A 144,179-nucleotide genomic window follows, 5' to 3' on the forward strand; every position below is an offset into this window, starting at 1 on the left:
GAAATCTAGCCTAAGTGCAAATGACAGCCACATGGTCCAATAGAAATACAGTTTGAATGCAAAGGACAGCCCTACAGGCCATTAAACTCTCCAGTAGCACCATTACATGCTAGGTGCTAACCCTGCCACCTCTGAGAATCCTGAATAATTGATCATATCCCAGTGTATTTTAGTTCTAACTTCCCCATATGAGAGAAAGCATGTGACATTTGTCTCTCTGAGTTTGGCTAGCATCGCTTACCATGATTTTTTCTTGGTCCATCCATATCCTTGTAAATGGCATATTGTTCTTTCTAATGGTTGTATAAAATACTATCATACATAGCTACCAATTTTTAGATCCACTTATCTATGATAGGGCATCTGGGCTATTTCATATGTCACTTACTCTTAATTAGGAGGAAATGAGGGGTTTAGAGAAAATCTGTAATTATATAACACTTGTTTTCTAGACATAAATGCCTCCTGTTGTATAATGAGCTAATATTAGAAGTGTTCCCAGCTGATTGTTGGTGGTTCACACCTATACTCCTAGATACTCAGGAGGCTGAGATCTGAGAATGGCAGTTCTCAGTTCTAGGCTGACTAGTGATCTTGTACAGCGCCTAGGAGAAGGACACAGACTCCTGGATGGGAGAGGAGGACGCTACTCAGAGTAGCCAGGGGCTCAGAGCTTCTCACACTGAATTCTTAGTGGCTGGTTTGCACCTGGAGGCACAATCCTTTGTGCCTGGCTGTGCAGATAGCCAAATAAGATGCATACAGATGAGAGCAGAGTTGAGGAAAGTTCTTGAAAGTGGATAACAAGTCTGCCTGCCAATTTTTGCATCCTACCTCCAGAAGGAAGGGTTGTCTAGAGTCTACTATATAGGCAGAGCTCCCAGTCCCTATAGTGGCATGCCTATGTCTCTCTTCCCAACTTGTCTGCTTAGTAGATGGGAAAGCATCCACCAGAGTTCCGAGCTGTGGCTACCAGCTTCTCTGTTTGGCCCAAGGGTCAGAAAAGCAAGCAACCGATGGGATTTTTGCCTCCCTACAAAAGTACAGCATAAGCCACATGCCAGTAGCTCACACCTATAATCCTAGCTACTCAGGAGACCGAGATCTGAGGACTGAGGTGTGAAGCCAGCCCAGGTAAGAAAGTTCGTGAGACTCTTATCTCCAGCTAACCACCAATAAAAGAGGAGCGAATGGCAAAGCTACGCGTGTGGTTCAGCTTACTTACATGGGTGAAGGGGTGAGCCTGAGTGGGTTACTGTGTGCTCATAGCCAGTGACTCTCCCTGTTGAACACTGGGGAAGGCGCACTGCAGGTGCTGTGCTGTCTTTTGCTTTTGTTTTGTTTGCTTTGTGCCAGTACTGAGGTATGGATTCAAGGTCTAGGTGCTGTCCTTAGTTTCTTTATGCAAAGCTGGCACTTTACTACTGGAGTCACACCTCCACTTCTAGCCTTTTGGTGGTTGATTGAAGAGTCTTATGAACTTTACTGCCCAAGCTGGCTTTGACATGCGATCTTCAGATTTTAGCCTTTTGAATAGCTAGGATTACAGGCTTGAGCCACTAATTCCCCAGACCCTCTGTGCTATTTCTACTACACCCCTGCCAAGAGGATCTTTCAGGTCTCATAACAATCTGGGAGTTAGGACACCCACAGACCCCTGGCAGCCACTGCCAGTAGAAACATCTGCAGCAGAGAGGGAGTGCTAAGCCATTAGACTATAATTCTGGTTTATCAAACATCTTCTACTATCTGTTCCAATATGACACTAGGGGCATCCAGGCATTATGGAGGAAGTCACAAACACCAGAGACTGAGCAGGACTGAGGAGTGAGGGACTGGTGAGACACTGGCACCTGCCTTGATTGGGGAGGGTATGTTCTCTGAAAGGTTCTTTCTAGGTACAGAAAGTAGTGGATCTAGGGACTGAGGTTGCTGCATGAGTTAACAAGCATGAAGGAGGGGCTTTGCCCTGGAGTGATTGACTCCTCTCCCACAGAAAGGGGGTGGGGCTTGGGTAGTGGCCTTGACTTCTGCTCTTCTAGCTCTCAGGGATTCTGGGTTTGTGGTTGATACAGGTATTGTATTAGTTGGCTTCACCTAACTGTAATAAAATATCTGACATAATCAACTTACAAAGAGGAAAGGTTTAGCTTGGTGTTGTGGCCTATGTCTGCAATTCCAACCCTCAGGAGGCAGAGGTAGGAAGATCACGAATTCCAGGCCAATCTAGAGCACATGGAAATTTCCAGGCCAACGTGGTTCATAGCACCAACTTGGGGACTCAGCCCTTAAGACTTGTTCCTTTGAGGGATATGAATTCAGGCTGTAGCAGGCATCTGTTATACTCCACCTGTATGATAACTGAATCACATTGATTGAACACATGCCATGTACCCCAAGGTGTATGAAGCCCTTCCCACAACTCTGTCATTCTCACAATAACCTTCCCTCAGTGACATGCCCGAATCACATAATAAGTCAAGCTTCCCCTTGTTTATGGTCCTACCTGATTCTTAGACTGAGATAGGCTTCCAAAAAGTACCCGTGAGTTATTTATCAAAACAGCTGCACAAATGCTGCAAGGATCCAGGAGCAGTACTCCTTCAAAGCTGTTGTATCTTCCTGTCACAAGAAGTTACCTCTAAGGAAATGGACAGCTGTTCCCATGTGTGCATTCTGCTTATAAGGAAATCAACAAGCACTTACCACTTCCTGTCTGGACTGAGATGCTTTGGGAAGTCTTCCGTGGTATGGGTGAATGCTGCCCTCTAGTGGATAAGAGGCAGGAACAGAACCCTCAGTATTTTCCCACCTGAAGAATAAATCGCCTTGTCTCCATGGCAAGCACACCAACCACCACCTTCAGTTATCGTCTCACAGCATCTACATTATACCAGGGCTGTATCCCCTAAGGGGGCTTTTATACCCCATTCATTATCATGTACCCTTCCCAAAGCCATTTATCCCCATGGCTAGTGATCTTCAACTTGCTTCTACATCCTGCATTCCTTATTCTCTCTTAGGTCACCATCTCTTTAGAAATCAAACATATTGGGCTGAGAGTTTGGCCTAGTGGTAGAGTTCTTGCCTAGCATGCAAAAAGATCCAGATTCAATTCCTTGGTACCACATAAATAGAAAAAGGCAGAAGTGGTGCTGTGGCTCAAGTGGTAGAGCTCTAGCCTTGAGAAAGCCCAAGGACAGTGCTCACGCCCCGAGTTCAAGCCCCAGGACCGGCAAAAAATAGAAATCAAACAATTTTCAGAAGAAATTTACTGGATTACAGGCTTTTTGATGTCAGTGGCCAAGAGGGAAACTCAGGCCCCCGGGAAGATATATGGGGAAAATCTTCCCTGGTGGCTACCTTTTTTTAAATTAATTAATTTATTTATTTATAAGATGATACTTTTTCTCCATTGTAGGTGGTATCAGAGCCATGCAAAACATCTCTGGATGTGGAGGGAAATGAGACCCCGGTGTGCGAAAGCTCACACATGATTATGTAAGGTTCAGCTTCTCTTCCTGGCTCAACTTTCTATGCATGAGATGGTCTCAACCAGATATTACCTGGATGCAGGGCTAATTCTTACAAGAAGCTCTTCTTTTGTAATAAAGCCAATCATTTCAAAGTCTGGTGCCCTGTGGGAGAGGCTGAGATGGCAGAGCACTGTACTAACAAATATGAATCCCCGAGCTCAAACTCCACGATTATTAAGAACAACAATAAAGAACTTCAGTGCAAATCTTGCAGCCCAACATTGGCAGAATTCAAACAACATTCTGTCTAAATTCATGTCTGTATGGATTCCTCCCAAAAGCAGAAACAACCCTTCTCATAGATTCTGCAAAATTTGCAGATACCACAGCAAACTTTAAACACCACCAAAAGGAACCTGTTTGGTGTGTCAGAAGATTAATTAAGTGGTAGAGCCATTTCCTAGCATCCATGAGCCTTGAGTTCCATTGCAGCAATCCAAGCACAAAAGTAACACAAACAAAGCCAAAGGGTGTAAAACAAAATGAACATAAACACAAGAGGAAAAAAAAGAAGAAAGGAAAAAAAGGAAGGAAATAAGGGAGGGAGAAAGAAAAGGAAGCAGAAGGAGGGGAGGGGAAGAAAGAAAGAGAGGAAACATGAAGGAAGGAAAAAAGGAGGGAATGAGGAAGGAAGGAAGGAAGGAAGGAAGGAAGGAAGGAAGGAAGGAAGGAAGGAAGGAGAAGGAAATGTATCCCAGCCCAAGTCCTATTTCTTCTATAACTTAATTTTCCTTTACCTTCTAGTTTTCTCAGGTTCAAGGTCAAACCTCCTACACATGTTTCCTATTTCTGCAAAACAAATTACCCTCACACTTTGCAGCTTAAAATAACAATGGACATTTGCTATTTTACATTATTCTACTGGCTAGGTGGTTTTGAAGTCTCTCTGGAGGTGACAGCCAAGATACTGGCTGCGGGTATTTGAAGGCTTGGCTGGGGCTGGAAGATCTCACAAGGAGACTTGGTCATGTAATGGCAAACTGGTGGGGTGGTCGGCCTCTCACCTTGTACATCCTTACATAGGGCTAATTGGATGTGATCATGACATGATGGTGACTTCCCTGGGTGTGAGGTACACGCTTCTTTTATTGGGGGAGGGGGAGCAGGTGTTGAGCCACACCCCAAATCCACGGAGCTTTTAATGATTTCATTTCACACAGCCAGTAGAATAAAGGACTCACATAAGAGTTGGCAGCTTCTTTTGAACCACTTCTGAAGACTTTGGAAATTTGCTTGGGTATCTACTGCTTGGGGTCAAAATCACATACATCCTTCACCTACATACTAATGAAAAATGAATTGTCCCTGTCCCCATATGGAACACGCTGTGGTAGATACGTTGTCTTTTCCTCTTTAACATATTATAGGCATTCAAATGCACAGCTAACTCTACCAATGATGGTGCAGTTCCAGGATAAAACAGAGAGAGAGAGAGAGACAGAGAGACAGAGACAGAGAGAGAGACAGAGAGAGAGAGAGACAGAGAGAGAGAGAGACAGAGAGAGAGAGACAGAGAGAGAGAGACAGAGAGAGAGAGAGAGGCTGAAGAAGCCAATGGGAAGGTTAATTAGCATATTTTATTGACACACTTCTATGTCTCTGAAATAGTGATGCATTACTAATTGAAAGCAAGTCATAATTTCAGTGAATGTTATGGTTTGGCTATGACGCATAGACATTCATGGGTTGCCATTCCTAGCTGGTGGTACCAGTTGATTGGATTACAAGCCTTTTAACATCCTCAATGGACTGACCCATCCAGGAGGGTCCAGCTGCAGGAAATATTAAGAAGAAATGGGCCATCAAAGGGGCCATGACCTTGGAGAATACATGCTGTCCTCAGCCTCTTCCTCCTCAACTCTCTCTGCTCCCTGGCTGCCATGAGGTGAGCTGCTTTCCTCCACCATGCTTTTCTCACCATGGTGCTTCTGCCTACTCATTTTTCAGAACAGGGGAACCAGACCATGGATTGAAACCTCTGAAGCTGTGAGAAAAAATAAATTGTTCTTGTCTTACACTGTTTCTCTCATTTGTGTGTGGGGGGGGTTGTTTTTTTTTTGTCACAATAACAAAAAGTGAGGAACAAAGGCAGCATTCTTTTTCTTTATTCGGGACAAAACAAATAAAATAATGGTGTATCTTCTAGATGTGATGAAATATGGAAATATGTGCTGCAAGCAATAACTCAGTCTCTCTGACCCCATCTTGTCGCCCATGTAATGGTGTATTAAATGAGTTAGTTATTTGATCCAGAACAAAAACCAATGCTATTTGTGTTCTTGCTTTCTCCTCGTATTCAAGAGGAACATTTATTTTTATTATTACTTTTACTGGGGATGTGAACTCAAGGTCTTATGCCTGCTAGGCTGGTATGATTCTACTGAGCCATGTTCTCAGCCCTGATTTTCAAGAATTATTTTCAGAATAGGATTTTGCTTCCAGCATCAGCATTTGCCTGAGTTGGTATCTGCCTATTTCAGGCTTCCTGTCCTTGCTGGGTTCACAGGCATATACCACCATTTCCAGTTTCTCTCTGTGGAGATAGAGTCTTGTGGCCTTTTCTACCTTGGCTCACCCAGAAGCTTAATGTTCTGGATCTTAGCCTTCCATATCGCTTATATGGAGCTCCACTGAACCCAGCTATGGGGGTTTCTCAGTAACTTTTCTTCCCCAGCAAGCCTCAGAACACAATCCTCCTATTCTCAGCTTCCCAAGTAGCTAGGATTACAGGTATGCATCACAAGGGACAGCTTTTGAGCATTTTATTTTAAATACTCAAGAGACATGTTAGGCAAAGGCATACATATTGAGGCTTATTTCAACAAAAGCTGACCCAAAGCTCTTCAGCTCAAGGCTACCACCCTTGAGCCACAGCCTCCACTTCCCGTTTTCTAGTGACTAATTGGAGATAAGAATCTCATGGCTTTGTAGTGCCTCAGCTGCCTTTGAACAGCTATTCTCAGGTCTCAGCCTCCTAAGTACCTAGGATTACAGGCACGAGCCATCATACCTAGCCAGACCCAGCTATCTTAACCTCCAAAATATACCTGAAGGGTTGGGCTAAGCAAAATATCCAGAGGTAAATGCAGCAGGAAGTATGAGACAGAGGAAAGGGGTCAAGAAAAGAAATATGGAATCTCTGGAAACTTCTTGAACTCAAATCAAAGGTGGGCTCTGCAAATCAAATGAAGCCAGAGGCCCAATGGACTCCTGAGAGCCAGTTCAGGTGCCTATAGAGCTGGTTATGTAAAAACCTGTGAGGGAGGGGGTGGCTGGTGGCATTCTCAGTCCATGCCCAGTAAGCTGACTGCCTGGGGAGAGGTTCACATGGAAGGTACAGAAATCCTAACCTGGATAAGACCTGAATGTCACTGACCCTTTGTGTATGCAAAGAAAGCCTGAATCAGCCTGACTGAAAGAAAAGTGGTCTACATGGCCCACTGTTGATTAATGCCTTGGGCTGCCTGCCAGGCTCATAAACACCCTGTGCCCTGCCCTAGTGGAAGAAAAATATGTGGAGGAATTCAATATTGTCTGTCCCACATAGCCAGGGTGAAGGAAGGGAAGTATAGCGATTAGGTTGGGGAACTAGACCACCCTGGTAACAAACTTATGGCAGAACGCCCACCCTGGCGGAGACCCAGTTCTCAGTCATGCACAGTTGTCTTACTTCTGGACCCTTCTGGCAGGGCAGTGGATCCTATGAGATTCCAGGTTTGCCAAAAAAATAGTCATATAATCTCATAGTTGGAAGGAACTGGTCCAATCACCTTCCCGACTCAGCAGTGGCCAAAGCCAAGGCTAGTGAATAGCAGAGCCAAGCTCGGGACCAACCCCCAGGCCCTTGCTTTTATATTTCACCTTACAGCTTGCTTCGGCCCAAGAACTTCTATTTTTTCAGATGTATTTTAATACATGGATTCAATTAACCACCAATTGGGATCTTTAGTCCTTCCTTTAAAACCCACATCTTAATGTGCTCTGAAATATTATACAACTTACAGGCTCATAGCACCATTGAACCCCACACAAGGAGAGTCAAGTCAGAAATGAGGAAAACAGCCCACAAAAGGTAATGGGGTGACATTGGTCAAGATGCATTATACTCAAAATATGACTTAGGAAATTGTAACCTCTTTGTTATAACTACTTAGTAATAAAAACAGTTTTTAAAAGGTAATGGAGAGGGAAGAAGGCTACAGAGAAAAAAAATGGGAGGGGATCATTTTCCCAAACTCAGAAACAGAACTCAGAAGCTCATCAGTCTATTAGCAATAACACACTGGAAGCATGAGGGGCCAGGGTCTCTATAGAATTCTAGAATAACCATGTTGCAAACAAATGTGGGTCTCCAAATGAAGACCAGGCCTCAGATTTTAAAACCTTCAGGCTGAGCAACAAGAATCATCTCCATAAAGTAAAAGCCTAGCTTCATTCACTAGATATCCCCAAGACATGAGAGCTTTTCTTACACAGTATGTGAAGGGAGGGGGGAATTGCGCTGATATTAGAGTCTAAAGACCTGGGTGCTGTCCTTTAACTTCTTGTTTTTGCTCAAGGCTGGCTTTCTACCATGTGAGCCACAGTTCTTCCAGTCTTCAAGTGGTTAATTGGGGATAAAGGTCTCTTGTCCAGGCTGGTTTTGAATTACAATCCCCAGCTTCCTGCTTTCCTAGGTTTCTATGAGCCATAGCACCCAGCTTCACATTTGGTTTTTATATTCAAGCAGAAGAGGCAGATGCAGACAGGAAAGCCAAAGGGTGACAGGTACAAAACCACATGGTTTGTGACAGAACCAAACTTCATAGCAGTCCTTTCAATTCCCAGAAAATTCAGTGGATAACCAGTGTTGATGCTTCCTGGTCACTTGTACCTGAGCCCCTGCCCTCCCTAACAGCCCATGCCCCACCACCAAGGAAAGACTGCACAAAGAGGCTGCCAGATATGGTCTTTATTTGGTACATGGGCTACAAAATAAGCAGCTCAAGCAGCCTGACACAGTGGGGGTAGCTATGGAGTGTAAAGAAATAAGAGTCCTGCAGAACCCCCTCTGTGCCTCACTGGCTTTGACATGCTTCTCTGCTCTACCATTACTGCGTGGCTCATCCTCACTCTTCACCTTCGTCACCAGCCAGCCTCCTGTGCTCTGCCTCCAGGTGATGACCATTACATTGAACTTCTTGGAACCTTTTCCCAGGTAAGGTCTGCCATAGGTATGAAAAATACCCAAAGAAATGATGAGCAGATATAAAGTCTCTAAGATTGCAGGGCCTTATTCTCACCATATTTTATTGTTTAGAACAAGCAAAATTGAACCCAGGACCTTATAGGTGTTAGGTATGCCTCCTGAACGTTTGTGGGGTCTTGTTTTTGTTTTGTTTTGTTTTATGAAACAAGGGCTCCTTACTTTTGCCTGGGCTGGCCTTAAACTCTAGATCTTCTTGCCACTGGATTCTAATTGTGCCTGATATGTGTGTGTGTGTGTGTGTGTGTGTGTGCTCCCCTACTTTAGACTGATGGGCTGTGTGTGAGGGCTGGAATTGCAGCCGACTCAGGTATAGGACTTGATTTTTGTTTGTTGTTGGCTGTGGGGCTTAAGCTCTGGGTCTGGGTGCTGTCCCTGTGCTTTTTAACTCAGTGCTAGCACTCGACCACTTTGAGCCACAGCTCCACTTCTGGGTAAACATAACATTTTTTCTACAACATTTTTCTAAGTGCTAATTAAAGAGAAGAGTCTCATGAACTGTCCTTCCTGGGCTGGCTTTGAACCTCCATCCTCAGATCTCAGCCTCTTAAGTAGCTAGGATTACAGATGTGAACCACCAACGCCTCACAGGATTTGATTTTTATTTAATCTGGAGGTTACTCCTTTCTTACTGGCTCCGGCACATGGTTTTCAGTCAAATTTCTCCTCTCCTTTAAGTTGCCTTGGTCACCATCCTGTTCTGGGATGGTAAACATGGCTATCGAGGCGGGGCTCGGGGTGTGGGTACAGAAACGATGACCAACCTGTTGCACCATTGGTGAGGTCGCAGTCCACAGAGGGGCCGGCCTCTACAGAGACAAGTGTAACTTTTCACCCCTGCCAGGTTTTGGGACAAATGGATGGATGACCCCAGTTTGCTCCTGGGTTCAGTCTCGGTCAGTGAACCGAGCCATGGAATGCCACCTCTGCTGTAAGGATGAAATCAGCTATGACCAGGGCACCCCCAAAGTCAAGGGCCAAGAATGTGCAGGAGCCCCAGAAATCTCCCTGCACTGCTTCCTGAACCTAAGAACAGCGTCAAGGGACAGGTTGTGAGACCAAATAGACCTTTTTCTAAAAGGCTTCAACTTTTATAGTCCTAACCACTTCATCCTTTTTTTTTTTATTTTCAACACAACATGCAGGCTGGAGACCATTCTTCCTTTAATGGAATTTTATCATCTCCCTTCTTTGCCTGGTGGGTGTCCGGATGGGCCAACCCACTCGCCTGCAACAGGACCTCCCAGCATGCTGATTCTTAAAATCTTGTCTGAATATCAACTGTCCTTCCCCTAGCCGGATATAGACGATGCAGTCAAAAACAAAGCAAAAGAGAAAATGCCAAAGTCCCTTGAGCTGGCAACAGCTTCAGCTTAAAGCAACACACTCTGACCTGCGCAGCTGGATCTAGCAGAACAATGCGCTCACACACCAATGTGATGTTTTTGAGAACTTCGGGAATTGTCTTCTCAGCTCCACATATTTATAGAATGAGGATTCTATTCCACTGGTCTCTTTGTAACAGATGTTAATATGATGAGTAGTAGATTATTTAGTCCAAAACAAAGCAACAAAATCCCATGCAAGCAGATATTGTCTTTGTATGTGTGTGTCAGGGTGGGGGGTGTTATCCACGGATGGAAGGGGAGGTGATACTCATGTCTATGGGTTGTTTCTGGTTAGCTGGGAAGCAGTGTGTATGTATAGTAACAGCTCCTTGCATAATCATCAGGCTTTTTCCACAAAGGAGAGGCCCGAGCAAGACATTCTGCTGCTGAAAAAGTGGCCAGGATACAGACTCAGTTATTAGTTTCCATATTTGGACTTGGATGAACAATAGTGCTTCACCACCTGTCAAATGGATCAGAGAAAGTTCTACTTCGAATTCCCAGTGAAGAAAAACTTAAGATTCACAGTTCTGGTAAGACAAGCTATCTCAGGGTAGATCTCTGTTAGGATCTTTTGAAAGAGAAATCCAAGTAATTAGGACAAGCTGAAAAAAAAAAATTCTGAAGATCCACTTGAGGTCTGGCTGCATCTTTCCTAGGTTTGTAAAGGATAAGGTTGAAAATGACAACCCAAGGAGTTCATTTTCTATCCCTTGGAGATTTGGCAGTTGAAGCCATATTACCAACTTTTTCCCTTTCCTTGTGCAAATCTAGAAACACAAATATATTTCACATGGAGTTCAAATGGTCAAAATTAGAACTTTTATTTTTACAAGCTCCAAATTATTAAATACCATCAGGAAATCATATGCATGGGAAAACAATGGCAGACACAAAATATAAAATGTTTCTTCAGCCACAGCTGTGTGCATATAAGAAGAAATTGAAAACCTCTGGGAAAGCTATTTTGATTAGAGACTCTTGTTTGCTTCAGAATATGAAAGTATGAAAATCCCATTTTTTAAGTTACTGATTTGAAAGTCAACCTTTGCCCTCCAAATGATTTACATACAGGCTTAAATCCAGAAAACTGAAGGTTAAAGTATAAATATTAATAACTTCAATTAAATTCAGCTCAGTTCCAGAAAGATAAAATACAACATTTGAGAATAAAACAAAACAGAAGGGAATCAGATTTTGGGTTATGTGAAATATACATAAGATCCAATATTTGTTTTTCCCTTGAGGATCTTTCTCTGCAGGGAGAAGCTAGAATTGAATTTGTTTGGCTAAAAGAAATCTCTAGGTGGTATCAAACTATGAAGAAGGCAGGTATATGCACACATGTACACTGATATGTGCACATATGTATGCGTGCATAGTACTTCTTTTACTTGCTTCCTAAAGGGGAAAGGACAATCCATAAACTCCTCCAATGACTCAGACTGCATATAGCTCTATCAGAGAACTGAATGACCACTCAGCAGTAACAGAGTAATGCACATTTGTCCCACTCAGTTGCTCCTCAGAAAAAAGTTGGGTCATCTTGCTGCTGTGAAAACCACAGCCTTACTACAATCTTTCAGGAGAACCAAGTTCTGGAAAGATATGGCTTTGAGGGCAACTGTGAAGCCAGACTGCAGGTTGGCGCCTGGGAGAAGAGCTGTCAGGATGGCCTTTATTCTAGTTTGTCTGCCACAATCCAAATCCATCGGGTTCTTTTGAAATAGATAATATCAGGCATGATGAAAGCCTAGTCAGTCAATTTAGGGCCAAAGGACAGACCAGCCAACTGTTCACATTTTAGGAATTTGAAATGTCTAAAAATAGAAAGATGACAAAAAAGAAAGAGAAGAGAAAAAATAATAAAAAAAGGAAAAGGGCTAGAAGGGAAGAGGAGAAAGAAGGAAGGAATAGAATGGAAGAAAGAAGACAAAGAAGAAAAGGGGAAGGGAGGGAAGGAAGAAAGGAAGAGGAGGGGAGGAAGAAAGCAACTGTATGGACAATGTAAGCTAGTAAGAACTCCTCATTTGGAAATAAGGGACTAATGCATATAAAATGCATAAATACTGTGCAGGTTAATGCAACATTAAACAGTAGAATAGATAGGTCTCAGAGTACTTTTGTTATGGCACATATATACATATAAATATATATAATGCCATGTATATAATGTCCCCCAAGCACTTTTAAAAAATATGCAAGATTATTTCAGGATCATTCTAGATAAAAATACATATTTCTTTAAAGGAGCAGGTTCTCAGGGCAGATCCAAGCAGACATACAAAAGTGAAGTTATGCTTTTTGGTAGGTCTAGTTGTTACGGCAGCAGAACTTGTCATAGGCTGTTAGGTGACTGACAGGGCACTCTCCCATAAAGCCTTATAGGAGTTGATGAACCCTGTAAAAACTCTAAGGTGAGAGAAGAGAGGAAGAGAAGAGGCCTGCAGGAGTGCATGCTTCTAAGTGGAACGGGACTCTCTCAGGGCTGCTCTTACTCAAAGGGATAGACTCTTAAATACAATAACACTTCCTTAAAAATCTGCCACCGAGCAACTCTTTACATCATAGAAAAATAGCAATTCTGTAAAAAGAAATATAGTTACTTTGTTAAAATGGTCTATTTTTAAACCAGCAATTCCTTTTCATATAAAGAATTTCTAAACATCCATACAGAAAATAAAAATAGATAATACTGAGTGCAAAGCAGACCATGGCAAGTTTGCAAACGGTCAGTGTTTTCACTGCCAGAAAATCAACACTCTGCAGCGTAGCACGCCACAAGTGTTATCTTTTAGGAACTTGAAAGGTATTGCTTTTATTCTGATGGCAAGTTACTTCCTGGTAAAGTTACTCCCAGCAGGCCAAATTGACCGAAATGGATCACATGTTGCCATCCAGGTTTCCCTAAACAGAGAGCCCATGCAGCAACCAAAGGCCTAGGACCAAACTCCCTAATGTGAGCATGGACCCGAGGCCACAGAGGAGCCTGGACCACATTCCCAGTCCTTTCAACACTACTCACTCCATTGTCCATATTTCAATTCTCACACGGAACCAACCGAATACCAAAGTATTTGCCAGCTTGGTCAAATCCATCAGCAAGGATATTTTCTGTGAAAACTCTTCTAAATATAGATATTAGATCTTCATGCTATGAAACAGATGGTTTTTATCTCCACAAACCACTCTGTACGGATGAATTTCCTCATCCTTTATGGATGGTAAAGAAGGAGGCAGATCAGCAGCTTCCACCTTCTGCTGGGTACCACAGGACATTGACAACACTGGAGTCGTCCCAGCCTCCACCAATATGGCGTCACACCCGCTCTACCCTGCTAGGGTCATATGACTCTGCAAAATGAACAAATAAGAGAAGAAGACAGTGAGTGACATGTTCAACTGGCTTGCTTTTCTCTTTAATTCTTAAGACTACCAGATTTGCTTGGAGAGCAAAACAGACACATATAAGAAATTCAGTCAAAGACTTTTCAGCAAGCGTATTGTTGCTAAGTAAAATATTACGGTTAAAAGGCAGTTCACAGGACAATGTGTGGTTTTTATCTCAACACAGATGGGCAAATATGAGGAGCTTAATGTTTGGATTTACTTCTCTGTTTTCATTGTGAAATATAATTCACCATAAAATTGATGTTCCTTATCCAGCAAGGATGTCCTTGGCTGATATCAGGCAGGAGTTCTTTTTTTTTTTTCCTTGTAAACTACAACTCTAACCAAAGCTGACATTCAAATATATGTTTCTGATATCAAGGCTTAGGGATCAAGAAGTCATTCCAGTGTGCAGGGAAAGCAATAAGATGCTTCCAATCTCCAGATGCCACTAGCAAGCATGCTGGATGCTCATTTGTCTTCCAGAATTTTCTAGAAGGACACACCACAGGTGTGTCTGAATCAAGACCATCATCAGATCCACTTTATAGCCTGCCATAGAAATTCCAAATTGAGCCTTAATACATACATTTCCAAAACAGGAAAAATCAACAATTCTGAATCCAAAATATTAAATTCTTTTGAGTGTGTGTGTGTGTGTGTGTGTGTGTGTGTGTGTGTGTGTGTGTGTGTGTGTGCTGGTCCTAGGACTTGGATTCAGGGTCTGGACACTAACCCTGAGCTTTATTGTTCAACACTAGCCTTTTCGTGGTCAGTTGGTGATAAGAGATTCATGGACTTTCCTGCCTGCTCAGACCTCAGCCTCATGAGTAGCTAGGATTATAAATGTGAGCAACCAGTGCCTCAGTTTTCAATTCTTAAAGATAAGATGTTTAGGAAACCTGGAAGGGATAGATTCATTGATACATACTGGAGATTCCCTAAGAAAGTTAAAAATGGAAGTACCGGCTGGGAGTTGGCCTAGTGGTAGAATGCTTGCCTAGCATGCAAGAAACCCTGGGTTGGATTCCCCAGAACCACATATACAAAAAAAAGCTGGAAATGGTGCTGTGACTCAAGTGGCAGAGCACTAGCCTTGAGCAAAAAGTGTCCAAGGACAGTGCCCAGGCCCTGAGTTCAAGACCCAGGGCTGGCAAAAAAAAAAAAAGTACCACATGATCCCACAGTTCCACTACTGGGTGTGTCTCCAAAGGAAATGAGGCAGTGTGTGGAAGAGCTGCCTCACTCCCCCATATACTGCAGCACAGACAGCAAGCAAAGACATGGAAATGACCTCTGTGACCACCAACTGATGAGTGAACAAGGAAACTATTTATATGGAAACATACATGGATGAATATTATCCAGCTTTAAGAAAGGAATGGAACCCTGTCACTCACAGTGACATGGCTGATCTTAAGGACATAGTAACTGCCATTAAGCCTGACACAGAGAGAATGGTGTTATCAGGAAATGAGGCAGGGAGAGAAAGGGAGGTATTGGGAGAGCATAACCCCCTCAACTGAAACACAAACAAGTCCTGAAGAGCAACGCATGACCACAGGTAATAATGTCTCACTTAACACGTGCCATCTGCCAGAGGGTAGACCTAGATTGTTCACATGAAAATAAGCATGATAATTAGCCTGGTGGCACTCGAATGTGCCCATATGAAAAAGCATAAAGCACACCTGTGGAAGATACTTTTTATCCTTAGTCATATCTCAATAAAGCTTGGAAAAAAGGTGACTCATTTATCTGATTAATCATCTGATGATCATCACGTTGAGTGAGATAAGCCAAGCTCAAAAGTCCAAGAGTTACATGTTTTTTTTACTCACAAGCAGAATCTAGACCTAAAATAGTAATGACAATAGCAATAATGGGACAAGAATGTAAGAGGGGAACTGCAGAAGAATCAGTGGGGGGGGGTAAAGAGTGGGTACTGAGGTAAACAAAAGCATTAGCATACACACAAACATATACATACTCACAGACAAGAACAAGGGAAAAGAACTCAGGGTGAGAGAAGATGATCTCTTTAATAAACTGCATATCCAAATGCAGAAAAATGATATTAGACCTACTTCTCACCATACAACAATATTTAAAAATCAAAGACTTAAGTGTAAGCCTCAAACCAGGAAAGGACCAGCAGAAAATGGGGTAAAATCCACTGTCTTGATTGATAATCTTGTATATAACCTCAAAAATTCACAGCCAAAAAAAGCAAAAAATTGACATGTGAGATCATACCAGACTAAAAAGGTAAAGGAAAGAACAAAGCAAGGAGAATCTTGTAGAAGAGCCAGACCCAGAGACTACTTAGGAGGTAGGAAGATCACTATTTAAAGCAGCCAGGGATAAAGTCTTTGACTCAATGAAACACACTGGTGTGTGTGTGTGTGTGTTCATGGTTCATGCCTGTCATCCCAGCTACATAAGAAGTACAAGTAGGAAGAGGATCACAGTTCAAGTCAAATGGTAGAGCATTTGCCTTGCAAGTGAAAGACTCTGGGTTCAAAGCCCAGTGCGAGAGGAGGGGAGTGAGAATATGAATCGTATAGAAAGGGAGAAAATAGTTGCAAACTGTATACCTGACAGGAGACTAATTTCCAAAATATATTGAGAATCTCTGTTCGATATGCAATCAGAATAGGCATTTCTTAGAAGATACACACAGATGGCTTATGAAAAAAGACAAAAGATATCAAGTATGGGTAAGGAAAGAGAGTCACATTGTGTTGATGGGAATGTAAATTAATACAACCACAGAAAAGAGGGCAGGAGTGAAGAACTCTTTGTGGCTTAGTAATCTCACTCCCAATATATATGCAAAAGAGATAAAGCTGACACGTTAGCAAGATCTGCATTTCATGTTCACTAAAACACTAGCCAGGACAGGAAGTGAAGCTATGAATGGAAAAGAGGATAAAAAAACAAAAAAGGAAATACTATTCAGCCACAAAAAGACAGGGCATTCTGTTTTTGTAACAACATGGAGGAGCCTGGAGAACGTTTAATTAAGTGAAAAAAAAAAAAAGATAAGACTGAGTGATTTCACCCACGGGTCGAATCAAAGACTGTTGATATCAAAGGAGCAGAGAGCAAAGCAGTGGCTGCCACGGGCTGGGGTTCTGAGTGGCGGGAAATGACAGGTGGAAAGGGAATGTTGAACAGAGGATGCCTACAGTTGGTGACAACACACTGCCCTCTTGGAAAGTGAAGGGGTGATATTCAGCATTTTCACCATTAATGTGACTGAATGAAGTGACACATCTGTTAATTAGCTGACACATTTGTTAATTAGCTAGATTCACTGATTCCAGGCCTGCATACATCAAAACATCATGTTGTACATGAGAAATAAATAGCTTTATCTGGTCCAGCCTTAGCAAGGTGTAGATATCCAATAACCAGCCTTGTAAAGTTCCATTATCTCCAGTCTGTACAACTTCCAATATTTATTTCAACTCCTCTTCTAGTCATTTGTAGGCTGTATAACTGATTCATGTCTGGTTTCTTAGCATCATGCCCAAGAATTTCTCTGGACCTATTTTTCGTGTTTGTCTTTGGTTTTGGTGCCGGTCCTGAGGCTTGGACTGGGGGGGGGGGGGCGGGGAGCAGGGCACTGTCCCTGATCTTTTCTGTTTTTCTCTTTCTAAAGGCGAGCACTCTACCAAATGAACCACAGCTCCACTTCTGGTTAATTGGAGATAAGATCCACAGACCTTCCTAATCAGGCTGGCTTTGAACCATGATCCTCGGACTTCAGCCTCAGAGTACCTAGGATTACAGGTGTGAACCATCAGTACCTGGCTCTGGGCCTGTTTTTGTCAGAGCTGAGAAGGTGAAACTCACTTGAGGTATAAACAGTGTCCCCATCAATGAGAAACTTTCCTGTAGCTCAGGGGATCACAGCAAGCTCCAAAAAACACTTAAATCAACCAAAAGAGCTCCTGCAGCCACCATCAAGGTCTTTAGGAAAGTCTGTAAAGCACTGTGGTTTAAATATGCTTTGTCTCCCACTAAAATGCACAAAGGGGCTTGGTCCCCAATCTAAGGCACTAAGGTAGGGGAGGGGGGTATTTAACTGGTGCTTAGATCTCGGGAAAGATCAAGAAGTTTCTGAGAGTGGCTTTGTCAGGAGAGTGTCTAGTTATGTGACAGCCTCTTATTCTTCCACAGATGCTTATATGAACCCACTTGCTTGGCTTCCTGCTTTTATCCACCATGTTACCAAGAGGCACAAGCTCCTCTCCAAATGCAGCTCCCCAACAGGGACCTCTCAGCCTTCAAAATAAACCTCTTTTCTTTATGAACTACCTAGCCTCCAATATTCTGAGGAAATGGGTTAAGACACTGGGTGGATTTTTCAGAAATGAAGTGTTCAAAATGGGCTAACTGCTCATTTAGTCTACTGTTTGTTTTTTAAAGTTTTCTAACTAATGCAATAGTTGAAAAACAAAACAGCAGGGTCTGGTGAACCAGGAGTTCTGAAAGGCGGCCATATAAGACCTGGTGCAAAGGGCAGGAAGGTGATCAAATCCATCTTCGTGTCCTCTCTTAGGGGTTACTCAAGGCCGCGAGGCTCACGTGGGTGAGTAGTTAGCATTGTAGGGGAGGAAGTCTGAGTGTATGAATGGTGTCTCAACTAGTTTCGTTGGCCAGAAGCCACACAATGCCCACAGCTTTGGTTCAAGCCTGTAATCCTAGCTATTCAAGAGATGACTGAGGTTCAATGCCAGGATGGGCAGGAAAGTCCATGAGACTCTTATTTCCAATTATTAAAAAGCTGGAAGTGGAGCTGTGGCTCACTTGGGTTTCAAGTGAAAAAAACAAAGGGACAATACCCAGGCCCTGAGTTCAAGCCCAGGGCTAGCACCAAACAAACGGAAGTCACTTGTCACTTCTGAAAACTTGGTGATGTAGATAATTTTATACGTGTTAACATCCACAATTATTGTATGAAGCTATAAACATTTAATAATATATGATAAAAGTATATGATTTGTGAAGAAAACCTCTGGATAATTCTTCAAAACTGAAGACTTTGTTTTTGTTTCATGTTTCCTTTGTTTTGAGAATAGGTCTATGTAATTCTCAAAGCCTTACAACCTTTTTTTTTTTTTTTTTAGCCAATCCTAGGGCTTGAACTCAGGACCTGGATACTGTCCTTCAGCTTTCTCAAGGCTAGCACTCTACCACTTAAGCCACAGCACTCCTTGCAGCTTTTTCTATGTATGTGGTACCAAGGAATCAAATCCAGGGCTTCGTACACGCTAGGCAAGCACCCTACCACCAGGCCAAACTCCCAGCCCAGGCTTCCAATTTTTGATTACCCTACCTCAACCTTTTGAGTGCTGGGATTACAGGCCTGTGCTACCACACCTGATGAAAACAAATAACCTACCAATGGAACTATTCACATGGTCAACTTGGTCTTTTTGGAATAAGTAGATTTATATTATCCACTAACCTCTCTCTCTCTCTCTCTGCCCCCACCTCTCTCATCTATCTATCTAATGTTAGGATTCAGACCTAATAGCAAACACCTGCCCTACCTGCTTACCTGGGCACCAAAAGTCTGGGTCCACATTCTTCCCGCTTCTTCGTGATGATGGATGCCCATTTTCTTCTGTGGGGGTGAAACCCTTGGGGTCAGAGGGTGGGTACCCCACTCTCCAGGCTGGGTCCTCACTGCTCAGTGACACCAGGTCTCCTGGCTCCCAGGCCTGGCCCCCCGAGGGCTTGGGGTCCTCAGCCTCTTCTGTGGAGTCTGCATTCTGGAAGCTCAGACACCGCATTCTCGACACCGAGCTCACCTCCTTCATTCTCATCAAGCGGTCGGGGTCCACCCTTGTCGGAGGGGACGCCAGCTTCTCTTGTAAGCTCTCGATCACTTTGGAAGGGCTCCGAAGTCTCTTTTCCGAGCCTGTCACATTTGGAGTCCTTTCTATGAAGTGGAACAATGTGGACCTGAATGGTGGCCTGGCCTCCAGATCCTTCTCTTCAAAAGACTTAGACGCCAAGGAGCTGGGCTGAGGCTCGGGGCTGGTGGCTTGACCGGAAGGGGCCTGGTCCACACCCGGGTGTTCCCGTGCCTGGGGAGCCCTTTCCCCTACAAAGAGGGGGCTTTCGGTCCAGCCGCACTTCCTCCTGCCATAGAAGGCATCTGTGGTCACCACGGGGCCCCCTAGTGTGGGGTCCCCGGATGCTGCTGGCATGGGCACTGATTTCCCTGGGGGCAAGTCAGGGCTGCAGGTGCCAGCCTCAGGCTCAAGTGGCTGGCTCTGCCCCGCCGCCCTGGTACCTGTCAGGAGGGACTCCACAGCCACTTCTATGCCTAGGATCCTCTCTGCCCTCGCCTGCAGGGACTCGCTGGGATGGATTTCCACTGTGCCCTCCTCCCCCAAAGCCTCTTCTAGCTCAGCAGCGCTTTGCACTTGCTCGGTGGGGGATCCAAGGGACCTCAGATCTGGGGCTGAGAGGCCTCGAGTCTTGTGAGCGAGTGACAAGAGTGACAGTGGGCCGTCTGTGTCCCTCTCTCTATCACGCTCCCCCTTTGGTGGGAGCCTTCTGCTCAGTGGCCCAATGCCTAAGTCTCTGGTGAGTTGCAGACATTCTACAGACTCCTTCGGTTCCGCCCAGTAAGTTGAGTCTGCTGGTTTTGTGTCACTCGGTCTTGAAGCCATCGATCTTTTCACAGGTCCTGGGCTGACTGCAAGTTTGGACAAGCCATTCACAGCCACCTGCTTCTGCTGCTCCACCACGGAGCCTGCATCTGCCCACTGGGTGGGGTCACTTCTGCCACCTTCTGCCTGGGTGGGGCTGGAGAAGCAAGGCCAGTTACCACGGGGTTGCGACTCTGCACTCCAGCTCTCAGACATACTTCTCACGCTTCCCGCTTGAGACTCTGAGTCCTCTGGCTCCCACACCCTTGACTGTTGCTCACTCCTCATTTCCTGGTGGCTTTTGTGGAAGCTCTGGGCTCCTGGTCTGCTGTCAGCCCAGTCTCCCCACTGCAGATCTGCCTCGCTGCGCTCACTGTTACTGTCACCACTGTCATTTTTTTCCTCCTCTTGGAGCTCCTTGTTGAAACTTTCTAACTGACTTATTAGATCCCAAGGCCGGCGGCTCACTGGCTTCAGGAGAAACTGTCCGAACAGCTGCTTGCTATTGCACTGGGCAGCTGTGGGCTCTCCTTTCACCACCTCTGGCTTAGCTGTGGGCTTGGCTTCAGGTTCATCCAACCAGGGCTGAGCGGGACCTGCTCTGGGCACAGATGTCTGATTTCTGGATGAGGAAGTCCTGGAAAAAGCACTGTTGCTAGATAGACTGAGGGACAGCTGACCTCTGAGGTCAGGGGCATTTGGCTTCTGCCTTTGGTCACTGGAGGCTAATGCTGTGTGTGAGGGAGCTTCAGATGTGGGGGGATCTAAGGGCAGTATAGAAGTGGGGCTCCTTGGCTCTCCAGGCTCTGTAGTGGAGAGGCGTGCAGAGCCTTTGGCTTCTTCAGGGAAACTGGTTTGGGTTTGTTGATCCCTGTACTGGTGACCTGGCCATAAGCCAGAATACTTGAGCTCTTTTTGTTTTGCCAGGTACATGAATTTGAGGTCATTTGTTTGCTTGTCTTCTAGTTCCTCCAGGTCCTGTTTGAGGAGAACCAGCCTCCCAGCCATGCTTCCTGTGAGAGCCTGCAGCTCCAGGTCGGTGGAAGACATGCTCAGCAGACTTTGTTCTTGCAGAGCTGGGCTCTTATCAAGGCCTGGCTTTCCCTCAGCGTGTGATTTTAAGTCATTGTTGTTCGTATCTATATCTGGCAGATGGGACTCTGATTTAACTGGGATGGAAACCAAACAAAATATGGTCTCATTTGTTTTCTTCTTTGAACTTTTCTTGGTCTGAATCCCAGGCTCAAACTTTCGGAGCTTGGTTTGGCTTTTGCAGGTGTCCTCGCCCTGGGAGTTTGAGGGGGAAGCCTGGTTCTCAGGGCATGCCACTGCCCACGGTCCATTCCCCATACTGTGGTCTCTTGGGTCAGGAAAGCCTCCATTTTCTCCATCCCTGGGGAACAGGCCCCACAGCCACTGGGGTTTGGGGTGGGCAGAGGCCGGGCCCTGCTCAGTTTCTGATGGGGGCGTCAGACCCTGCGAATGCAGAAGGACGCCATTGTGTTGTGTTTTCCCATGAGCTGGCTCTTGAGCAGCCAAAGGGCCGGAGTCAGATTGTCTGTCACGGAGCTGCTGCTTGGGTTCTTCACAGAAGCCAGGGGGTGGAGCTAGTTTAATGTGTCGTATCCTTGGATCATCGAAGGGGATGTACTGAACACAACCATCATAGGTAGACATGGGGTGAGCATGTGAGAAGAGCCCTTGGGGCAGCCCGGGGCTTCCACCATATGTGTTCCCAGCACCAGTAGAGCCAGGAGGAAGTGAACAGCTTGTTCCATCCTTCTGGGCTCCATACTGTGTCTGCGGACTGTGGCTGTCACTTACATGTATGGGCTCTGTGTCTTCTAGGTAGGGGTTTGGGATGTGCTGTGGGGGTGACTTATAAGAGGGGGGAGGCACGTAAACTGGAGGCTCCAAGCCAGTGTCTGACACCCCAAGGTCGTGCCTGGGGTCATTACTTTTGGTCAGATAGCTGTATGGGTCACTTTCCTGAAAGCCGCTATTTTCTCCTACCCTGGATGAGCTGTAAGATGGAGGTTTCACAGGTCTTCCGAACTTTGGCCGGGGAAAAGGGGCTTGGGTAGCACCTTTCTCAGGGTTCCTCGTGGAGTCCAAGCGTGGTACACAATTTGAAGGGCGTGGTGGCCCTCTAGGAACACCTGGTATATGGCCGTCCTTTATGGAAATGGGAATTTCTGTGCAAGCTAGGCTTTCTGGGGAAAGAACTCGAGGCAGTGACCGGGATTTCCTTTTGTTCTGAGACATCAGCCCGTGCTCCTCTTGAATGAACGGGTACAGATCTTGAAAGAGTTTCTCTCCGTCGCCATCAGACATGTGCCTCCCCAATTTCCTTGACTCATTCCAGCTTTCTGAGCTTGCATTAGGCCACTTGGCAGGGCCCAAAGTCCTCAGCTCTTCTTCCCAAACTGCTTTCTTTGTCACTTGCTCTGTCCTTCCTCCGACTTCCCACGGACCCTCTCTCATGTGGCCTGGAAGGCCATGAACTCGAGCCATTCCTCTGACCTCCTGGGCTTCCCGGTCCCTCGAGCCTGGCAAGTTACTGATCTCCTGGCCTCTTCGTCTGTAGGCGTGGTCGCTGCCAACCTGAGGCTTTGAGGACCATGCTAAGGCAGGTCGGCTGTACAACCTGCACAACAAGCAGAGGGGCACAGACAGGAGACACAGATGTTAGATAGGGAAGAGCTATGTCCTTCTTGGCTTCCATGACTGACAGTCAGTCACAGAATGGAAAGCTGGGCGTGGTGGCTCATCCTCACTTTCAGATTCAGCATGACTGGAATGGGGCACTACAGTCTGCACCTCTCAGGAATTTCTAGGTAGTGACGGTGTTGCTAGTCCTGGGTCTTTCTTGGGCTGTCAACTCTGTCTGCACCTTTGAGTTTGGAGGGAGTTTAAAATTCCCAGAGCCAAGCAATACCCTACATGTATCTTGTTAGAATTGGGAGCATCAGAAAGCCTGCTGGTTCCCTCAGTGCTCTTCTAGTATAGGAAGACACAGCTCTGGAAGAGGTTTCGCATTGCTCTGATGTGGAGCCCTTAAGAGGCTGTGAAACACAGTTATGCTGAACACAATGAGGTTTTCTGTCCTTGACAGACTATTACACAACAGTAGTGCCCTAAGATGATCGTGGAACTGGAAAAGTCTTGTCCCTTAGTGCAACATTTTGCTTGTAGCAATGCTAGTATAAATATAACATATTGTCCTGTCAGGCAAATAAAAATATAGCCCGGGCAATGATGTATACATAATTGATGTATACAATGATGATGTAATTGATTTGGATACTTGCTATACTTTCATTAAGAGTATACTTCTTACAGGAGTTAACTGCAAAGAAGCAGTCCCATGTACTTTGCATGTCTTTCGTCGTTGTTATTGTAAAGGTGATATACAGAGGGGTTACAGATACGTTAGTCAGGTAATGAGTACATTTCTTTTTTAACAGTGTTACCTCTTCCCTTGTTTTCTCCCAGTTTTTTCTCCATCACAATGGATACAGTGCATTTTCAACACAGTGTCTAGTGAATATCACTGCTGCATTTATTTACCATTTGTTCACTCTCTCTGTGCTCCTACTTACCCTTCCTAAAGTCAGCTAAAATTACCTAAAAGACAACAGAAATACAATACGGTAACAAAGGAGACAAAGACAATGAAACAAAAACAAACACAAAAAAGCAGAATAAAACAAAAAATTCTTGGTGTTCTTTTCAATAAACCTCTTGTTTCCAATTCTTGGAGTTCTACTTGATAAGCATCATTTTATACGATCACATGCACATTAACTATTGAGACTTTGGGATCCTCTCCTAAGACTATCTACCTTGGGTCTCACTGTGTGAATGTCTAGAATCCTGCATAATTTATCAGGTCCAAGTATATTTTTTTGTCTCTTATCACCCAGTGTGTTTACTTGTAGATTTATAGGCACATGACACTTACAACAAATGAGGGAAGCCTTGCCTGTTACCTGATTGTGTCAAGAGATCTTGTGTAGTGGGCCTGTGCTACCTAGACTTACACAACAAGACCAAATGACATATCTCTCAGAATATCACCTTGCTGGGACGTGACATGTGGCTGCAAGCACATTACCAGGTCTTTCTTGGTGCAAGTTAAAATTTGGCAGGTCTAGGTCTGGTGCTGGCATCTGTATTTTTAAGAAGCACTCCAGGACACTCGTACCCTCAGGTCATCTGGGTATAAGGTGAGGATGGGGGTAGGGAGAGAACTACCTGTCTGCACATTAGAATTTCCTTTGAAGCCCTTACACAAATGCCTACCCCAAATATTTAAATTTAGTTAGTTTAGGAAAGGGCCCACCATGAATACATTTTAAAATTTCTGACACCACTCAAGTATATATCCAGGATTTAGAATGCAAGAGAAGAAAGTACCTGGGTAACAATGTTAAGCTGGGCAAGAATGTTAAGATGCTACCTATACATAACCAGATACTTGGCCTATAATGAGAAAATCGTCCATTCAAGGGATTCAATGTTCTGATTAACAAAGGGCTAGGCAGAATCTTTAACTCTAAACTCGAGGAAAGGACTATACATGCACACATATTCCTCCATCCATCCATATATGTATAAATGTACATATGTATGTATATAATAGGAGGATATGTATATATATATATAGATGGATGAATATATACATATATGTGTATGTGCACATATATATCACACACGAGCACATGCCTCATTGTTGCAAATGAATGTTGGAAGAGTAATGTGCCAAAATTAAAAAATGCAGCTGGGCACAGTGGCTCACACCTGTAATCCTAGCTACTCAGGAGGCTGAGATATGAGGATCATGGTACAAAGCCAGCCTGGGCACAAAAGGACCTGAAACTCTTATCTCCAACTAACCTCTAGAAAACTGGCTCAAGGGTAGGGCAGTAGCCTTGAGCTGAAGAACTCAGGGACAGCATCCAGACCCAGAGTTCAAGCCCCATGACCCACCAAAAAAAAAAAAAAAAACCACCCAAAAGGATGTTTTACTTCTAAAATAATGAAAAATTCAAATGTTTAATTTTCATAGATGAGTCATTTCCGTCATATACACACGACTTATTTAACACTGTCCAAATATAAAACATTCACAAAGATTCACATCATGATTTTTACTTTGTTGGTTTTGATTATTTGAAATGGGGTGCTCCTCTGTAGCCCAGGCTACTCAAGATTCTCCTGCCTCAGCTTCCCAATTACTAAGATAATAGGGGTGTAACACCATGCCCAGATGTTCTAAATATTTTGAAAAACACAAATACTACATGCAAATCCCAGATTTGGAATGAATCCTTACAACAGAAATGAGTACATGCCAAGACTTAATGTCAAGCTGACCTTAAATGAGCCATCAAAAGTCACCTGGTATGCAGGCATAGCTGGTCTTGCTGAATTGTTTCATTCCTATTATAATTCCTTTTTCTTTTTTCTGTATTAGATAAGTGAAAACAGCTTCTCATAATCTTAATCTGCATGTCTTTAATTACTGGTTAATTTTCTATGTGGCTAAGTGTTATGATAAACTGATGTGGGGGGGGGTTCGCTTATTTCTCTATCACATTGATCCAGATGTAGTGGTGAACACCAGTAATCTTAGCACTAGGAAGGCTGAGGCAGGAGGATCACTGAGTTCGAAACCAGCCTGGGCTACACAGGAAGTCCAGGGTCAGTCCTGCTACATAGCGAGACCTTGATTTTTTTTTTTTTAAAGTCCACTTTTGCTCTGTGGTACAGCAGAGAAAGACTGTGAAGGGTTCCATGCAACAATGGCATGGGATAGACTGGACTCTACAGGCAGAATGAGGCCTGGTACCTCTACTTTATTACTATCCCTATTTTGGAATCACTTCTTTAATTTAAAAGGCAGCCAAGGACAGCTTCCAAATAACTTAAGATACCTGTGATGGGTAGGGACTATTTTACTTCATGCTGACGTAAAACATGTGTCACCAAGCAGCCATAAAGTTGTGGGTGGGCTGTCAACACAGAGCCATCAAAAATTGTCTTCAACGCCTTGGGTTTTGAATGCTCGGCAGCACACTACTTAAACTAGAGATCTACAAACAACTCGTCATTTTGGAAATTATCCTGCTGGCTTCCTTGCCCACCCAGCTGAGGGGAGCCAGCCCTGCAGCTCTGCACGTATCAGACCTTTGGCTGTCCACCCACATGAAGAAACCTGTAGGAGGTATTCCGCGTCAGAATCTACTGGTTGTGTAGGTTTATCAGACTTCAAAGAAAGCCTAAGGCAAGACTTTAAAGCTGCAGGTTAATGGGACATGCCAATTGTGATAGACTCAACTGGAAGAGAGGAAGATAAACCACAAGGAAGCATGTGGTTGATTTCTTGCATCAGAAACAATCTATTTCCTTCCTCTATTATAAGCTAATGGTGAGGAAGTTTTCTATGGTAGAAAGCTTCAGGCAATGCCACGCTTCCTCTGTAGTCATCCAGACCCTCTGGAGGGCCTGGGGTCAGGGAGGAAGTTCGCTGTGGCTCTCATTCATTCCCTCCAGTGATGTTCCCACGTTGTGCTTAGAGCACTGGATGAATTTCTAAGTACTGTTTCTGCATATGCATGCAGACCCCAAAGAAGGTCTCCAAAATAGTACACTTAGGGAGAGAATATAAACTCACTGTGACTTCCTACAGATGTGATGGGGCTAACAAAAATGTTAGCACCGGGCAGGGAATGTGCGTTTAGTGGTAGAGTGCTTGCCTAGCATTCATAAGGCCCTGGATTCAAATCTTCAGTAATACATAAATACAATCAATAAAAGGGGAGGGGAAAGTATTAGCACCTCTAGTTCATCAAAATGAACCAAAATGGCTAAGCATTTTGAGTTAAAAAATTGTTTCCCTTGTTTCCTTATTTGTGTAAAACACCAAAATCCCAGAATAGCAGATCATCTGGGAAAGCTTAAATACTCAATTTCAAAATATAGTCCATGTGACCTAGAAAGTTATATAAAGCACTTATTTAACAAATAAGTGGGCCCAGTCTTGGATGTACTTTGAGCTAGGCTAAAAGAGGCATGAATGGGCCCACAATGAAAAGAGTTCTGGTCACACATGAATATTCCAGTAGTTTCCATACCTGGCATACAGAGGCTTACCCCTACCTCTAGAAGACATGCTACCTCACGTGGCTTCACAGCCAAGAATATACTTCCTACTACCTGTGAAAAAATGGTGTGAGATCCATTTTTTCCTTTAAAAAAAAAAAGCCCCTTATTTATATGTGGAGAGTACTCAGAATGAGAATCATATTAGCTTGCTGAACACACTGATGTGGGGTAAGGAAAAACCAAGACAATAAGCAAAAAGAAAGGTGAGAGTACACAATAACTGATCTTTGAGATCTGTGGGACCAGCAGGATCTCTATAGAGAACTCTCCAGAAAGGAGGAGAGAGGTGAGGCAGAAGTCAGACTTGCTAACTACTCTATGACTTCTCAGTGGGAAGAATGAGGAGGCCAACAAAATAACCGATAAACAAAAATCTCTCCATACAGTCTTCGATATATGAACATGTAAAAATGATATGTCAAGAAAATTAGCAAACCCACTCACTGAATACATGAATAAGAGGTAATTAAAAGTGAGGAGAAAGTTCTGACAGTTCCACTGACTTGTCTTCAACCAAACAGAAAACACTATCCTGCTTTTATTTTTGCTTTAGTGCCACTATTACAGTGTTAGGGATTGAATAGAGGGCTGCACACATGCTAGATAAGCTTCCTACCACTGGGTGACATCTCCTGCGCTGCCCTTCTTTTAAAAGGTAAAATTCTCACTGGGTGCCACTTGTAATCTTAGCTACTCAGGAGGCTGAGATCTGAGAATCACAGCCAACCCAGGCAGGAAAAATACACGAAACTATTACCTCCAAAGAGCCACTAGAAGACTGGAAGTGGAGCTGTGGCTCAAGTGATAGAGCTTTAGTCTTGAGCGGAAAAGCTCAAGGACAGCGCCCAGTCCCAAAGTTCAAGCCTCACGACCGACAAAATGAAAATGTAAAAGTCTCTGGGCTAGGAATTAGCTCAAGGAAAAAGCATTTGTGTAGCAAATCCTAGGCCAATTCCGGCCCTCAACTCTGAGAAAAAAGAAAAAGTAAAGGTTTCATACTTAAAATTGAAATATTTGAGATAGCTTTTAACAAGTGTATCAATGTAAGCCAGTCTCCTCCATAGAGTCTAGAACCCTTATGAGATGCACTAAGTTGTGACATTCTGTGAGAGAGCTGTGTCCAGCAGCCTAGAGTCCAGGATAGAGGCAACATGAGAAACTGGGGCTTGTTGCTGCCAGATTGATTGGGGGTGTCTGTGGGAAATGAAGCAGAGACAATGCATTTGCTCCTTCGTCTTCTAGGTACCTGAATCTGGATGTGGTCCTCCTGCAGGTAGCCGAAAAGTATGGTGAGTGTCCTTCACTGTGTAGGACAAGGTCAGGATGGAGAGGTACCATTCAGATCATGCATTAACTTGGGCAACGCTTCCCTCCAGGCCCTAAGTCTATCACCCAAGCAGATACCTTCCTGCTGCTGGAGACCACTGTTGTGCTCTGATGTTACACTCTTCAGGATGGGATGGCTGGAGCACTGTGCTTCCAGTCTGTTCTTCCAAAGCCATCCTAAGATGAGTCAGTCACTGATAAGCAGCGGGATAAGATGAGCAGAAAGGGTGTAGTGCCACTTGAAGTCCCACAAACTAGCTGCTTTCTTCTCTCAATAGCCACAGCGGAAGGAGCTGTAGGCATCTCTTTACAGTGACTCAAATTCACCAGCAGCATTAGCCTCTGTGATGGGGTCAGCCAGAAGCCTCCAAACACCTAGCATTTTGGAGGGCTACTCCATGTACCACGCTGTGCAAAATAACCCTCTGACATGGGGTAGCAAACAGGCTCATTTTAGAAAGGGGAAATAGGAGGCCAGAAGAAGATTAAGACTGAAGTGTCAAGGTTAGCATGAATTAAAGATCAGCCAGACAATGGAAAATATTACTATGCAGCCAGCACACTTGGAATAAGAATTGCAGGTTGCATTGGCAAAGTTGTAACTAAGAAAAAAAAAAAATCCCCTGAATGCCTGGTCAGGCTTTCACAGTGTCACATTACATGACTACAGATGATAGACAGTGCTGGTTAGTTGAATACCTGGTAGTACATTTTGGGATATCATTTTTTGTTGTTGTTGTTAAGATCAGTACTCAAACTTAATAAAGGATCTATAAGAGAAGGCAAAATATACTTTTGGCCTTCTAAATGATGCTAAGTTTAGACATGTGGATGAGGAATCAGGAAATCAAAAGTTGTCATGCTGCCAGTGTACACAAGGGTAAGTGGTGAGATTCATCTTGGAAAAACCTCTGCAAACACTACCTGGACCAGAATCCCTGAAGTCACAATTCCTTAACTTGGACTTCCTGAGTGTGGGTTCCATGAGATCAGCTCAGACAGGAAAGGAGGCATTTGGAAACAGTCTCTCCTACTGGACCCACTTGCTCTACCACACCTGCCATGATGTTTAAAACTGAGGGCCAGAAGTAGACTTGCATTGGTCTTGTGGGTGCTGAGTTTCCTGAATCATCTAATTTAGGCCAGGGCTGCCACAGATTTTTTATTTTGCAGGGTCTAATAAAGACCTTTTCAATCTCACTCTTGAGGCCCTATCTCAGGGAGTGAGGTCTGTACTTTGTACATGCTTTCTATACTCCATTATGTAGAATACTGGTGTTCACATGGAAGACTCAGCCATTTTAGATATTGTCGAGATAATTCTAACAGGGAAGGGGCAACCCTGATCCCCAAATCTAAAATGTTCCAAAGTTTGAAATGTTTCTGGGTTGCTAGATTAAAGATATTCAACCAGTAAAGCCTGCCAATATCCCCAAATCTGAAATACTGACCGTATCAAGAATTTTGTAAAAGGGATAGTCAACTTTTTCAATGTATATAATAAAACAGGGCTAGAAGAAACATTTCATTGAAGAAAATACTTCCTTCCCTCCTTTTCTTTTCTGCAGAGCTAGAGAAGGAACCCAGAACCCAGGGCTTCGAGCATGTTAGGCAAGCAGTCGAAGTCTCATATCCTCTGCCAGCTCTGTCCTGAAAGAGGCACTAGGGAAGCTAAGCCTCATGCCCATGGACAAAAACAAATACTCCTAGAGAGAGGTGGCAAGAAGGGTAAATTCACATGGAAGGAGGGTTCATCTGTATTACAATGGGTATGGATAGAGAAGAAAAATAATACAGTGATCTAGTGGGTAGATCTTGGTGGATGACTGGCAATCACAGCAGGTCACTGTCTGTGCACTGGGTTGCTCTCAGTGAAGACTACCAGAAACCTTGTGGTTCACGTCACTTCTGAGCCTTCCTGTGAATGCACTGCTTCACAGATTCCTCACCACCTTTCCCCCACGTCCGGTATGGGAATAAGTACACTCATTTTACTGACCAAAGCTGCAAGGACGCATTGGTGAGCTTGAATTTAAAAGCAAAAGGAGTTCGTGCCATGGTTCTTATCCACATAATGATATCATCAGAAAAAGCCATCTCACACACCATCACAATGGGCCCACAGGGGGTTCTGCCAAAATTGGTCCCCACCTGAGCCACCCGGTAAGGCTAAAAGCAGAGCAGGTTCTGCTCTCTGTGGCATCTGAGTGCCTGATAATTGGATCTGCATTTGACTGGGAGTTAGTCACGCACGCACGCACGCACGCACGCACGCACTCATTCACATCTATTATTGATTGCTAGTATACATCCATTTACAGTAACTCTTCTGTGGACAAGTAATGCCTATGCTCTTTTGCTTGCACAATAGGAAAGAAGGGGCAAGTGAGCACACAGACAGGACAAGGGAGCTGAGTGGTTGTCTGGATGTGATGTTATTTTAGATTAGCATTGTGTTTCACAATCGCAGGAAGCGATGCTCTGACCCACTGTCTTAACAAAACGCCGCCCCTCCCAGGCAGGGCTCCCCTCTAAGGAACAGGCTACACCCATTTCCACAAGGATGCTGCAGAAAAAAAACAATATTTAGTTTATGAAAACAAAACAGGAAGAGCGAGCTCCCATCTGTTTGTTCTCATGCAAATCTAGTAGTCTTGGTAAATCAGATTATTAAGATTTTTCTACTTTTTCCCTAATATAGCTATCAGATTTTTTCCCAGTGAGAGGATCTTTACCAGTGTAGTCCATTCAGTACCACAGCACACATTAAAAACCCAACCCACCCTAGTTTCATGCTTCCTTCTCTCCTTTCTGCTCCACACCAGGTCCAATTAGTCACTTATTTAGTCAATGAATGTTCATAGGTCTCTGTGCCTCGGATCCTCTGTTCTTTAGCCATCAGGCTCTGAACATGGAAGCTTACATGAGAGCTTGAGGGAAGTGTCTAACAGCCCTATGGCGCCACAGCTGGCATATGGCAGTTCATCCACACCATCTCCAGTCTAGGCTCTAGTGTTGGAGCTGATGAGTCACAGCTGGATCGGGGGAGGGCTGTTCCAGATGAACAGGACAGCCACCGCTGTGGCACCTGCACGATATGATACTCGAGTGTCATCTAGTGGCTCTGAATTCTCACTGAATAGCTCTCACAGCAATAGCCCCATGACTTCCATTCTTCCTGGCTGCTGTCTCTCTGGTGAGTATTTCCCAGTCTCTAGCCTTTCCACCAACAAAGCTCTTAGAGGTGACATTGTGGTGGCCAAAACATGCTGAGTGAAAGGTCTCCTCTCACCTCTGCAGGGTTTGCTATATATCTCTATGTTTCTGGAAGCCTGTGCTCCCAAAAGTCAACCTGCTTCTTTTGGGGAAAAGTTGATGAGACAAAAAAAAAATGTCATATGGAAAGCATATGCCACAAAGAACAGGGAACCAGGTGCTTCAGAGAGGTTATGCTGCTGCTGAACAAGGAGATAGGGGAAACAGGAGACCTGACCTTCATGCTCAGGAGCATATGAGATCAGGAATCCACACTTCCCCCATGAAAGTCCAAGAGGACAATATCTGGCGCTTAGCTAAAAGACAAATCGTGTATGTTGGTTTATAATTCTGAAAAGAGAAAGAGATGCGTGGAAACAGATGTTAAACTTGAAGCATTCCTTTTTTTGGAAAACCATTATAAGCAGTGTGTGATTTGAGAGAAGGTTAAAAAGCCCTGCAAACAGACTGTTTACCATATCCAGTAGCACCATTGGGGAATGGATGTTTATTCATCTGATAAAAACCTCCCAAGATGAGGCCTGGAGCCACCACATCAGAGACTCGCCCAGTCTGCTAAGTCTTTAATTAGCCACCAAGGCTGCTGCTGGTGAGGGATAATTATAAGATACCTTCATGGTTAACTAACAAACCTTTTTTTTTTTGTAACCAGAATTCCTGGGACGAAATGAAGAGAAGCCTGCTATGGTATGATTTCAGAACCAAATCCCAGCTATGTCAAGTTATTTTACAGCTTCCTCCAATTATACTGTTTCTCAGGAAATACATTAAGGAAATGTGAGTACTTGATAACAGCCTTTACATATCTGAATGGGAGCTAAGTATTACTCAGTTATGATGCTGCTACAACAACACACAGCTTTCCTGCAGTCACTTTCCCTTATCCTCCACATGGGTGTAAGTGTGTATATGTGGGCATGCGTGCTGGTAAGCAAGCTTTGCACAGGGCTTGTGGGTCTTTTCTATACCATGCAAGTAATTTTTTATGCAAAACTCAGTGATACCTTTATGGTTACAGGGTTTTAACAGGGGTGGATTGAAATGCAGAGCAACCCCTCACAAGGAAATAGGTGGTTTGGGAGTTTTCCTCGTTGTGCTTTAAAATAGGAGAAAATGCCATGCCTTTAGGATTGCTTTAGGTCTGTGATGAGAGAAAACAACAGGTCTTGGGGTGCCTGGTCAGCACCCTGTGTCCTGGAAACTATCATCATCCAAAGCTGATGTGGGCAAAGCTCCAGTCTCCATGTTTTTCCCAGCCCCTCCCTCCCTTTCCTGTGACTATCCTTAGCAAAGCTACAGTACCCAGCAACTCCAATCCATTCATTCTTTACCTGCAAACTAAGCAGAGCACCATAGGTTAGTAGTCAACTATTAACTCTAACACAAATCCTTATAACAAGCTGTCTTTTCATACGGGGTGGGTCTCAGTTTCTGCTACACAGAGAATCCACAAAGGAAGAAGGTCTTTCCACTCAGAGCTGTTCAATCTATCAGAAGTTCTATGGAATCTATGGCTGTGTCCTTCTTCTTACTTGGCCTCATGTGTTGGCATACAAAGGACAAGTCATTTACTGGCCACCCCATCCACCCATCCAGGAAAGCCCCACAGTAGAGGACTCAGCCTCACCAGTCAACTTCTGTGTTCTGAAATACTCAGCAGGTGCTGAGGATTGATCGAGAGAATTTCTCTCAGGAATGAGTGTTTATGAAGTCCAGGGTTCTGTAACAGATATTAACGAGGTCAGTGATGAATTAAGGCATGCATTGACAGAAGTACTAGAAGAGATTTCCATGGGGGGAGGGGGAACCTGAAGAAGAGGAGTTCCCTGAAGAAGGAGTGGGGACCATGTGGTGATTCTGTGTGGCTTTCCTCAGCTGAGGAAACACTGGTTGCTGGGGCTTGAGGTAGGGGCCTGGGAGGCATTCTGGATTTCCCCCGGGGAAGATGTCACACAATGGAGGGTCAGAGCCCACACGCTGCACTCGCCAGCTATAAGTAGGGTCCCACACATTCATATAGACCTGTGAGAGACAAGTTTTCTCTACTTATTGGTTCAAATAGACTGTGTAAAAAGGGCATTAACTCTTGGTCCTGTCTCCATCACAGAAGCATAAGGGCTAGTGAGCAACCTGGCCCATTCCTCACGTCTCTCTTCCCATCTTGGATGCTCAGTATCATTTGACGTGCTAACAGGAAAGCTGTGAACGCAGCATCTTCAGCAAATGAGGAAACAGATGAGATGTACAGCAGGTGAAATTCAAGTCAAGCCCCGGGGCATGGCAATACCACTGTGTGTTGGATGTTGGATATTTCTACTGACGGTGTCCAGAGAGAAGGAAAACTTTAAACTCTACAAGCTACCGATTGTAAGTATAGCAGCAAATATTCCTTCTAGATCTCCTCAGATAGGAGAGGACATGGCCTTGCCTGTCAAAGAAGAATGGGAATAAGGAAGTGACATGAGAGTCAAGCACCGGGTGGCTGGAAGACAAACTCACAGAACTGAGACCCTTTCTTCATCTAGGGAGACTGTGTCCTGGCCTGGCCCTAAACAAGGCAGAAGCCACTAGCAGCTAGCAGCCCAGAGCCTAGCTCTATACCAAGGCCTACACCAAGCATGAGTCCTCACTCTAGCTCTGACCTCAAACCACCTGAAAGCTGGCATTAGAAAAGACCTCATAACTTGTCCAAGTCCTCTGATGGCTTGGAGATGGACAGCCCATCCTGCCCTTCATGAGCCCCAAAGCTGGAGACCAGCCCAGCGAGGGGTCACTGTGTGCGATGGAACAGGCAGCAAGACCACAGCTGCTGCACTTGTCAAGGGACCAAGGCTGGGAACTGGCAGAACACGTTCAATCAGATCCAAAGTTCACAGGAGTCACGGTGTGGTTGGCCTGTCTTTCTTATTTATTTTATTTATTTATTTACATTGTTTATCGTTCTTAACTATTGGCATCTATTTACTCCCTCTCAAATCACTTTTTCCTTAGATCTCTCTTCCCTGCATAAAAGACAGAGTTTCAGGCAGGAATAGCAGAGATTTCCTTCAACTGAACCTGTTTAGAAAAGAATTTCACAGCACCCATCCCCTGCTGGGCATTCCACTGTCTTTTTTTTTTTAATTATTTTTTTTTGCCAGTCCTGGGCTTGAGCTCAGGGCCTCAGCACTGTCCTTGGACTTTCTCAAGGCTAGAGCTCTACCACTTGAGCCTCAGCACCACTTCTGGCTTTTTTTCTACATATGTGGTACCGAGGAATCGAACCCAGGTCTTCATGCATGCTAAGCAAGCACTTTAACCACTAGGCCAAATTCCCGGCCCATCCACTGTCTTTTTCTGTCCTAAAGAGATACTCCCCTAGTACCCACCTCAGGGCCAGTGTGTACATAGGTCAAAAACTAGAGGAAGTAAAAGAACATTCAAGAGAAAATATTAGCTTCCTCACAGCTGCCCCTTTCAGCATTCTGAAACTCAGGAAATACTGAGCTGTATGGATAAGAACGACAAAGTAGCCAAGCTCTGGCAGTTCACACCTGTAATCCTAGCTACTCTGAAGGCTGAGATCTGAGGATTGTGGTTCAACTCCAGCCTGGCCAGGAAAGCCCATGAGACTCTGATCTCCAATTAACCACCAGAAAACCAAAAGTGGTGTTGTGACCCCAAGTGGAGAGAGCTAGCCTTGAGCAAAAGAGCTCAATGATTGTACCCAGGCCCTGAGTTCAAGCCCATGATCGACTAAAAAACACAAAGAAAGCTACTCTTACTGTATGGGTGGACATACAGGAGTGTGATCTCTATGGGAAGCGAGCGAACATGAGGGGAGAGCAGAGAAGAGCAGTGCTCTGTGCAGTGCTCAGAGTACTATCATGTCTGCGTACACCTGTTTACCAAAGCCTCGGCCAACCCAATGCTATTGGCTTCAGGAGGACTCCAGATACCACAAAGGATGGAGGTGTTCCAGTCTCTGGCCCCTGACTCCCTCTCCAGATCTACTCATATATAAGGAATTGAGAGCACCTACTTATGTATAACTCAATGTCAAGTCAGAAATGACAGGTCACCATGGAAGCTTACCGGGCCTCAGAAGTCCGAGGAGCAGAGGTGCTGTGATGCTCCCTGTGGCCTCCGGGGGGCGTGCTGCGGCGGCTCTCAGAGTCACTCACTGGTCTCTTCCCCTGGCAGCTCTGACTGGGGGCAAAAGCTGCAGGATCATCTCCATACCCATTCAGCAGGTCATGTTCTGCTCGAGTCCTCAATCTGGCTTGCCTGCGCCCCTTGGGATTATCCTCACGTGGTCCTGGAAGGTCACGTGATGGTTTGTATCCATGAGAAATCAGGAGATCTTCCACACTGTACATGATGGGCTGGTGTCAGCAGAGCTCACTAGATGGAACCATCATGGTGGCAGAAACCATTGCTAAGGAGACAAAAATAGAGACATCCATTTGTGCCTTTATCCACAGCACAAGGCTCATGGAAAGCTGAGCCACGTAGCTGGCTTCATCTGAAACCGCTCTCCCGGTACCTGAGAGGCAGGAGTTATCTCTGGTTTCTGCCCTGCGGCTTCTTCCCACTCATTGCAACCCAGCAGACCCAAAGGGCAAAGACAAAATAAACACAGACGTGTGTATTGCAATTACAACTTCATGTTTCTAAAAAGAGCAATTCCCAGCGTATAGCTTTATCTTATTTCACATTCCTGCTTCCATCTGTACAGGCCCTGTGCTCTTGAGGGCCACAGCAAGTTCTTTAATCAATGCAGAGCCTCAGAACACCTCAGCGGAAGCAGAGGAGCAACTGCAAGTGCTGCACCCAGGACAGCTAGCTAGCAGTTAGGCTTTGAATGGAAAAGCAAGCAATGCTCAATCAAACAGACACAGCCCACAATGGGAACCAAGAGTTTGCTTTTCCGTACAAAATGTTTTCATTATTTAGTCGTGTTCATATTATTGAGGTTTGCTTTCACTGATACAAGAGCTTGAATGTAGGGCCTGGGCACGATCCTTTAGCTTTTTCACTCAAGGCTAATGGTCTACCACTTGAGCCACTCCTCCACTTTCAGATTTTTGGTGGTTGATTGAAGATAAGAGTCCCATGGACTTCCTTCCCTGGCTGGCTTTGAATTGTAACCCTTAGATCTTAGCCTCTTGAGCAGCTAGGAATATGGATAAAAGGCACCGCTGTTTGTTTTGTTTGTTAGTCGAGACAAACAAAGTCTGGAACTTGATTTCTCTTGTCTCTGCTTCTCTAGTGCTGGGATTCTGGTGTCTGGATTCTGCATGAAATTGTTAAGATTTTTTTTTTCCCCCAGGTGATTTTGGAGGAAATCTTTCACATCTTTCAGTCTGGGGTGTCCACACCCAAATCCTGCCTTGACTTTCATAGCTTGGCCAGGCACAAACTCTCTAAAAGCAAGAGACCAAGAAAGAAGAAAGAACAGGGGCAGAAGCCCTGGCATTACATGACAGGAGGGCTGCCAGTTTCTTTCTTCTAGGTATGTGAAAGGCAGGCAAATGTCCTGGCTGACTCCAGCCCCATTTTGTTGGTAGACAGACACAGAGTCTCTGTGGCCATGGTAAACAATGACCATGTAATTCCTGCCAGGGGAAACTGCCTCTGCTTAGTGCATTCATTCTGTGTCACCCAAAGGAAGTGCCCCTATATGGGCACTGTCCTGTCTGTGTCCTGCACTGGAGCCCAGGGGCAGCACAGCCCTGGAATCAGCTTGAGGAAGATGGCTTTTTGCAGGTTTGTGATCTCCTATTATATCACTCCATTGCATGGAAGGGTAACAAACTCTAACAGCTATTGTACTCACAGCAACTACTACACTTTCATGACATGAACACTGTAAGACTTGCATTCCTGTGACTCTCATTCCTTGAGAGAGGGGTGAGAAATTCACCTCATGAAATCACTGGCTCATGACAAACATATATGCTTCTAGTTGTCTGCCATTCAGCCATCTACCTGTACTGGTAATTTTACATGGCCTAACAATGATGCTGTTAGAATCAGCTAAATGGGCCTTGGCAGATAAAAGATTCCCACTCTTGCCCTACACAGAAAAGGTAGGACCAGAGAACTTGGGGAAATCACTGAGCTGGGACTACAGAGGAAATGTGTAACAAATGCAGGTTATGAGGTCAGAAGCTTTTCTGAGTTCAATATCACATTCTCAGCATCTAGCACACAGAATTTTCCTGGATATACACATGGGAGAAAGAGGTTTGAGACAGGTTTTGAAGGATGATTAGGAATTCCTTAGATAAAATACATGTATCCACGGATGAGGGGCATTTAATACCTAAATCGACTATAAGTACAAAGACCTGCGGGTAAAGAAATAGCTTAGCAATAGAAACCCAGCGGCCTACACTAAGGTCTCCATTGTTCTGTGCCCCACCCAGATCTGGTTATTCTTGGGGAATTTGTCAGAGTGGTAGAGAAATCCTCTTACATAGGTAGGTCACAGGGCATCGGTCTACTGGGCTTAGGAAGGAATATGTCTACAAACATGGTCAGCAAAACCTTAAATGGTATGACCAATCATGTCAAGCCATAAACAGCACTCAGGAAAGCCATAACCTTAGCCTTACAAGTCTAAGGTTTAGAAGTTTGACTTCTATTTATTAATGTTTTTGTCAGTGAGAGGGCTTCAATTACTGTCCCTGAGCTCTTTTGCTTAAGGCTAACATTTGATCACTTTGAACCACAGCTCTTCTTCTGGTTTTCACTTATTTAATCAGAGATAAGAGCCTCACAGACTTTCCTGCCCAGGCTAGCTTTGAACTATGATCCTCAGATCTCAGCCTCCTGAGTAGCTAGGATTACAGGCATGAGCCACCAGCACCTTGTTGTGGTCTGACTTTTGCTAACTCCTCAGAGGCTGGCAGCCCATAAGGAACAGGGATACAGACTGCACAGGCTTTCTAGACAGATTTGAGCTGACTCAGGAGTCCCATAACAAACCCAACAGTCTCCACCCAAATTCATGGAAACCTTCTGTTCTTAAGATCTCACTCTGCCTTTTCCAGCCTATCTCACAGCGTGGGCTTCTGCCCCTTTCTGCATACACACTAAGCATGAACCTCTCCCCGTGGCCATTTCTGAACAGTCAGTGCTATTTCTAATCTCTGCCATACCAGCATGCTTCTTCAGCATCCTTATCTATTTAAAATGGAATGTGCTGTCCTAAGAGGTAGCAGGCTCCTCACCACACACACTCATTCACCCTGGCCACCAGGAAGGAAAAATGAGGGGCTGACGAGGGGGCTCTGGCATCCAACAGGTTTAAAAGATCCTTTCCAATCCGGAGATAACAGCTTTCTAGGGCTATAGCATCTTAACTATTTCAACTAGCCACTAATTCAAAGGGTTTGTGTTCAGGACATCACAGGGCCAATTGGGACATAAACCCTATCACTGTCATTATCATAACTACTGGTTGCAATGTGGAAAGGCAGGGAATGGCAAGGATTAAGTGTGATCTCTGGAGTGAATCAATAGCCACCCCAGCAACTCAGTTTCTAATCTGCAAAATGGTAATGTTACTGTCTTTCTACCTCCTTGGACTATTCGGAGTATAGAGGTATAAATGAGCTTTCAAGAATATGCTATAATAGTTCTGGTTTCTCTCTGAAGAGTTACTTGGAAAGATTTTGCAGTTGATATTCGTTTTCCATTTAGTTCGAACAATTTCTTGTTTCTTTTTCTATTGTTTGGTATATCGCTATCAATTTTCAAAGCCATACTCACTTTCTATCACCCATATGCCTTGTCCTTTCATGAGTGAATACTCCAACCTCCATTTAAGTCACTAAGAATGGGAAACAATGTGCTTTTTTTTTTTTTTATTCCAACCCTGGGGCTTGAACTCAAGCCTACGCACTGTCTTTGAGTTTCTTTCACTTCAGGCTAGCACTCTATAACTTGAGCCAACAGGGCCACTGCTGGCATTTTGGATAGTTTTATTGTAGATAAAGACTCTCAGGAACTTCCTTGGCTTTGAACTACGATCCTCATATCTCAACTTCCTGAGAAGCTAGGATTATAGGCATGAGCCGCTGGTATCCAGCTAAACAGTGCTTTAAGTAGTGTAAAACATTATAATACATTTCTATCATTTTCATATGGCAGCACGAAGATGATGAGTAAGACACACTCTGTGCCCTTGAGGGTCTTACCATCTAGCTGTAAGACAGATGGAGATGAAGCAATTAAGACTCAGCATACACGAGTTAGCGATGAGAGCTTGCCACCTCTCTACAGTGTCAGGGCACTGTGACAGGGGCAGTCTCTGGATCAGGAAAGTCCCTAAAAACTACCTCAGCCAAATTAATCATCTACTTCAAGGCTGTACAAAAAGAATGTTTTCCCAGTCCATTCATTCCAAAAGTGTTTTCCTTCACTATTGGGTTTCCATCAATTAAATACTCAAAGTACATCTAGTCAGAGTGGTTCAAAATAAGAGATGTTACTGGTAATTTGAGGTCAAGACTTGTACCATTTGGCCAAGGTCAAGGTAGCTAATTCACAAGATTTTTTCTGTCCTCATTATTATCCACTACACGTGTGTACACACAGCAATCAAAGCTTTATAGCAAAACTATCCACTCTCATATATTGACGGGCACCTATTCTACTTATGTATTCATTTATTTGGCCTGTTCTGGGCCTCAGGGCCTTACACTTGTGTAGCTTGCTTGCTAGCTTATGACTGGTGTCTCACCACTTGAACCATGCTCCAACCTGGCTTTTTTGCTGGCTATTTTGGAGAATTCTCATGAATTTTGCTGACTGAGCTGGCATCAAGCCATCCAGTTCTTCTAGATCTTGGTTTTCTGAATACCTAGGAATGCAGGCATGCCACCACTGATGCCTGGTTCTAATTCCTCATCAACCTATGTGAAATTCCTTAGTCAAACAAGTTTGTCTTTTCTTTTCATTTCTTTTCTTTGTTGATCATGGAGCTTGAAATCAGGGCCTGGGCAATGTCCCCGAGCTCTTTCATTCAAGGCTAATGCTCAACCACTAAGTCACAGTGGCACTTCCAGTTTTCTAGTGGTTAATGGGAGATAAGAGTTTCATGAATATTCCTGTCTAGGCTGGCTTTGAACTGCAATCCTCAGATCTGAGTCTCCTGAACAGCCGGGATGACAGGTATGAAGCACTAGCACCTGGCTTATCAGACTCTTCTACAACAGAGACAGCTGTCCTAGCCTACCCAAACTCCTTGCAGAGGGAAGTACCCTCTTTCTGTTTCTTATGCTTTCTCCATCTTCCTGCTTTTCACTGAGCCAATACATTGCTAGAATTATTCCACCACTTTAAAGATACCATTTCTAAAGCGATTTAAAAACACTATCACCACAATGAAAAGGGACAGCCTAATGAAGGGACGAGTGTCCCTGCTGACCTGTTTCTCTAAGGACCGTGTGGTATCCAGTTGTGACTCCTCCAGCTGTGGAAAGTATAGCTGCGTGGGCTCTGACATCACAAACATGCCCACTCCACCTGCCTCTCTCCTCCCACCCATTTCCACCTGTCTCTACTCTTGCTAGGAGGTTGTTCTCCATGTTCCCAACTTCCCAGCCTTGGCTTTCTCCTATGTGAAACAGGTAGATCTGTCACAGATGTGGCTTCACCTTAAGATGGTCATTTCTATTAGACTTTGTGGCACTGCTCCATCTTAGAGCAATCAGGACTGGATCAGTAACGTAGCTCAAAGAATTTCCCACCCACTGCCCAGCTACTAGCTCTTCCCTACTTTGGTTTTGTACAGCTTGCGTTAAGCCTTCTGATTAAAACAAACTTTGTAGAGGCTCCATCTATACAAAGAAGAAAAGCTACATTTATGCAGTTCTCTTTCTGTAGATGAATGAGCTTATGCTAAGTATATGACATTCATAACCAGTTAAGCTAAATACAAACTTTGAATTGATTGTTTGGTCTTCTATAATTAAAATAAAAATAAAAAGCTTTAAAACTATGGGGCATGCTGGCTCATGCCTGTAATCCTAGCTATTCAGGAGGCTGAGATCTGAGGAAGTAGTTCAAAGCCAGCCCGGCACTAAAGAATGTGAGACTCTTATCTACAATTAATCACTAGAAAATGGGAAGTGGGGCTGTGGCTCAAGAGGTAGGGCAGTAGCCTTGAGCTAAAGAGCTCAGAGATAGCACCCAGGCCCAGAGTTCAAGTCCTGTGACACACACACACACACACACACACACACACACACACACACACACACAAAAGAAAGCAATTTTTTTTGTGCCAGTCCTGGGGCTTAAACTCCGGGCCTGAGCACTGTCCTTGGGCTTTCTCAAGGCTAGAGCTCTACCACTTGAGCCACAGCACCACTTCCAGCTTTTTCTATATATGTAGTACTGAGGAATTGAACCTGGGTCTTCATGCATGCTTGGCAAGCACTCTACCACTAGGCCAAACTCCCGGCCCCAAAACTTGTATTTTAATTGAGGAAACAGTGACACACACACACACACACACAGACACACACAGACACACACACACACACACACACACACACACACACACACACACACACACAGCATATCTAGCTGTATGGGAAGACCAGGTTTTCTCTCTATTAGACTAGTTTTAAATTATGTTTTCATGAGATAGGACCAAAAAAGAAATACTATCATTCAGCCTCTAATTGAAGGGGTCAATCAAAACAGGTAAAGTAAAGAAATAGCAAAGCTGGAATGCCAAGTTTGTCTGGGCGAGGCTTTGTGATGAATTCACAATGCCGCTAGCTTTATATCCTATTATCTTTCTCTCCCTTTGGGAATGCTTGTGACAGGTTGTAAAGTGCTCAAAATACTTTTTAGTAGATGAGGACGTTCACAAAGAGTATCCTTCAATTCTTAGTTAATTTATTCTCCACGCCCCTTGCACAATGACCCCTATAAACTCTCTTTCTACAAACCACAAGAAAAAAACAGCCTTAACCCAGGATCACAGGACACACAGAACAATATATCAGCCACCCATGCATATCTGCCTTTTGCCAGACACTTTACTAGCTGCTTAGAATACTGTATTTCATTGTGTGCTTCCAGCACATTTCCTGAGATAGATATGAACAGCTTCTCTACAAAAAAGAAACACACGAGGCTGCACGTTCAAAGTTACAGGGCCTCTACGTAGCAGACTCAAGACTTGAACTCAAGTTTGTCTAGGTTTGAAGTTCATGCTACTACTCTAGATTCATCCAGTTAGATTTTCTTCCTTACCATCAAAAAGTCTCCTAATTTGTCAAATAATACATAAATACAAATAAAAAAAAGACAGGGTGGCATTAAACTTAAAATGTACGTATTAAGCAGGAAAAAAATGTCATTCTTTGGAATCAGGATGGCTCCTAAAGATGATTCTTTCCTTATATACACAGCACACGTGTGTGTATGCACACTTATACAAGGTCATGCCCCATGTAATGGTAATGTCTCCATGGCCAGGCTAGCCTGACTTCTAAATGCTTGGTAAAGTGATCCATTCAGAAATACACCATTTCATTACTTTGTGGCCTTCACAGGCTACACACATTGCCCAACCCTGTGATAAATACTCTACAAAACAAAGAAATGTTTCTTATAGAAATAGTCACTCTATAAGATGAATTAGTAGAGTTTGGGCTACATTTGGGTAGATAGTGGGAACTACAAGTGAATGTAGAGAAGGAATCCTTTAGGGTGGTGGCAAAATGAAAGGACTAAGGTGCTCAGAGGGGTCAAAGTGGGAAAAATATAAATAGGAAAGATAAAGATGAGAGGGTATGAGTAGTTAGAATACTGAAGGAATACTCAAGGTGAGAATGGGGGAAGGGGAAGTGATAAAAGTATTTAATCCTGGGGTAGAGTGCTTGCCTAACATGCAGGAAGCCTTGGTGTTCTTGGTACCGTATACCCAGAAAAAGGCAGAAATGGCTCTGTGGCTCAAGTGATAAAGCGCTAGCCTTCAAAAATCCCAAGGACAGTGCTCAGACCCCGAGTTCAAGTTCCAGGACTGGAAAAAAATGGATCAGGAAAATATATACAATGGAATTCAGAAAAAAAAGGTAACTCATAAGGAAACAAATACTTGGAAACATGTATATTAAGTGAAGTAAGCCAGACCCAAAGAAACATAGATTGCATGGTTTCCCTCATTTGTAGTAACTAGAATGTGCCTATGAATCTACAAGTAAACACACTGGATGGTAAAAAAAAAAAAATTACACTAGGACATGATAAGTTATATAGGTCTCTAAGTATTCACATAGAGAGAAACCAAAGGAGGATATTCTTAGGAGATGATCATACTCAATAGCTATGTTCACATGATCATATTAAATAATATTTATTGAAATGAACTCCAAAAAATTGTTTGTTTTTTACTGTTGCTGCTTTTGTTTTCTTTGTCTTGTTTATTGGTTTATCTGAATTTGGGAGGGTAGGAGAGGGCACAAAAAGGGTGGACAAAGGATGCAGTGATTCTGGAAATGAACTATCCAATTTGTGGGTAGGGAAAGGAGGGAAAAACTGGGAGAGAGGGAGGGAAAAAGTGTCATTGCTCAAAAAGAAATATACATATTACCTGGCTTATATAACTGTAACCCCTCTGTACATTACCTTCACAATAACAATAAAATATGGTTTTTTTTGTTTTGTTTTTTTGTTTTTGCCAGTCCTGGGCTTGAGCTCAGGGCCTGAGCACTGCCCTTGGACTTCCTCAAGGCTAGAGCTCTACCACTTGAGCCTCGGCACCACTTCCAGCTTTTTTTTCCTATGTATGTGGTACCAAGGAATCGAACCCGGGTCTTCGTGCTTGCTAGGCAAGCACTTTAACCACTAGGCCAAACTCCCAGCCCTAAAATATGTTTTTAAAAGTAATTTTCAAGAGAAACACTATAGATTTCTGCTTTGGTGTATGTAGCTAGGATAACAGTCATTTCATTTACAGAAACTAGGAATAGTTATAGGCTTGAGACAATGACAGGCAATCTAATTTTTATTTAACCCACTCATTCCTATAAAACTTTCTTTCCCATAAATCAAGGCAAGTGGGTCTTTTAAAATCAAAGATTATTTGTCCCTTCCAAAAAACTGAATGAAACCACAAAAAGCAATGTATTGTGTAGCAGATTTCAGCCTTCTTTTAATTATCTGCTACAAGGTTTAAATTCAAATGAGAGGAATTACAAAATCAAGAAATGGTTAACAATGTAATGGCATTTGCAAGTGTAGCTGAGTTGTCTCCTCTTCATTATCAGATTATCTAGTTCTCTGTGCTGCTCAGTGTGTGTGTGTGTGTGTGTGTGTGTGTGTGTGTGTGTGTGTGTGTGTGTGTGTGTGTGTGTGTTGAGTTAGATACAGCCAGGGACACTACATGGGAGAAAAGGTAAGAAACCTGGCAGTTCCTTAGAACCCTAATGACTGAAATTTGCCCCACGGGAGACCTACTCCCCAGCCTGTTCTCTGTTATTTCTTCCACCCCCAGGCTGGGGGTTGAGGGCTGAATACAGCTTGTGGCCATGACAGAGAACAAAGCTAACTAGGTCATGTGGACAGAACCTCTGACCTTGGCCTCATTAGCACCCGTGCAGAGGCCAATCAAGAGAGCAAAGGTAAATGGCCACACACTGGAAGAGGAGGCCTAAAAAGGAGATAACCTGCAAGTCCCCATCCAGAGAGCAGGTGTCATACACTTACTTGTTCTAACCAAAAGTCACCAAGACACTTGTTCTGTATTGGACATGCCAGACAACTGGGAAATCAGAGGCAGCCACTACTACCCTCCTGGTAGAGGTTGAAGTCTAGGTGGTGCTACTTCCATCATGGATATTCTCATTACTAGGATCACCAATGGCCAAGAGCAAATAAATGCCACTTAAAAGACAGTACTTTCTCCTCCCTTTCCACTTATAAAAATTGCAATATTTACAGCCAGGCACTGGTGGCTCCTGCCTGGAATCCTAGCTACTCAGGAGGCTGATTTCTAAGGATTACAATTCAAAGCCAGCTGGGGTAACAAAGTCCATGAGACTCCAATTAACCACCAGAAAACTGGAAGTGGCACTGTGGCTCCAAATGACACAGTATTAACCTTGAGCTAAAAAGCTCAGGGACAGTGCCCAGGCCCTTAGTTCAAGCTCCTTGACTAACAAAAAACAAAAACAATATTTTATTCTCATTGTGAAAAGAATAAGACATCAGTAAACCCATTACATGAACCAGAATATTTCTTTCCTTGTTAACTTTCCTTAGAACATGAGTGAGAAAGAGATAATTAAAAATATGGGGAAAAAATAAACACACAAAAAAACCACCTCATCTTCATCAGGAATCACAGGAGTGCAAGTTAAATGGGAATGACATTACTCACATACCAGGTACTCAGTGGAAATATTTGCAAAGCTCTGCCTGGTGGTAAGGGCCAGGAGGGTTCCCTGGGCAATGCTCTCTTCCTGGCTGCATATGTGGCGGGGGGTGAGGAGGGGTGGGGGAGTGGGGGGGGGGTTGTCCTGAGAGGATGCACTTTTCCTTCCCTAAAAGCGATCAGGTAGTAGGTAGTAAATATCTTTACATATATGAGCCCTCACTTCTTAGGATTCATCCTGATGAGATATACAATGGTTTGTTTATAATAAAACTTAGCTAAACAGCCATATAATATTGTACACATATGCATAGAATTCTATTTTCATGTACAAGTTTATTTTGGCACAGGAAATGTTCGTGCTAAATTTACATGTTTAATAATAAAAACAGAATATACCCTTCTAAATTAGTGGGACACCAATTCTTTTTATAGCCATATGCACAGTAAGGGAAAAAAAATAAGAAGAAACCCAAATATCAATAATACTAAACTTTGAGTTGTTTGTGTGTATTTGCGTGGGGTGTGCGTGTGTGTGTGTGTGTGTGTGTGTGTGTGTGTGTGTGTGGTGAGCATTTTTGCTTTTCCTTTTTAGCCACAGCTCCACTTCCAGCTTTTTATAAATTGGAGATAAAAGTCTCATGGACTTTTCCTGACTAAGCTAGATTTGAACCTTCATCTTCAGATCTCAGTCTGCTGAGTAGCTAAGACATGGGCAAAAGCACTTGAGCCACAGTTCCTGCTCTTAGATTCAGTTTAGTTTTGTTTTTAACATTTTCTTTATTTATACTTTATTTTTGTAATTATCTGCCATGAAATGGGTTAAGTCAAGTTGTATGAACATGCTATTTTGCAAGTGAAAAGTAGTCAAATATCTAAAAGCTATACACATTCATAAATATATACATATTCATATATACCTATATATAAATTTATATGTACCATACAGTGATATAGTATATGCATACACATATGGATATGCGAGTGGCCATTCATGAGCACGCGCACACACACACATGCTTCTTTCTCTCTCCAGATACACACATACACACACACACACACACACACACACACACACACATAGAACATGATTCTAACTATGGGACTATTTTAGACGGATGAGAGAAAGGAAAGAGGAAGAAAGAAAGAAGACTACAAAAGGACTCTCCATGAAAGCTGCTGATCAGCGTAGGTTGAGGGGCTAGGAAAGAGAAAATAATAGAAAGGGTTATTCTAATCAAAATGCAATACGCATATATCTTAAATATCCCCTTGGTACCATTCATATACCAGGGAGGCAGAGAGAATGACTCAAAAGTAAAATAGTCTGTGTGTTGGAGTGGATACTGGTGGGTGGGGTGAAGGCTAAAGAAGAGCTTGAATGAGGATGAATGTCATCCAACTCATTTGTTTGCTTGAATAAAAATAGAACAATGAAACCTGAAATTGTTTTATGGAGAATGGGATAAGGAAATATTGTTCACATGTGTGGAAATGTCATAATGCAACTCCCCTGGCACAATTAATGCATGCTCATTTTTTTAAAATTAAATGGTCAAATAGGGACAATTTCATAGGCTTAGCAGACTTAATAACATACATGTATATTCCTCATATAAGCTTAGATATATATATATCATTAATATACATTATGATTAATATTAACTTGATTTCATCTTTAGTTATCAGTCACCATCAGTGAAAACCTGATCCATATGTTCACTGTAAGTTAGATTCAAATCACAATATTAGTAGCCTTCGTTGTTATAGAATAATTATTTCACAAATAACATAGCTCACCATACTCTCCCACCAACAGCAGATACTAAAAGTTTATTCTGACAGTAAATAGATATTTTTCTTTTTAGTTCATATTCTAGCCCCAAAGAAAATAGACAATATAGAGCATGTGAGTCTCTTTGCTGTGAGAACCCAACCTGTTTCCAATGAGCTCAAAGTCACACACTCTGCCCCAAATCTAACACACAATTATAACTTGCATTCTAGGTCTCCGGAGCTAATGGTATTCCTCTAAAAGTCCAAGTTCCCTTCTATTCACTGACATTCCATAGTTAAGATGTAATTGGTCCCTCAAATTGTTGGCAGTTCAGTGTAAATATTTCTTCAACTGACAACTTTTAGCTCTAACATTATGATTAATATGTAACAAAGTACTTTCTTTAAACAAGAGGTAAATAGCCAAAACATTAAACAAACCAGAATGGAGTGCGTGTTGCTGATACATGGTATGCAAATGCTTTCTACAGTTTTGCTTTTCCCTTTCAATGGTAGAATTGTGTATTTTATTGTGAACAATAGGATTGCCATTTCCTTTTCTAGTCTTAATTATTAAAGAAATAACCCCATGGTTCCATTCTAAGTTCCGGGAACAAGAAGTTCTCACAAATCCTTGTTACCATACCACACAGTGTGTTGGCCAGCTTTGCCAAGCACTCAAGTTGTTAAACTTGAAGATGATATAAAAAGGGTATTTAATCTATGAAGTAATCACATTAGCAGGGCAAGCATCATTGAGTTAGCTCTCCATAAGGTGACAAAAAAAAAAAAAAAGATGGAAAACTTGAGTCTGAGATCAAAAGAATCTTGGAATGTTAGTTGTGTTGATTTGGGTGTGTTAAGGCAGTGATTAAAAGCGACTAAAAGGAAAAAGTGCCCATTGGACACTTTAATTAAAGTTTTTAATAAGCATTATCTTTTATAACTCCTCCCAGTTTTATTTTTTTCCCCACAACTAGTGTGATATTTCTGGCTTCCTGTCTTTTCTTTCACCTCTAACAACTGTGTCACAAAATTAGTATTTTGGCTACTTCTTTCCATTTTTTTAAGAAACCCCAAGTTCCTCACTAACATTTATGAAAGACTGCAAGTCATTAAGAAAGGACCAAAATTGGGAAAGATTTAAAAATTCTCTGGATTTGGGGACGATTTGCAGAAAAATAGCTGTCAATCTTATAATAGGTTAGAGTTTTTATTTTCTTAGCCTCCCTATATGTCAAGTACACTATGTTAAGATTCCTAAAGTATTTCAGTAAACTTTTAACATACTAATTTGGCTTTTGTATTTATAAATATTTTTGTATAAAAGACGCAGGGTTTTATTAACATATTAAGCTTCAAATGATTTCTCATCATTTTTTCCATTTTTATTTTCTAATTACAAAAGTCATACATAGGTATTTCAAAAAGTAAGCAGTGCAAAATTCAGAACTTGCTCTCATTTCACTTTCCTTCTCCTCTTTGACACAGGGGCACTCATTCCCAACAGTAGGAACATAAAGACCAAACCACCTTATTAGGTAAGGTTCAGAGGTAACTAATGAGCAGGAAATACTAGTGGTCTGATAAGAAACTTTTGCTCATCTAACCAGGCTGCTTCAGATCATATCATCTAGAAAGTTATTGGAAAATGCAGTTGGAAAATTCAAGATAGCCGAGTGTTCAGAGATGGTGGGGAGGTGGGGTGTGGAGGGAGATTTCTGTGGTTCCTCTGAAGCACCTTTTAGTGTATGAAGGATATAGGAAGGCAGCGGGCTTCCCTGGCTGCAGGTTTTGTGGGTCCCTCCGTGTTCCAGCAGCTCACCAACAAAGCACAATGGAAGGTAGGAGGAGGAAAATAAGCCTTCCCTCCCAAAAGGTGAAAATAACTGCTGAGAACCAAAAGACAGCAGCAGCACGCTAAGTCCACTGGATGGCTTGCAGAGATAAAGTTCTTACTTACCAAAATACAAAACCCACAACAGAACAATTGTTTCAGCCCTACACTCCATGTTCCAAACTCTCTCTAGATTAATGACCAGGGAGTCTAGCCAAGCTCATTAAATGGGAAAACTGGCCTCCTACTATATAGTTTATTGTTCTTCCAAACTAAAGGGGACAAGAAGGACTTGGAGAAGACACAAACTTCTGGGCTTTCTGTAGTGATAGTTAGAAAAGATTTATCTATGCATTTCAAAAATGTCCAATTCAAGGATCATGTCATACTCATCTCCTTATAAGTGAAAAAATGCCCCTTATCTATTTTACTGTGTATCTCAGATCACCAAATTACATTCTTATAACTACTGAGCAATATAGTACAGACTTCTGGAATCTGAGATCTCTCAGAGAGTTAGTTGAGCCTGTCAATCTCTTAGAGTAAGCAGCCATTCCAACTCCTTGTGTTAAGCTACAAGGGAGTAGAAAGACAAACTACACCCCCCCACCCCCCCACCCCCGGGCCCCCAAACAGGGCTTCCTCCATCCACCCAGTCCCTTAAATCTCTTGGGCCTGCCAAAGGCCTGACCTTCCAGTCGCTGCAGTAGAGGGTGACATTTTGTGGGAGAAAGGCCCAACAGATAGACTAAAGGCCTCTGTTCAACAAATATTTGACCACTGTGGATGGAGTGAAAGTTTGCTACACACGTTGTTGGTTCAGAGTAACTAAGAGAGACCTTCAGATGGTGACAAATAATTAGACTTAATAACAAGGTAAATAATTAAGTTTAATCCAACAGGACATTAGGGAAAATCAAAGAGACTTAGCACACTCTTAATTTCACATTAAAACCAACCCAACTCCCACAAAACAGAATCACCATAATTTCCAAGGATCTTTATGCATTCCTGCTTTTAAAATCTGAAAGAGCCTGACACAAGGTATTGTTTTCCTAAGGTTTTTTTTTATCTGTCTGGCCTCCCAGGCTCATTCAGTTTACCAAAAAATAAATAAATAAAATAAAATAAAAAATTTAAGTTGTTCTTAGTTTTTCTGGTTAGAGAATTTATCTTTCTGATTGCTAGAATCCCAGCTTGCACTTTCCAAGGACGGCTCTATCTTCTAACCCTCACCCCTCATCCCTGAGAGGTCTATTCTTTATTAAGTCTGAAAAACATGCCAAACAAGGAAGACCCAGAACTGTGTGGGAACAAGCATCCTTTACATTATCATCACCCGAAAAAAAAAAAAATGCACCCGGGAGTTGTGAGACCCACAGCGGCCCAGCCCTTCTCTGGAAGTCAAGGCCAGGCGCCCAGGCATCCAGACTGGGGAGATCCAGACTGGGGAGAGCCCGTGCGGAAGAAGTGGGGGGGCATTCCCCCAAGACGAGCGAGGACCGGGGCTCAGGCCAGGGTGTGCTGGAGTAAAGTTCCACTTTTTTTTTCTTTCCCCACTAGTGAAATCACAGCTTCCTTTTCAAATCCCCGCACGCAGGGCTGCTGTGGCCAGTGACAAGGGGTGGGAGGTGGCTGTGGGCATGGAGGAAAGCCCTGGCATGGGGGGGTGGACCGTTGGAGACCTGGGTGGGGGGTGTGGAGACCTCGCGCGTGGAGGTGTGGGCGCCCGGATCCGGGGCCGGCAGCCTCCCCATCCCCACCCCCCCACCCCCGCCCCTCAGAAGGAGCCGATTAACGGGATTTGCAGCCAGCCCTCCCGGAGGCGGGGCTCTCGGCTCTCCCCGGGCGCCTCGGGAGCAGCCTGGGGCCGGGCAGCCCCGGGCACCGGCGAGGAGGCACCGGCGGGGAGGCGGCGGGCGCAAAATCCCCAGTCTCCACCCGCGGGCGGGAGGTGGGCGCGTGCAGTCCCCGAGGGGACCCAGCCGAGCCGGGGGGCCACCGGCCTGCCACCTCCCCACCGTCCCGCCCGCAGGGTCCGCGGCTGCTGGGCGGGGGGGGCCGCGACCCCTGAGCCCCCCCTCCGGGACCCGGACCGGGGGCTGTCAGTCCCAGGGGGGGCGAAGGTGTGCGAAGTTGAGGGGCCCAGGATGGGGATCGGCCGGGCCCGGGCGGCGGTGGGCGACGTGGACAGGGCGGCGGGGGGACCCCACCCTCCGTCCCGACCCTCCCCGCGCCCCGAGGCGCCGCCAGCCCGGCCTCGGACCCGCCTAGGGCAGCCCGGCGCCGGGGACCCCGCACCTTAAGGGCGGGGACCCTCCCGACCCGGCCGGCGCCCCCCAACCCCGGAGCTGCGGGCTTGGGGCGCCGCCGCGCGGCCCGGCTCCGGGGCTCGGGCACCTCGCGGCGGGGCGGGGGGGGGGGAGGGAGCGGGGGTACGGGCGGGGCTGCGACCCGAGGCGCGGCACCCCCCGAGCGAGCGCGGCGGGGAAAGGGACCCCGTCCCGGCGGGAGAAGTTGGGGGTCCAGAACCTGATCCTGCGGGCCAGGCCCGCGAGGCGCTGGGGCGGGGGGGCCGAGCCAGATGGCCGGGGGGGTCAGGAGCGCGACAGACGTTAGGACTTACCGAGTGCTCCCCTCATGCTGTCCCGCGCCGCCGCCTCCGCCGCCGCCGCCGCCGCTCGGGCCGGCCGGGGACCAGCGCCACCAGCCCCGCCAGCAGCCGCCCTAGCGGAGCATGCCCGGAGAGCCGCGGATCGCCCTGCCCACTACCCGCGCTCGCCCCGCCCACACCCGCGCTCGCCCCGCCCACCGCCCCGCTCGCCCCGCCCACACCCGGGATCGCCCCACCTACTGGCTTGCTAGCCCCGCCCTCTCCCGGGATCTCCCCGCCCATCGACTTGATGGCCCCGCCCACTTCCCCAGCTGCCTCCAGACTTTGGGACCTGGCAAAGAGAAGACAGGGCCAGGACAAGAGCCTGGTTGGTGGTGCACAAGCCTCCTCCGAGGCCTGACTGAGAATCTACAAGAATCACAGGTGGACTGACCACCCTTGGTCTTTTCTTGTCACTTGTGTTTGGGCTAGGTCAACCAGGAAAAGTCCACATGGAGAGAAACCCTGAGAACACACACAAATACACACGGGCACTCATGCACAAGTGCTACTGAGATGCACACAAGCAGATCCATATTCAGCCACATACAGGATCACATAAATATAGCCACAAAACACACTGACGTAAACACAGATACATGGAAACAGTGCACGTACACGCAAAAGCACCAGTGATGGCAAGCAAAGCAGGTACCAGTGACCCCAGGGACCTCCACCCCACGCTTCTCTCTTAGCTGCAAAGGGACAAAAGGACTGATATGCTGCCCGGATCCGCACTGGAGCAACGTTCTCAGACCTTGGAAGGCAGAGAGACGACATAGGAGGATAAACTTTACTGACAAGTTAGAGAAAGGCAGGAAGTGGTGTCCAAGTCAAGTCAACCTAGTCAACAGTGAAAAACATTGCCCCCAGTGTCATTGCAAAATCAAGTTTTCAGAAGGCCATTAATCAAAGTTTTAGTAGCCAGTAGCTACTTAAATAAATCACTACTACTTAAATCATTCTTGCTAATAACTAAAAACTTGCACTATGTCCTCACATCTGAGCCTGATAGGCTCCTCATAGAGATCATATAATTTATTGAGCCCAAAAGTAAAGATCCTATATAATCTAATAAAAACTGGGTGGGGCAAAAAATCCAAACCAGTAATGCTAGAAAGGAAAGAACAGAATAATTAAGTGCTCTATTACTTTATCAACAGGACAACTGAGGAAACAAAGGCGAGATGGGAACAGACAAGTTAGTGGGTTCCAATCCTGGTGGCCTTTGCGATTTTGTGAAGATATTACTTCTGCTAACCTCAGTTTCTGCTACCAAAAGTGTAGTTTTTGCTGAAACCATCAGGAAGACTGTGGACAACATCTTGAAGAACAGGTGGGTTGTGACACAAACATCATGTTGTGACTAGAAAACCAAGATGGCATTCGTTTTCAGTATTTTCCTAAAGGCAAATGAAACACAGGAGACATTTGGAGGAGGCAGTTATTAATAGTTGTGGTAGGAATTCTTATCAAAAAAGATATTTTCCAAGCATGGATTGCTTCAATGACATATACAATCTGTTTCCCCTCAATTCACCAACTCAACAAAATGACATTGTGTTGTTGTGGGCATCTATATGCATCCCTTCTAAAAACAGAATCACTTATCTACATATGTATCATGTATGTACTTGTATAGTCACATACATGAGTATGTATATATAAAATGCATAGGCTGTGTATATATACTTACATATGTCACACACAGAGCCAAATGTTACCATGAGATGAGACTATTCATCAGGTACAGATTTTCCCTATGCAGGGAAGGGGAATGTCCAGCCCTTAGGCTGTATAAGGCTTGAGAAACAATTTGGTATGTGATGGGACAGACACATATACTTCTCTTGCTTGCCCGCAGCCATCTGCCTATATGGAGAAGTTTGTTTAGCCCCAGAAGGATGTTATAAACATACAAATAGCCCTTGGAAGAAAAAAAGGTCCCACTTCTCTTAAGACAATGTCATATTGTTAAGTTTCTGGGTCAATGCCACAAAAGTTTTATAATGTAGCTGAAATGTTGTGGAATTGCAGTAGAAGATGACCTTGATACAGTGCTAAGAAAGAAGCTAAACAAAAGGAAGCTGAATAAGAAATGGTGAGCTGAACACTGATGGCTCATGCCTATAATCCTAGCTTACTCAGAAGAGTGAGATGTGAGGATCAAAGTTTGAAGTCAGCTGTGGATAGCTTGGTTTAGCACTGGCTTTGAGCAAAAGCACTCAGGAACAGCACCCAAGCCCCAAGCATACACACACACACACACACACACACACACACACACACACACACACACACACACACACACACACCAGAAGTACAATTGTGGCCCAAGTGGTAGGATGCCAGCCTTAAGCAAAAAGGCCAGGCAGGAGGTCAAGTCCTTAAGTTCAAGCCCCAATTCTGGCCCATGAAAGAAAAAAAGAACAAAGAAAACATTTTAGCAGAAAGATTTTTGGAGGGAAGGTAATGAGATTGCGATGCTAGAGATTCAAGAGAAGATGGCAGGTTGGAGGCATGACTCAAAAGGTAGAGTACATGCCTAGTGAAGGTAAAGCTCTGAGTTCAAACCCCTGTACCATACACAAGAAAATGAATGTACTATTTCAAAGATTTCAGAGCTGGGTTTGTTTTTTTTTCCCATTTCTTGACCCTGGCTCTTTATCATGGTGACCTTGTTTCAAAATGCTTGGCTACCTCTTTCTTCAGGATTGACGCATCACTAGCCTGTATTAATAATGCTTTCCAGCCAGGACTAAGGTCATTTTAGACAAACAAGAAAATTTTGGAGAGACAAAATTGTAGTAGTACTGAGAGTTCAAAATCAGAGGGAGAAGATTTTTCTGAAGATCTGCAAATAAAATCAGGAGACGGGGACGAAGGAAAGTAAAGCTGGAAAGACACACACCTCTGACTTAAGTGTAAGAAGACTCATGAGAAAAATCCATTTGGCTAATTTCCATATTGGTTATGAATGCCTGGGCATAGGATGGTAAACAGGAAATGAGGGAAAACAGACGTGTAAATAAGTATCTATAGGCAAAGACAGATGCAGTTGATGTATTTGTTTTTTATTCGTACACATGCACCCATAACACATATGTTTATCATTACAGTTTTATAGTAGAGGACATTTCTTCCTAAGTTGGGCTTTAGTAATTCAGAAAACACCTGTGTACATTTTCTTCTGACCTCAAGAGGAATGGCATTCTTTCCCCTAACCTAATCTGGCCATCAGCACCCACTTTCCTGTCCCTTCAGTCCCTTTCTGTCTTACTTGATGTTAGATTAGAGCACAGGAAAAAATACCTCTCTCGTTTACATGATGGAAAACATAAAACATAATGGCAAACAACTTAAGCATGATGGTTTAGAAGTCTAGCACAGCCTGTGAGCATGAGGTAGGAATCAGTCCGGATGCTCAGTGTCCCTGCCTTCCTCTGGTGTCCTGGACAAGGGATTTCACAAACTCAGGAAGGAACTTGGTTGACTGAGTCATGGGGCAGATGTGCAATGACCAAAGAAAGAATGCATAAGGGCCTACTTAAAGGGGGAGGGGGAGGGGGAGGCAAGAGCCTTGTTTCTTTACTATAGCTCTTTCAAAGACCTAAAATAACCCTCATTTTTGCTTCCTTTAGGGCTCTGTTTTGACCACTATAAAGTTTCCTTTAGTTGATTTAGACAGTCTTTGATTATTTTCACCCTTTGTCTGTTACTAGTTCTCGTATTTACTAAAGAAGATGAATGTTCTTGATAATAAAAAGTTGGATTCTCTCTTATTGACTTATTGGGAAAAGTTAAACAAAGATGCTTATACAAAAATTAGATGAGGTTTTATGTACTAAAATCAAGCAGTACAATAGACATTATGTCAATTATATTAATAGGATAGGCTATTAATATTAATTAATTAACTAAATTGAATATTAATTCAGAGCTATACTGTCTAGTTATTTTTCCAGGCTTGGGGCTTGAACTCAGGGCCTGAGCACTGTCCTTGGACTTTCTCAAGGCTAAAACTCTACCATTAAGCCACAGCACTACTTCCAACCTTCATGTATGTGGTACCGAGGAATCAAACCTGGGTCTTCCTGCATGCTAGGCAAGCACTCTACCAATGGGCCAAACTCCCAGCCCCTGTCTAGTTACTTTTAACCGTGAACTGACATTTCATTCCCAAGGTAAACTCTGTGGGCCTCCCATTTCAGGATCAACTGAGAGAAGGATTTAACAAATAGATTCCTGGTCTTCACCAACCAATAGCATAATCAGAATTTCTAATTTGTATGGATGAGATTCTGGGATCTCATCAAGAAATTTTCCCAGATGATTCTAGTGCACAGTAAGGAAACAAGGACAGAGTGCAAGAAGTGGAAATAATTTTGTGCTAAGAGATTATAACAGAATGACAGACACTTAACATTCAGAAAGCAGTATTTCTAGTGATAGTGGCTTAGACCTATAATCCTAGCTACTCAGGAGGCTAAGCTGAGGATTGAGGTTCAGAGCCTGTCCTGACAGAAAAGTCTATAAGGTTGTTTCTCCAAATGACCAGCAGCAGAAAGAAAGAAAGAAAGAAAGAAAGAAAGAAAGAAAGAAAGAAAGAAAGAAAGAAAGAAAGAAAGAAAGAAAGAAAGAGGAAGGAAGGAAGGAAGGAAGGAAGGAAGGAAGGAAGGAAGGAAGGAAGGAAGGAAGGAAGGAAGGAAGGAAAAGTTGGGTGCCTATGACTCATGCCTATAATCCTAGCTACTCAGGAAGCAGATATGAGCATCAAAGCCAGCCCAAGAACTAAAGTCCGTGAGACTCTTATCTCCAGTTAACCATCAGAAAATCAGAAGTGGCATTGTAGCTCAAGTGGTAGTGCGCTAGCCTTGAGCTGAAGAGCACAGGGACAGTGCTCAAGGCCCCAGAGCTGACAAAAAAAATAAATAAAAAAGAAGGAAGGAAAGAAGGATGGAAGGATGGAAGGAAGGAAGGCAGGGAGGGGGGAATAAATAAATAGGGGGTGTGTGGCTCAAGCGGTAGAGTGCCAGCTTTAAACAAAAAAGCCAAGAGAGAGTGAAGGGCCCTGAGTTCAAACCCCAGTAATAGTCATAGCAGCAGGCATGTATATCCCTGTACCATGATTCTGAATAACACAGCAATGTCCTTCCTACATCAAGTTCATTCAGTGTTTGGCAGCTGTTAACTTAGAAAGTTGAACAGTGAAAGAAAACATACAAACAATACTTTCGAGACTAAGAAATAAGGTAAACGCTTTTCAATCACATACTTTCAGTCTAAGGACATTGGATCTCTGTGGTATTACTGGAGGGAGAAAAATGTTTTTAAATTATTGGCTATCTTTGAGTCAGCTTTTTCCCACATAAGGCTACCCATTAATAGAAACCAGCTTCTCTGTGTCTTTCCCAAACCCTGTCACCACTCATCAGAGTAAACCGTGATTGTTTACCAGTGGTAGACAGAGCATCCTGAGCATCTTAACCTCATGCTCTATTATTCTCTCTTAGGTTCATAAGAAAATGCTTAGTGACTGCCCATTCCTCCTGGAATGACAGTGCTCGGCTCGTGGTCCCCTTGGGACAGGAAACATCAATGTGGCTCACAGCAGAAACATATGTGGCCAGCACCAGACAGGATCAGACACAGGTATCTCAACCAAAGCCTTGACTTACATTCTTCCATGTATGCAAGCCAGCTTTTCTTAATAGGATTGCATGATTCTGAGGTAATCATTCCAAGTAAGTATGAAAGAGGATGTTAATCTCCCATTAAAGAAAACTTTCCATCCAATTATCTGTCTGTTTTTCTAAAACTTCCATTGTATTTTGTGTCAGCGTGGTGTCAGCCTTCCGTCACTATGACAAAATACCTGAGATAATCATCTTATAAGCAGGAAAGATATATTCATTATTTTACAGCTTCAAAGGTCTGAGGGCATGGCTCTGCTGCTATGTAAGGCAAAGCATCATGGGAGTGTGTGGAGGAACAGAGCTGCTTACGAAATGCTCCCATATTCCCTACAAAGACAAGCCTCCAGGAACCACCTAACATCCTTTCACTCGGCCCTACCCACTAAAGGTACACCACCATCCCCCAATAGTACTAGAGTCTAGTGATCAAGCCTTTCACAGATGTCATTGCAGGGATATTTAAGACGCAAGCCTTAAGAACCTCATACTACAGCATTTTAAACATCTAGCCTAGATTTGCTTATCAGCATGAATACTTGAATTGACTACTAGATTCTGAGTTCCTGGTAGAAGAAGATTGTTCATCTGGACCCAAACTCTGCTTTCTAAAGTCCTGAATATATCCATTTAACATCCCCCAGTCTCCAGGCCCAAAAAGCAACCAAAGCTGTGGACAGAATCACTTACCTTCTTTCCTAGCATCTACCGAGCCAGTGTTTCCCTGCACTAAATCAACCCAGAGCCCAGCACTAGACAAGGAGAGACAACAGTACTACCTGCAATTATGCAAATTAACCAACTTTTGAAACCCCCCAAAAAGTTGAGGACTAAGTCTCTTTCTTGCTTCTTCTGCCTGCTTACCAATCCTAGCACTTCACCTAATGGCTCTATGTGGCTTGCTGTTCCTCTAGCCTTGAATCTTTTCTTTCTATGGCATTGACTCATGGATTTATGTGGGCTTTTACTGTGTTCTACTTTAAATCTAGCTCACTGTTCAGAAACTATTTGTTTGCCTCTTATGTGCCTGGATTATATTATTATGTATTATAATATATGACATATGATGTTATATCTAATATAATAGATAATTATATATTATAATGTAATATAAAATATACAATTATAATATAACACTATAATATATAATAATTCAATGATATATTAATATGAACAATCTATAGTTATATATTAATTATATAACATCATGTTATATGTTATAATATAATGATATTACATATTATATACACATGTATATGTGTATTTATGAGCAAAGTGTCAGATAGTGAGTTTAAGTCCCCATTTCAGAGAAAAATAAAAGGAAGAAATAGCATTCTCAATTACCAGGATATTTCCAGGTCTGGTAATGGGGCAGAGCATGCACTTAATATGTGTTAAACTCTAGGTTCAGCCACCAACACCTCCAAATATACACAGATGCACATACTACCATCGCCACCATTACTAGCACCACCACCACCTAAATTAAGACTCATCAATCAGGTTACCAAAGGAAGAGACAAAAGGGCCAGCATGTAGATTCTTGGTCAATTCAATTGACTATCTGTCTGGGATGTTATTTTTGTTTTTTCCTGTGTTCTACCTACACCTAGCCTACTTTCCTAAACCTACTTGTTGTCCTTCATATGTACCATGTACCTAGGTGATGTGTCAAAAAGATTGCATGTTCAATTATTTTTTTTAAATCCAGTTTTCTAAAAGCAATATGAAAAAATACGAGAGAGAGAGGGGCAGGGCGGGGGGGAGGGACCAAAGTGGATGATCAGTGGTTTGCAGAAAGGCGGCAAAAGTAATAACTCATATGAAAGCCAGTTTTCACCAGCCATAATAGAAAAATAACATTGACAGTCCAAATTCAGTTTTGTTTTGTTTTTTTAATCTAGCTAGAACAATTAGCTAGTGTTTCTAAGAACCCCAGTAACTGGCAGTGTTTCATTTGCTGTACTCCTCCAAACCCTCCTGACATTCTAGTGAGCTTTTTCCATTCAGCCCTGATATGGACCTACCGAAAGCCTCATTTCTGCACATAACCTCCATCTGTGTGGACACGCTCACAGCAGCTTCTTGCAGCAGCTTCTTCAGGCAATGAGGCATTGGATGCAATTTTCAATTGTGCAACAAAGAAGCTAATCTGCTTTGTAGTTTTCTCAGACAAGAGGGTGTCTTCTTTCTTTGGTCTGTATAGTTTCTATACAGGCTTTCTGTATAGTCTTCCTTATAGTTCTTGATGGCTAGAATGTGAATTCAGACTTTTGCAGAAACTACCAAATACCTGAAAGTTACCATAATCAGTGACAGAAGTTGTATTATATCCACCTCTGTGTGTCTTCTCCCTTCTATACAACATTCCCTGGAACTAGAATACCATATGTTCTTGGAACAGATGACATTCATAAACAAAATGAGTATCTTTTTGAAGGAACACTGTTTCATCTATACTCATGGGCCACTTGTTTACGTCAGGCATTACCTGCTTATATATGGAGTTATGATAGGTTAGGATTAATAGAAATGTAGGGCCTTTTCCAGTGATTGATTCTTTGCTGGCACCTCACAATGCATGGCTCCAATGTTATCAACACTGTTTCACTCCTCCCATCTTTCCTAGTGAGTTATAATAATAATAGGGCCTGGGAACTGGCAAATTCCCAGCGATAGTATCACACTAAGGGCTGTGAACATCCAATTGTATAATACTAAACAACTGCGGAATGGGAACAGCAATTTTCAACCATCTGATGGACTATTTTAAGCTCTTAATAATTACATTTGAGAAAATATATTTAAAAGTCAAGGAGAAGCAGAAACTGGCATCAGGCACTCATGCTTATAATCCTAGCCACTTAGGAGACTGAGATATGAGGACTGAACTTCAAAGCTAGCTTAGACAGAGACTCCATGAACTAGCAAAATGCCATACTGAATGCATGGATCAAGTGCCAACCATAAGAAAGCAACCTGAGTGAGAATATAAGTTTCTGAGTTCAAGCCTTCAAAAGACTAGATATGCTATTGTCTAAATCTGATCAAGCACAAATCTATCCATTTATTGATTATTTGAAAACTATGGTGGTCAGTGATTATTGACTATGAACCCAGAGGCAGAGCTTAGAAATATGCAAATTTTCGCTTTTTTTTTCTTTTCTTCTTCGAATCTCTCCAGAAATTTTATTACTCAGGCCTAGGGCCTATGATGCAATTTTTCTAACATCTAGTTCCTTTACTTGATGATTCTCACATAGTAATACATCTTAAGAAAAGACTGGCATAGGGTTTGCAAATAAAGTCCAGCGCAAATATAGAATAGTTATGTCTTTTGTGTTTTTCAAAATCTTTGGTTATAGCATACACACTAGTTTTTTGTTTTGTTTTGTTTTTTAACAGTTTTTAAATTACAGTTTTAAAGTTTGAGAGCCATGGCTTATGGTAACATAGTAATTTAACACTGACAAGTACTCCAAGTAATACCTTAATAATTCTAGTTGAGGAGCTGAATGTATTCGAGGGAAGTACTTTCCACTTTCTCTGCCTTTGTTAGGAGGTGACCTAACCTCAAGGGAAAAGCACTAGGAATGAGACAGAAGTGGTCTGAATCTCAAGACTACCATTCATTGTGTATCTTTAGAGAAAATGAGTCAGACTTCCCAGCCTCGGTGTCTTCATATGCTAATAGTTTGGTTTTGAGGAGTCAATGAGATGCGATATGAAAGCATTCAGCAGAGTCAACATTCCAAAAAGTTCCTGAAGTTTCAAGTTCATGAGTATGGCAAAGCATCTGGCATATCACGATACTCTATGAACGCAATGTAGCTTCCATTTCTGGGAAGCACAGTTCCCTTATTTGCTGAGTAACATGGGTGGAATCTGTTTCTTTTGTTTGTTTTTTCCTCTGAGACTGGGACTCAAACAAGCTGACACTTTTGCTCCCTACCAACTGAGCCAGGTCCAAACCCAGGAAGAAATAATTTTGTATGTATTTGTTTTACTATAGGAAAAAATGTTACAGAGACAATGTGATTAACACATTTTAGGGATAACCATTTCGCTTAGCTTTTTCATTGGACAGCAAGATTTTACTTTCCTCCCTTCCCTCCCTTTCTTCCCTTCCCCCTCCCTCTCTTCTTTCCTTCCTTCCTTCCTTCCTTCCTTCCTTCCTTCCTTCCTTCCTTCCTTCCTTCCTTCCTTCCTTATTTACAAGACTACTATTGACAACAGCATGTGCATTTTCAGGTTAAAACAAAGCATCAGAGCTTTTTAAAGTTATTGAAATACCTGAAAAAGGCAAGGTATCTGTTCTCCTAGGGAACCCACACAGCACAACTTTCCAAAAGAACATTTTAATAAGAAGCCTCTAATGTGAAATATGAGGTCTCAGAGCTTCATCTGAACATATGACTGTGTGTATGTGCGTGTGTGTGTGTGTGTGTGTGTGTGTGTGTGTGTGTGTTGTATGTATGTGAGATTAACAGTGCCTAGGCACTGTCCCTGAGCTTTTGAGCTCCAGGTTTATATTCTGCTTTCAAGACTAAACTCTGCTTCTGACTTTTTGGTAGTTAATTGGAGATAAGAGTCTTAGAGGGCTGGCTTGGAACTGTAACCTTCAGATCTCAGCCTCCTGAGTAGCTAGAGTTATAGGCATGAGCCAGTCACCACACTCAGTATGCTTTTAGTAGGATTCTTGAAAAACAACTGCTATTCTCATTAAGCCTGTATGTCTGATGACACTCCATTCAACTTTAATATTGACTCACTAGATTTAATATTCATGGTAGTATGGGTGTGTTCTCTGTGTGTGTGCGTGTGTGTTTGTGTGTGTGTGTAAGAGACAGAGAGAGAGAGAGAGAGAGAGAGAGAGAGAGAGAGAGAGAGAGAGAGAGAGAGAGAGAGAGAGCACAGAAAACTAATGATTTGGGGTTTAGAAAGGTAGGTTGGCCCCAATGTCAAGAGGATGAATAAGAGAAATCTTAATTTTAAACACAATGGCCAAAATACCTATCTGAAATCAAGCAAGGAGAAAATAAATGGCAGGTGTACAAATTATGATATTCAATGCACACATACAAAAACAGAGCTAGTAATGAGGGATGGGTGGGGTTGAGAGGGATGACGGCGAATGAAAGTGGTGACAGTGATCAAGCTGCAATGTAGCCATAGATTGACATGGCAAATTGTAACTCATTTGCATAACTCCTTGCAGGTGATAAAAAAATTTAAAGTAATAGATTAAAATATGACGACAACAAGAGAATTCTTTGAGGCATGCCTCTTCCTTTGGGTATTGATATCAACAGGTACCTACCTACCTGTAACTAAGCTACCCTTTTCATTTTAATTTAATAGGAGGGTGGTGAGGAGGCAACTGGTAAAATTAAAAGCAGTATGGCCATGTTAGAAACTCTCGGAAGGTTTCAGTGATTTCACATTCAACTATTCTCTGATCGTTTGAGCTAGATCCTCTGACCCAAACCAGCCAATCTACCTACGTAGGCCTGGCTTCTATTTTTTTTTTTAATTTCCTTAGGTATCTCCTTGCATATATTTCTGGATTGTGCAGGAATGGTTCTGATGTGAGCAGTTCTGTAGCCACTTCAAGGTACCATGGCAACGACTCCTAGAGAGAGGCAACAGAATCTGCAGCTGTGCTCACCTCCAGATGCCAATGGGAAAGGAGACTTTGGAAAGGGTGCAAAAGAAGATTCTAAACCCTTAAAAGGGGAGGATTTCGAGGTAGAGATCCTGTGACACGTGTTAGCAACCCATGTCTATTATTCCTTTCTTTTAACTCCACACACAGCTGCTTGCTCATGTAAGAACCAGTACTTTCTATTCCCAAAGGGCAGATTTGCTTTGAAAGGGGATTAATTGTTTTTATTAAATTCTAATTGTACAGGCTAGCAATTTATATAGACCTATAGGAAGCATATTGTTGCAAAAGGGAAAAGGTTTGGGGGCGAAATGGGTTGGGGGTCACGCTAATCTCTGAAGGGAATGTGTATCCTTTGACGATGCCTGCTGATATGATGAAGACGTCCATGCTATATATGTTCAAAACAGAGACTTGTTTACACATTGTTTTTAATGTGTGTGTGTGTGTGTGTGTGTGTGTGTGTGTGTGTGTGTCCTATGGCTTGAACTCAGAGCCTAGATGCTATCACTGAGTTTTCATACTCAAGACTAACATTCTACCACTTGAGCCACACGTCTGCTTCTGGCTTTTTGGTGGTTCATTGGAGGTAAGAGGCTCACAGGGCTGGCTTGGAGCTCAGGGACAACACCCAGGCCCAGAGTTCAAGTCCCTCAACCGACAAAAACAAAGAAGTCCCTAGAAAGAGCTGCCATTGCTGCATCCTCGTTATATTATAACACTTATTTCCAAGCTCTGTCCCTTGTTCTCTACCATCTTGATTGGGAAAACAAATGGTGTTAACTTGAGATGTTTGTATTCCTGGGATATTTGTGTTTTTTACTTCTAATTTGTAAATATGTTACAACGGGGATGCTTTGAGTATTTGGTGCAGTTTGTATCTTGAATGTCTCCTCCAGTTCCATGTGTTAAAAAGACTTCCTGAAGGGTGGCATGGAAACCTTAGGAGGTGGAGCTTAGTGGGAAGTCTTTATGTCACTGGAGCCACAACTTGTGCAGGGGACTGAGCTGCCCCACTTTCTTCCTCTTCCTCTCTTTTGTTCTCTGGCTTTGTGTGTGAGTGATTTTGCTCTACCACACATGCAGCCATGATAAGCTACCTTGCTATATGTTCAAAATAATGAGACACATCACTCACAGATTATCAAACTTCCTTTTTTTTTTTTTTTTTGCCAGTCCTGGGCTTGAGCTCAGGGCCTGAGCACTGTCCTTGGACTTTCTCAAGGCTAGAACTCTACCACTTGAGCCTCAGCACCACTTCCGGCTTTTTTTCTATATGTGGTACCGAGGAATCGAACCCAGGTCTTTGTGCATGCTAGGCAAGCACTCTACCACTAGGCTAAACTCCCGGCCCCAAGAATATGTGAGGAGTTTTGTTTTTTTTTTTCCGAACTTCCTTTCTTTACCAGTTAAGTACGGTGATGAAAGCTGACACTTCCTACACAGAAACCTGACCGTTTCAGTCACAACATTTTTATTTTGTTACCATGTCTGCAAGGTACAGACAGTGCTCCCTGCAGAAGCCATGGCTCCAGCTTCATCTTACTCCTCCAGGGGTATGGTGCCCCTGCACCCTGTTCAGCAAGCGCTGGACAGCCAGCGAGCCAGAGCTGATCCATTATCCCTGTCCCAGTTTTTCAGTGACATTGTGAAGGACTATCACTGTGCATTTAGAACAATGTATGGACATGTGTGCTATGCTGGGTAGTGTGCCATTGCTAATCATTCAAGTCTAAATTAAACCCTAATGACATGAGACTGACGGACAGCTATCCCCAGGTTCTAGGAATGAAAGTCAGTCAGCATGTGCTCAGAGGTATCTGGTTGTTACAGGCAGAAGGACTCAAAATTTACTCTAGGCTGGTGAGAACCAGCCACAGGCAGAAGGAGGAATGGCTCAGGCACATGGTTAATTTATTTGGAAAGGTTTTTTTTTTCTTTATTCAGAGAGGGAAGAACTTGTAACTTACTGAAGAACTCATTGCCTAAGAAAGAGGGCAGAAAAATGGACCTGATCTTGTGAAGACATATGAAATTGCAGAGTATAATTAACAAGGCAGCCTGCTCAGTCAAACACACCTTGTCTCTTTTGTTTGTTTGTTTGTTTTGTTTTTATTTTTTCCTGTTGGGGGTACAAACATATTTACAAACCTCAGGGCAGACAATACATGGGACTGAGCCACCCTATGACCTTGACAAGTAATTGAGTAAATAAAATTTATCTTTCTGCCTTTTTAATTCTCCCCCCCCCCCATTTTAACAAGTATACATTTCAGTAGCACTAAATACATTCACTGTGTGGTACAACTATCAGCTCTGTCCATTTCCAGACATTTTAATCATCCCAAACAGAAACTCATTAACCGGTAACTTCCTAGTTCAACTCCCTGGTAACACTTGATTCTGCTTCTTTTCTATAAATATGCCTATTCCTAGCACCCCATACACATAGAATGCCATATTTCTCATTTTGCATCTGAATTGCTTTAGATAGCTACTAACTTGGATGTTCTTCCCTGTTGCAACATGTATCAGGCTTTTACTCCTTTTTAAAAGATGAATAATATACTATTCTCTCCACAGAGAGTGACAATCATTGGATGCTAATGGTTAGCAATACTATACTATACAAGACAACAATATATGTACCCTTAATTTTATACACACAAAGAATATCATGTTTTATATATGTTATATACGGACAATGGTAAATGGTATATATGTGTGTACATATATAAACACATATACACACAATATACATATACTACTCTTCCTATATATTTGTGGCATATGTATTATAGTGATTCATCCATTGATAGACATGGAAGTGTGTGAGTATGTATGTGTGGGAGAGAGGGAGGAAGGAAGTGGGAGAGAGAGAGAGAGAGAGAGAGAGAGAGAGAGAGAGAGAGAGAGAGAGAGAGAGAGAGAGAGAGAGAGAACTGGGGCTTGAACTTGGGGCTTTATGAACTCATTTGACATTTTTGCTTAAGCCTGGCATTCTACCACTTGAGCTATGACTCCACTTCCAGCCTTTTGTTAGTCAACTGAAGATAAGAGCGTCTAATAAATTTGCCTGTGCTGGCATTGAACTATGATCATCAAATCTTTGCCTCTGGAGTAGTTAGGATTACTGGTATGAACCACCAGAATCTCACAAGATGTGAGGGTTTAAAAAATTATTGATATTATAAAGGTGTTATAATTATATAAGTCAGGTAAGGAACACATTTCTTTGTGAGCAATGTCACCTCTTCCCTGGCTTTATGTCACACATGAGGTTTATTATGCCATTTTGGCCATTATGAGTAATGTTCTTACAAATATCACTATCAAATATCTCTTGTGTATATACCAGAAGTAGAATTACTGGGCCAGATGCTAATTCTATGGTTAACTTGTTGAGGATCTGCCAAACTGCTTTCCTCAGGGACTGTACTACTTTACATTGCCACCAGCCATGTACAGGCTTCCAATTCCTCTACATTATTACAAACAATTGTTATTTTGCTGTGTTTTGTTGATTAGCCATCTTAGTGGGTATAAATGAAGTATTATTTCATTGTAGTTTGATTTGCATTCCAGTCTTTTTCTAATTTGGTTACTAAGGATAAGGTTGTTGTTTCCTCTGAAATCCCAATAGCTCCCTGTGGTCAACCAAACAATGTATGTGTGTGTGTGTGTGTGTGTGTGTGTGTGTGTGTGTGTTTGTGTGTGTGTGTGTGTGTAAAACATATTTCCTGATAGCCCTCAGAGCCACCTGGCAGAGACCTCAACTTGTCACTTTCACACTACACAATACATGAGACTGATTGGGATTAGAGAAAGACAGACAACATGAAGCAAGAGAGAACTTTGCACCCGCTCTGAGGCAGGATGAAGGCTTTCTTCCTTTCTTTCTTTTTAAAAATAAATTATCAGCATCAGAGAGCTGCCACGTAGAGCAAACCAAGCAATTCACCCATCAAACCTGCAAAGATGATGGAAGTCAATGTTCTAATGGTTGAATGGATGGACAAAAGCAACCTTCATAGGCTTGAGCCTTTTGAGAAAAAGCTGATTGCTCTGAGCCGACAGCAAGATCAGTAAATTATACCTGGGATAATTGGAAAGAGCTGAATCTTGAACCATCAATCAGAGGAGTTGCTCCTCTAATTAGATTGGCCAGTAGCAACAGGCCCCCTTTATACTTCCACATAAAAGGACCACAGACAATAGTGCATTTCTCTTTAGAACTAGCTGTGTGCACGCTGCAGCTGGCTTCTCTCCTTGATGTCACTTTGGAAGGATGCTGCTTCTCATTCTGGGACTGATACCGACACTGCTGCAGAGAGAAGGGTCACCTTTCGTGTTCTTCAATATGCAACAGCAAAAGGAAGGCCAGATGTCATGGTCAGTGTGTATTTGTGGGCTCTCCAAGCTAGGGACACTATTTGATGTTGTGAAGACACCTGGACTGGCTGCCATAGGGTCACATGACATACAACATGACTGATCCCACTGGAAAAATACAGGCCATCTGGAACTAGGAAGGCCTTGGCATTGAGACTGTGTGTACGACATCTGTGACTGATACAGCTGGCATAGTCATGCTTAACTGCATATATGAAAACAGAATAGTCGGGCTTTACATTTCTCTCCTCTTTCACTTTTCTCCCTCCCTCCTTCCCTCTCTCTCCTTCCCTCCCTCTTTTCCTTCCTTCCTTCCTTCCTTCCTTCCTTCCTTCCTTCCTTCCTTCCTTCCTTCCTTCCTTCCTCCCTCCCTCCCTCCTTCCCTCCCTCCCTCCCTTAATAATGAGTTGCTCAAAAGAGCAGCAGTTTATGATCAAGTGCACTGGTCATTCTACTGCCCAGTAGTTTGATATAATCATTCCTGAATGAGGAGAAAAGAAATGCATTCCAAATTTTGGAATTCTCATCTTAGAAGAACCACCAAGTTGGGAAGCACTGCTTGCATCTTTTTTTATTTTCCCTAAAAGATTCTTTCCTTCCTCCTTCCTGCTTCAGAATGGATGATATCGGGTACACGTCCTCTCTTCCCAAGGCTCAAGTTCAGGCCATCACCCTACAGCCTCCTCCACTCCTCCCCCCACAAGCCAATGCTGAACCCTCTGTGGTCCCATATCTGCCTCCCATCTTCTTGATACTTTTCCATTTATCAGGCTGCTATTCACCCCCTTCTGTGTGCTTAAACTTTTCTAGCGAGCACTCCTCTTTGGTAAAGGCTTTGTCCATTCAAATCCCTCCATCACGTCAGCCAGGCCTGTTCCTACTCCATAGCTTCACAGTTAATCTGCCACTCCCAGCTCAGCACGACAGCCCAGAACACCAGGCCGGCAGCACCCACCTCACCCCAGCCATTCTGGAACACTCTCTCCCCATCACCCTCCTGGGCTCCACACAAACCCCTTCCCGGACAATCCCCCAGCAGGAAACCACAGCACGCTTTCCTCTAGCTGCCCTCCATGGCTCCCCCAGCGTCTTCTTGTCCTTGTTACCTGCTGTTCAGTTGGCTCCTACTGCTACTATTGCATATGATACCAGCAGCCTTCCAAGACTTGTTCTCAGCTTAGGGAAAGAGGAAGAAAAACAAATTCCTTTTTTTTTTTTTTTCCACCAGAGCAGCCATGTTTGGCAGTTGTAGTTAATCTTAGCAATGCATATCCAATTTGCTAAAGCACAATGGATCATTCCCTTACTCTGGCTCAAATTGCCTCCCTACAGACCACCTACCATTCCCAGATGATGCTAATGCCTCTTGAAGTCAAACTTAAAAGATATCAGTGTAACTTGGGTGAGATAAAATTATTGGTCCATAATGGGTTTTGATCATAAACAAATTAGCCAGAGAAGAAAGGTCAGTTGTGGGGCTCGGAATCTGGGCCTGGGCATTGTCCCTGAGTTCTTCAGCTTCAGGCTACCTACCACTCTACCCTTTGAGCTCTAGCACTATTTCCTGTTTTCTGGGGGTTAATTGGAGATAACTGTCTCACAGTCTTTTTTTATTTTTTTTGCCAGTCCTGGGGCTTGAGCTCAGGGCCTGAGCACTGTCCTTGGACTTTCTCAAGGCTAGAGCTCTACCACTTGAGCCTCAGCACCACTTCCGGCTTTTTTCTATGTATGTGGTACCAAGGAATTGAACCCAGATATTCGTGCATGCTAGGCAAGTACTCTACCACTAGGGCAAACTAAGCCAGACTCAAAGGAACATAGGCTCAATGGTTTCCCTCATCTGTCATAATCAGAAACCTTGGGCTCTCCTAGCAGAGATTTGCAATAGAGCAAAACCTTAATACATAAGGCCATATAGTATGACACTAAATGAAAGGACCTCCAGGATAGAGAAACAAAAGCCATATAATGAGTGTTGTCTTTAATGTACTATGTTATCTCTCATCTCTTGCTGTCCCTTGGTTATCTCACATTGTTACAGTATTTCACATTGTTATCTGATTTATTGGATATATGCATATTTGGTTATTTGAAATAGGATAGGGAAGGGGGAGAAAACAAAATTAGAGGTGGGGGTGGGGGGAGGGAAATGGGGACCAAGACATGAGAAAGGGTATCAATATATGTGAAGTAATGGAACTTCTATCTGGTGAATATAATGTAACCCCTCTATTGATTACAATAAAAAATATATGGGGGAAAAAAAGAATCTCACAGTCTTTAGTGCCCCGTCTGGCTTTGAACCTTGATTGGAAGATCTCAGCCTCCTGAGTAGCTAGGATTACAGGTGTGAGCCACCTCACCCAGCAGAAATGTTTTTATATACAAAAACAAAACAAAACAAAACCAAAAAATGTCAACTATCTTGGCTGATTTATCATAAAAGATTTAATGGAATCATCAAATTGCAGAAAGGGTTGAACAAGACAAGTTGAGTAAATTAAGGCATAGAGTGGAATCAAAGCCCAATATTCAAACCAGTAGCTGCCGATAGTGACACAAGCCTGCCTTTGACAAAAAAGAAAACTAGCATTCCCGAGCTCTGCTGTGGAAGAGATAGTGCACATCTGGATGTAGCAGCTCCTGGAACTAGGGACACATCCTTAGAAGGTATGACGGTATCCTGGACTCGAGCAGTCACCTTGAGTTCTGTTGTAGTAGATGTTCTTTTTGTTTATAGCAACTGGCTAAAAGGCTAGTAGATATAGGGATATCTTCATTAACTTAAATTTAAACTCAGCTGTGTGGTTTAAATATTATGTATACCTTTCTAATTGTACTTTTACCTTTTTCTTGGAAGTGAATGATTAGAAATACATATTTATATATCTCACATGATGGAGATGATAAAAACCTTAAAAAGTACCTTGGAACAGATGGTAGTTTTAGAACAAAACAGATCCATTAGCTGTCAAATCCAGCTTCTTGTAGGATGAGAAATAGACTTAGTTCTCAGGTGTTGCTAAGGAAAGCTCTTACATATTCTAGGTAAGCAGCTTAGGATATGGATTCTTCTGTATAAATTTTGAAAGGGGAACAATGTAACAACTCACAATTAATGAATGTCGTAAACTGTAAAGAATAAGATAAAAGAAACTTCTCTGATTTGATGGTAATATAAAATCATTCAAATTGTGTTTTTAAAGATGATACATGAGATTTGGGACCAAGTGGTACAAATTTCCAGGGCTTTCCAGACATACGCAGCTTTCCTGTTTCTATTCCTGGAATCTTTTTTTTAAAATTTTTTTTATCTCCTGTATTAACAAAGAGGAACAAATGATCTTTGATTTTGTAAAAGCAGAGATTTTCCGTAACTGGCAACATCCTTGTAGTAATTACAGAGGAAGCAAATGATTTGTTGAAGGTCGGATAACTGTCTGAAGCCAGAGCAGAAGTGAGATCCCTTCTTTCTTTCACCTCCACCAAAGGCTCTGAAAAACTTTGCAAAGGAATATTTCTATAAATAACCACTTATACCAGGCCTTCCACCCATGTGTGTGTGTGTGGATCTACTAGGTAAAATGTTTTGATAAGTGATTACTTATCATGTTTCATGATCACAAAGAGTTTTCCATTATTTTTGTTGTTTCATTTTTGATCTTTGTAGTATTCCGTGTGAAACTCCAGGCCCTGCTTTCCTAGTCTAGCAATCTACCATCTGAATCATGCCTCCAGCCTCCTTCTGTATTATTTAGTTAGTTGGCTAAGCAAGTTACCACTTTAGCACCAGAGGGGGCAGGGCTTTAATTTCTTACTTGTACTTATCACTGCTCACGATAGGTACCATCACACCCAAGCATTAGTTGAGATGATCTTTCAAAGTTTTATGCCCAGGCTGGATTTGAGCCATAAATCTTATCTCTGTCTTCACAAAGTGTTTTCACAGTAAACAAATATATTTGTGGGTGTCCTGGTCTACTTTAAGCAAATAGCAGTTGCCTGTGTACTTCACAGCACAGTATCTAGACAGAGCTAGGAGCATTTTAACATAATTGATAAGCTTAATTGCCCTTTTAACTCAGACATCAAATCTGAGTGCTAATAATTCAGTCCATAAAAGTGTTTCATCAGAACACTGATGGGCTTTTGCCCATCAGAATTAGTCATAAGTCAGGCATGAATTAGGAACCCAGATTTAAACCCTAGAAAGAAAACCTGCCAATGCATAAAGATTGCAAAAACATTTGTTACTTATGAAGTGGGAGAAGCACGTGATTTTGACATAATAAAAATAATAATTTGATAATTAATTTTGTGTATCAGCTTCACAGAGATACAGGGTGCCCAGATATTCGGTGAAACATTCCTCTGGGTGTTTCTAAAAGGGTGTTTATGGATGAGGTTAATATTTAAATTTGCATAATAAGTAAAACAAATTGGCTTCTCTTGTGCCAAGATTGTTCCATGTTTTGGGAATGACCCCCTCCCTCCTTGTTTAGAGCCCATGTACTTGAACTCCAGCTTGGTGCTCAGTGGTTAGATACCTGAGCTCTGATTCGACCAGTGGTTTGAGTTAAATAGACAATCAGGTAATTGTACTTTTCCTATAAAAGCAGTGTAAAGTTCTTGCTCAGGGCCTTTTCAGCGTTGCCGGCTGCTGGTACGCGGAGGCCCGAATCTAGACATAAATAAAACGACCCCTGCTCTTTAGCTTTGACTGTGGCCTCTGGTGGTCTTTTCGGGGTTCTAGGAATTCGGGTACAGCACTCTAATGTGGGGAATCTTCCTCTAATTACCTGAAGGCCAATGATGAACAAATAGAATGATCTTTGCCTAAATGAGAGAGTTCCTCCCATCTGACTCCTGTTGAATTGGACCATTGGATTTTTCCTGCTTCCCAACAATCTGAAATATTAGTTGCTCTGGATCTTGAATTTTTTATTCCATCAGACTTGAATTCATACCATCTGTTTTCCTGGGTCTCCAACTTCCCAAATCACTTTGAAGATCTTAGAACCTGTAGGCCTGCATGGAATGAGCTAATTCCTGAGAATAAATTGAATGTAAGAATGTGTGTATGTATGTATGTGTCTAAGGATGTATGTATGTATATATGTGTGTATGTATGTATATACTTGACTGTCTATCTCCATATATATCTTATTAATTTTGTTCTTTTGGAGAACCATATTGAAGGCATAGAAACCACTTACACTCTGGAAATAGTCATAGTCAATGTTCATTCTGTTTGCACTTTCACAGTTTTCAAGTAGGTTTGCCTTCACATTCTCTTTTGACAGAAATTAAGAAGTAGCAGTCTTTATGATGGGGTGGTCAGAGACCTTCTACTCACCAGTCTCTTTTCTTGGTTTTATCTTTTAGTTTCTCTATACACTCATGTTTAGTTTCCTTTTCCCTCCCTGCTTTACAAGAGTGATTTATCGATTGTCTTTTTGGTATGATCTATATACTTCATGTTAAAGAGAGGGTGTCTCCAATTGTAACACCAGGGGGAAAGAAGGATTTAAATAAGATCCACTATAAGCAAGCACATATTACAATTTAAAAAAATGGTCCTATCTGGTGGACCATCTGCTTTATTTGTCACTATTATTTTTATCCAGTCTTGTATTGGTCTTTGCATTATGGTTGTATTTTTAAACTTGCCAGTCAGTATGTTCCTACCATGATTTCTTCTAGCTAAATTTTGCAATGGATAAAGAAAATGGTTCCTATTTTCCATAAGTTTGCTGTCAAATTATAGAGAAGGTATGTTGGATTGCAATACAAACAAAGGTTTTCCCAGAAACCCTTAAGAGCCCCTAAGAGCTGAATAACCTTGTTCAACCACGAAGGGTTAAGGGGGGAGAAAGGAGAATGCTGTTATGCAATGGCAAGGAAAAAGGGCTTTCCAGAGAGGGGCAATAGAGTTAAAAAGCCCCCCAAAATGGGAACTTATTTCAAGAGCTAAAGATATATATTAAAAAATTGTATTAGAAGTGATGCTGTGGCTCAAGGACAGAGTGCTAGCCTTGAGAAAGCTCAGGGACAGTGCCCAGGCTCTGAATTCAAGCACCAGGACTGGCAAAGAAATTGTATCAAGAGAGATGAAGCAGAGATGGAAGATGATGAGTTGAGGTTGAAAATACCCCAACTCATTTTGCAGTGGACCAAGCACCCAATCACTTTCCATGCCTTAGCTACTTCTTTCTACTTAACTGATGTTCAACTTATGAAACTACTTTTTCTTGCTTGCTTGCTTGCTTTCTTGTCAGTCATGGGGCTTGAATTCAAGGAGTGGGCATTGTCCCTGAGCTCTGTTGCTCAGTGGTAACATTCTATCACTTTAAGCCACTGCACCACTTCTGGTTCCATGGCGCCCTTACTACATACCTTACATACCATCATAACAGGAACCTATGGCATCATAATACCATTTTTCCAATTTCCAGTACCAATCTAGTCCTCTTTGTAGAATGCCTATTTGTTTGAAATTTCTTTGAAATGTTGGTAAATGGAATTACATGGTAAATTGAATGGGCTGTAGATAAACATTAGAAAACTTTGCATATCTTTTCCAACCTGTTGGAAAATTGAGAAGTTTAGATGTATTAAAGGGTCATTAATTTTTCCCAAGGATAATGAATATATGTAAAAATGCTAGAGAGTAACTGTCCAGAAAATCATCTAAAGACAAAGTCTTCTTATTGTCTGCCTCTTATTGTGTATTAACATTTCTTCTCCCAACCTTGGTTGACAATTGGTATAAACAGCATGCCAGCTGTGCAGGGCATTGAGCCAAATGGAGAATTTTATCAGGAGACCAGAAAACAGCCAACTATTGAATTTGAAATGAGCTGAATTACACAATCCAATTAGGAACTCACTTCTTTTGGTTTGGCTACTTCCAAATGACAGCAGTTCCAAGATACGATGTGCCAGCATTCCCAACATGGAACTTTGAGTTGTAAATTCTGCATGCTAGGGGCCCATGTCTCCAATCTGGGTCATTAATGATGAACTAGTCTGGGTTGAATTTGCAATACCACTACTTAAAAAGTCATCCATTGCTTTGCTCCAATTGACCAATGGCATCCTCAATTTTCTAATCATGCTACAACCTAAAACTTACACTGGATGAAGAAATGCTAGTCTGATAGGGATCTCCTCCAAGTGGTTTCAATGCAGATCTACCTCTTTCCAATCTGATGTATATGCCAGGCGCTGCTTGCTCATATCTGTAATCCGAACTACTCAGGAGGCTGAGTTCTGAAGATCACAGTCTGAAACCAGACAGAAAAGGTTTTCTTCAGACTCTTATCTTCAATTAACCAGCAAAATACCAGAAGTGGAGATGTGGCTTAAATGGTAGAGCCTTGAATGAAAAAGCCATGCAAGTGGGTGACTTACTATTGGTATACACATACCAAAAAATTTAATCTAAAAACAAGGGAATTAAATAAGCCTGAGAATCAGAAATAGCTTTCTAAACAATTACAGACTTTTTCTTTTCTTTATGTTTTTGCTAGTCCTGGGGCTTGAACCCAGGGCATGGGCACTGTCCTTGGGCTTTCTCAAGGCTCTACCACTTGAACCACAGCACCACTTCTGGCTTTTTCTATGTATGTGGTACCAAGGAATCCAACTCAGGTCTTCATGCATGCTAGGCAAGCACTCTAACACTAGACCAGTAGATATTTATCCATTTTTTCCATATATTTTATTGTAATTAATAGAAGGGTTACATCATATTCACTGGATATAAGGTGCATTACTTCACATACATTGATACCCTTTCTCATGTCTTGGTCCCCATTTCCCTCTCCCCATCCCCGCCCCTCATCTTGTTTTCCCCCTTCCCTATTCTATTTCAAATAAACAAATACGCATATATACAATATATCAGATAGCAAGGTGAAATACTGTAACAATATGAGATGGCCAAGGGACAGCAAAAGAGATAAGAGATAGCATAATACCTTAAGGATAACACTCACTCATTATATGGCTTTGTTTCTCTATCCTGAAGATCCTTTCATTTAGCATCATACTATATGGCCTTATGTATCTAGGTTTTGCTCTATTGCAAATCTCTGCTATGAGAGCCCAAGGTTTCTACTGATTGTGACAAATGAGGGAAACCATTGAGCCTAGGTTCCTTTGAGTCTAGCTTACTTCATTTAATATAATTTTTCCTAAGTCTTTCCATTTCCTTACAAATAGGGCAATGTCGTTCTTTCTGACAGCAGCATAGAATTCCATTGGGCATAAATACCACATCTTGTTGATCCACTCATCAACTGAGGGACATCTGGGTTGGTTCCATATCTTTGCTATGGTAAATAGTGCTGCAATGAACATCGTTGTGCTAGTGGATTTAGTATGTCCTTGTTTCTGGACGATTGGGTAAATGCCAAGGAGTGGAATTGCTGGGTCATAGGGGAGCTCTATGTTTAGTCTTTTGAGGACCTGCCATACTGTTTTCCATAGTGGTTGAACGAGTTTGCACTCCCACCAACAGTGTAGTAGTGATCTCTCCTAGCCATATCCCCTCCATCATGTTGTTATTAGATTTCTTGATCCTGGTCATTCTAACTGGAGTGTGGTGGAATCTTAGCGTTGTTTTGGTTTGCATTTCTTTTATGGCCAGAGATGTCGAGCATTTCTTCATGTGTCCATAGGCCATTCTTATTTCTTCTTCAGAGAAGACTCTCTTTAAGACCTATGGTCACCTAATCTTTGATAAGGGAGCCAACAAAATAGAATGGAAGAAAGACAGCCTCTTTAACTGGTTAAGCACCAGAAGACAACTAAGTTGGATCCTTCTTTGTCACCCTGCACCAGGATTAACTCCAAATGGATCAAAGATCCAGAGGTAAAAGCAGATACACTGAAAACTTTACAAGAAATAATAGGAGATACACAAGGTCTCTTTGGCACAGGTCGAAACTTTCTTAATAAGGACCAAGAAACTCAACAAATCAGAGAAAGGCTGGATAAGTGGGACTGCATTAAACTGTAGAGCTTCTGTATGGCAAAGGACATAGCTAGTAAATTAACTAGAAAGCCGACAGAGTGGGAGAAGATCTTCACTAACCATACAATGGACAAAGGCCTCATTTCTAAAATATATCAACAGCTCAAAAAATTGAATCACTCCAAAACTAATCTCCAAAGAAACAACCACCCCATTAAAAGATAGCCCAAAGACTTATCCCTCGTGGGGGGTGTAGGGGGGGAGTGAAACGGGTACCAAGACATGTGAAAGGGTATCAATGTATGTGAATTAATGCACCTTCTATCTGGCAAATATCATGTAACCCTTTTACTAATTACAATAAAAAAATAAAATTAAATTAAATTAAAAAAAGAAATGCAAATCAAAAAAAAAAGACTTATCCCTCTATTTTTAAGGCCCAGAATGGATTTTTAGTTTTAGTGGATTTTAATTTCTTGCTCATGAAAGCTTTAGCTTTCAGAACAGTAGGACAAATATAAAGAAATAAATCCTAAACATGGGATCCAAAGGTACTGATTTGCATATAGTTTTAGTGACTCTTCAAGGCTCCATGTTTTAAAATATAATCAAAGTTCTATCCATGCTTTAAATTTTAATTCCCAATGTGAAATATTAAAAGGGAGAAAACCTAATTTGACTGTTTAGAGACGGGTCTTTTAGTATTACTGAGGAATATTATCCTCCCTCTTCATTTGTTTGTTTCTCCTTTTATTTTTTCTCCCCCTCCTTCTCTGTTCCTCCCCTTCTCCCCTCCCTCCCTCCCTCCCTCCCTCCCTCCTTCCTTCCTTTCTTCCTTCCTTCCTTCCTTCCTTCCTTCCTTCCTTCCTTCCTTCCTTCCTTCCTTCCTTCTTTTCTTCTTTCCTCTGTTCTGGATTGACTAAGTGGTTAACTATTTCAGCCACAATCCTAGATGTCTCTGTTATTTTTCAACTAGCACATGTCTCCCCCTACCCACTCTAGGTTGACCTCAGACCTTGATCTTACCTATGCCTCGCCTATAGCTGGGGTTACAGGTGTGTTTTACCACATTTGACCTTCTCCCTCCATTTGAATTTACCAGTCATCAAACACTCTCTACTATTTCTCAATGGCTGTTTAGTTTATAGCTATTAATGGCAGGAAAGATGTAATTCAAGAGCATGGTATTAGCCAGCCCCCAAGGCAGTAGACTGAATCATTAGCCTACAGTATTTTGTTAGTGATTCAAGTGCCCATCTCAACTGATACTGAATATGCAAAAGGAAATTGTGGTATAGTGGGTAGAGAGGTTGTTACTTTTCACTCACATTTAAAAAGGCCTGCATAGCACCTACAACTTTTTTACAGGATATCAGTATATTTTTACTGAAATTTGCTGAGGTAGGGAGAGTGGGTCTAGGGTAAAAATACAAAGTAGCCTAGACATAAAAATTATAACCGGAAAGTCTTTTTGCTGGTTGATTCAACTTCAAATTCTCAAAGATATCATTAGCATTAGAAAAGAAAATAGGGTAACACCTCTCTCTATGAGAAGTTCAGGAAAAATCTGCCATCCCACAGGAGTTCCAGAGCAAACACTAGCATGGAAATCTGCTGGGCTTAGCTGAAGCTGGAGTAATGCCACCACAGGCTTCTTGATTCATTTGTTTACTTAGAACAAGCCAGGAGATCAGCCAGCTTAGTGTTCAGGTTCCAAATCAAACGGTTTGGGAGATAGCAAGATAATATCTTTAATTCTATTCCAGTTCCTTTCTCTTTTAAAACTCACAAATACAATGAGCCAAAGGCAGAAAGTGGATGAAATCCATTTGGTTTCTAGGTGGAAGCAAAGAAGACAAGCATAGATAATGAATTTCTAGCCCAAACAGGAAGGCAACGGTATAAACATAATGCGTTCTCTCTCTCTCACACACACACTAGTCCTGGGGCTTAAACACAGGCCCATGGAGGTGCTATCCCCAAGCTTTTGGGCTCAAGGCTAACACTCTACCACTTGAGCCACAGCTCTACTTCCAGCTTTTTGATGCTTAATTGGAGAGACTTTACTGTCTGGGCTCACTTTAAACCCGAGTAGCTAGGATTATAGGCATAAGTCACCATCCTCAGCCATACTATTTCCCTGTGTAGGGAAAATTTGAGAAGCCATGGATGGCAGAAGGAAGAGCTCGCAGTGGACACAATACATTGTTGGGTTAATGGACTGAGCACTGGACTCAGGCTTGCACTGGAATTTCAGGGCAAGTTCTCCTAAATCCATTTCATGCAGGTGAGGTAGGTATCCTGGTTCCAACTGCTTCCAAACTACCATGAGTCGCTGAACGACCTCAAGAAGCTCAGGAAGAGAACACCTCTCCTCCAGCATCCTGAAGAACACCCTTCTCTTCTCTACTTGGTCTGGTTGTCCCATTTGGCAGCAACTTGGAAATCTATTGCTGTACTTCCATCTGCTGAATCTTAGGAGAACGTCAGGCAGGAAGGGTGTAAAGTGGGAAGGCTTCTGCCATATTTGTTTTTTATTGTTAGCTATGTAGGGCCAGACATGCTGGAAGGCCCTTTTTAGAGATCCTTTCTGAAATACACAAAAATATCTAGAATTCACTTGGTAGTTGTTTCATAGAACATCAGCTGGCTGCCACCATTCATGTAGCCAGTGACATTGTCTGATTTATCCCAAGAGGGGAAAAGCCATTGTAGATGACTTAATCATTTGAAATAGAACAGCAGATGGCAGATGGCAGATGCTTTGTATTTTCAGGTTTTGAAAGTGCTTGCACATGTGTACACACAAATCAACTCTGCTCTTTAAAAGTTATTTACAGGAGCCTGGAGTTTAGGCTAGTGGTAGAGTGCTTGCCTAGCATGCATGAAGACCCAGATTTGATTCCTCGGTACCATATACATAGAAAAAGCTGGAAGTGGTGCTGTGGCTCAAGTGGTAGAGTTCTAGCCTTGAGAAAGCCCAAGGACAGTGTTCAGGCCCTGAGTTCAAGCCCCCAGGATTGGCAAAAAAAAAAGTCACAACACTGAAAAACAATTGTTTCAAAATAAATTTAAAATGGCCATTGTTATATTTCCCCTTGTGTTTATGAAAACAGTCAAAAAAGACTGCATGTGTGCATAAATTCTTAACTTGTACAAAGAGGTAAGAATATGTTGACATTTTCCTTCTTAACCTAACATGTGCTTATTGAACTTAAGTGCTAGCATCTTTGTAGGATCTCATTCCCCCAAATCAAAGGAACCAAACAAGCAAAAAACAAATCAGTAAAATCCAAAACAGTGATCATGGTTTTCCATAAACGGACTTTTATCCAGGAAATGACAACGCCCCTAAATGCCCTAAGAGTATGTGAAGGTCTGAAATGCCTTCTCTGCTTGGGGAACTTTTTAGGAGAGAATATTTGCAGAACTAATAGACAGCTACTGGCAGGGATGTGGAGGGGGCCTGAGTGGGAAGACGTGGATAGAAGAAAAACACGAACATTCCATGTGTTATTCTTATCTCCTCCTAAATCCTTTCCATATTCCAGAAAAGGTCTGAATTTACCCTAGATACTGAAAAATACCAGGTTTGCTGGTTCATGCCTATACTCCTAGCTACTCAGGAGAGTTTGAGTTCAAGGCTCTGCTAGACTCTACAGAAAGACTGTCTCAAGAAATCAAACCAAAGCCTGGCAAGGTGGCTCACACCTGTAATCCTAGCTACTCAGGAGGCTGAGATCAGAGGATCAAGGTTCAAAACCAGCCTGGGTGCAAAAGGACCTGAGACTCTTATCTCCAACTATCCTCTAGAAAATGGGAAGTGGGGCTGCGACTCAAGGGTAGGGTGGTAGCCTTGAGCTGAAGAGCTCAAGGACCTCAAGGACAGCCCAGGCCCAGGGGTAGGGAAGTAGCCTTGAGCTAAAGAGCTCAGGGACAGAATCCAGGTTGAGTTCAAGCTCCAGGACCCACAGGAAAAAAAAACAATAACAACAACAACAAAAACCAAACCAAAAACTGAACATCAATTCGCTGTAGGGAACATGAAAAAAATCCACGCCTCTGCAACCTCGCTGTCCCCACAGGTGGAAGATTTGGCCACTATTAGCTCAGTGTTGTCTTCTGCTCTATTTCACACACTATTGATAAATTAGGTAGGGGGGATAGCAGGGAGGGGAGCCAAGCCCACAGCAAGATTAGAAATGGCAGTCTGGTGCAGACACAGCCTTGGAAGATGCAGAACACATGGCTTGGGCCATACTCATTAATCAGGTCCACTGACTTATTCAGATCACAGGTGCACAGGCCTGCCATCTTCCTTGTGGCAAAATAAAACCATCAAAACTTCCGAGAAGTGACAATATGTTGACGTAAAGACAACGGATGGGTATGTTTGTGAGGAGCTTTGTAAGATGATTTCTGACAGTTGTTTGGCATCATAAAAAGATCACTAAACAGAGCTAAGGAGAAGAGAAAACTCTTCAAAAATAAATGGGATTCTGGTGGAGATTTGAATAGCATAATGGAATTTCTGTTTAAATTTATCTTGAAAGGAAGCGCCTGTCAAAAACAGGGCTGGGATGAGGTTAAAGAGAGGCGGTGCTAACACATGAGAGCTGACATCAGAGTTGCTCAAAGAGGTGTGGGAGGTAAGAGGGTGGAAAGATGGGATGAGATTAGCAACTACTTCAATTTCCCCATGACAGCAATAATGATATTTTTAACTTTACTCAAGTTCTTAAAAGTTAATCCACTTCAGGGCTAAAATCAAAGACTACATTGTGTGTGTGTGTGTGTGTGTGTGTGTGTGTGTGTGTGTGTGTGTGTGTGTGCGCGCGCGTGCATGTAGGGCTTGAACTCAGAGCCTCTCACTCTTGCTTAGTATTATTTTGCTCAAGACCAGATCTCTACCTGGAAGGAGAAATAATGAGATGGACACAGACAACAGGCAAGAGGTAGTTCTTCTTGTGAACTGAGTCCCATCAGGACACATTCAACAGGGAGAGATGAAAGCAAACATTCCATATTTGGGGAGGTAGAAGAGAACTGGGCAGGCAAAACAAAGCAACTGGAAGCTTCAATAGGATTCAGAAGCACAACAATCATTCCTTCTCTCCTAACCCACATCCTATTAGCTGTGGCTAATAGGAAAAGGAATTGTTTTTATCTTTCCAAGTGGGTAAGACTGAATCACAGGGTTTTGCTTCAGAATATCCATATGACAAGTAGCCAGGAACCTTCCAGAAACATTCTGACTGTGAGCAAGCCTAATAATAGCACTAGAGCCAGCATGTTGGGTATATGAATTTTATATTCTTGGCTTTGCCTGTGAACAAGCCTCCGTGCCTGAAACTCTCCATGCTTGTACTCTCACTGAGGCACAGACCAAAATGATTGTGAGAGCAAGTCATTTCTCTTAGCATCTCCATTTCAACCCAAGGTTTACTGATTTGTCTGCTCAACAAATTTTGGGAAGTGTTACTGAGGAATAGAATGGTCTATTGTGGTCAAAATCCCCTACCAGGTTTAGATGTGCTTTGTCCCCAAAGGTTTGTGCTCTAAACTTGGTGCCCAATGTGGTGCTATTGGTGGTGGTGGGACCTTTAAGAGGCAGGGTCTACTGGGAGATGATTGGGTTCAATCATGGCTAGATATGTAGGAATGGATTCTTCTCCTCAAGACCAAGTGGCCCTTCCCATTCACCAACTTCCCCTCACACCACGTGATCCATGCTGCAGCCTGGATGCCAAACACCCAGCATCACCTTAGAAAAAACTAGAGCCTCTCACCAGGGGACCAACAAATGTGGCTACTCAATCTGGACTTTCAGCCTTCCAAAGTGTGAGCTTAATGAACTTTTTTTTTCTTTTTCTTTTTTCTTTACTTCTTTCTTTCTTTCTTTCTTTCTTCTTCCTTTCTTTCTTTCTTAACATAAGTGGCCAAAACCATACAAAACAGAGTAAGTTCCATAGAAAGCCAGGTACACAGGCTAACTTTGAAAGTGAAAAGAAGGCAAAATGCACGAGGTAAGACCTGGGTTGGGGCCACAAAAAGAGAAATCTTGGATACATTTTATTGTGGATTACCCACAAAAAAAAAAATCACAGAAAGGGTATGCTACAGAAAGAATTCAAGATATACACCTAGAGTAGGGTCTTGGATATAATATTAAAGTCCTTTTCACCTTTGAGATGAAAAAGAGCTATGACCCAAACATAGGTGGCTAAGTCAAAGGCGTTGCCCTATATGTCTAAGTAAGGAGCCTCTCGTGGGGAGAGGTATTGGTTTTACAGTATTTCAGAGGAATCATTGTTGTGCACACTAACCTGTGGCAAGGAGTGAAGCAGATACAAGGCCGAAGCTACCACCTCTGAATTCTAGAACCAACAGAGAAGGAGGGAGTAGATCAAGAATGAGCCAGACTGATGATGAGTTTGATGAGTTTCTGCTTAGAAGATGGCACAGGGTCTTCCAATCCGGGCACCTGCACATTCATCCTGAGCTCTAGCCTTTCTCTTCCAGCTCAACTGAATAATTGAAGTGGCACTCTGATATTTGGGACTTAACTCTGGTGAGTAGACTCCAGGGCAAAATAACCTCAGTGTGGGTACATTTTGGAGATTGGACGAATAATGAGAGATTCAGTGTTCTTTTATAAGATTCTTCAAAGTAAATAGAGGGAGAAAGGGTGTACGGATGCAGCAGTGGAACTCAGTAGGCGTTCGGTTAAAAATGAAGTATTCAGCTGGGCACTGGTGGCTCATGCCTGTAATCCTAGCTACTCAGGAGGAGGAGATCTGAGGCTCAAAGTTCAAAGCCAGCCCAGTTAGGAAGTTCCATGAGAGTCTTATCTCCAAGTAACCAAAACACCTGAAGTGGTGCTGTGGCTCAGAGTGGTAGAGCACTAGCCTTGAGCCAAAGAGCTCAGGGACAGAACCCAAGCTCAGAATGCAAGCCCCACAACTGACCAAAAAACAAAAACTATTCAACTTGTGGGTAGGGATGGGAGGGAGAACCTGGGAGGGAGGGAATGGTTAACATTGTCCAAAAATGTACTCTTTACCTGATTTATATAACTGTAACCACTCTGCACACTTATGATAACAATAATTTATAATAACAACAAAATTTGTTTCCAAAGAGTCTCCAAAGTAAACTCTTAATATTGGCTAATAGACTTAAAATAACACGTTCTTCCCCCGAGAGTCCGTGCATCTTGTGATAAAGAGGTCAGAAACTTGGTGGGCTCTATCTTTCTTGCAGAGCATTTGGCTAAGCCCATAAGGATTAAATGAATATGGGGTGGTTACTGACTTATGAAAGGCAAGAATGTGATGCTTATGAACTGACTTAGGAAGTCTTTAGGAAAGTGCCTTCCTGCTTTGTAAGTCAAGATGGAAATTCGTTAACTGCTTCTGGAGGGCTAAAAAGCACAAACCAGATTTGGGGGAGCCATAAGGAGGGTGTTACAAAATACTCTTCTTTTTGTTCAGAGCAGAAGAGCTTTTCAACTGCCTGCACTTGCCTTTCTGCAGTCTTGAAGCACTGTAGGGAGGCCTGTCAAAAAGAAATCAGTTCTCCTGCTGCTCTGAACACAGGTACATTCTTGCCTGTGGAAAGCCCAGCCACCCACTCCAATCTTCTTTTATCCCGCCCCCCCCACACCTCTCAGATTTAGCTTGCCCATTTTTCTGTCATTTTTCTTACTGAATCTGCGTGGATTTCTCTTCCCCCCAGGGTCACTGAAGTACAGCATCATTTCCTGTCTTTGCTCCTCCTACACATTTGGAAACCAGCACACCATTTGCGAGTGCAGAGGAAAAGATCTCATTTCTGCCAGAAACCAGTCAATTCAAATTGTCTGTAGGTGTTGGATCCAAGAGATCTAAATTTTAGTCACAGGTGAATTTTGGCTGGTGCCTTACCAGCTATGGCGAGGTTCTGAGAGTCTTTGTCTCATCTTTCTTCCTAGCAAGCCTTCTGACCTTGGGATTGACTCAACTCTTTTCTTTGGGTCTTAGAGCTTTGGCTTCTCCCATGGCCCATGATGCCATTTTTCTTTCCAGCCTTGAACTTGCCTTTGCAATTTGGCCTATTATAGAGAAGTCCTCCAGTTCTCATCTCTTGAAGTTATTCTCTGAGCCTTGAGCACTTCCAGTTCAGTTTTGTTGTATATATTTACGTGTGTGTGTGTGTGTGTGTGTGTGTGTGTGTGTGTGTGTGTGTATTGGGGCTTGAACGCAGAGCCTCATGATCTCACTCCATTTCTTCCATTCATGTCTGGCATTCTACCACTTGAACCACACCTCTAATTCTAGCTTTTTGTTGGTTAAATGGGGAATCTCCTGGAGTTGTCTGTCTAGACTGGCCTCAAATTGCAATTCCCAGATCTCAGCCTTTTGAATAGCTAGGATTTCAGGTGTGAGCCACTGGCACTCAGCTGATATTTATAAAGTATTAAAAGTAATTTCACCCCTGAGTAATGAGTCATGCTTTTCAACCTGTTGTTCTAAGTGAATTCTAGGTCAGCATTAGCACTGGCCCTGTAGCCTTAATAAACATATGCCACTGTGAATGATGTCCATCCAGTTCAGCCAGTGAATATCTTCTATCTGCACATCCCAGGTGCCTTGTTTATTGGCCTAACCTATATCCAACCACTGGGACTCCACAGGCAGCTCATCTCCTTTGTAAGTTTGCATTCTCATCAGATCTGCAATAACAGTACTTGGAGCTGCAGGTATGCATCATGTTTTCCACTTATATGTACTTAGATGTGCCAATCTCAGAGCCTGTATCTTTCTGTTTTAATGACTTTCTTACCTGTTGATTGCCCTGTCCAGAGCATACAATTCTCTCAGACAAGGACTGTCTTGCACATCTTTGGCTCATAAATTCCCGGCATACAGGAGATACTCAGAAAGTATTTACCCCGAGAAACTACTCGGGGTACCAGATAGTCATTACAGCTTCCAATAACTCCTTTCTCTGGATAGGACTTTATCCTTGGAGTAAATGGCAATGAGAAATGACCAAATCAGCTTGAGTCTGGCTAGTCCCATTCATCCTTGAGACGTTTCTCTTTGTCACTTGTTTGCTTTTAAAATAAAATGAATTTCTATTTTAAAATTTATGTTGCATTAAGTCAGCTGACTTCCAATTCAGGAAAACAAAAGTTTCTGTGTTCACTTTTTCTCAAATTGTCAGTCAACAATGAAGGATTAATCCACAGGTGTTTTACAGCTGATAGGTGATGGGAAGCCCGCCCAATCATTGTTCCATTCCTACTACCTCTATCTTGGTTTCCTCATCTATAAGATGCAACAAAGGCCATTATTCCAGTGATATCGTAGTGCTCGATGCTATGGATAAATGCCACTACTATTATTTTTATGGAACTCTCAAGCCATGCTCCAGTGGAGCATAACGAAAACTAAGGAATCACTAATGCATTATTCATCACACCTTAATATGACTTTTATGTGACATCCTGCTGGAAAATCTTCCGTCTATCCATTTCTTCTTCATTTGCTATTCCTGGCTCAGAACACATGCTAACTAGCTCATCAGTTCAATGAGCTGATTTTTCTTTAAGAAATGAGCATCTGTTTGTGCCAAGGCTACGGGTTCCTGCATGGACGTGACTGTCTCAAGGTTAAGGGATGAAAGGTTCAGTGGGTCGTGGAATTTCTCAACTAAATTCAGATTGCATAACACGTATAAGACTTAAATGTATTTGGAGACATTGTGGGGAGGTGAGTTAAGCAAGAGCTCAGATTTTCCAGTGAGCAACTGTAGAATTTTAATTATCTCCGAGTCCATTCCTCTGCTGGAAATAGCAGATCTGTGAGCATTTCTTCAATGGCATTACAGTAATTATAATAATCCTACAAGGAATAATTTACAGAATGTATTTTAATAAGTTTAACAGAACAAGAAAGGCCACATCCAGTTCTGTATCTGGTGTATACTTCAACTTGCTGCCACAGAGATGGCTAACAGTGTCTGTGACAGTAGTGTGAATCATATGGTCCGTGTTTTCTACAATTCACTAAGACAGTATTGTTTAATAGGACTCTTTATATACTGTTAACATGGCAGCCACCAGCTACATGTGGCTATCATCCCACTTGAAGTGTAGCTTGTTGCATCTAAGGACTGAATATTTAACTCCATTTAACTTTGAGGAAACAAAATTTAAATGCTCATGACTCTTGTATCAAACGGCAAAATACAGAGGTAGCAAATGGAGCTCACTCCAGCTTCCCTACCCTACAAAGCGTAGATGAGAATGAGGAGAAACCAAGATGGCACTGAAGAAAACCCCAGTCCCCCATACTAAAGTTCAATGGCAGCTTTGGAGTTGGATTCATATATTTTTCATCAAATATTATATTGGAACTACTCAATTAAAAAGAGAGTCAGGACCAGTAGAGCACCTGTCTAACAAGTATGAAGGCCCTGAATCCAATCTCAATACTGCACGAATAGATTATGTAGATAGATAGATAAATACATACATACATACATACATACATACATACATACATACATGCATACATACATGATATATTGGTAGATAACAGAGAAATGACAGCTAGATCATAGTAGATAGATGGTAAATTAATAGAGATATAGATAAGAGAGTCAATATGACAGCAACCTGAATTGAATTAGTTTGAAAAAAAAAAACAGTCCAGGACACAAAATGGAGGAATATTATAAAATCCTTGAGAGTAACAACAACAACAACAAAATCTTTATACCTCAGAAGCATAGTATCTAATACCCTGGAGCACCACAAAGACGTGGCACTCAGGCAATGCATGTTTCATGAAGAAATACAGAGAAAAAAAAAAGAAATATAGAGGAATTGAATAAATCTTTTCTAGGCCTTTGGTCTTCACAAATGATAAATTATGAACAGATTTGGTTATAAATAAGAGAGATTTGGTTATTTAGAGAGGCCAACTACTAGTCACTCATTTGTAATAATTAGTATATGTCTAGGATTTTTCCTAGCAGAGGACCACAATAGTTCAGTAGCTTTGTACATATGACCATATAAGATGATGATATGTGAAACCAACTCCAGGATATAGAAATGAGGCTTTGCTTTGTGGTTGTTGTTTTTCATGTACTATGTGAAATTATTTCTTTTTTTTCTCTCTATGGTTTATCCCTTGATGTCATTGCATCTGATTTTGGTATCTGGTGTATTGTACATATGTTTATTTGAATCAGGGAAGGAAAGAGGAACAACAAATTGGTAAGATAAAGGACAAAAGGTGAATCGATGTAACAGTGATACATACAAGACAATATGTTGGAAATGAACTCTACAGTGTAGGGGTGGGGGGGAGGGAAAATGGGGGGAAAAAACATGGGAGGGAGTAACAATGTCTAACAAAAAAAAAAGTACTCAATATCCTACATATGTAGCCGTAATCCCTTTGTACATCACCCTGACAATAAAATTAAACTAAAAAAAAAGAAAATAAAAAATAATAGCATCTTTAGTGTCCTATTGATCTTGGGATAAAAATTTCATGCAGCTGTTAGAATTCTATGAGTTGCTTCAGATAATTCTAACTACTATTCCTGTATCTGTTTACCTTACCTTTTCTGGTGACTGTCCTCCTTTTTCTGTTTAGTGAAGGTGCGGTTGAGGGAAAGAAAGGGGAACTGTTAGGTAGATAAAGATGGAAACTCTTCTAGACAGATACACATAAAATTGGTAGACCTAGAAGTTTACAGATTGCAGGAGGCCTCTCACAGGAGCTTCCTGCTCTCGTAGTGCCTAAGGCTCCTGAGCAAATGCTTTTTCTTCCTCACGACACTGTGAGTTCCCAGGCAAATGTCTCTTCTCCCCATAATGCCCTAGATGCTCGCTCAACCCATGAAAAGAACCAGGACTTCTCTCCGGATGGAGTCTTGCTACTTTCATGGTTTTCTATGAAATTAACTTGCTCTGTCTGCTTAAATAGTTCCCTGACTTTGAATTCTTTAATAGGCAAAAAAAAAAAAAAAAAAAGAATCTATACCCCTAAGGCAAAAGAATGACCTTCTCTGCACAGAAATCCTATCTAGAAGGATTCTCCTAGAAATCCAGCTCTATTCCCAATCAGGTCCTGGGTTCTTTCAGCTCCTCAGGAAGCCACCCTGACTCCCTACCTCTCTCCACCATGTTTGCATCCAGCCTCTTTGTCACTCAGTCTTCTGACTGAATGCCTGGCACTCCAATCCCTTCATGTGCAATGTTATCATCAGTGGAAATACCTGATTTTTTTTTTTTAATCTGTGAACACCACCGGAAGCAGGGATTGGGTTTGGCTTGCTTCACTCACTATTATAGTCCTCGTGATTGATTTGGGATGAATGAACAGTAAGAACAAGAATGAATGAGCTCTAGTTTACTTCTGAGATTTTTCAGTGGGACAAATGTCCTCCAGTTCCTCATGCTTTCCTACTTTTAATATCTCTTTAGTCTCTATATGACTCATCTTCTTTTGAAGTATCATTTTGAAGTTCTTATTGGCCAATAACTTACTGTCACGAATGGTTCAACTCTAAAATTTCACCCACTTTCCCCATATTGACCCCATTTCTCCCATCAGCTCCCAGGACTTTCTGTTTCCTTTGTAGCCTGGGAGCTGATATTAGTCACGTGCTACTTCCCTGGCAAATAGAATCGTCCTCATGTTTTCAGTTTCCTTCACTCAATTTTCCCCTTGTTTCTCACTTGCTTTCTGTTAGCAGTGCTAGGTTTATGGTGTAAACGCCACATAGCTTTTGCTACTATCCCTTTCATTGCCTTCCTCTATATTTCTAATTTTTCAATTCCTTGCTTTTCCTCTGCTAAATGTGTGTACTAGTCCTGGATCTTGAACTAGAACCTGGGTGCTGTCCCTGAGCTTTTGTGCTTGAGGCCAGTACTCTCGTGCTTGAGCTACAGCTCCACTTGAGACCTTGTAGTGATTTACTGGAGATATGAGTCTCACAGTCTTTCCTGACCTACCTGGCTTGGAACTGTGATCCTCAGATCTCAGATTCCCGAGTAGCTAGGCTCTATCCATCCAAGGACGCCTAGCTTAAGTTCTTTTAAATAAGAAAAATGAAATCTAAATTTATTCCCGAGTCTTGCCTTGGCCCCCGCATTTGAAACACAAAGCATCATCCTGGAAGAAAGATCTCAGCAAATCATTGTCAAAACCTCCAGGGGATTAATTAATTTTTAAGTTCACATTTTCTGTCTCATTTCAGTTTTTTCCTAAGGAGATCAAAGGCAGCTGAGCACAGTGGTACATATGTGTTATCTCAACACCCTGGAGGCTAATGCAGGAAGATTGTGAGTGCAGAGCCGGCCTGGGCTACAAAGTGAGACTTTACATCAAAATAAATAAATAAATACGAACAACAACGACAACAAAAAGACATTAAAAGTCCCAAATTTCCATTGTTCCTTCTTTCCTTCCCCAAATATGATTAAATTATGATGACCAGACTTAATTTTCTTTAGAGGGGTTTCTTCACTGGTTTCACGATGTTTTAAAATCTTTTAAAAATAATCACTATTTACCACCAAATTCTTAATATAAATTACAGTTCTCTTTAGCACATGTTTCTTGATCCCTAGCTATGTGTGGAGCACTGGGCATGGAGCAGTGAGAAAGATAAAGCCCAGTCCTTGTAGAGAGCACTTGTGTGTGTATGTGTGTGTGTGTGTGTGTGTGTGTGTGTGTTCATGTGTGTGATGCTGGAGATGAACTTGGGGCCTCATGAATGCTAGTCAAGTGTTCTACACCTCTAGACCTGCACGTGTATTTTATAAGATGAGGTATAATAAACATGAGGACTGATACAGTTACTTTCAGATAGGGACAGACTATTAAATAATGCTGCAAGATAAATACTATGTACAATGAAAAAAAATCTAAATTTATATTACCATAGGAAAAGTCCTTCCTATAGGCCTGTGTCTGTAAAATGGCTCTATTTTTTGTGTGTGATAGTAACAACATTTTACATGACAGCTGCCTGAACAAATTTTAAGTACACAATACAATGTTGTTAGTGATAGGCATAATGTTGTCAAACATATCTTTAGAACTTCTTCTTCTTGCATAACTAAAATTTTATACCAAATTGAACGACTGTCTATTTTTCCCTTTCCATAATCCCCAGTCACCACTATTCTGTTTCTTATGAGCTTAGCTATTTTAGATTCTTCATTTGTGTAGGCTCATGCAATATTTGTGCTTCTGTGGCTGGCTTATTTAATTTGGTATAATGTCCCCCAGCTCATTTATGTTTTTGCATGTTACAGGATTTCATTGGGTTTTTTTTTTGGGGGGGGGACTAAAAATATCCCATTCATTGTGTGACTAGTCTGTATTTTCTTCACCTATGTATCTGTTAATGAATGCCTATATCTTGATTATTTAGAAGTATGTTGTAGGGAGATAAAAGCCAATAACTCAGATTCATACACTAAGAATTGGAAGGGATTTTAAGTGTTACATGTCTTTTTTATGAGTAAGGATCTATACAAGGGGGGTGGAGAAGAGAGAGAGAGGGAGGGAGGGAGAGAGAGCTGTTCTTTTGATACTGAATACATTCTATATCTCTTGCAAATGTAGTAATTTGCTGGCAATAAATATTTAGTGAATCAACTGTTCAACTTAGTGCAACTAACCTTTGTTTCTATTTGGTTATGTGCAAAGTATCTTACAAAGGATTATGGGAAGACCGGCAATGAACAAGATCCAGGTTCAGTTTTCAAGGAGTTTCTATGTAACCCAGGAATCAAGATTCCAAGTGAAAGCTGTTCATACAACAGTAAGAGTAAAAAGAACATACCCCGGTTCCACACAAAGAAATGAACTCCAGTCTTGACTAGAGCATGCCAGGAAGTCCAGGTAGAGGAAAAGACATTCAAAATGAGGGAACCTTGAAGCTAATGCAGAAGTCTGGCTTGCCTATGGCTCATTCAGGAAGAGGGAAATGACTTTTTGGTACTGTTCCACAGGGCTGCTGAGGGCTCAGAGGGCTGCAAGTCAGAAGGGAGAAATAAACAACACAGGGGATCTGTCTGCCATGCTGTAGGGTTTAGACTAGATTCAGCCACCAGCTTTTATGTAGTGAGAGTTTTACTTTGAAACCAGGCACTGATGACTTTTGCTTATTATCCTAGCGACTCAGGAGACTGAGATATGAGAATTGTAGTTTAAAGCCAGCTCAGGCAGGACAATCCACAAGACTCTTACTGGTTACTGAAAAAAATTGGGAAATGGAGTTCCGGGACAGTGCCTAGGCCCTGAGTTCAAAGCCCTAGGACAGGCAAGAAAAAAAAAAAATGAGAAAACAATGTATCTGTGCCTTGTCAGAGAAGAGGAGAGACAGGTTGGCAGTTTCCTGGGTTCCTGGGATGATAAGTGTTTACATCCACTGAAGGTGCTGAAAGCCTCACACGACTCATCACATTCCTTTGGTGGGAGCTGGGAGCTCTGATTATTTTTATTTCATACATCAAGACAGCCACTCTTAAAGGGGGAATTCTGTACTGGAAAGCAGTAGATTGGAAGACCACCAAAATCAACTTCATTTCCATATCCATCTTCAAAACTGAAGACCTGTCAGGTCCTGGTAGTTCACACCTACAATCTTAGCTATTCAGGAAACTGAGATCTCAGGATGGAGGTTTCAAACTAGCCTGAGAAGAACAGTCCAGGAGATCCTTATCTCTAGTTAGCCATTAAAAAGCCAGAATTGGAAGTGTGGTTCAAGTGACAAAGCACCAACTTTGAGCAGAAAAAGTCAAGGGACAACACTCAGACCCTAAGTTCAAGCCCCAGTTCCACCACAAAAATTAAACAAAAAACAAACTTTAGACCAAAAACAAAGCAAACAACCCCCCCCCCACAATGGTCTTAATCTGTGGGGCTGAATCCAATTGGTAATGCCTTTTGATGGGGAGGGGGTATGGTGATCCTTCTTTCTCTTACATCCTTTCTGGCTGATATGGAAAGGATGATGAAAGGCCGACACCAAACCGTCACAAGTGTCACCAAGCCTAGTAATGGTGACATTTAATCCTCAAGGGTTTTCTCCCTGCCTAAATATAGCCCCAATCCACACGTCAGCTTGCATGTGCTGAAATAATGAAATATAATTCCAATATGCTAATTTAAGAACATGAAAAATTAACATTAAAATGAGCATTGACATTCACTGCCATTGTTGAACAAGATATGTGTAAAATATCAAAGGCAGATTTTTACCGTGTGTGTGTCAAGATCCAAACTGGAGATCTGACATCCTGTGTCCTGAATTAATGTCACTGAACTAACTCTTGAATACATTCATTCCCTTCAGGCACCATCTCAAAAGAAGCATACCCCTTAATCTCCTCCTTCAAAAATGAGGTGAATCTCTTGAGTCTCTTTCTTTCTTTTTGTCTTCATCTCTCTCTCCCCTCACTCTCTCTCTCTCTCTCCTTTCCCCTCTCTCTCTGAAACACTGCCCACTCTCCCCAACCAATGCTTCTCCCACTTTGCCACTACACACATATCAGAACAATAGAAACCCACTTATAGAAGGTGGCTTAGACATAATCTGTCACTTTGAAGAGCTGCTTTAAAGGGGAGGTAGGTGGACCTCGGTGCTGGTGGCTCATGCCTGTAATCTTAGCTACTCAGGAGGCTGACACTGACTGAGCATCTTGGTTTGAAGCCAGCTGGGGCAGGAAAGTTCATGAAATTCTTTTCTCCAATGAACCAGCAAAAAGTTGGAAATGGAGTATGACTCAAGTTGTAAAGCACCAGCCTTGAGCAAAAAGCCAAGCGAAAGTATAAAGCTAGCCTTAGTATAGCCTCTCCTACCCGCCCCCCCCACACATACAGATCAAAACTGGAAAACAGAGGTGCTAGGAATTTGGCCAAGTGTTAGAGTACTTGCCTAGCATGCATGAAGCCCCAGGTTCGATTCCTCAGTACCACAGATACAGAGAAAGCCAGAAGTGATACTGTGGCTCAATTGGTAGAGCTCTAGCCTTACAGAGGCCCAAGGGCAGTGCCCAGGCCCTGCGTTCAAGCCCCAGGACTTGCAAAAAAAGAAAAAAAATCCAAAAACTGGTCTTGTGTGCTCCTCTCAGTGGGACTATTAATGTGTTTTCAGTGACTTCAACAAACATGTATTATTAGATGAGTAAGTATTTGAATCAACTAGTGACTGAGGTAAACTAGGAAATGAATCATCCTACATCACAAATGTGTACCATTTTATGTTGTTGCATTTTTGGGGGGGTGGGGCTGGTTTGGGGGCTTAAACTCAGGCCCTGAGCATTGTCTTTGGGCTTTCTCAAGGCTAGAGCTCTACCACTTGAGCCAGCACCACTTCCAGCTTTTTTTCTATGTATGTGGTACCAAGGAATCGAACCCAGGTCTTCGTGCATGTTAAGCAAGTACTCTACCACTAGGCCAAACTCCTGGCCCTAATTTTATGATTTTAATGATCAATGAAGAATCAATTTTTTATTTACAAAGAAAAGATGGTTATTGAATACATTCAACTACACAGTGGCATTATAATTTCTATAATACTTGTTAGTAGTTTAGCCTTTCAGGTTTAACTGTTATACCTCACACATTATAATTTGAATTCTTGAATGGTATTATTTTATAGAAGTTCTTACTGTCCCTAGACATAAAATTGTTGTCTCTTAACAACAGAAAAGAAGGAAGGAAAGAAGGAAAAGAAGGAAGGAGAGAGAGAGGGAAGGCAATTATCTAAAGAATTCAGTCTTGATTAGTCCTCATTTCAGAATGAAGACAAAACTTGTACTTATGTGAAGGAAAATCTTCTGAAAACTTCCTTAGATTTTTGTTTTGCTATACTACTTAATAAAAAGATGCTCTCATGCACCATGGTAGGGCCATGGGAGCTCATGCCTGTAATCCCAGGTACTCAGAAAGCTAAGATCTGAGGATCAGAAAAATCCATGACATTCTTATCTCCAATTAACCAGCAAAAAAGCCAAAAGTGGAGCTGTGATTCAAGTGATAGAACACAATCTTTAGTTAAAAATGGCAACGTGAGGGCCAGGAGTTTGGCCTAGTGGTAGAGTGCTTGCCTAGATGCACGAAGACCCGGGTTCAATTCCTTGGTACCACATGCATAGAAAAGAAGCCGGAAATGGTGCTGAGGCTCAAGTGGTAGAGCTCTAGCCTTGAGAAAGTCCAAGAACAGTGCTCAGGCCCTGAGCTCAAGCCCAGGACTGGCAAAAAAACAAACAATGGCTAGGGAGAACCAACATAATGAAAATGGCTATACTACCAAAATTGATATACAAATTCAATGCAATCCCCATCAAAATCCCAAAGACATTCTTTACGGAAATAGAAGATATAACCCAAAGATTCATATGGAACAAGAAAAGACTTAGAATAGCCAAAACAATTCTAGGCAAAAAGAGCAATGCTGGTGGTATTATAATACCAGACTTCAAACTCTACTATAGAGCCATAATAATAAAAACTGCTTGGTATTGGCACAAAAACAGACCAGAAGATCAGTGGAACAGAATAGAAGACCCAGAAATAGAACCACATACCTATAGTCAACTTGTATTTGACAAAGGAGCCAAAGATATACAGTGGAACAAACACAGCCTATTCAATTATTGGTGCTGGCAAAACTGGGCAGCCACATGCAGAAAACTAAAAATAGACCCTAGCCTGTCGCCATGCACAAGCATTAACTCAAAGTGGATCAAAGACCTCAACGTCAGACCAGAAACCATGAAACTGCTACATGATAAAATAAGAGAGACACTGGAACTCGTAGGCATAGGCAAAAGATTCCTGAACAGAATCCCAAGGTCACAACAGATCGGAGAGAGACTCGATAAATGGGACTACCTAAAAATAAATAGTTTCTGTACAGATAAAAACATAGTTGCAAAAGTAGAGAGACAGCCAACCAACTGGGAAAAGATATTCACCAACAATACATCTGACAAATGCTTAATATCCAGTATCTACAGGGAACTCAAGAAACTAATCCCCCCAAAACCCAATAAACCATTCACTAAATGGGCAAGGGAACTAAAGAGAGACTTCTCAGAAGAAGAGATTAAAATGGCAGAAAAGCATATGAGAAAATGTTCATCATCCATGGTCATAAAGGAAATGCAAATAAAAACAACCCTAAGATACCACCTTACCCCAACAAGAATGGCCAACATTTTGAACTCAGACAATGACAGATGCTGGCGGGGTTGTGGAGAAAAAGGAACCCTACTACACTGCTGGTGGGAATGCAGACTAGTTCAGCAACTCTGGAAATCAGTGTGGAGGTTTCTTAAAGAACTGAAAATAGACCTTCCCTACGATTCCACCAAACCACTTCTGGCATCTATCCTGAACATCATGACCCAAGATATTATAAGGACACCTGCTCAGCTATGTTCATCTCTGCACTATTCACAATAGCCAAGTGATGGAAACAATCCAGATGCCCTACTGCAGATGAATGGATACAGAAAATGTGGTATATATACACAATGGAATTCTACATAGCCAACAGACAAGATAAAATAATGGCATTCGCAGGGAAATGGATGAATCTAGAGCGAATCATGTTGAGTGAGACAAGTCAAGACCTAAGGAACAAAAGGCGCATGGTATCCTTAATATGTGGCTATTAAATCCAAACAGCACAAGAGTGAGGACTCAATAACTTCATACCCAAAGCTGTGGACATGGTAATGGAAATATAAACATAACTATATAGACATAAAAACCTATGACTCTATAGATATAATGTTTTATTTCTTAAATTAATATGTTTCTATGACATACAAACCCTTAGCCTAATTTTGATTAAGTCCCAGTGATTGTAAATAGAGATTCCCTCCTTGAACACTTGTTTGTTAAACTTGTCATTTAAAATATGATGTAAAAATCAACATTAATAAATTCTTAAAACAAACAAACAAACAAAATGGCAACGTGAGTGAGAGGCCCTGAGTTCAACGTCCTCCCCCATCCAAACCCACACAAAAAATGTGTCCATATCCTGAAATGCCCTATTCTGCCTAGAATACTGTAGTGGATAGGTTACGTTCCCTCAAAAATAGTAAGAATGCTATTCTATAACAAGAGTGGCAGTAAGTTTAGAATGGAAGTTGGAGTGACAGAAAAGGGCCCGAGGCTTTCAAAGATCTTTAATCTAGCTTCTTCATCAACTCCTGTTTCAGCCTACCTTAACCTAGAGGAGCAAGAGCCCCCCTGAAGTAGAAGCTCTTCCCAACTCTAGCCAGCTCTCGTAATTTGCCTCCACTGTCTCCCTCCTGTATGCTCCTCCCACTCCATCTCCTTGTTACTGTCTTGGTTCTGGTTTTTCTACCTCAGACCTTGATTATGCACTTCTCCAGCCTTGATCCCCCAACCCAAGTGTAGGAGGAGCACAATACCTGTGTTCTGTGGTAGTTTAGGAAGGGGTGGTGAGTGTGGGAAATGTGGCATGAATCTGCTAATTTATAGATTAGCTAATTTATGGACAAGCTAATGCATGGGCCCGGCTGTGGCTCATCCCTTCAAATATTAGCCGTGCTGTTGATCCTCCTAAAAGAACTTGGAACAAACATATCTTGCCCTCCAAGTTTCCTGCAGATATGCATTAGGACCTTAGAGTGCTGAACACAATTAGAACAGAGTCCCTATTCTGAAAGAGCTCACAAAGTCCTAGGAGGAGACACATAAAAAGTTATTAATTAAATACAGATGCAGCCAGGCAATGGTAGCTCAGGAGGTTGAGATGTGAGAATCACAGTTCAAAGTAGTCCAGCCAGAAAAGTCTCTGAGACTCTTATCTCCAACTAACCATCAAAGAAAGCCAGAAGTGGACCTGAGGTTCAAGTAGTAGATTTCTACCCTAGAGTGAAAAAGCTGAGGCACAGTGCCCTATTCCTGAGTTCAGGCCCCAATGCCAGACCCATACAAATGTACTATGTCATACATGGCATGATTAAGTTATAAGGCTATGGATAAGGAAAAGGAAAGTCAAACAAAAACTAAACATGAATGGGATCTATGACCAACAAACACATGAATCGTATGAGAAGATACAATGTCGTTGGTCACTAGAGAAATGAAATTCAAACCCACAGTGAGATATCACTTCCTATCCATTACTCATTGGTGTGGATAATGGAAGAAGATGAAGGGAAAGAGGAAGAAGAAGAAGAAGAAAAAGAAGAAGGAGGAGGAGGAGGAGGAGGAGGAGGAGGAGGAGGAGGAGGAGGAGGAGGAGAAGTTGGTAAAAAAAAAAGTTGTGGAGAGATTGAACCCTCCTACACTGGTGGTAGGAATGTAACATGGTACAGCTGCTGTGGAAAACTATTTGGACATTTCTCAAGAAGCTAAACATAGAATTACCAGACGATCTCCCATTCCACTCCTACATATAGGCCCCAAGGAATTGAAAAATGTACTCAAGTAAAAACTTGCTCACCAATGTTTATACCATCACCATTCTTGATAGCAAAAGGGGAAAGACAATTCAAATAACCACAAACTGATAAATGGACCTAAAAAAATTCATTGGATGAAATGCCATTCAGATACATGCCATACTATATATGCATGTAAAAAAATACTGTCAATGTAACCTATGATTCAATACAAAATACAAAAGATCACAAAAAGAGACGCTAGATTAGTGCTTTCGAGGGGCTGAAGGGAGAGAGCAATAGAATGATTTCTTAGTAAATGGACTTTTTGGGGGGGTGCTGAAAATGTTTTAGAACTAGATAGCAGTGACGGTCACACAAAATATGGATGTACTAAATGCCACTGAACTGTCCACTCTCCAGGTGAAAATGGTAAATTGTATGTTACATGTACATGAATACAATATTTAGAGGCAGTGAAGGAGAATGGTCATGTTCTTGGAATAGGAAATTCCAAAAAAGCCGGAAGATGATGTGAAATTTGGGCAGAGAGATGCAGGAGAACATGAGACTCACAGTCACCCAGGGGAAACCATGAAGGAAAATGAGAGGAAAATAACGGATACAAAGCACACACATTCCAATCAGTTTGATCACAACCTGACTCTGCTTTCCTCCTAGGGCAATCTGTCTGGCTTAAGACCTTTGCCTTTCTTGGTCCAGCTGCATCCTATCAGGTCATGTGCTATTAGATTTCCCTCCTGTTCCTCACGAGCCTCAACGCCATTTGGACACCCAGTGACCCTTCTGATCCCAATCCAGGATACAGCTTCTTTATGGGCACCATTTTTTTTTTGTCCTATGAGTGATGGCTTGGAGTCAACCACTCATCTGAAGGATGCTAACTGGGTACTTAGCCCTTTTCTGCCTGTGTGGACTGAGGGCTGTTGAGACTCAGTGACAGAACTGTGTTCAGCATGGTGTCAAAGCAAGGTGATCTCTCAACGAAGGTAACCATAGAACCATTTCATCCTCATCTACACCCTGGAGCTTGAAAGTTCTTCATGACTTTTGTACTATCTGGCAATGTTTGATAATTAATTATTCAACATAGGAGCCAGCCTATGTGATAAACACCAAGTTTGATATTGCTATTCTGTTTACTTCGGTAACAATCTCAGTGCAGAGTACACAGTGTGAATTAAAAAAAAGTATTTGACTGACAGATAACTGGTTGATTTTTATCATCAAGTGAAAACAAAATTTTATTCAAATAAAAACTCTAAGAAAATAATGTCTCATAATAAAAAGAGAAGGCAGAGATTGGACAATCTATCACAGACTTGGTCACAATGGGATATACTGAAATATTTAATAGAAAAACATGTTTATAAAGGGAAAAATCTTATAGCCAGAGAGAGAGAGAGAGAAGGAGTAGGAGAAGGATGAGTAAGAGGAGGGGAAGGAGGAGAAGAAGGAGAGAAAGAGGAGGAAGAGAGTGAAGGGAGAGAGAAAAGGGAGTGAGAGAGAAGGTGGCATGTTTTCAAAACAAATTACTCTACAAATGAACTTTTCTTTCAGAAGGCCATGGTTACTGATGCTCAAAGAAAATGTTAGCACATTTGACAATAGCTTTCAAACAAATCTTTAATGATCTATCACTGTGATGAGGATGGGGAATATGAGTTCAGAAAGCATGAAAACAGAAGAGACAAAGGCAAATTTCACACACATTTACAAGGGGAGTAGAGATAGGTTTGGTGATACCCAGTAGCTCAGAGAGAAGCAACAAAGAAAAGGGAAGCAAGTGAGATTTATTCTGAATGAAAGATGCCAGCACAGTGCAGTGACCAACTCCTGGGAGAATTGGTCATGTCCGCAACCCTAGAGCCAGGACACCAGCCAGAGTCATTAAATCCTACCCCACTTCTGATCCCGTTTCTGCAGAGCTGATTTCTGTATAACGAATATAACCAGATTTGATATAATGACTCCATCCCGGCTGACTCGTTCCTCAGATACTCAGCCCAGCCCTGTCTCCACAGACAGAATGCCCCCTCTCTTTCTCCCTCCCTGCCATTCTTGTCTTTCAGAGAAATAGACACAGCCCTGTTTACCAAGGAAAGGCAAAAAAGCAGCTGGCATCTCTCAATGGCTCACAGAATCTCTTTTCTATTTCTTAATCTGCTTTTCAACAAAATAATGAAGAAAGGGGGAAAAAAGAGACATTTACCTGAAGAGATCTCTGACTTCTTGCGAATGTCTAAGATATTGAATTTTTCAGAAAACAACTCAGATGCCTCTGCTGAAGAGTTGTCAAAATCTAAAATCTGCCTCCTTCGATAGCAGCTTGAAGTTTGAGCTCTGAATAGAGGCTGTGTGTTATTTTAACCACAAGGTTTCTAGTGGGGTGGGAGGAAGAGAGATGGTTTGAGGTACATTGGAAAACAGCAACACCACCCCACCCCCAGTGAATCCAGAGCTCTCAGATTTGACAGAAGAGTTCAGAGAGACTTAAAGAGCCCCTGGACCAACCTTTCCTAAATGACTATGGAAAATTCCAAGGCATAAGATAAAACACTTAGTTTCTTTCTTTCTTTTCCTCTCTCTCTCTCTCTGTCTCTCTCTGTCTCTCTCTATCTCTCTCTGTGTCTCTGTCTCTGTCTCTCTCTGTCTCTCTATCTCTCTCTGTGTCTCTGTCTCTGTCTCTGTCTCTCTCTGTCTCTGTCTCTCTCTGTGTCTCTGTCTCTCTCTATCTCTCTCTGTGTCTCTGTCTCTGTCTCCCTCTCTCTCTCTCTCTCTCTCTCTCTCTCTCTCTCTCTCTCTCTCTCTCTCTCTCTCTCTCTCTCTCTCTCTCTCTCTCCTTCCTTCCTTTCTACCATGTTGACATGTCCTGGATTGGGAGTGGGCAAAGACTGGGGTGGGGGAGACGTTATACCTGTGACAGCTTTGCTCTAAAAAGGAGTCTTGCTGACAGGTAACAAATGTACAGGGCCAAGTCAAACCTTCAGGGAACAAACAAAATGAATGCTGGGAAAATGTATGGGTAGTGATAAGACAAAGGAATAACTAACGTGGACTATGTTATTACAGAAGATGACTGTGTTATTTGGTATGTTTGGTGTGTGTGTGTGTGTGTGTGTGTGTGTGTGTGTGTGTGCGCGCGCGTGTGAATTTCTCTCCTCAAACAGCTTTGAAAAGCAAAGATCCAGCCTCAGTTTAGACCAGTGCAGGATCCTCCTCCTTAGCATTTGGACAAATGCAAACATGGCCTTTGGACTTGAAAGAGAAAGATTTATCCCACACAGAATCAATAAAAAGAACTAGAGCTGTTGAAATGGCCAAGGGGCCTTTACAGTCAGCCTTTTACAGATGCCAAAGGGGTTTAACTCCACTTTTGGAAGAAAAAAAAATCAGCCATTCCCCTGTTAAGCAGGGCCATAACTCAGTTTTATATAGACTCTTTCATCTCCACGGGGCTGGAGAAGGTTAGCACCAAAATGTAAATTATCATGTGCACACTCACCCTGGAGAGGAAATATAGCTTGTGGCTGGCAGATCCTAGCTAAGCTATAACTCATCAGTATGGAGCCACCAAGGATAGCTGAATGGGCAGCCAGATGGCATCTTGGAGCACCTGTGATACCCTTTTTTACAGGGACTTCTTCATCCTGCACCTCACTCCCCGCCCCCCCCCCCCCCAGTCACCTTCTGTTCTCTCTTGGTGTTACTCCATACAAAAGTTCAACTTGTGTGTGCTTGCAACAGAGCTGGCGAGCCATGAGATCAATGAAGATTTTAAAAATATGACCCTGCACAACAAGGATTGTGTGCTTACTAGGGCCAAATCATGTCCACTGTTGGTTTGCCAATAAAGTTTTATTGGGATGAGGTCACATTCATTCACAGGTGGTATAGTTGGTGAGGAGTGATTTCAGGAGCTCTTTCATATACCAAAAATCCAAGGAGGCTCCAGTCCCTTAAATAAAACAGAGTACACTGGCACCAGTGGCTCACACCTGTAATCTACTACTCAGGTGGTTGAGAACTAAGGATTGTGGTTTGAAGCCAGCCTGGGCAGAAACCTCTGTGGGACTCTTATCTCCAATAAACTACTTTAAAAAAATTCAGAAGTGACGCTGTGGCTTGAGTGGTGGAGTACTAACCTTGAGCAAAAAAAAAAGCTCACGGACAGTGCCCAGGCCCAGAGTTCAAGCCCCCAAATAAATAAACAGCAGCAACAACAAAAACCAGAGCAGTATTTGAAGCCATTTCCTGCAGAACATGTGGAATGCTTCCCTGCACAGTGTGTGCCCAGATGCACCCATGGCTCAGCCTTGCGTGTGGTAACAGCCCCTCCATCCTGACCCCCAGGCAACTTACACTGGGGAACTGGTACAGAGTCTCTCCTGGAGACTCTGTGACCTAATACCCTTTAATGGCTTCCACTGGCATCTGAACCTCAGAACACAGACATGCATGGCCGACATGGGAACTTTAGCATATCCCTCTTATTTCCACACTGAGTATCAGACTCAGGGCTGTGCAGATACTGGGCAAATGCCCTACCACGTGAGCTGCAGTCCCCAGTGTATCCTTAACATACAATCACTGCTCTTCCATTTGCTTTCTTGAGCAGCTCTTTCCAGAGGATTGTTCTTCCTGACTTTGGTGCTATTTTGAATTGCTATTTGGCACTATCCCTGGATATTTGTACTGTTCCCTGGATTATTTATCTGCCATTAAGCTCCTACTTCTCTCAACCCTCTCCTCTGCATCCTGAGTGTCACAGCTTCTCATGATCCTGGTTTCCAGGAAGCTTGGATAAAGGGATGGAAGGCAGGAAGGAGGGAGGTGCCATGGTATTTCTCTTCCCATTTCTCCATCCTGGTTGGTGTCCCCATAAAGGCTATATTCCTTCCTCCCTGATGTGTCACCTTTGATCTGGTTGGGAGAGTCTCCCAACACTCACTACCTGGTGAGGGGCTGTCATCTGTACAAAGCTTTACCCAGTGATTCTGAAATCTCAGCCTCTTGAGTAACTAGGAGTACAAATGTGAGTCACTATCACCTAACCAGAATTCTTCTTGGCTTGAGCAGAATCACTTCTGCAGAGCCAACCACAATGAGGCAATGTTTGTAAGGCTTTAGTGTAACCCTCTGCCTTTGTGGAGAACAAGAAGGGATATTCAAAGACATTTGTGGACGGGAAAAGTGTGATGAGTAAGAGCAACTAAATCTTTGTTCTCTGAGCAGCAGATCTTAGGAGAGGGAAGTAACATAAAGGAAAGATGGGTCCTTGAAGAATGATACAGATTGAGCTTGTAGGGAATTTGGAAAACCTTGCCTGACTTTTACAAAAAAAAAAACATAAGCACTTTTTCCTTTAATGCATAACAGGGAAAGAGGCTATACTTGTGAGGTATTCATTATGATATTATTTATTAAATGAATCTAAGAATACACAGAAAATTATGCTTTTCATCATGATAATGCTTTGCCCTTGGAATAGTTTACAAGTAGCAGAAATAATTATGAAGGAATATAGCAACTTAGGAAATATTTATAACAGTATTAAATAAGTAAAACCTGCTGAAAAACCTGGTGAACTAGATAATGTATCTTCTCTCACCATTGCTATTTAAAAATCACAGATGCCTATAGACAAATGAGAAAGGGAATGATGAGTTGACCGAGGAAGGTAATGCCATGTTAGGTAGTTTCTTTTTTTAAAAAATAAAATCACCTTTTGTACAATGTTCATACAATAGTCTTTTCTTCCCTTCCCTTCCTTCCCCTTTTCTCTTTTCTTTCCTCATCCCCATCCCTTCCCTTCCATTCTTTTCCCTTTTTTTTCTTCTCTTGTGCCCCTTGAACGATGCCTCTCGGCTAGTTTTGCTGGTTTATTAGAGATGAGATCTCTCATACTTTCCTGTCCGGGCTAGATTCAAATCTAGATCCACCAGGCCTCAGTTTCCTTAGTAGATAGGGAAGAGAGCTGCCAGTACCACTTACACCCCTGCATTTTTTGCCAGTCTGGGAGCTTGAACTCAGGGCCTGGGCACTGTCCTTGGACACTTTGCTCAAGGCTACCTCTCTGCCACTTGAGCCACAGAGCCACTTCCAGCTTTAAGTAGTTTATTGGACGTAAGTGTCTCATGGACTTTTCTGCCGGGGCTGGCATGGAACTGCAAGCCTCAAATCTCAGCTTTCTGAATAGCTAGGATTACAAGTGTAACTGTAAAAAAGACAATTCTCAAGGTTTCACCTTGGGATTTTGAGTCAATAGATCATTCATGAAATTTCTAGAAGTTAATGGAATTGTGGATCCACTGATCAAAAGTCCAGCTCCCCTTCAATGATGAATAATTAGTATGATAAAGTTTGCACATATGCCCAAGGAGAATAGGAAATGACAGGGAAAGAGGAATAGTGAGGTGAGTTTCAGTGCTGCATAATGCAGGAGAATGTAGACTAGAAAAGCAGCCTTGCATCCTATACGAGAACAGCATCAATTAAGCTTAAACCAAGAGACTAAGCAAGGGTTAGGAGGGAGGACACCCTATTGGGATAAAGGGATGCACGCAGAATCATTGGAAAAGAGATATGCATTACAGATATTTAGCAAATGGCTGTATAAGTCTCTTAAGAACACCACTCACAGAGAGCAGCCCCGTGGAAAATAGGACTCAAATCAATAATTCCCAACCAAATAGAAGTTATAGGACTCCATAATTATTGGTTTGATTTCACAATGTCCCGTTTTTTCCCTTCCTATCACCCCAAAGAGCTCATCAGAATGGCATCCAGCCCCTAAACACATCAAGTTTTCCCTTTGTGAGGCACTGTAAAAGTTTCCCAAGAGTTGCCAGCTCCAAAATGAAATAACACTTGGGTTAAAATTTCTCAGAGCATCATTTGCATGTGCGCACTTGAGAAAAGTCTCATCCAGACACATAGCTCTGTGGCAGAAAGGAAAGCCAACCAAAGAATGTCACCAAGCACCAAGCACCAAGCACCTGGCCTTAACAATCCTAATAAAAATGATTTCAGAATCATGGCTAAGGATCTATTTGATGTGCATAGAGTTAAAGATGTGTGTGCGCTCTCTTCTCCTTTCTCTCAGCTCAGTTTGCTTGTGGGGTTTAAGAATGAGTCAAATTTCGATGTGAGAATCTTTGGACAGGCAGGAAACGATTGCAAGATCTATCAACTATGAGTGTCAGGCAGAAGAAAATATTAAGTCCTTTAAGCTTGGCACCAGTGGGTCATGCCTGTAATCCTTCCTACTCAAGAGGCTGAGATCTGAGGACCGCAGTTTGAAACCAGCACAGGAAAGAAAGTCTGTGTGAAACTCTTATCTTCAAGAAACTACTAGAAAACCAGAAGTGGTGTTATGGCTCAGTGTGGCAGAGAGCTAGCTAGCCTTGAACAGAAAAGCTCAGGAACAGTACCCAGGCCCTGAGTTCAAGCCCCATGACTAACAGAAAGGAAGGACAGGAGGAAGGATGGATGGAAGGGAGGGAGGGAGAGAGGGAGGGGAAGGAAAGTAGAAAGGAAAAGAAAAGAAAGTATTGTCCTTTAGTTGAGGTGAAGAATTATTATTTTTTATGATGGCCTTAGGGACACATATATTGCCAAAACTGAATAAGAAGGGATGGATAAGAGGTCTGCAACCATTCCCCCTCTCCTATGCCATTAACAAGAATTGTCATAGCTTACTCCTTTCTGCCTTAGGTTTGGGAAAACCAGAACAAACCCAAACACAAAGAGGTACCAAAATGAACCCCAGAGACAAGTTAAACGATTTCAATTCTTTCCAGTGGAAGAAAAGTAAACTTAATAGAGCATTTAAATATAGGAGAGTTATTTTAAGAAGTACTTCTCTGTCCTAGCCTGGTTTCAATGAGAAGAAATGGCTTTAATTTCCAGAAGAAAGGTTAATTCACTTCTAAAGAAAAACGTTCTGACTGGAAGGTTTGTTGCACATCACATCACTGAGGAATTGGTACATTCTCCTTTGCCTGAGACCTTTTAGACAAGCAGAAGCAGACTTCGGCTAGAAGGAAGGAATCCTCGAAGGGAAAGGATATAGAAGGCATGGCACCCTTAAATATCTAGCAATCCAGTTCTGCTATCTGTAGAAAGAAGATGGGATTTCTGAAATAATAATGGCAGCTGCAACTATCATGAGCACTAATCGAAGTGATTAACTCTGAACCCATCTATTAACCCTGAATTCACTTGAACTCCATTATCTATATTAAACTGCCATCTTCACACTGACCCAGAGGAGACAAGGTGTTCTATGCATGGTATAGGTAAGGAAACTGAGACATCGAGGTCAGGCCTCATGTGGGTGAGAGCCAGAACCAGTTAAGGCTCTATATTAAATCAGTTTCTGAAGGTTTTATGCTAAGCCACTGTGAGAATCAGTTTAATTGAGCAATTCCCTTTCCTATCTCTGATTCCCATACTACCAAGAAGTGAGAATGAGGCACTGGCGTATGTTAACTGAACTCTATATTATTTGGATTTATTAAAGTTTAATTGATAGTGAATTATATATTTATGGTCTACAACATGAAGTTTGGATCTGTATCAGCACTATGTAATTATTACATCCATTGCCGCAGGTACTTTTTTGTGTTATAAGAACATTCCAGATCTAGTCTCCTAGAATTGTCAGGTATAGACAGAGTACCTTACATTGAACCTATTTCTCTCATCTAATCTGAGTGTTCATATCCTTGGACCAACACCACAAACTATCCTTGCTGTCTCCAGGCTTACCTACCATCATTCTGCTCTCTGTTTTATGTTGATATTGTAGTTGTTGTTTAGTTGATTTGGTTGCTGTTCCTAGGGCTTGAACTCAGGACTGGGTACTGTCCCTGAGCTGCATTTGCTCAAGGCTAGTATTCTACCACTTGAGTCACAGCTCCACTTCCAGCTTGTGTGTGTGTGTGTGTGTGTGTGTGTGTGTGTGTGTGTGTGTGTGTGTGTATGCGTGTGTGTGTGTGTGCGCGCGTGTGATTAATAGGAGGTAAGAGTTTCACTGACTTTCCTGCCTGGGTTAGTTTCAAACTGGGATCCTTAGATCCCAGCCTCTTGAGGAGTTAGGATTGCAAGCATGAACCACCAGAACCTGGCTGCTGTCTGTTTTTTGTTAAGTTCCACTTTTTCAGTTTTACACATAAGCAAGAGTGTTGTTTTTGCCTTTTTCTGACTGGCTAATATCATATAATGTCACGGTCTTCCAGGGTCTTTTATTCTAATCTTCATGAAATTTAAACCTTGTGATTGAAGAGAGTGATTCCCTTAAGACAAGACATTTTCCCAGAATCTTTGCTTCTTCTGTCTACACGTTTCCAGACAGCAGTATGAAGCCCCAGGACCTGAGGCCAGGCGGGAATAAGGATTCACTTCCTGTTTACAACCAACTTTTCAAATCCTTTATTAATTCATCTCCAACAGCCTTGTTGCAGCATGATGAAAATCAATCATAAATCTCAAACAAACCAATATTCCCACTACCTCAAACAGTCAAAAGACTTTGGGATATAGTTACTCATTACTAATACTGCAGAGAAGTTGGCTCTCGCCCAGTTGTAGGAACAATCAGACTTGTTAAGAAAAAGAATAGTTGTCCAGAGTAGTCATGTTCTACCAAAGGAAAGTGGGTTTCGAGCTGGGATAAGCATAGGAAATCAAGAGCAGTGAAGAAAAAAATCAAGGGCATTTGCTTCCCCCTTCCAACTATTATGGTTAATTTTCTTCAGCCAAAGACAAATGGAAAAATTGATGGTGGTTTTGGGGTTGTTCTAGCAAAGAGACCTGGAAGTGAATTTTAGTCAAGTCTCTTCAACTCGAACCACAATAACTGGCTTCTCAGGCTTGGGATTGGGTATAATTGACATAGTTTCATTTCCAATGGACGTTGTATTCCAAGGAACATTTGGGGCTTGGCCTTTTTTTTTTTCCTTTTCTTTTCCTTTGGACTTATTCTTAATTATTCCTATTCATATTTCTAACATTACTTTTAGAAGTCTAAGCCTTGATTTAAGCTTCAAATATTTTTCTCTCTTGACTTAGCTATTTTTTCCATATATTTTTATTGTAATTAATAGAAGGGTTACATTATATTCACCAGATAGAAGGTGCATTACTTCACATACATTGATACCCTTTCTCTTGTCATGGTCCCCATTTTCCTTTCCCCCCTACCCCCGCTCAGACTTAGCTATTTTTTTTTTAGTATTAAGGATTGAATCTAGGAACTCTTGAATTCTAAGCAAGCTACCACTTGAGCTTTATTTCTGACCTTGACTTTCTTTTATCACGTGGATGCTTTACATGGGTTCGATAGCTATGTGCATATGATCATATGAAAAGATGCTTATCAAAATTAATTCCAACAAATGGAAGCCTGAGACCTTTTATTGTACTGTTTGCAGCTGTGTTTGTTTTTGTTTTACTTCTTTCCTTTCGTTTATTCCCTTTTGCTACCGTTTGTGATTTCTTTATCCTTTATCTTGTATACAAGTTTATCTGATTTGAGGAGGGGGAAAGGAAGCACAGAAATGGAAGGACAAACAGCACGCTCAGAATATATCAGTAGTCCTAAAATAATGTAAAATGGTTAGGGTCTGGGAGTAAGAGACATTATTGGAAGATCAGAAAGCTAGTCCTTGCTCTCAGAACAGGTCTCTCTGTCCACAAGTTCCACACATTTTGTGAGTAAGGAACACACACACACACACACACCTTGATGGAAGGGGTATGTGAGAGAAAAATCCCTAATCCAGAGGCAATTTTACATGACTACAAAATATAAGCAACAAAGAACTCAGTTACATGACAAGATATACATGCTGATTTGGTAGAGATCCAGAGCCTTCACTCTAGCCCCAGTTTGCAATTGGCTGGGAGACTGAATTATAAAGCAGAATGTGCTTTAATGAGATTCTTGCAAGCTGGTATATTCCCCAGAAGGCTCTCAGAATTCCACACAGCTATGAGCCCAAAGCTTTTATCCCCAAACCCAGGAACAACAGGAATTCTAGCCCAAACTTTTAAGGGGTTTTTCCCTCCCCAGTAAGCACAACCCCAACATTTTCTATTTGTAGATATTTCCTCGGTGGTGCAGGGAGTGTGACCTAGTGGTAGAATGCACACCCAGCATGCATGAAGCCCTGAGTTTGATTCCTTGGTACCACATTCACAGAAAAAGTTGGAAGTGTTGCAACTCAAGTGGTAGAGCATTAGCCTTGAGAAAGCTCAAGGACAGTGCCCAGGCCCTGAGTTCAAGCCCCAAGACTTGAAAAAGAAAAAAAAATCTCTTGATGGCACCTATCAAAATAAATTGTGCTTCTCTTGTTCTCTCTGTGTGTAAGACAGTCACAGGTCAGGGTTCTTAGAAAGTTGGAGAGAGCTGGAGAGAGGGGGCCAGGACTGGAAAGAATTCAAAAGGCCTTGCAGAGGCTGGAATGTATTCTAGTGGTGGAGGTGCATTTAGCAAGCCTAAAGCCCTAGGTCCCATACCCACCCCAACAAAAGAAAAGGAAGAGGGACTCTTGTTGAGGGAAAAGAGAACTCCCTCTCCCACCACCTAGTCTTTCCGTAGAACATTACTTCTCTAGCTTAGGACATAGTTCTGATTTTGTATCTGTGGTTTTCTATCACTGGCTTCAGGGGTCGTATGCTTGAACTACAGACACCTATAAAACGATTTCAACTTAGAACCACGTTAATCTATCTTACAGTGAGCAGTCATGACTCCTTGCTGACACCAGGAATGGGCTGAGGCCAAACCTCGTTTAGTGCCAGACTCTGGGCTTTGGAAGATGTCTCCAGCCAGCCAAGTACAAATGCAGATCACTAGTAGTTATAGGTAAAAAAGAAGATTGCTGGAATTAATGGGTGAGCAGGGCAATCATTCATCGGAAATGTGCATTTCGTTCTGGAGTCTTCCTTTAAAATCTTTTATCTGTGATCTATTTTCCTGCCTCAAAAATGACTGCAGGTAAAAATAAATAAATAGAATACTCCCTAAGGGTTAAAATACAGCAAGGAAACAAGAGGTGCTGACTATTCGAGTTTTTCTAATCACAAACCTCTGTCCTGAAGTTCATGGTCAATTAACTGAGACAGCATGGTCAGGCCCATAGAGAGAAGAATATAACTTAAATGCTCTAGGGCCGGGAGTTTGGCCTAGTGGTTAAAGTGCTTGCCTAGCATGCATGAAGACCCGGGTTCGATTCCTCGGTACCACATGCATAGAAAAAAGCCGGAAGTGGTGCTGAGGCTCAAGTGGTAGAGCTCTAGCCTTGAGAAAGTCCAAGGACAGTGCTCAAGCCCTGAACTCAAGCCCAGGACTGGCAAAAAAAAATAATAATAACTTAAATGCTCTAGATGCTGGTTTGTGGGGGTCCTCATTTCTATAAACCTTCCCTCTGAGGATTCTGGGTGGGCACTGCTGCTCCCATTCCAACTTGAGCAGGCTGAGTGAACTGGAGGCCTGTGTGTGCATAGACACATCCCTACCACCAGACCACACACTACTCAAGATGCACAGGTGATCTGCCACCAGTGGTTCAAGCCTATCATCCTCGCTATTCAGGAAGCTGAGATCTGAGGATCATAGACCAAAGCCAGCCTAGGCTGGAAAGTCTGTGGGACTCTTACCTCCAATTAAACACCAAAAAAGAGCCAGAAGTGGAGCTGTGGCTCACACCTGCAATCCCAACTCCACCCCCACCCCCATACTATATACATATCTACCCATGTGCCTGCATGTGTGAACACATTATACAACCCACATACATATGTTCAGACAAACATAGTACATATGTCATTCACCCCTACCACTCCACACACATGCCTAACTACATGTGTACAGTATACACACCACACACCCTAGCACATAAACCACTCACAATACTACATATAGACAACAAAACCAACCACACCTCATACATGCGTAGTACAGCGCATCATCACACCTGCATATTCATAGTGCAAACATACCACAGACACATACTGCCATCCTCCAGATACACACACCACATGCAGGTGTGTGCATTCTTACCTCATGTACCACAATACATGAACCACATGCACGTAATCATGTATTCAAATCACCTGCATGTATTCATCATGGTTGAAACACACCCTTATGCCCCACATACAGCCACACCTACATCACACTAGAGGCAGAAGGACATCACCAACAAACACACCATATTCCAACCCTCCCACCGCACCCCTCCACCCACACAGTCAGAGGCTGGCTCTGGCAAGGCTAGGTACTCTAAGGGGGTTGGTGCCTCTCCTGTTTCCACTCAGGTCCTGTCCAGTGAGGGGCAACCAGGACAGAGAACTCAGAGCCATGATGCCGAGCAGCCTGTCAGCCACCAACTTGTTCTGACAAATCCACCTCTGGGAATGGACTGGTGTCTGTGCTGTACTGTGGAATAGCGACAGAACGTCTTTCACAACCCAGGAAGTCTGGTCAAGGTCATGGAGCTTGAACTCCAAGCCTGTGCACTATCCTTGAGCTCTTTTTGTTCAAGACTAATGCACTACTACTTTGAGCCATGGTATCACTTCCAGTTTTCTGGTGATTAATTGGAGATAAGAGTTTTGGGACTTTTCTGTCCAGGCTGGCTTTGAACCACAGTGTTCAGATCTCAGCTTCCTGAATGGCTAGGATAACAGGAGTGAGCCACAGGCCAGGCCTTTCAGATCTTTGGCAAGTCTACCAATGGCTGGAGTCAGTTCATCAGGTGAACAAGACAACTAGAGAAGAGGGCACAATGCCCCGGGAGCTGGCAAAACTAGAGAGAGACAGACAGGTTAGGAACTCTTTCTTCCAGTTGTTCTGTCACTTCCCCACCATAGAGAAGCTCCTCAAAGTCCTAACTTTATCCTCAGCCCCTCCCCAATCAGGCTTTCCATCAAAACAAGATGGCCGATGTCCCAGGATGGCTTTCTACTTCCACCACATAGAAACAGTGAATAATGGCAGCAGTCACATTCTATTTTTGTAAAGGTTTTCATCATAGGCCCTACGAATGTATAGAAAAAAAATAAAGCCCATGTTTTCCCTTGTATATGCTAGACTATCTTGTATTTTATTATCTGCCAGCCATGAAGGTTAACTCCCTGTTCAGATTGTTAATTACTATTTGCCTTACAATTCAGAGACTTTGTAATGCGTTGTGTGACTTGTTTGGCTTTAAAATTGCATGTTATGAATAAATTAGAAGTTTTCCTGTGATTTTAGAATCCTCTTTCACAGCCACTGTAAAGGGTCAAAAGATAAACGAGGCCATAAGAATGAAAGAAGGTGGGTGTGGGTACACCCCTATAATTCTAGCTACTAGGGAAACTGAGGTAGGAGATCACTGGAGCCCAGAAGTCCAGAGTAAGTCTGGGCAGCAGAGCTAAACTACATCTCAAAAAAGCCAAGCAAGCAAGAAAACAAAAAACCATATATACAAATAATCAAACAAACAGTAGCAATTGGCTGTGTAACTCAGTGGTAGAACACTTGCCTAGCACACACAAAGCCCTGGGTTTTGTCTTAATGGGACACTGCAGAAAAGCAATGAGGCAAAAATGGAGAATGTGTGGCTGCTCTCTGGCTCTCAGGCTGTATTCTGTGAGCTTGAAGAAGGTACTGAGATCTCTCCACAAAGTCCTCGGGGCCTGAGCCCTTTTACTAACACCTTATGTGTCTCAGTACTGAGGTGTGAACTTGGTGCCTGGGTGTGGATGAAGCAAAGAAGGAGATAGCCCCAGCTATCGGAAAGGTTCATATAGTATTTCTCCCTTTTCCAGCCCCAGTAACAGATCTGAGCATGTGGGTGTACTCAGCCAGGCTCAAAAGATGCTTATAAAACAACATCATCTTCTATTTTATAAGATGCAATTCGGCATCTTAGACTGTATTTAAATTAGCTAGGTCCTATGTGCTAGTTGACCTGTAATTCTAGTTATGCAAGAAGCTGAGAGCTGAGGATCACAGTTCTTAGCTGGCCTGAATAGAAAAGTCCCTGAATAATCTTATCTCCAATTAACCAGCAGAAAGAGGGGAGCTGGGTTCTGTGGCACAAGGAGTAGAAGAGTATCAACCTGGAGTGCCTTGAGACAGTGCTCTGGCTTTTAGTTCAAGTGCCAGTACTGGCACCAAAATAATAACAACAACAAATATATATATATATATACATATATATGTATATATATACATATATATGTATATATATATATATGCTTAAAAGGTACTCACACCATAATTAATCCTAGGACCATTAGCAAGCATTATTATTGCTGTTACTGTTACTCTTGTTAAATAAATGAATGTAGGTTTTAAAGCCTTTGAGTTTAATGTTTAATGGAGTGAATATTGATATATATTATCTATGTAAGCAAAACCTTTGGGGAGGAATGGATGGATGGAACTCAATAATTCTAAGGAGTTTACAGGAATCATGGACTTACCAAGCAAAGCTGTCTTGCTAGACTTCCTGAGAAGCTGAAATGCTAGAACTATTTGTGATAAGAAGAACTCATCCAAGCTCTTGGAAGGCAGAATAACACCCACGCCCAGGCTGTGTCAACCAGCAGCCCTCAGGACAGCCTGGAGCAGGAAGTTGAGACAATAATGCCAGCATCTTGACAACATCTAGCTGGGTTTAGATTGCAGAGGCTGTTCTGCAATGTTCTCAGGGTCCCACTGACCCGTTCTTTCCAAAACCACTGGGCTGAGGTTCCTCTGACCTGTTTAAGTCTCCAACACAAAGCCTTCCAACCTTTGCTCTACATGGAAATACTGTTTGCAGGTCAGATGTGTTCGAAAGTCAAAAGAATCTCTGACTTCCTTTCTTCCTAGATGTAGTTCAAGACTTTAGCCTGTCAGAGCTGGGCCCAGGATTTCCATAAATCTGCAGATGAAACACTGAGAGGGTATAAACGACTAGGCAGTATCATACAAATTTTATCTTGCCTCATCTTCTATATTAACTACGGATTCATTGGCTAATCCATGCTAAAACACCTGAGATGATTAACTGTGCTAAAAACGCCTGAGATGATTAACTTAGGAGGAGAAAAGGTTTGTTCTGGATCATGGTTTTAGCGTTTATAGTCCTTGGTCTCCTGACCACTTTGCTTTAAGCCTGAGAACGCAAAGTACACCACACTGGAAGCATGCGGTGGAAGAAGTGAGGGTCCAAATGGCATTTAAGAAGGGAGAGAGAGGGGCCGGGAGTTTGGCCTAGTGGTAGAGTGCTTGCCTCGCATGCACGAAGACCCGGGTTCGATTCCTCGGTACCACATACATAGAAAAAAGCCAGAAGTGGTGGTGAGGCTCAAGTGGTAGAGCTCTAGCCTTGAGAAAGTCCAAGGACAGTGCTCAGGCCCTGAGCTCAAGCCCAGGACTGGCAAAAAAAAAAAAAAAAAAGAAGGGAGAGAGAGAGAAAGAGAGAGCCAGAGTGAGAGACTGATTCAGAGATAGAGTGAGAGATCTCTCTCAAGTATGCACATCCTAAATAACCCAATTTCTAATTGCATCCACGTTCTCAAGACTCCATAATCTCTAATAGCACCACCACAGACTGGGGGCTCATATTCTAGCAAATGGGCCTTGGACTGAACCCGTAGCAAAGCAATCTAATGTTCTGAATAAGAAGTTCTCCAGGCATGATGCCTCCAGCAGAGCCTTGATCTCACCTAGGTGACTATAATTCAAATTCTAGGGTCCAGGTCCATCCCTGAATAAGATGCTCTGAGAATAGAGTAACAGTTGGCATTCTAGCAAGCTCAGACAACTATGACCAGGCTCTGATACAATGCTTACTTCCCTAGAAGGAAAAGTGTAGGAAGTTACGTCCAGCTCTGTACCAGGCCCCTCTACCATTTCAGAGTAACTTAGCCCTTTCCCATGGGGCTTTCCAATCCCCAGCCATCTTTTTTGTTCTCCCTGTGAATGAACCTCATTTTTATCTTGCTGCAACCCTTCCCAAAATGAAACAGGACCTAATAGGACTTAAATTGCCAAACTGATTTCAAAAAAAAAAAAATCCTCAATGTGGAAACCCAAAGCATTTCCCAGAAACCAACTTCCTTCACCTTGCCTTTTGTCTATAATGCTTACCATTAAACTTTACTTCATTCATGGCTTTATCTCTTTTGGAAGTTATTTTCCTTTAATGTCTCTTTGGCTTGTGCATAACTGGCAGATTCATTTGCAACTGTCAAGTGAGACCTTCACCTTTGCCCTCATTTCTTCTCCCCAACAATGATGATAATGATAATGATATAACCTTAATAGGCAGATTCCTTTACACCCATTTTGTTTCTTTTGTACCAATCCTGGAGCTTGAACTCAGGACCTGTTGCTCTTCCTCAGCTTTTCTGCTCCAAGCAGGTCTTCTATCACCTGGCTAACAGCTCTATTTAGCCTCCTTTGGGGAAATAAGTAAAAGCAAGAGTTTCATAGACGTTCTAGCCCAGGATGGCTTCAAACCTTGATCCTCGATCACAGCCTCCTGAGTAGCTAAGATCACAGCCATGAGCCACTGGTACTCAGTTCTACACTAATTTCTTGAAGCACCAAAAATAGAGAGAGAAGCCTAACAGCCAGAAATAGCAGCACATTGTCAATATCTGCCAAGTGTTTCTGGGACTAATTCATCTTCCTGATCAGAACTACTGAGCCTGGCTGGCTACACAAAATATGCCCAGCCAGGTAAATTAACTTTCTTTACAGCAAGACAGATTCATATTTAGGATCCTCTCACTGAGAACTCAGAAGTCTTCTTTTTAAAAGGAAGTTACAGTATGTTACCATGTTATCTGATATATTGTATATATGTTTATTTGGTTATTTGAAATAGGATAGGGAAGGGGAGGAAAAACAAGATGAGGAGAGGGGTGGGGGAAGGGAAATGGGGACCAAGACATGAGAAAGGGTATCAGTGTCTGTGAAGTAATGCGCCTTCTATCTGGTGAATATAATGTAATCCTTCTATTAATTATAATAAAAATATATGAAAACGTTTTATTTCTATCATGAAGATGATGTACAGAGGGGTTTCATAAGTTTCACAAGTCAGGTAATGAGTACACTTCCTTTTGGACAATATCATCCCTTCCCTCACTTCCAGTTTTTCCCTCTTGTCCCCACCCACAAGTTTTATGGCTCATTTTCAAAGGAACTTAATCCTTAAGGAGATCCAGCAAGTATTTAGAGAGTCAAGTAGAAACCAGAGCTTTTGTTTCATCCCCACCCCAACTCCATCTACATCACCTGAAGCATTGAGGACGCATGACTAAGAACATCTGAGCTTCCTGAGGACACAAGAAAATCTGAGTCTTCCACACAGATGGCTCAGTTGGTAGAGGTCGCCAAGAGCACCCAGAAAGAGTCAATCTTAGAACTTGGCAGGTAGGAATTTTGTATCTAATACATGCCAATGATTGCCACTTCAGTTTTGTCTGTTTCCATTCTTAGGTAATAAATATCCAGGTTAATTTTATCAACAGAAGGACCATCAAATGAATATACATCAATATCTCACTATTTTGAGATTATATATCTATCTTCTTTCAAAAATTATGGTTAAGGACTGGTGAGTCAAACATGTAATCCTAGCTACTTAGGAGGTTGAGAGCTGAGAATTGCAGTGCCAAGTCAAACCAGGCAGAAAATCGGAAAGACTCTTATTTCCAACAAAATGTCAGATGTAGTGCTATGGCTCAAGTGGTAGAGTACTGCCTTGGATGGAAAGAGATAACGGACAGCACCCTGGCCCTGAATTCAAGCAAACCCTAGAATAAGCATAAAAGTCCTACCAAGGAAAAATATTGTGCATGACTTGATAGTTAGTAGGACAAAAGGTATGTGTAAGACACTGAAAGGAAGTTTAATTTTTAAATTTTTCTAATGCTGACCTCAGGGTCTGGGCACTGTCCTTGAGCTCATTTGCTTAAGCCTGGCACTCTACCACTTAAGTCACACCTCCACTTCTGAGTTTTTGGTGGTCAATGATAGAGAAGTCTTGCAGATGTTTTTGCCCAGATTGGCTTTGAACCATGATCCTCATATATTAGCCTCCTGTGTAACTAAGATTACAAATGTGAGCCACTGGCATCCGTCAAGATTCCTTTCTTGACCTCTTTCTTGTAATGACCCCAAAGAAGGAGGCACTCTGGAGAAAGTTCTGCATGTTATCATTTTCTTAGTGATTCCACTGTTATGGTCTGGTTGTTTGTGCACCACTAAATTCATACACTGAAGCCCATCTCACACCCTAACTGTAACTAGATAAAGGGTCCCATAAGGAAAAAATTAAGGTTATACGAATTTCATTTAACCTAGACAAATAGAGTTCAATGAGAATTAGCAGAGGGATTTCCTCATTTCCCTCGCCAGTCTGCCCTCCTGCTCCTCATGGGCAAAAGAGTGAGATGAGCATACAGCAAGATGCCGCATGGAGAACCCCCACCAGAAACCAAACCCTGCAAGATGCTGACCTGGAGTTCGCAGTGTGAAAAACTATGGGAAAGTAAATCTACATTGTTGAAGCCACTCAGCCTGTGGTATTTAGTGACAGCTGCCTAGAAGACCAACAGAATGCCTTCCTCCCTGCCAGATGCCATCCAATCAGCCATGAAAAAAAATGTCCTCTGGCTTTGGGTCTCCCCAAATCATTGAGAAGATGAAAGAACAGGAATGGACAGATATAGACAGGCAAGAATCACAAAAGGACTTAGAGGGAAAGGTTGTGACGCATGAAACATCATGGCAGAGGTCCAGTGCTATCATGTGACCAGTTAGTTCCTTTCCCTCTCGCTTTGTCCCTTTCTCTATGTCACAGGTCCCATAATTGAAATTCCCAAGAGCAAGTGTGTGACTCAAAGTGTCAAACTCAGGTCACTGGCTCACCCAATCTGACCAATCAGCAACAGGCAGACTAAAGAAGGTATTTTCCCTCTGGTCTCCACTAAGGGCAAGAACTAAGAGCTTGATGACCACTGATTGGGGCAGTGTTCAATGGAGAGGTGTGATTCCTGCTTAGGAAATTTAGCAGAGAAGGAAAAGGGGAATATTAGGATCTGTAGCAGAAGGATACTAGTGTTTCTCCCAAAGGGATATAAGTGTAGAATACTGTGGCTAATAGTCAAAACATGGCACAGGTATGAAAAGCTTTCAGAAAAACCACCATGAGAATAACTGTTGTCCCACAAAGTCTGGTTTCCATGAATTATGATGGCAGCTTTTCTGTGTCCCACTCTCCCTTCATTCTTTGGGGACAAGCTGCTCAGTACCTTTGGTATCTCAGCCATGCTGTATCAACATCGGTAGATGGTTTGCACTTGAAATTACACTGATTTTTTTTAACTATCCCATCTCTGAGCTTGGCTTTGTACAAGGCACAGTGATTTTTCAAGCATTTATCACCTTAGATCTTGTTGTATGTGATCCCTGTGGGTGTGAGAGTCCCAAGATGGAGGAGAAAGAGAGGCTCCACAGCCATCCCTGACTCCTGCAGAGAGAAGCTGAGTGTTCCTGTGGAAACATCTGCAGCCTCACCTCCAAGACACGAGGAAAAAAAACACCTTCCACCTCTCGATGACCAGATAACCATACATTCCATGATTTGAGAGCCATTTTCAATGAGCCAGCCCCTTTCTATCATTTCTTTTGCTTTTTGTGTTTGTTTTCTTTTCTATTAGTGCTGGGGACTCCTCTCAGAGCCTTTACCACTTGAGTCATCATATCGTCAGCCTTAGTGTTTTCTGTTCATATTTCAGTCACCCTTGGAATCACCCTGACTTTTCTTAGGTAGATGGCATATACCACATGTGGAAATAACCATCTCAAAAATTATGATGTCTTGTAACAATAAAAAGGAACCTTTCTTTAAGCCACAGCCTCCCCACCTCCACACACACAGCTTGGAGTTTCCTGCTAACATAACCTCTGAGTATTCACAGGTCCTGGCCAACTGACAAAACAATTTGCTCATGATGGGGGTTTAATGACAAAGAGGAAATCTCTGATGAACTGCTGGGCAGCAAAACCTGTCCAAAGAACACAGCTTTGTGTTACTGTAGCCACAGGGGAACAACCAGCTAGGGATTCTTTTATTTTCCATTGGGAGTGTTCCAAAGGTGACAAGCTCTACAGGAAAACCTAGGTCCAGTATATACACATATATGGGACTGCTGATACCAGGCAGTACTAATCAAGTCCTACATCATCAATGAGCTTATCCACAATAGAAAAGAAGAGAAACAAAACACAGATTATAACCCCACTCCCCCACCACACACACACACACACACACACACACACACACTGCGCACAACTTGCTTTTGACAGCATTTTCCAGTGTACTCCAGGAGAGAGAAGGGGGAAGTTTTTGGAAATGCTCAGGACAAGCAGTAACAAGGCTGAGACTGGCAGGAAGCTTTAAATTTAAAGGATTATTTTCTTTCCATCGCTTAGTTTGGTTTGTTTTAGTTATTCTTTTGGTCTCATCAGAAAGTAATGTTTTTTGATCTGGGAATCAACCTTATTTGAAGTTGAGGACAAACGGCACAGTGTACCAATACCACTATTACACAAAATGACAGAAATAATTGCTTTGGACTGAGCTTCTGCCTTAGGCCATGACAGACCAGAACAAACCAAAATGGACTCACTCATGCTCAATGCTACATCAACAAACTGACCCTTTTAAGGATGCATAGAGGTCCCAAAGCAGACCTATTTGTTGTTGTTTTGTTTTTACTACTAAACAGAATATCACAGCCTGTTTAAAGTCAGAATAATGAGACAATATCCGCCTCTTAAACCCCGTGTAAAAAAAATCCTGATGTCAATAAAAAATATATGAAAATAAAGAAAAAAAAATCCTGATGTTATCTGTGGTACTTTCTGTAACTGTGTCAAAATACCTGAGTTGAATTCAACTATGAAGAGGAAAGGTTTATTTCCACTTCCAGTGTGGGAGGTTTCAATCTATGACCAGTTATTTCTCTTGTTTTGCACTTGTGGCAAAATAGGACATTATGGTGGAAAGCGGGATGGTAAGCCAGATCATGGTGGTCAGGAATCAAAGAAAAAAAAGGAAGGGACCAGGATTCCATGATCCCCTTTAAGGATGCCCCCTATTGACCTAAAAACCTTTCACTAAGTTCCACCTTTTTAAGATCCCACCTCTTCTCAATAATAATAATAATAATGCTTTGGCCTGGAGACCAGACTGTTAGCATATGGGCCTTTGGGGGACAATTATCCAAGCCATAGCATTAGCCATTTCTTTCCCCTAATGATCTGTTTCTTTGTTTCACCTTACAAAATGAACCGCTCTGTGGGAGTAGTCCCTATATTTTACAGAATGGAGACTGACACATCACATGAACTTTACCAATAAAACCCAACTCAGTCTACTACTAACTTTATTACAATTTTACCTTCGGACATGTAGTGAAGTATTTCCTAATCTTCTGTGAAGTAAATTGAATTTATAAGAAGAAGTCATCGAAGGCTTACCTGCTTGCCATGATAACTTACACGACTAGTACCAATTGCCTTCGAATTATCCCCCTTTGCCTGCTGGCACAGAAGAGAAACCCAGACCTCGGGAAAGGAATGTACCATTAGCTGATGCTTTGATGTTGCTTTTCTATTATCTACGTAGCCATGAACAACTTTCTAGATGTATGTGTTGGTGAAGGGAATGTTATACAATGTGGTATTCAGTCATAAATACTTTCACATTGACTCCCATGGCTCTCAGCTGGATGTCCAGGTTGGGAAAATGTCCACTCTTCCACCTGCATTGGTAATGAATACATCTCTGTTCACTAATGAAATTGAACATCTTTCCTTATGTTTATCTAACCTTGGTTGTCCTTTTCTGTGAAATGCCTTCGTATATCTTTTGCCCATTTTCCTTTTGAACTATTTCTACTTTTTAAATTGATTTATGGAATGTATTTTATAATATGCAACCTTTCCTACCAAAAATAAATTACGTATGGGTTTTGCACATTTAGCTGCAATGCTCATATATCCTTTTAAAATTTGTTTTTCTTGTCAGGAAGAAACTTTTAATTATCAATGTGTGGCGGGTTTTGACTCACAGCCTTAGGATTGCTTGGCTCACTTGCTCACAGCTGGAGCTCAGTCATGTGAGATCCTTCTCTGGCCTACCATTATGCTGGTTATTTTGGAGATGGAATTTCATCAGTTTTTCTGCCCTGGCTGGCTTCTCATTGAGGTCATTTAGATCTCATCCTCCTGAGTAGCTAGGATTGCAAGTGTAAGCCATCAGTGCCTAACTAAAGTTTATGTTTTAATTTTTATTCTTGAAGGTTTCCTTAAGAGTATAAAAATATTTTCTATTTTTTTTATAGTTTTGTCCCCCTGATTTTACTTTTCTTCCATCTAGAGTTGATTTGGGGGTCACCTACTCCTTTATCTACCCCAGTCTAGCATTCACCCTTGCCTTACCTGAAGCTGCCTTAGCCCAAGTCCTGAACAACTGATGTACTGCTGAATCAAAGTCAGTTCTGTGGCCTTGTCTTGACTTCTCAGAAGCATTTGTCAGAGTTGAACAGAACATGTTTCTTTTAAAACATTCCTCCCTCTCTTGGCCTGTGGGATAGCATCATATCCCACATTCTCCTGACTCACCAGCCATCTTAAGCTCCTTCTTTAGGCCATTCTCCATTCTTCCATCTCCAAGTGTTGGGGTTTCCAAAAGGACTGATTCTGGACCATCTTCTCTGTCTTTTCTCTGGGACTCCAACCTTTATATAATGATCTCTAGGCCAGGAGTTTGGCCTAGTGGTAGAGTGCTTGCCTAGCATGCACGAAGACCCAGGTTCAGTTCCTCACTACCACATACAGAGAAAAAGCTGGAAATGATGCTGTGGCTCAAGTGGAAGAGGTCTATCCTTGAGAAAGTTCAATAATCTCTAAAATTATTCTCCACCACAACCTGATTATATCAATATTATACTGAGCTGCAGGTTTGAGTATTTTCATATCTGTCTCATCATTGAATCTTTGGTTTTCTTTCTTCTTTTTTTTAAGGTGAAGAGTAAGTTTATTTAGAAGTGAAAAGAAAGCCATGAACTGAAATAACAAGCTTTCCATCCTCGGAGGCTCCCAAAGAGTTCAATGAAATCCTCTTGGAGAGCGGGTATTGATTGTAGTGCCAGGCTCCTCCCGTGTCTCCTTCTGTGAGCTTTGCCATGATTGCTTGCTACCTTTGATTTTCATCCCCTATCTCAAACCTGTGTTCTGTCAAGGCTTCAACACAATTTACTCCCTTAGCTCAAATCAGGCATCTAGGGGTCATTCTAGTTTTTCCCTTTTCACTCTATCCCACGTCTAATCCATCAAATCCTGTCAACTTTATCCACTGAATCTATCTTGATTGGACTGCTGCCTTCCTTTTTACCCAGAATACCCTTATCTGATGCTCCGTGATTCCCCTTTGACCTCCCGCTTACCCCATCACTACACACAGAAAAGTTGTCTTTTAAAAAGAAATTATATTAAGCCAAATTTCGCTGGTCTATGCTACTCAGGAGGCTGAGATCCTTAGATTTCAGCCTGTGGGATAGACCACAAGACTCTTATCTTCAATTAACCAACCAAAAGTTGGAAGTGGAGGTATAGTTTAAGTTGTGAGCACTAGCATTCAGTGGAAAAAGCACAAAGTACTGAGTTCAAGCCCTAGTTTTACCACATTAAGACAGAAATACTGTAGTGGTCTCTCCTATAATCCCAGCACTTGAGAGGCCTAAGGCTATGTATGAGCTCAGGGCAAGCCTGGGAAAAACAGTGAGACTCTATATCCAAAAATAATCCATAGTTTTAAGTCACATTTATTTTTGTGTTAAATATTTCAGTGTTTCCCCATTATATTTAGAACAACTCAAACTACTCTCCAGGATCTCCAAGATCTCATGTGTTCTGAACCCCATTTTCCACACTGCTTCTCAGTATCCTACAGTTCTTGGAAGAAACCCTTCCCTTCACCATTCTGAGCTGAGTTTAGGGTACGGGAGCCTATCACCACAAAGAAAAGATGGCTTAGAACAGAAAATAATTCTTTCACAGTTCTGGAATCTAGAGATCTTAAAGTCTGGAATCTAGAGATCTTAAAGTCACTATGAAAGATAAAATATTTGAAATTTGGCATCTAGAAATTTGTAAAGGGCCCTGTAATACTCTCCAGGCTTCTAGTTTGTTACACTGGAGATGAAAAAGCAAACCAAATCTCCTTCAGGTGTTGATGAAGCTACTCATTCCACAAATTAAAAAAGAACTAAGAAAGATGAATTTTTTTCTTCACTGCATGCCCAAAAGGCAATTCTGTAAAAGGGCTAATCAGAGTCATACCGAAGTGAAAGAATAAAGGGCTAGATATAGCACACATTGATCAGCAAAAATTCTTTTAATTAATTATTTTTTTAATTCTTCTCTTCTTTTTTCTTTTGTATTCTTTTAAACTTCTAGGTTCTAGAATCAGGGGTTCATGCTCGACGGGCAGGCACTCAAGCAGTGAGCTATGATTTTAGTCCTCTTTTTATACTTCGTTTATTTTTGTTTTGTCAGTCCTGGAGACTGAACTCAGCCTGAGCACTGTCGTTGGGCTTTGTCAAGGCTAGAGCTCTACCGCTTGAGCCTTTTTCTACAAATGTGGTACTGAGGAGTCGAACCCAGGTCTTTGTGCATGCTAGGCAAGAACTTTACCGCTAGTCCAAACTCCTGGCCCCTTTCTTTGTATTTTAGAAATAAATTCTTGCTTTCTCCCCAGACATGAACCTGGACTATAGTCCACCTATTTTAGACTTGCTGTTGTATCTACAATGGCAGGTAGATTCCACAGTGCCTACTCTCCTCTGTAGGAATGGCGTCTTGATGACTTTTCTTCTCAGATTGACATGGCAATTTGAAAATCCCTATTTCAGCCTCCCACGTAGCTAGGATACAGGTGTGGGGGACACTTTTCCGGCTATTTATTAATAAAAGAATATTGTTAACTTTTCTACTGGGATTAGGCTTCAAGTCAAGATCTTCTTATCAGAGACTTTCACATAGCCTAAGATGACAGGCGTGGGTTACCTGTGCCTGGTATGATCAGTGCAAATGGCTAAGTCTTGCAGAGAATGCTTGAATAAAGGGAAAATTGGGGTTTAGAAAAGGCTACATGGACCCAGGAGCCATGGCTCAAGCTCACAATTCTAGCTACTCAGGAGACTGAGATCTGAGAATCAAGGCTTGAAGTCACCCCAGGCAGGAAAGTCCATGAGACCTCTTATCTCCAATCAACCAGCAGAAAAATCAGAAGAGAATCTATGGATTCTGTGGCTCAAGTGGTAGAGCACTAGTCTTGAGTAAAAATGCTAAGGGAGAACCTTGAGTTCAAATCTCAAGAAGACACAAAAAAAGGAAGGAAGGAAGGAAGGAAGGAAGGAAGGAAGGAAGGAAGGAAGGAAGGAAGGAAGGAAGGAAGGGGAAGGGAGGGAGGGAGAGAGAGAGAGGGAGAGAGAGAGAGAGAGAGAGAGAGAGAGAGAGAGAGAGAGAGAGAGAGAGAGAGAGAGAGAGAGAGAGAGAGAGAGAGAGAAAGGAAGGAAGGAAGTAAGTAAAAGGAAAGATACAGAAAGAAAAAGTCATCTGCTAAGGAACTACTCCCCATTTCTTGCCTACAAAAACTGTCTATATAAAACCTATTTTCAGTAATAGCAAATAACTATTTCAGAGACAAAAATCAGAGAAAGTATTTGCACAGTCTTTGGTGAAACCACTGGACTGTGCCCAGATCCAAAAAGCTTTCTTCCTGTGAATCTGGGTTATGGAAATCATCTTAATGCAATGTCTGTGAGATTTTCTTTTAAGTTTACAGTTACTATAAGGTTGATATACAGAGGGTTCTGTGAGATTTTTTAACACATATTTATACAGAAGATTTTGAGATCTAGAAGACTGAGCTGATAGGAACTGCATCCAATGAGAATTTTCTTTGCTGCATTGTAACGTCCAGGGATGAGCTTTCTTCTGTTTCATTAGTTCCTGAAATGTGACCATTATAACTCTTTATAGTTAGGCCTATGAAACACCAAGGGGCTGATCTTCACCAGGCCCAGTGCCTCTGCATTTGCACTCTGCTCCTGTTTTGAAAGGGCCTGCGTTTCCTCTGGGAGGCTTTTGGGATCTGGATAGGCACACACTCTGGAGTTATCTCCTCCTACCGCAGATAAGTCAAAACTATCTTATCTCAGTAAGCTGTGAGTAAGAGGGCCCAAAGAGATGAGAAATCTCCAGGGGAAAAAGAAATCCATTCCTGGCTTCATAGCAAAGAGCTGGGGCCCCGTGCAGCGATTTAGGTCCATCCATCCATCCAGTGTCATTATGCCTGCCTGGTCAAGGAACATGGAGGGCTTTTGGGAATGTGGTTTCCAGGGTTCCTTCTAGTGGAAGAGTTGGAGGGAGTGGGAGGTTTCTTTTCCATTTCCTCATGAACCGTGGGATTCAATGGCTGGGTTCTGTGTTTATGTTGAGGATGGTTTCTATGTTTTGATTTCATGTCTTCTCACTGTACCAAGTCATCCACTCAATGAAAAAATCACCCAGCTAATCGCTGGCACTGGAAGTCCACATTTTCATCTGACCTTTAGAAATTTAGTCTTCAAAAAAAATACACTTGGGTGTGATAAATTATACAAGCCTCTTGACATTCACAGGGAGACCCAAAGAGGATATTCTTAGGAGATCACAAAAGCTCAAAAGCCATATGCAGATGATCATACAAAATATTATTGAAATGAACTCCAAGAAATGGCAACAACAAGTTTGTAGTTTGGTTTTTTTTCCTTTGTTGCTATTTTTGTTTTCTTGATCTTTTGTTTGTTAGCTTTCCAGTCTTTGAAAGGGTAAAGGGGGGCACAAAAGGGTAAGGCCAAAGGGTAAGCAAAGGTGGCAGTGGTACTCACTAGACCCTATGTTGAAAATTAAATATATAACTTATGGGTGGGCAAGGGAGGGGAAAATTGGAAGGGAGCGAGGGAAGGGGTGACATTGCTCAAAAAGAAATGTATTCATTACCTGACTTATGTAACTGCAACCCTCTGTACCTCGCTTTTACAATAACAAAATTTTTTTAAAGAAATTTAATCTTCAAGCCTCCTACTTTTCCTATTTTGCCCTAACCTTTGAATCAGATGATCAGGATTCCTAACTAGCTCCGCAATGGAGCCTTCTCATACAATAGATGATTCCAGGGGGAGCAGAAATCCTAAGCAAACAGAATTATACTTTTCTTAACAACAGGGCCGAGCTGGCCTTCTGATGGCATTCGATTAATTCAGCTGTCTAAGGAAAGAATGACACACAGGATTTCCCAGTGCAAGGTTATTCCAGCACCCCCATGGAAAGTGATGCTGAATACACATGCAGCCCAAGGTGGACAAACCTTGCTCTGATCCTCCTCTGTCCTCAAGAGCTGCCCACAGGGAACAAGGGTGAGGACACTGTGTGCCCTGCACTCTGCTGAGTTCTTTGCAGCTTTTGTCATTAAAGTCACTAGTTTCTCTGCAGCACAAGGTGGGTGACAACTAGTGGTCCTACTCCTTAGAATAGGCAAGGAAATGTGTACCCCACAGATGCAAATGATATTACAGACATCAAATACTACATGCATCTGAACATCCATTGTGAAAAAGTAAAAATCAGGCTATTGTACCAAGGGAAGGACCATCTGCCATGGCAAGTGGTGTGCAGAGGTGATGTGTTCTGCCTGCTGTGACATCATGGTGATCTTAGCCATGAAATCAGGACCGGGTGTGAATAACTAGCACCTGTGGATGCATCACGGATAACTCAATCAGAGGATACTTTGTGCTGGAAAGAAAAAATCTTAGATAGTCATAGAACAAAGGCCATTGCGTCATTGAATGAGAGTTACTAGAGGAGACATCTCAAAGAGGAATGGAGAGAGATGGTTGGTTTGGGAGGTGCCAAGGCAGAACCTAGTGTACAGAATTAAAGAAAAGAGATCAGCAGATGGAATTCCATTTGGGGAAAGGGAATTAATGAATTATATTCCTGCTTTCTATTTTTTTTTCAGTTTTAGATTTTCTGATGAATAAGTACAAAGATTGTAACTAGTTCTTTATACTCATACTCAGGTTATCCTGCTGTTAAAACTGTCCACAGCTACTGAGCCTGTACAGATGTGCTATTATCAATTGAAGGCCTGCTTCGCTCAGAGCCCATGTGCCTGTGATTTTATCTAATCTTCTTTCTACTCCAGGAGCTCATTCTGAGGACTTTGTTGCCTTGAGTCATCTTATCTCCATCAGCTCCTCATCTCCATAGCAATATTGGACTTTCTTTGCCTTTGATTTTCTTGACAGTGTTGTGACATATTTATCAAGTATTCCAAAAGACAATTCTCAATTTAGCCTGTTGTTTTTCTCATAGTGAAGCAGGAGTTATGACCCCAGAGATCTAGCATCATTCATCTCAAGAGCACGTACCAGCCACGTGACTTCAACACTGACATTTACCTTGGCCACTGGGCTAAGATCATTTTTAAAGCATCTATCATCAGTAGAAGGGGGTTGCATGTTTCCATATCCATAGATGCACACAACTTAACCCAACTCACTCCACCATCACTTTCCCTCCTCCCCTCCGTTCCTTTCTCTACCAACAAGCTCTCAACAAAGCTTCATTGTTCCATTTTCATAGCTGTCTGTAAAGTATTTTGAGCATACTCACTCTCATTCACCCGCCCACCATCCCACCAGCACCCACACCCAGGCAAGATGCTTCACCTTTCTAACATTCACTAGTTTGTAAAAGGCATGGTAATTGCTCAAAGGGGCTTCGCCATGATATTTCACACATGCATATTCTGAACTGTAATCAGATTGACCGTACATGTGTTACATGAGTTCATCTTATATGCCTAACATTCACATATGAAAGAAAACCTGTGACCTTTGTCCTTCTGAAGTTACCTTCTGTCACTTAATCTGAAGTTGTCCAGATCTATTCAATTCCTGTAAGTAACACAATCTCCTTCTTCCTTATCACTGAAAACTGGTGTTTGGGGAGGTTCTTAACTGGGCAGCTACCTTCCTCACACAACCTTTCTATACCATACTCTTTGGTAGGAAGTCATTCTTCATATCTAAGGGATGGAGCTGTGCACATTAGAAGTTTTATCAATATTAATGTAAGCAATACTGTTATTTATTTTGCTGCATAGATGATTTTGGCTTTACCATTGAGAGTTGGTTCCTCTGTCTCTAAGTGTACCCCCACTCTATGTGTTTTGTTTATTTTTTTGTTTTGTTTTCTTTTGTACTGGGGATTAAACACTAGGTCTTTTATCCATTCAGCTTGCTTCACAGCTCATGCTCTACCATCTGAGCCATGCTTTTTGCTGCTTTCTACCTAACCGAGTTCTATGGATTTTGACAAAAATATCCATAATGTAGTCACCATTGCAGAATACTTTGATCACCCTTAAAATATTCCCTATGTTTTACTGATTCCACCTTCATTTATATTTTTGTGGTTTCCCCACTTTCAAAAACAGCAGATACTTTTAATGAATGCCAAAGCATGATATATGAGTAATTAGAAATCAATGTAATCTTTAATCATGTTGCATAATGCATTTATAATACGTTTTAAAATGCAGGAATAAGACTAATTTTCTTCAGATTTTGGTACCATACTTTATTTCCTCTGTTAGGCACAACAGCTTAGAGGCTAAAACTTCTTGGTGATCACTGTAATTTTTCAGCATAATGATAGCTAAATGTCTGAAGTATCTCTACTGTGGGAAGGATCAGAGCCTAGACATGCCAAATAAACAACCGCTACAGTAAGTACCAGGTGCAAAAAGTAGCAAGACAATGCCACTAACATTCATTAGTTTCTTTAAACATGGATCCAATTTCCACTTTCTGTTGTTTCCAGTGGCCCTTCTAAAATTCCATTAATCTAGTGGCTTAAACTTAGTAAGCTGCCTCTTCCTCCTCTTCTTCTTCCTCCTCCTCTTCTTCCTCCTTCTCTTCTTCCTCCTTCTCTTCTTCCTCCTCCTCCTTCTCTTTCTTCACCTTCTTTAAAGATTTTCACTATATAACCCAGACTGGCCTTGAATTGAAGCTTGAGGAAGTTTCCTGCCTCCAATTCTAAGAGCTGGGTTAACAGGGAGGCACTGCGATGGATGACTGAAAAGACTTTCTTTGACTATCAACCAACTCTTGTCCCACTTCACTTTTTTTTTTTAAACAGGCTAAATCATGTTTATTTTCCAACTCAAAATTTTGCAACCAAGACATTTTTAAACCTACTTGCAGCCAAGATTGGAGCAAAATACAAAGGGTAATTTACTTACCCCATGCTTGCAGTCAATTGCAATTTTTCATGAACTACAGTTTTATGGATTCAAGAGTGAACTCACAGTGGTAAAACTTTTATGACTTACATTAATTCAGTATCCTTGGCTGTCATGTTTCTCAACTTGCTGTCAAGCCACAGAACTATATTTTTAGGAAACAGTATGGAGAATTACCAAGCAAAATTTATAACAAGACTCCCTGAGAAAGTACAGCAGGTGGATTCTGTGTCCACTCACCCTTGCACATGGCCTTGTATGTAAGGAAAGAACACCAACATTTTGACGAAGGAAATAGGTAAAAAGAAAAAAGCAAAAGAGATGGAAAAGGCCGGGAAAGACTCTGTGTGTGTGTGTGTGTGTGTGTGTGTGTGTGTGTGTGTGTGTGTGTGTGTGCGTGCGCGTGTGTGTGTGTGTGTGTGTGTGTGTGTATACATGCTGACACTGGGATTGACCTCAGGGTGCCATACTCTTGCATGGCTTTTTCACTCAAGGCCCTGCAACAGCTCCACTTTCAACTTTTTGCTGGTTAATTGGAGATAAGAGTGTCAAGGATTTTCCTGTGTGGGCAGCCAGGTTACTCAATTCTCAGCCTTGTAAAAAGTTTGGAATGCAGGCGTTAGCCAGTCTTTGACACCAGACAGGAGAGACTTTCTTAAGGACTTAACATGTGCTAAGTCACGTTAAGGTTTATTGTTTCTCCTCTATTTCCCATCCACTTTCATAGCTACATGACAAAAAAAAAGTGACCAAAGAAATGTCATTGACACCAAACAAGGGATGGAGGAGCTGATGGTGAAAGTCAGGAAAACTGATGACACTTCATCAAGCAGCCAACTTCTCTTTCCACTGTGACAATTATTTGTTTATGTATTGCTTATTTATTGGTTTAACCTGATTAAAATCTTCTGTCTCTCCAAAACCACCTATCTCACCCTAGATAATAAGGGTCATAAATAATACATGTCTAACTTTATTGTCATGTTATTATTCACTAACACTGTACAATACTCAGGGTCCTAGACACTTTTGCTTTATTTTTTCCCTTTATTTAAAAATAAGAATAATAATGATGATGATAATAATAATAAAGTGAGACTAGGGATATAGCCCAAGGTAGAGTATTGTTTAACGTGCAAAACTCTGTGTTTGATTCCCGACATCAAGCAAAACAAAAAAAAGAAAAAATAAGAAATTTAATTTGTGGTTATATTGGCATTAAAAATGAATATCTTGCCTGGTACTGGTAGTTCACTCCTGTAATTCTAGGAACTCAGGAGGCTGAGATCTAAAGATCATGATTCAAAGCCAGCCTGAGTAGAAAAGTCCATGAGACTTTTATCTTCATTTAACCACTCAAAAACCAGAAATGGCATTGAGGCTCAAATGGTAGAATGATAGCTTTGAACTAAAGAGCTCAGGGACAGTGCCTAGGCCCAGAGTTCAAGCTCCATGACCAACTACAACAAAAAAAAGGAATATCTTGATATGACTCACAATAGTATATATTGATCTCACATATTAAAACTTCTCTCCCAATCTAAAAGAAATGAAGGGACATTTGTGGTTTCCAGAAAATGTCATGGGCCCTCACCTCTACCTCCACCATGCCCAGTGAATTTTCAGCTACTTCGAAACTGATGGCCATTGATGGATCCCACTTACAATGGACCTTGTGTGGTTGCCACATTTTTCTTTCTGGAGAAGAAGACCAAGGCTGTGTATGACTTAATCATGTTCCTCCTGATAAGTGCCAACATTTAGATGTAGCTGACCTCTATTCACAGCATTGTAAATGTTAAGCCAGCATTGTAAAGTTAACAAAAGCCACATTTGTGTGATTGAAGGAGGGACACACTTAATCTGAAAGAAGAGTTCTGTATCAGGCTGTCTTAGCACAGTAAGCGCCAATAGAAGCAGTCAGCCAGAGCAGGACAGAAAGGCACAGACTAGATAAGGTATCAAGAGAATGAAAACATGCCATCAGTTCTCCAGGGAGGGGACCGAGCATTAAAATAAATAAATAAATAGATAGATAGATAGTGAAAAGATGCAGCAAGGGAAGATAAAAGAACAATAAATTCCAGAGTCTTTAATTTTCTTCTTGAGATTTCATGACTTTCTTTTAGCATGATCTTCAGAATAAAATAAGCCATTTATTTACCCAAATTCAGCTTACAGGGAAATACTGCACTTGCACTTTTGCAAACCAAGAGGAGGTTACAAAGGAACTCTCAGATGAATTGTTCTTGAAGTAATAAACCTCGTCTGTACTCATTTGTGGGATGTGAGAGAGGACTGGAAACAAGGAGGGCCTAGCAGAAAAGACTTGATTTTGCATCTGAATTGCTCATGTTCTTGTGTGGTTTATCTTTGAGGACTTGGCTCCTTTCCCTTTCACCTCTCTAGAAAGAGAGTTTAGTCTCTAGGTGACATTGATCGAGGTCTATTGTACTCATAAATTGACAGGGTGAATTGAACAAAAAGCTTTCCTGGCTACTCTACATTTTGGTCAGGCTAGTCCTTTTGTTAGCTTCCCTTCCCGATTTGATCATCTGAAATTATCCAAATAATTGTTTGGATAGTGCTTGGTTTACTTTTTCAGTGAGCATCCAGAGAGAAGACAATATCTGTGTTCTGTTCCCTGCCGAATTTTTAGCACCCTCGGTGATGTCTGTACACTTACTCAGTGAATGACGGATGCAATGAATACAACCAAAGTTCTCCCAAAGACATTGAAACCATCACGAGGAGTAGCCAACACCTTCCAGAACAAGTCAAATAACTCCTCCCAACGAGCAGGAGAATCCTCCACAGTCACCTGACTTCAGTCCTTCACTGTACAGAGGAGACTTAGAAAGCAAGGACTGACTTTAAGAGAACCCCTCCAAGCTACAGAAGGTGCTTCCATTCCTGAAGTCTCGGACGACATTGTGAAATGAAAACTTGGGACAATCACACAACAGACTCAGAAAAGTCACCTTCCCAGCGACAAGTAAGTCTGTCTACTGTCTCAAAGCTGATTTCAACTGAAGCAATTACCCTAGCTAGAGCAGAGCCTGTATTTCTCTTCTCTCTTGTTCCAAGACTCGGAGTGGCAAAAATGGATAGGACTTCTAAAGAGTTTGCCAGGGATCGATTTTTATCCTTTGTTTCTTATCCTTCTTTTTTTTTTTTTGCCACTCCTGGGGCTTGAACTCAGGGCTCTACCCTTGAGTCACAGCACCACTTCCTGGCTATTTCTCAGTATGTGGTACAGAGGAATGGAACCTAGGGCTGCATGCATGCTAGGTGAACACTCTATCACTAGGTCAAACCCCCAGTCTCTTATCCCTCTTTAGAGAGGGGAAATTTAGGCTTAATGAACTTAGGTGCTTGCTGGAGATCACACAACTAAAAATACCCAGGTTGAACCATCTCTCCGCAGAACAACTCTTCCTTCTTGCTTCTCTGGAGGGGATAAAACTATGTTATACCTGGGACTGGGATGGCAGCACAGGTGGGCATGCAGGTCCACCGTGGATGCTGAAGGTTTAATGGAAAGAGGCCCTAGTCTTTGCTTCTATTTGACATCCAGCTTTGATGACCACATCCTTCTTCTCCAGCAAAGAGGAAAAAAAAAGCCCCTTTGGAAAAGCTTAGTGGAAAGTCCTTAACATGCTAGCATTAGAGTTCTCTCAACAAATGTCCACTTACACAACAGTAGATTTTGAAAGAAAACAAGTCTCAATCCTAAAATCAAAATTGCCACTCAACCTTGTATTTTCAGACTCTTCAGTTGTAAGGACTAAGGACTGATTATCAGGTAGCCAAAGGCACTGGAAAAATTAAATAGAAGAAAATCAACCTGGAGAAAACAGAGAACATTATATACATAAATAATTTAAGAAACTATTTACGGAAATAATTTTAAAAATCTGAAAATGTATGGTATGTGTGGATAGATCTTATTATTAAAGATTATATATATCACACATATAATATTTATTATATTCTATATTTATTATTATATATTATAACTACTGAATACAGAACAGGAGAAATTTTTGCATCCATGACAAAAGTGTGGTTATTTTAAAAGAATCATTCAGACTTTTGGAGATCAAAAGTAGAGATTTCTGGAACTCCAAAATCTGATTGCAGAAGCAACAACACATTCAGTACAACAGATGGAGGTTCAATCTGGGGAATAGTCCAAAATGAAAAAGGATAAAAAGGAAACCAATGAAGATCATAAAATGGAAAGATCAGTTGAAGTGATCCAACACTGATATTAACTAGAAATTCCTTGGAAATGCAGAAAGCATCCTTTCTGGAATATTAGAGGCAACCAAGGCCTTTGTTGAAGCCTAGAAGCATGCACTCACATTGCTTCGACACCAGCTTGTCGAAAAGGTTCTGAGACAAGCAGTGGTGTGGATAGATCTTCCTGTGCCTAAACTCCCACTTTGAGAAGCAGCAGGCCAAAGGTCATTTCTGTGGGCTGAAATGAAGAGTCTCTAGCAGATCCAAACTGCAGAGCATGGAAGGGGAGGACAAGCTTTATCAGAATACCGGTAAGTCAGCAACCTCAGCTGGATATTCTTACCTTAATTTTTAAATAATGGCAGCAGAGATTCTGCTGGGATTCACATATCTCTGGAGGATACTTTCATCTAGACTTTGGGCCCAATCCATCTTAGGGCTTCCCTTCCAGAACATCTTGGATCTTACTCTCATTAATTTTATCTTAAAATGTCTTTATTTTATCCTTCTGCTTAATCTCTGTACTCTTATCCTCATATTTAATCGACAGGATAGGATTGCTAAATATACTTAAACTCTAGATGGAATAATCAATCCAATTCTTTCTGTTTTCAGGGTATTCTTGCTTATCGTGTTTTCATAAGAAGTTGAAAGCCCTAAATATCATTTTCTCATGTGTTCTATATTTTACTCGCTGGGAACTTGGAGGATATAATCATACTTTTGACTTAAAGATCCATAGTCTGTGCTTTGGTATCTCAGCAACTACCCCCTCATCAGTTGTGTGCCTCAAATCTGAGAACTTTTCTCGAGTCATTTCATTAATGATTTCCTCAGTTCATCTTCCCCAATGTCTTTTACAATTTTCTTACAGTTGAGATTTGCTATATCTTGAAGCAAATGTGAATAAATGTATGCATTGTTCTTCTATAAATAAAATCAAAGAAATTGTAGACCTACATCTTAAAAGGGGAATTTCTTAATGGGGGGAAAGGAGGGGACAATCTTTGAGAGTACAGAAAGGCAGGCCTTTGAGATACTGATTGTGTTCTGCCTTCAAAGCTGGGAGAAAAATACATGAGGATTCATATTTTCTTCATTCTCATTTCTGTCTCCATCTCTTTCTCTTCCTTTCACTTTTCTACTCCTCCTCTCCTTTCTTACACTCCTCTTCCTCTTCTTTGTCTTCATCTTCAAAATTATACGATATATGTGTAATTGTCGTGTTTACAGGGTACACCCTGCTGTGCAATGGAAACGCAGAACTCACTCCTCCCTTCCGACTACAATTTAGCCGCCCTTGATCAACCCTCCCCCTCCATCCCTCCCTCCCTCCTGCTCTATAAGTCTATTTTTCTTTTTCTGATCGTACATAAATGTTCTATAGCCAATAATGTATGATAAGCCTCATGAAAACGTATTCGTGTAATTTAAGGAAGAGTCATGATGAGTGATTTAAAACAAGAAAAGACAAGAGTTTCTGTATCCTAACATGAGGTCATCTTCAGAGCACTGGGGGTGACGTCGGGGTGGTGGCTGAGTGGACAGTGCCTACTTTGCATAAGCAGGGCCCTGGGTTGAATTTCCAGCACCAGGAAAAGCCAGACAAACCAACTGATCAAAAATCCAAGGTATTTTTGACCTGGGAAAGGCAAAGAAGCAGTACAGGGTGTTCATAAGACATTGAATAGAGAAATCCACGGTCATAGACACACAGATATACATAAATACATACACCCATATTTATATACATAGACACATACACACATACATATACATACACACATGTAGACACACACAGATACACAGTCACACACAGACAACACACACATACACATATACATATGTCTCAGCATATGCATGCTCATGGCCACAAAAGGAAACATTAGAAACTAAGAATATCAAGCTGGAAATGGTGCCTGGAGGTGAGAAATCAGAAATTCTCACATTCTACCATCTAATCATTTAAAATTTGGACCACAACATATAAACAACATATGAGGGGAATATCCCAACATGTATCAGAGCTCTGTGTATCTGTGTATGTACTAATGTCCAGTGGTCATGACATAAAGAATCTCTGAAAGGGTAGAAATACACAGTGAAAAAGGCTAACAGAGGCTTCAGCAGGGTGTGTCTTGCTTTATCCTTTGTATCATTTTATTTTGGGGGTGTTGGGGTTGCAATTTTGTGAAGTTGGATGGTGGACTCATGTGAAGTCCCCATTATATCCTGCTGGCTTACTGATTTTCTGTTATGCTCTGTTGAAGTAGGTAAAATCTCCACCAAAGCCACCAGGGATATGGGTCTCACTTGGAATAAATAAGATCATAATGACAAAAGAGAAATTATAACAATGCTAACCTTTTTACTTATCATTTCATGTCCCAGGCCTGTGAAGGATTTTTTAAAATTAGAAAATAGGTTTTGGGCCAGGAGTTTGGCCTAGCGGTAGAGTGCCTGCCTAGCATGCACGAAGACTCAGGTTCGATTCCTCGGTACCATATACATAGAAAAAGCCAGAAGTGGTGCGGTGGCGCAGGGTAGAACACTAGCCTTGAGGAAAGTCCAAGGACAGTGCTCAGGGCCTGAGCTCAAGCCCAGGACTGGCAAAAAAAAAAAAAATAGGTTTTGATAGATTCACTTGAACAAACAAACAAAAAGTAGGAATTAATCCTAAAGAGTTTCAATTGAATCACAGAATTTGAAGTTAGGATGCATTATAACAATTACACAATCAAGTTGGGCGAGGCATCATACCAATCACATAATCTAAGATCTTCATTTTGAGAGGAGAATCGAGGCTCAGACAGAGAAAGTGCTCAGTCTCCTGACCCCTGGCTGAGCACTCTGTCCTACCTATCACATTTTCATCAAAGCGTAGAACAAGCAGTGATTTCTCAAGAAAGTATTTGGTTTCTGGACCAAAGCATTATCCAGACTTGTGACTGGGCACCACAGCAGGTAGTCTTTGTCCTGCCAACCATAAGAACAGGATTTCCTGAATGAGACAAATGAGAAAGCAGGACATGAGAATCAGACAGAGGGGCAGCAAGGCTTCTAGAGGATGAACTCTGCTGGCCTCTAAGCGGTCTAAGGCTCTCTGAACCTAGGGAACATCAGGAAAGTGCCCTGGGGCCTGTCCAGAGCCTGTGGAACCACTGAGCTGCAGCAATAGCACAAGGCAAAGCCAGGAGTCCTGGCACTAGAGTCAGACAGTCTTGAGTCCGTCCTGGCTCAGCTGTTTACTCCATTAGACTTGAACTAGATTTTACTTTCTCTGCTCCTCTAGTCATCAGAAAAGAAAAAAAAATATTAGAAAATTAGGGGTAATGATGGGAATATCTCTTACGGTTGCTGTGGATTTAGGTGTTGCATTATCTCTTTCTGTTTGTCTCTAGCTAACTCTGTCTTTCTCTGTGGCATTTAATAAATAATAAATGCTCACTGATGTGTATTATTATAATTATCCTTAGGAAAGATAAATCACATACTTTAGATATACTACAGATGACAAAAATCACAGTTAGCCCTGGACTCCAGCCCTAATGTCAAGCTTGCAAGTTCCAGGTCAGCAGAACCAATGCCTGTAGATCTGCCATCTCCCAGTTCATCAGTCCACCTTCCTAGAGATGAGCTGAGTGGCAGATAACATAAAAGAAGGCTGTTCTCCCTTAACCCATGGACAAGTTGCCCCAAGCAAGGTGTAAACAATAGTCTCCAGGAAAGAAAAGAAAGAAAGGAAGGAAGGAAGGAAGGAAGGAAGGAAGAAAGAAAGAAAGAAAGAAAGAAAGAAAGAAAGAAAGAAAGAAAGAACCTCAGCAGTCAATGAGCCAGGTGATAAACCCTCTTTAGTTAATATGGGTCAGAACAACTAGAATTCCATATCAGGCCTTGTGGAGATTTTAGTGAAGTTTGTGGATGGATAAGGTAAGCTATTTAAAGAATCAAATCAGCAGTAGTTAAGACATGGCAGCACACACTTGTAATACTTGGAAGGCAGAGACAGCAGAATCATAGGGAAAGGCACGAGCAGCTCCTTGAAAGGCAAAATTAAATCCAGAGGACTTAGAGGTGTGACTTAAGTGTAAGAGTGCTTGTCTAGCAAGTATGTCAGTACAACCAAAAGGTAAAAGATAGATAGATGATAGATAGATAGGTAGATAGACAGATAGATAGATAGATAGATAGATAGATAGATAGATAGATAGATAGATAGAAAATTAAATCAGATCAACAGGCAAAAGGTTAAGGAAGCCCTCAGAAGAAAAAGGGAATGAGGATAGAGATGATACAACCCAGCCTTTTAGTCTTCGAGAGAAGATATAAGTTTGAATTGTTCAGACACACATCCTTTCCCAGCCTTATATTTCCTTCTTTCCTGCCTGCCTCCTCTAACAACTTTCACCCAGACTTCCAGAGCAATCTCATTTTAAATTCTCCTGTGATGCTTAGTATTCTCTCTGGTATCTGAGCTTTCCGTCATTCCAAGACCTTCTAAAGGATGGAGTTTCTGCTCTTGTATTGGATTTCGGTGAGGGGTGGGGGGGGTCTGGGGGTGGTTGGTTGTTTAAAATCAGTAACTTGATCCTAACAGAACCCAGTGCTTTCTTATGTGGGAATACTATCCTATATAATCTGAACCTTGGAAAGACTTGGGGTGCCATGTGCATGCAGAACCTCCTCTAGTGAGGCCCAGTGTGGTTTGGGAACCCATATTCTTTTTTCTAGCAATCTCTCCCGGTCTCTTTGCTAAGCTGACCACCAGCTGAGCCGCCCTCACCTGCCTCTAAGAAGCTCCAGAGCTCTGCAGCTGACCTGTAAATGCAGGCTCCCCCTTCCCCTTCCCCTTCCCCTTCCAGGTCTCCTCCTCTTTTTCTCCAGTGGCAAGCTATACTCTCCCTGCCAGACCTGCTGATGACTAAGGACATAGTGTGATGACAGAGCATCACTGTCCTATGGCCTTGATGCAGAAGAAGCCATCTCATCTGTCAGATTCCACCTGTATCTGCCTGAACACAGCTTGCCAGACACAGTTAGTTGAGCACTGTCCTTGGACTTTCTCAAGGCTGGAGCTCTACCACTTGAGCCTCAGCACCACTTTTGGCTTTTTTTATGTATGTGGTACTGAGGAATCGAACCCGGGTCTTCATGCATGCTAGGCAAGCACTTTAACCACTAGGCCAAACTCCCTGCCCAGGAGTACTTGACTTTTAGCTGATAGGAAGTTGGGCTGGAATAAACTGATCTGATGGCTGACTCGCAAGCTGAACTCACCTCCTAGCTCCCTTCACTGTAGTTAATAAGTCACACTCTGAATTCCCTCTTTTCTTAACAGGAGTTTTCTGCCAGAAGGCACCTAATTCCTCATTAAAAAAAAAAATCCCGATGACATTGCTTCCACATCTGTAACACGAAGCTACTTAAGAGGCTGAGACTTAGAGGATCTCACTTTGAAGCCACCTCAGGCAGAAAAGTCTACAAGACTCTATCTCCAGCAAAAAGTCAGACTGGAGACGTGGGTTCAGGTGGTAGAGCACCAGCAAAATAAGAAAGAAGGGGAGGGAGGGAGGGAGGGAGAAAAACAGTTTGGTTACCAAATCACTTCTTCACATGGGCCGCCACTGATGAGCCCAACATAGGTATACATAAAGTAAGGGGTGTTTTGGCCCATTCTCCATTTTCCATTCTCTTACAGCTAAGGAGGGCTCTACTCAGGAGACAATTGTGCTAATGCTGGGGATCAGAACTGAGATTTTTCACAGTCTTCTAGCTTTGCTTGAATTATGGGACCAACACATTCATTCACTCTGCTGTCCCCTTGATGGACAGTAATGACCCAGGAGTTTACAATATGAGCAGCACCCATATCCACACTGTGGGGGTTTGTGGCTATGGGACTTTTGGACAAGACAGAGTTGTGCAAGGGCCCTGGGGTCTTGAGTGAGATCTCCCACTTCCCACTCCAGGCTTGATAGGAGCAGACAGTTGTTTCTGGACAGCCTGGGGCAACAGCCTTTTTTTTTTTTTTGGAGCCAGAGGAATGGAGTTTATATTCTTGGGAAATCCCCAGTGGGGAATATGCTTTTCATTATGTTCACAGAGATGAGTAGAAGGGTCAGGCTCGGGCCTCCGCAGCTCAGGCGTTAGCACCAATTTCCTGGAGGGCGGCTGTCTCATGCACCACTTTCCCAGGAATCTCACACTGGGACATGGGAATAAGACACTTGGAGAGACCCAGTTGCTTCTCCTCTGCAAACCCACCCAGGCCTGCCTTTCTGTTTCTCATCAACCCCAGGCATCCAGCTTCCTGCTCTCATCTTCAGGGTCCAGACACCACAGCACCACCCATGCCAGGCTACCCCAAAGGCAGACAAATCAGAGGCATCCCAGCCCGGCGTCTCCTCCTTGCCTGGTGAGGGATGCTTTCACCATCTGCTTTCAATGAAGTGTGGGTTTCAATCCATATTATGGAAACAGAAACGGAAAAATCATCGGGGTCCCTCCTGCAAAAACAATCATTATCCCCTGAAATGAGCTCTCAGAAACTTCCGGGTGTGGAATCCATAGCTATTAATGAAGAAGAATTCAGACAGGAATTCTGGCAGGGCTGGATCAAGGAGAAAGAAGAAGAAATGGAATGTTTTGACTCAGCCTGCAGTGGAGAGTCCCCGAATACAGCAAAAAAAAAAAAAAAAAAAAAAAAAAAGCCCAGTCCTATAGCTAAGGCTGTAGAATCTGACACCAGCCAGGCTTCTCTGATTCAAAACTGTGGACTTGAAGGGCTCCAGAGCTGGGGGGAGAAGGATGGATTACTAGAGGGCCACACAGCACTTGGCCAAGGACAAATACAGGCCAACGTGGAAAAGGTGGTCTATTGCAGGTACAGCACACGGGGCAGGTTCCTTGTCAGTTGGGATTTTAAGCCCTGTAAGTGATGGGGCTTAGATCAGACTTACACAGACTCTAACAAGGACAATCTTACTACCTCCACTTCAACTCCTTCCACCAACCTGTGGTCTGTAGCAAGGAAAAGGAAGGGTAAGGACTGTCACCATTGTGACCTGGGCATTCAGTGAGGATCTCTTTACCCTGTGCTCAAAGATAGCACTGTCTTTCCACAAACCAGGACAGATTTGCATACCATATGCTGTTACAGGGCTGAAGCATTGTGTGTGTGTGTGTGTGTGTGTGTGTGTGTGTGTGTGTGTGTGTGAGAGAGAGAGAGAGAGAGAGAGAGAGAGAGAGAGAGAGAGAGAGAGAGAGAGCCCTCTCCCTCTTTGCCCACTGATGCCTGAGGTTCTATACGTTTTCCTTTTTCTCTCTTAAGATACCATTATCTAGGAGAGAATAACACTTCAAGTTTGTTTCCTAATTGGCATCATTGGGGAAATTGTTCATCAGACTCTTCTCCAGAGGGATCTTAATGGGAGGAAACCGAAAACCTTGAATACCAATTTGTACTAGAGGACAGGGAGCACAAAGGTGGTCAGGAAAACAGGAAATAAGCTCAACTTCATAGTTGAGTTGGAAGCAGCCCACATTTGGTTCCTACCATTAGTGTACTTAGAGAAGATGAGAACTGCCTCCTTCCTCCCAAAGACTACAATTCCATGCCTATAGTGTTGCAGTTTTGTTTAGTGCCTGTCCTGGGGCTTGAACTCAGGGACTGAGTCCCTGAGATTTTATTTTTGCTCAAGACTCTACCACTTCACAACTCCACTTTTGCCTCTTTTTTTTTTTTTTTTTTTGGTAGTTGATTGGAGATAAGAGTCTCATGCATTTTCATGGACTTTCTTGTCCCAGCTGGCTTTGAACCGAGATCCTCAGATCTCACCTGTGAGCTACCCCGTATTTTATTCAGGAAAAAAACTCTCCATTGTTAGGTAGCCGGTTTTCCCAATCTGCCTTCCTCAACATGATGAAACACTGGGTCTGACACTGGGTCTGTTTTCTGTGACTATAGCAAAACAACTGAGACTAGGTCGTTTCTAGCAAACGGAAGATTATAGGGCTGAGTTTTCAGGAGACTGGGAAGGCAGAGAGTACAGAACCAGCATCTGCTTGGCTAATAGGGAGCACTGTCTTACTGTGTCTCACCAAGGAGGTCTTCACGTGATGGCCTCTTCTTACAAAGCCACTAACACTAACGCCATCATATGGGCTCCACCCTTGAGACTGCATTTAAGCCTGGGCCCCACCTCCAAATACAATTATATGAACTTGGAGGTTATCTTTACAGCACATGCGCTTTGGGGGGAACATATTTAATTCAAAGCAATATCTGCATGATCACGGGCTCACAGGAAAATGGCTCTCAGAGGCTTCAAGGCCAGCCTGACATTTACAATGGTATAGCAAAAGTTTCCTTATTGTTTTTCTCTAGGCTGAGAGAGGGTGCTCATGGAGGCATGTCCCTTCCTTCCCTAGAGGACCAGGACTTTTTGTCCTCTCAGTGGCCAATAGTGCCTGAGCTATTTATTTACGCAGCTCTCTGGATAGCTTCCCCATGGCATTGGAAATGGACTGGCAAGCTTAAGTGAGCCAGAGCATCTTGCTGCACTCACATGCTGGGAACACAGCAGCCTGTCCCTCCCAAGTCTTCCCTGTGTCTTATGTCCTGTGGCAGGGGACCAGAGTTCTGGGCACTTTTGGTGTCTCATGTGAGTCTGCAGCCATCCCAACAAAGATAAGGGACATTGCAAACTGGTCACTTACTGGATTTTCCAAACTCCAACTGGTTTGTTAGATGCAGAGAGTTAAGTTGCTCCTTGTCATATGTTGCTTGTTTTTTTTATTATTTTTTTCCTTTTTAATGCTATTCCTAGGCTTTAACTCAGTTTCTAGACATTGCCCCTGAGCTTTATTACTCAAAGCTAGCACTCTACCACTTGACTCACAGATCTACTCTCAGCTTTTTCGGGGAGTTAATCAGAGCTACCCATAAACTTTCCTGCCCGAGCTGTCTTTGAACCATGATCCCAGGATCTCAGCCTTCTGAGTAGCTAGGATTACATGTGTGAGCCATGGGTGCCCAGCTATAGTGCACACCCCTATTGGGCATTCCTGTTACTTTGTTAACTGCAAACAGAGTGTTTAAAACACGGACTGCTTTTTATTTAATATACTTTTTCCGGTAGTTCATTGAAAATGAATACTCCTGCACCGGAGCACTGTGAGTAGTTGGACCAACTGCGATTGTTCCACAGCCACATGAGGAATTTTAGGAATTTAAAAGACTAAACTATCTTCTTGGTTCAAGCTCTTTCCCAGCTCCGGAAGTACACTTAACTAGTTCAGGTTCCTCTTGAGCAAGCTATTGCAACTGACGATCAAAGCTCAGTTGGAAAGCCCGGACACCAATGGCTCACACCTGCAAACCTACTCAGGAGGCTGAGATCTGAGGATTTGTGGTTCAAAGCCAAGCTGGGAAGGAAAAACTGTAAGAATCTTATTTCCAATTAATCACCAAAAATAGGTGGAAGTGAAGCTGTGATTTAAGTGGTTAATATAAAGAGAGATATATAGATGGATGGGTGTCTCAGAATAACTCAAAAATAACTCAGTTGTAACTAATTAAGGCAAGTGTCACTTCATGAATCTGATTATGTCACTGAAATTAACCAGAATTAGCCAGACCTCAGAGTTAAG

At 42.2% G+C, this 144,179-nt stretch overlaps 1 protein-coding gene across 2 annotated transcripts; it reads right to left on the reverse strand.

Moving 5' to 3' along the window:
• Positions 1-12,124: 12,124 nt before the first annotated feature.
• Positions 12,125-75,575, reverse strand: Jcad (junctional cadherin 5 associated). 2 transcript variants are annotated; one of them, XM_090319095.1, is made up of 4 exons: positions 75,540-75,575; positions 36,080-36,422; positions 19,132-22,880; positions 12,125-13,523 (listed from the first exon to the last, which is right to left on the reverse strand). In XM_090319095.1, exons 2-4 carry the CDS (start codon positions 36,361-36,363, stop codon positions 13,489-13,491), a joined length of 4,068 nt encoding a protein of 1,355 aa, XP_090175221.1. In that variant the 5' UTR covers positions 36,364-36,422; positions 75,540-75,575; the 3' UTR covers positions 12,125-13,488. The 2 variants fall into 2 exon arrangements, with proteins under 2 accessions (XP_090175221.1, XP_090175220.1); XM_090319094.1 differs by lacking the exon at positions 75,540-75,575 and adding an exon at positions 52,628-52,726.
• Positions 75,576-144,179: the final 68,604 nt, after the last annotated feature.

This window comes from Megascapheus bottae, chromosome 26 (genome assembly GCF_031878675.1).
Source record: "Megascapheus bottae isolate mThoBot1 chromosome 26, mThoBot2.hap1, whole genome shotgun sequence".
NCBI classification, from domain to species: Eukaryota; Metazoa; Chordata; class Mammalia; order Rodentia; family Geomyidae; genus Megascapheus; species Megascapheus bottae.

What these genes read in the sequence shown, in the direction of transcription:
- Jcad (XM_090319095.1), bottom strand. Translation starts at nt 36,363, where the DNA reads ATGTACAGTGTGGAAGATCTCCTGATTTCTCATGGATACAAACCATCA. An exon ending in CCTCGGACTTCTGAGGCCCG is followed by an intron (nt 22,881 to 36,079) that starts GTAAGCTTCCAT and finishes CTTGTTGTGCAG; the next exon opens with GTTGTACAGCCGACCTGCCT. An exon ending in CCCAGACTTTTGGTGCCCAG is followed by an intron (nt 13,524 to 19,131) that starts GTAAGCAGGTAG and finishes TTCATTTTGCAG; the next exon opens with AGTCATATGACCCTAGCAGG.